The sequence below is a fragment of the Sander vitreus genome, chromosome 1, assembly GCF_031162955.1.
Source record: "Sander vitreus isolate 19-12246 chromosome 1, sanVit1, whole genome shotgun sequence".
NCBI lineage: Eukaryota > Metazoa > Chordata > Actinopteri > Perciformes > Percidae > Sander > Sander vitreus.
The window spans coordinates 12,948-157,126 of record NC_135855.1 but is presented as its reverse complement, the minus strand read 5'-3'; the positions used below and the strand labels follow the sequence as shown (position 1 = coordinate 157,126).

The window sequence follows — 144,179 nt, the reverse complement described above, 5'->3', positions numbered from 1 at the left end:
TTATATCCAAATAAGCTTTATTCTATTGTAGTGTTCTCAGTTCTGAAACACAAAATGTACCCATATACTATGCCATGGTTAGGACATTTTCCCACTGGTTACAGTTTTTGCCGATTGCTCACACACTGAAATCAAAAGTATTATACAATACAAAACCTCACACTCGAGCAAAACATTGGCCCAGATGTGCACCACTATCAGCACAATGTCAGCCTCACACTTTTTACAAAACAATACACACAGTGATTTACAAAACACTAAACACACTTGTAGACATTAGACACAGAAGGATATCATGATGTCACTTCTTTGTAATTCCAAAGCACTGACTGTCAAATGACCACACCTATGAGCCGATCTGTGAATCACTGCCATCAGGTACACAAACACATGATTGCTTAATTGTAGACACACCAATCAGGTTTAAGCACTATACAAATGCAGCAGGTAAGTCTAGTATTTTCTGTACTGTATTTTCAGTTTTTTTCAGATCTTTTTTTTTTTTTTTTTTCTGTAATTGTAACCTGTACTGGATACAGTATTTTATGTTTGTCTGTTGTTTGCTGAGCTCACAGTGTTATGCACACTACTGTAGTAGCTGTATTAAAACTGGGACATGTTTTGCTGTAATTTTCCATGTTGACATGTTGACTGATTTGGGTATATGGAGAGAAATAAATTATATTTTCCTCAGTCTGCAGCATTGGTCTTGTGTTGTTTGGTGGACGTATTGTATATTTGCACTTTCTCTGTGTATTTCATTTACTGTACTCTAATTACTGAGAAGTAGAATTGCTAAAAGTGTTTTAGGTTAGCAACAGCAGTGTGTAACTGGTTCAAACTGAATTAAGTCATATGGAACGTGTGTGTTTCATATAGTAACAAAATATGGTTTTTATAAATTAGTGTATAGTTTTTGTAAGAGTGTTTCATTTTGCAAAGGGTCTGAGGTGTTCTGCTGATCAATCAAACAACAACAATCAAAACTGTAATAGGATTTTGACAACACCGGTGTTACCAATTCCACTGCAGAGTTCTTACTTTGATCTCTGGTCGAGCTTCCACTGCAGAGCCGGGTGCAGCTGTACTGCGTTCATGAGAAGCCTCATCATTAATGTTATCAGGTTCCCTATCAGCATTGGGTTGAGTTGTTCCTGTTTACTAATATTTTTGGACTGTCTTAGACCATAGGAATAACATGTTCGAAATATTTTGAAAATGGACATAGTTCCCCTTTAAATGTTCCGCAAAGACAATTATGCGCTGTCTTCATTCAAAATCGTTAATATGTCACCTCTTTTACTTTCAGTTGTTTTTTGTGCAACACTGCTGAGATAAGATGTGCAAGAAAAAGACTATAGAAATGCCATTGTGTTGAAATCTAGTTAGCTGTCCATTACTGCTCCTTCATGCATGTATGTTCTTATTGTAGGGTACGTAAATGGTTGCCTCTCCAGAAATCCACTGGCTGCCCTGGGTTCACTTTTGTGCAATTCAATTCTACACAACCAGATTTGCTCGCAATTATACAAAGAAAAGGAGCATTACAGGAATAGCAATGATAATTTTAAGTCATGCTGTGCCCACCGTCTCATTTGGCCCATTCCTCTCCAACTAATCTGCAAAAACAAATGCAAAAAAGAGAGAGAAAAGTGCACGAGCTATCCTGAAAATCTCCCCAGATTTAGGTTAGTGCTTCTGTAAACCCGTGAAAAAAATACAACTGAACAACTGACAAGCTGACCTGGTTTCCCTGACTGTGAATTTCTGTGTAACCAGTGTCCTGATGTCCTATCACAAACATTGTTCATCTCAACTGAACACGTGATTGATAGCAGTATATTTGTCGAGGCAGTTAATCACAACAGCTTGACAGTGAGCCTGTGTGACGGATGCTAAACGAGTGTATCTTTTTTATCCTGCATCTTAACTGAATTGCTCCTAAATGCAAACGAACCCAGTAAATTCCCTTCTTTGCATTTATCCTCATCCAGGCTGCAATAAATCTACCTGCAGTTGTTTGTCATTAATTCTTTCAAAGGAGAATTACTGTAAAAAATAGCATTTTTATAACATCTCTTAAGTATATCATGACTTATCTTCATACTTTTCTCTTACGGCTGTTGTTAACAAGACCCAGACCTACAGGAATACTTTATTTGGTAGAGCTTTGTGTGTGTGTGTGTGTGTGTGTGTGTGTGTGTGGGGCATAACATGCTTCAACCAAGTGCTAGACATGTAGAGATTGCTTAATTATGTTGAGTTTAAGGGATACTTTTCCGATTCATATCTAGCTCTGTGTCAACTTTGTGTGTGCACTGTGTTTAGATGAATGGTGTTTGGCCTCTGTCCGTGATGCCAATGCAGGAGCAGCGGTGTGTTTCACGTGCTCCGGCAGATCTTGGCAGACATTTGCTGCTCTGCGGGGAGCTCTGTGCACTGGCACCACGGAGGGAAGCCAAACCATTCATCTAAACACACCGCCATGGCACAGAGCTGGATTTACGTATATCAGCAAAATATCTCTTTAAGTACAACTCAAGACTCAAGATATCACATTTAAAAACATGCTCTACCAAACAGTAAAGGAGATGATGATAGGGTTTTTAATAGTGACCTTATCCTGACCTGTTCAAGTAGATCCAAACAAAAACCATCTGCCTCTCTTATCCAATCCAAGAGCCGTTTGTGTTATGTCCCACATGACATCCTATTGAAACAGGAAATTAATCACATTGAATATGTCCCATGAAATGCACTTCAGTAATCATTTCATGTTATCAGTAGGTACAATACAATCACTGTACAGTATACTAATGCATTAATACACTGAAAACACATACAGTACTATAGATGCTATATGAATGTGACAGAAAACTGCAGGGCTGTTTCCCTTATCCATCTCTGCAACTCATTCCTCCACTTTTATGCTGACAAAATCAACATCATTTACCAATCTCTATCCCCTGTATCTGACCTCCCAGTATCTACTCCAGCACCTACCACAGCCCCTCTTCTCCCCATCTCTCCTGACCTACCGACCCCTCCTACACATTGTCTCCTCTCCCAGTTTGACCCGGACACCCCGCATGAAATCTCTAAACTCATCAGCTCTTCCAAACCCACTACCTGCTCCCTTGACCCTTACTCACTCCTTACTCCACTCCTGAAGTCCTGCCTCCCCGTCTTATGCCCCTACCTCACTAACCTCTTCAACTCCTCACTGTCCCTTGGAACTGTCCCTTCTGCCTTCAAAACTGCCGCTTTCACCCCAATCCTTAGAAAACCCTCCTCCCTCAACAACTACCGCCCAATATCCAACCTCCCCTTTCTGTCTAAAACCCTGGAATGTATAGTCGCCTCACAACTCCAAACCCATCTTCATGCCAATAACCAATTCGAACCCCTCCAATCTGGCTTTTGCCCCCTCCACAGCACTGAAACCGCTCTCCTCAAAGTCCTCAACGACCTCCTCACCTCTGTTGACACCGGTTCCCTCAACATCCTAATCCTCCTCGACCTGATTGCAGCCTTCGATACCGTGAGCCATAACATCCTGCTCACCAGACTCAAAGACCTTGGTATCGAATGTACTGCACTCAGCTGGCTCCGCTCCTACCTTTCCAACAGATCCCACTTCATCTCTCTTCATAACCACACATCTGCCACAGCCACAGTCACTCAAGGTGTTCCCCAAGGCTCCGTACTCGGCTCCCTCCTCTTCATCATCTACATCCTCCCCCTTGGTCAGATACTCCGCCACTTCAACCTGGACTTCCACTGCTACGCCGATGACACCCAGATCTACCTCAGCACCAAATCCCCCCACAATCCTCCCCTCTCCCACATCAACTCCTGTCTGTCAGCTATTAAAATCTGGATGCAACACAACTTCCTCAAACTCAACAGCGATAAAACAGAATTCCTCCTCATAGGCTCCAAATCCACACTCAACAAAATCAATAACCCCACTCTCACCATCAACTGCACCATTGTCTCCCCATCTTCCCAGGCCTGCAACCTTGGTGTGATCTTTGATTCCACCCTCTCCCTTGAGCCCCACATCCGTCATGTCATTAAAACCTCCTTCTTTCACCTCCGCAACATTGCCAAAATCAGACCCTCTCTCACAGGGACCCCGCTGCTGAAAGACTCATTCATGCCTTCATCTCGTCCTGACTGGACTACTGCAACTCGCTTCTCCTCGGCATCAGCTCTACCAACATCAACCGACTCCAACTGGTCCAGAACGCAGCTGCCCGACTCATCACCCACTCCAAATCCTGGCACCACATCGCTCCAGTCCTAAAACAACTCCACTGGCTTCCCATCTCCCACCGGATCACCTACAAAATCTTCATCCTCACCTACAAAGCCCTCCACCATCTGGCCCCCTCATACCTCATTGACCTCCTCTCCCCGTACCAACCCTCACGGTCCCTCAGATCCACCTCAGCCTGTCTCCTCTGCATCCACAAGTCCAACCTCAGCAGCTTTAGGGACAGAGCCTTCTCCAGGGCAGCTCCCAGACTCTGGAACTCCCTCCCCCAAGAGATCCGCACCTCTGAGTCCCTCACCATCTTCCAGTCCCACCTCAAGACCCATCTCTTCACCTCTGCTTATCCTTAGCCCCACACCCCCTCCCTTTTCATCTGTACCTGAATCTTGTTTTGTTTTGTTTTGTCTTGTTTTGTTTGTTCTGTTTTGCATTGTTTTTGTTTTCTACCTGCCCTGTAAAGCGACTTTGAGTCTGTGAAAAGCGCTATATAAATTCAATTTATTATTATTATTATTATTATTATTATTATTATTATTATTATTATTATTATTATTATATTATCAGTCATATCAATATGTAATAAATAGTTTTTCATAGTAATGAACAATACATACACATGCTATATTTTCAACTGGGTATCCACAGTACACAGTTTTCAGAGTGGAATTTTCCATTTGTAGGCTTTGACAGGATTTTTCTTTGTTGCCTGAAATAGCTTGTCGATTCTTCCATGATTGGGGCTGTGTAGCTGTGTGTTAATCATGTCAGCGTGAACATGACAGTGCTAATCCAGTCCCCTTCTAGAGCTCTGTGCCAAAACTGTATGCTGCTCTGTTCTACCATGCTCTATTCATTCACATGACATGAAACAAATTTACCTAGTTCAAATGATCTTCACAGCATGTTATGAAATGGGAGCCTTATTTGCCTGATTTGTTGTTCTGATACTAAATGGTTTTGTAGGAAGGAAAAGTGCTGATGGATGAGAGCGTCAAAGTGGGAGGCAAACAGAGACAGAAAACAACATCCATGGAAACAAATTCTGGACGTTTTAACCAACAAAATGAATGCAGAATAATGTAGAAGTCCACATATTAGCAGCTGGACTTTTCACTGTACAATGAGGCATATGGGAATTCCAATTATTAAACAATTTCTATCTTCTTTTTGGCACAATAAATGGATAATATGCTGCTGTGTTCAGGTTCTTCTTACTGTACCTGTTTTGATCGTTGAGGTATTATACTAAACCTCTCTTGCTGCCCTTTAATGTCTCCATTTATGTCAATGTTCTCCCATCAGGGTTGAATCTGTTGCTCATTTTTGGATGGAAAGCATTTGTCTTTGTGGTGTTTTTGCTCTGTACTTCTAGACATCCCTTAACAATAATTATTATTTTATTATGTTTTTTATCCTTTGTCCTTATCCCATTGATATATTGAGAGTGTCTGTAGGTGGTTCGATTTCAGCCATAATTGCCTCTCATGCCCATGCTCCTTCCTTTAAGAGAAGTGGTATCACTTCCTGTGAGCTAGAGGATTTGCCCTGGGAAAGACCCACCTAAGTGAATTACTGCTATGTTACATTAGTCAGCTACAGATGAGAAAAACTTGTTATGGATTGTTACTTGAATCTCTCCCTTTCATTCTGGTTTCTGGACATACACTGTATACATTCATGGACAGAGAGGGCGTGGAGATAGATAGAGAAGTAAGTGTGTGAGAGAGTGAAGAGAGAAAACAGTGGAGAGTAAATCCTCTTTCCATGCTGACTCTAATCTCTCCACGGGCTGAGCCTGGCAGTTCAGGCCATACAGCAGACGTCAGTCAAGACGAGCGACAGTTAGCAGGGCCGCTGGTGGGGGATGGGGTTTGTCGGACCTTGTGTTATGTCAGCTCAACTGCAGTGTGTGTGTTTGTTTGTCTATGAAACATGTCAAGCATGTTAAACAGGAAGTGGTTTTATGGATGGACAGAGAAGGAGTAGAGAGAAAACGACGAACATTCAAAAACGCTGATTGGAAATAGAAACATTTAAAACTTTTCTTTATAATTGTATTGATCATTTTAACGTGTCACCAGCGAAACATTATGATGCAGACCTATCAGTTTTGTCTGTGTGCCATTTGCAAATCTCCTAGCAACCACAGCTGGTAGCATCATATAAACCGGTTTGTCATGTGCAAGTGCAAGTGATAAAATATGAAACGAGCTGTAAAAAGTGAGTGTTCTTGTCAAATTAAGTGATAATGTAAAAATCAATAGGTTTTTCTTCAGATTTAGGTGCTGGTACACTGCAGTGCTTTGTGTATTTACTCTAATCATTTGAACAGATACTCCACTTAGCTAGTGTGCATTTGAACTTTTTGGCCATTCTAGGAATGTTTAAAAAATGTCTGTTGGTCGGTCCACCCTGTTGACCAATTGAAAGTCAGTTTCACTTGTGCGAGCAGAAATCAACTTTGAGAGCAGAGTTTACCTGAGAGAGCGTGTATGCCCTCCACTGCTCGCAAAGCAGACACTCGCGGGCGCATGTGGCTGCTCTGTGCGTGTGCTGCTTAGTTTCATACACACAGGGCCATTCTTTCCCTCTCCCTATGTTTTGTTCACGCTTGTAGCTGCCTGTACAACCTTCAATTGTTGCATTGGTGCGCGAAGAGTAATAGTAATTTGCTCGTGAGCATGTTTTATCTTGCTCTGGAGATATGACATAAACCTGATGCCGTAGAGGTTATGTTACTTTGCCTCTCACGCCACAATGAGGTTTACATTTTTAGTGAGTATGGCAGTATGGTAGCATTGTCACTGTAAGTGTGTTAGCATGCTGACATTTAGCTCAAAGTACTGCTGTGCCTGTACAGCCTCACAGAGCTGCTAGCATGGCTGTAGACTCTACGTACTGCTCTCCATACAAACACTACTAATTGTATACGTACTACTAATCATCTTACTGGGTTGGCAGTTAGTATACAAAAAGATTAGCATACTTAACCGTTTTATACTAACATGCAACTTTCACGTCAATGCTAATTAAACTGTACATAATTCTATCAAAATGGTTTTTACCAAGGATTGGATTGCTATGTTTTTGTTTTCTGAGGTGTTCCTGAAGCTGTTTCACAAGCATCCATAATTTGTTTCAATTTCTTCCAGCTCTTAGCATTGTTTTCCACTGCATTGTTTTGAGTATATAGTATGGATTTTGGACCAAGCTTATTAATCCGATTTGTAAGTAGTAAAACTAATCAGATGCATGTCAGTCCAACAAGTGTGCTGAATAGATGTCCAGTGGGGTAAATCTATGGTTTACCTGTCAATGCTTAACTCAGAGTGAGAGTGTTATTGGAAGCAGTGCTATTGATGGAGGGAGTATATGAGGGTTGAGCACAGAGATCCAGTGATTATACACAATATTGATGGGTGAGATTAGATGATTTTAAGTCACAGGTGACCAATGATTATCCAGTTCAGGGACAAGTTGTTGGAACACACTATTCCTATACATACAAGCAAATACACAGTTAATTGCATCATAAAGACTAAATATCCTTACTTACATCACCAAAATAGATGTTCTGTACAGCAAATGCTAAATTGAAAATAAGATATATTAATTGTTAAAGAATCTCACAACACGTACTTTGTATGACTGTGTGTATGACAAATATTGATTTATTTTAAGTATAATGAAGACAAATTGGTTAAAGGATGAGTTAGACTGTTGATAGATTGAGTGGTCACTGTCAATATAAGAGGAAATGAGAAGCCGAAACTGTGCTGTATGTGCGTGCGTTCACAGGAAGCGGCTCCACTGCAAAGAGATAAGCAATCAACATCTGATCAATAACACAGAAGAGCATTACACAGGGAACATGTAAGCAGCAACAGCAAAAGAAAAGACAGAGCATGTGAGAGCACAGATCTGAATGTTATTGTTGAGCGAGATACCACAGTATTTAGTTATATTCAGTTCAGTTATTGTTACTAGTGTTAACGGTTTGTAACTGTACTGTGCCATGTTTCCTTTTAGTACGTTAAGAGTGCAGATGCATCACTACTGTTACCATTGACAACATAACCATGGGAATGCTGTCAACAAGTGGGCATGATTTGAGCATGGCAATGGATATGATCAGCCTTGCTTTGTTGCCATTTTGAAGCTTCATATCCATCCCCTTAAACAGAGAAGAGAGATACGATAAAAACCTGAATAAAGAAATAAAACACTTTTCTCTAAATGAATTGGGTCTGTGTTCAGACAGTCATTGCAAACTGACAGGATTTAAGTTTTACTAAACTTCAATTTGTATCTTAGCAGTTATTTACAACTTTTAAAAAAAGTCCAGAGGAACTGTTTCTTGTCCCATATAAAACATGTCAGATTATTGTTATGGTCATCAGCATTTTTCTGTCCCAACGCAAAGCCATGTCTCCTCTGTATGATTCGCTTGTAATGTAGCTGATCTATGAACTGAAGCTTATTCTGCTGTTGCACCCATAGTAAGAAGCTCTAGATTACAGCATCAGCCAAATGGCTAAAATGTCAACATGAATATTTTAAAGTGCAAATTTGCACCAGGCATAGCAGACAAAACACACACACACACACACACACACACACACACACACACACACACACACACACACACATATATATATATATATATATATATATATAGCGAGAGAAGAGAAGGCATGCAAGAAGGAGAGAAGCACTTTGAAAAGGCAGTTGTTTTTTTCATTTCTTTTCCCGGCACATGTTCAATTATTAACCACCCTGACAACTCCGCCAGGATGGAGGCAGAGACAGACAGACAGACAGAAGGCGGGGCAGAACAAGGAGATACTTTATCAAACATCCAGCTGTAGCTCTTACTGACCTTGTCCATCCACCTCAGATACCTTGTGACAGGGACTGATTGATGGATGCCTCGGGCTTCAGCAAAGAACCAATTTTTTAGCTCCCAAAATCTGGTACAGCAACAAAATTCCCAGCTGTTTTGCTATTTTACCAGAAAGATAGATTTTTACAATGTCATAGTAAGGCTAAAGGAAAGTAAGCCTATAATATTTCTGTTTTTGTAGTTACAAAAATGTTCCACTTTTATTCATGAAAACCTGGGTTTTGAAATGTTATTAGGTCACAGCAAAATGAATCAAACTGACAGTGTCCTCCTGCAGCCACAGCACCTGATTGAGTCCAAAAGTCAGCGGTCCCTTGGTCACATTGCTGCGCTATATATTGCAGTAGATTAAATTACATAAAGCTTTAATGATTTCAGAGCTGAAAGCTACTGGGTGGTTAAATTTATATCAGCGACAAGCAACATTACATCAAAATCTCTTCAATATGATTTGTGCAATAGAAACAAAAACGCATTAGATGCACAAATGACATCTGATTGGACCAGATCAGATTATTTGCTTCATTAATGGCTTAATTGTTCAGAGAAACAGCGGCAGAGGGAGGGGCAAAAGGAATGAAGGGAACAAAGGGACTAAGCTGGTTCCCTTCGTCTCCTTCGTCCCGACGGCCAAGGAGCAGCATGTAGCTCTGTCAGCCTGCAGAGCACAGCCACATACATTTTTCATGGAACATACCTCCAGTCTTACTGTGTGTGGCTATATGAAATACTGTCTGGCAGCACATCAGAGGAACAAAAATAGACCCTTGTCTCTGTCCTTACTTTTTCTTCAAACTGTTTGTTCATTTTGATTCACTGTTGATCCCTAAGGATGAAACTCGGGGTCAGCAAGGTGAAGGTTTAAACTCTACAAAAAAAACTAAACAGTGTCTATAGCAGCAATCTTTCAGCAATCCCCAGTGTGTTTTTGGGTGCACATGCACATGGCTGGTTGTGTGACTGGGGCCATAAACAAAACCATAACCTATTTCCCACAGTGTTTTAAACAGTAAATTATGCATCACTTGTGCTTATGAGGTAAACATTTCACCCTTTACTTTGGCTCAGTCATTAAGTCTGTGCCCTTTGTATCCCAACATCTGAAAACATTGATTCATTTCTTGTGTTGATGGTCTTTTTCTGTGCTGTTGACAGTGACTGAGCAGGGATGACCAAGGCTTTCCTACCTGAACATTGGCCAGCTTTGACAGCAGGAACTTGTCTATGAACCTTAAAGGGAACACAGAGAACTATACCTGCAATGAGCTGTAATTCCTGCCCCCCACAAACTACTTCTAGTTAGTGTGACATGGTGCTTTGTCAAGTGTTAATTTCAAGGTTCAGAAAAGAGGTCAAGTCTAGTGTAAAAAGCTTGTCACTGTTTTGCTGAAGTACACTTTGACCCTGCTGTTATAGAACAACCTCTCCAACCTCAAGCTGAATCTGTCAACAGATGGGGACAGAAAAAGATAATATGAATATGTATTCATTTGTTTGAAATCTGAATTTCAGCAGAAGGATCGGAGCTGTGCTTTAGCTCTGTGGGAAAAATCACAGCTTTCTCAAAACTCACAGACCTGTTACTCAAACTGGATTTCCTGGATTGTATTTCATGTCATACTGGTACCTGAAGCGACACATCGCCACCAAGGCAACCCTGTGCGCTGTTTTAATGCATGGCTGTTTGCAATCTCAACGCTGATTATTTCTAACACTCTGTCAATGCTGTACAAAGCATCTGTCATACAGCTTTAATTTGTAGTGTTGTTGGTGTACTAACCTCTCTCTCTCTCTCTCTCTCTCTCTCTCTCTCTCTCTCTCTCTCTCTCTCTCTCTCGCTCTGTCTCTCCTTCACAGCCTTTCTTGTTTGAGGTCAAAGTTCAAGTCATCATGGCTGACGAATCAGACATGCGCAATGAGCTGGCAGACCTGCAGACACGTGCAGACCAGATAGCCGATGAGGTAACACACTCAAACTTGTGTACAGCTGCAGAAACATGCTTACATATTGATCCACACACACAAATAGTGTTATCTGCTGCAATATTGAAAAGAAAGATAATACATCACATCATAGTTACTTGGTATATGATAATTTTCATAAAAAAAGTATATCATATATGACAATCTACCCAAGAGAGCGGGTTGTAACCCAGGTAATTAGTCTCAAAGTAGTCTTCACAAATATTTGCACATCTACCATCACAGCTAAATACAATTTTAGTCAAAAAATTACAGAAAGCATAAAAACTGAAGAATTGTGAGGACTTTTTTTGCTACAGTCAAACAGATTTTTGGTCTACGACATGTCATTAATTACCTGTTCTCATAAAGATACAAAAGTATCTCCTGTAGGCTGACAGACACAGCTACTTTAATGTGACCCTCCCATGTTTTAGCAATTTGTTCTCAAACTCTCTTTCATTAAGACTGTGCTTTTTTAGGAAAGGGAAGAACTTTGCACTTTTTAATGAGTATAGAGGAGCTCAGGAAGAGCAGATAATTATGTGCAGCAGAATAATAGAGCAGCTCAAATGGCCTCATTAAACATTCATGAGGAGATAATGCAAAGCCAAGATGCTCCATGGATGTCATAGGAAGGAAGGAAGGAAGGAAGGAAGGAAGGAAGGAAGGAAGGAAGGGAGGAAGGAAGGAAGGAAGGAAGGAAGGTAGGAAGGAAGGAAGGAAGGAAGGAAGGAAGGGAGGAATAAGGAAGGAAGGAAGGAAGGAAGGAAGGAAGGAAGGAAGGAAGGAAGGAAGGAAGGAAGGAAGGGAGGAATAAGGAAGGCAGGGATGGATGAAGATAACACAGGGGAAAAAGTGAAATGAGGATTAGTAATAAAATGAAATGATGTTTAAGGTTTAAGAAATGGATGAGAATCGGACGGATCCTGCAGAGAGTGGAAAGTTAGCAAACAAAAGGTAGAAATCGGATAATTAATCCTGGGATCAGAGGAGATAAGAGGAGAAAGAATAACCAAGGTGAATTATATGACTGTATCAGTAATATGACTCTCAACACACACATTTTCTTCTCCTTTGTTTACTTTTCACATGTTTTTAAACCCTTAACAGTCCATCGGAACACACAAAGATATCTTTCTGATACGTGTTACAGGTGTTACAGGTGTTACAGGTGTTACAGATGATGTGCTATATGTTTGGGTTCGCTCTCCTTTGGACTCTCAGCTAATCATTTGCCCTCTCTTTCTATCCCTGCAGTCTCTGGAGAGCACTCGGCGTATGCTGTCTCTGGTTGAGGAGGTGAGTCCAATGATGACACACATCACATGACCAGTCACAACAGAGAGCTCATGTGATTACACAAAGAAAGAGTTGTTTTTATATATAAATACCGGCTTCATGCTAAATAATAAAGATGGAGCCTAGGTTTGCTGTGTAGGATGTATAATAGTTTTCTTCTCAGTACTTTGTTTAACTTTGCCCCTAAACTTTACTTCAACTTTATGTTGGAGGTAAATTTTAGGTGAAGTCAATATGGAAGCAGAGTTTCACTTGGATTCACTAGGTCAGTCAGCTCATGGATCAGTTCACTTTAGCACTTGGTGTATCAATCTGCATCTTCAACACTTTTTAAGAGGAGGGACATTCAGGTGATTCAGTGAAATACAAACTTTAATCAGCAGGGGAACATGTGAGTTTAATGTGCTTCATCCTAACCAAACAACTCTCAGACTAGAGCAAGATTAGCTGAAGGAAATAAAGTCCATTTAAGTAGGAGTTAACATATCAACAAACTTCAGAAAGGAATGGCACCCACAGGGACATTTTAAACACCTCCTCCATCCCATGAAGCAAACATTTTCAGGAAACAGGCCTGTAAAATGACAGCAACACATGGTTACACAATAGGAGTGGACAGTTTAGATACAATCTGTAGATAAACTATCCGGATAGGGAATTAGCACTGGGTTATACAGACAAACTCAAATATTGTTATATTTTAAAACAAATACTGTATTTATATGTTAAATTCTGTGACAGTTTCATGTGAATATGATGACCAAACATGTAGTTTGGTCTGGTTATTTTATTGAACTAACTCTAAAATAAGCTCAGAAATCACTGCACTGTAGCCGAACCTTTAACATTTAAGATATATGTTGATGTTACAATAACCAAATCCGAGGTGACATAGGATTATATATGATGCTTTTCATATAATACTTAAATTCATATTAATTGCATAACAAGAAATGTTGAACATCCATTCGACATTTACATTGGCATGGTTCAAAACCATAAGCTATACTAAAGACTGTATAAGTGTATATATGTATGTATGTATGTATGTATGGAAAAAATATATTTTACAACCAGTCACTTTACTGCTTAAAGTGATGTTCTGCATTGGAGAAGAACTCTGTAGAGATATGATGAAGAGTTTGTACGCTCTCTGTTTCAGGAAGACCTCACTGCATGTGATCCTCTCCTATAGGCTAAGATTTTCAAAGACAGAAAGTTATTCATGTCTTTTGCCTTTAAAATCAGTGGGAAAAGTATTTACAATCTGATTGTGCAATTTTTACTGGCATTAGGTTGCCTTGAGCTTGTGTCGGGCCTCTAGTTTCTACTGCTGGCTTCAGACACATGGCCCTGTGCTACCCCTGGACCAGCCACCGTGTCTTAATGAGACAATGCCATGAGGGACAGAGCAGGACCTGAGGCTGACCTAAACAGAGCCCCTCTCAACAGGCAAGCCTTTTAACAGGCTGTAGCTGAATATTTGCCCCTTTGAAGACAATGCCAAGGGAATGCCATTTGTTCGTTTTCAACTGTTAGTCACTGATTTGAAGATATCGTGTGGTTTGTTAGTACATAATGTGTTTCCTCCCACATGGGGGCAAAAACCAGTGACAGGACACAGAGACAAACAGCGATAGTGTCATGTTTTGGCTTATCTTCACATCTCTTGCTGACAACATGCTCTTTAGCCCTCTCCCTTAGCATCTCCCCAGAGAAATAGGCTAAATATATACTGCAATGTGGCAATAAGGCAGCATGGATTATTGATGAGCCTCAACATGCCTCTTCATACAATACAGTAGACATTTGAAACTATATCTGGGTTGATTTGAGTTATTGGCCTGAATATTCTTTTTACAAATAATCTGTAAAGTACCTTCATTTTTAGTGAAGGTCAAAACTAATCATGTAACAGAGTGACTGTCATTCATCAGTTTTAATTACTTTATTTTTTCCAGGATGCAGGATGTCAACAAAACAGACATGCAGTAAAACATAGAGACATTACATCCTCTTGGTTCCTAGAAAATTAAAACAGAGAAAGTCTATTGGTTTCACCCTAATTATACTGACTATCGGTGTTACCAAAATTAAAATATATATATATATATATATATATATATATATATATATATATAGAGAGAGAGTTTTTTTTGGTGATGAAAGTACCATACCTTTCCTTCCAGTAAATTGTGAGCATGTTTTAGTATGTCCTGTGGTCAAAGGGCTTATAGTGACGCTTACACTAATTGAATAAGTGAAGAGCAGACAGAGCAGGGAGCACACTCGCCCCGGGATCTCTCTGAGATCAGTGTAGTGATACCTGCTTGTTTAGGCCTGTCCACAAGCGTAGACAAATATTGAAGGACAGTGATGCCATGTAGTTTAAGCTGTACCAAGCTTCCTCTGTGTGTAGCTGAAGCAATAACCTCATTATTACTATTACCACCTATTATTATTCATTCATGATTAAAGGAAGGCTACGAGCTTTAACTTGGGAGTAGAAACTCTGAGCAGCTGTTTGATGTCAATTTAGCAGCTTGTAGCGAGACTCAATATGTTCGATTAATCATTTAAACTCCATAGTTTTGACCCCAGAAAGTAGTTTGTCATTTAACTCAATACATTCTACAATTTTCTCCATTATCAGATTTGCTTTGCTGGAGTGTTTTGTGCCTTTTCATTGCTTCCAACAATGTTTGTTGCCCTGGAAAAATCCTTCTTCATGACGTTTGCCTGAACAACCTCATCATACAGCGCCTCAGTGTAAATTGGATGACAGTGGCCAGTGTTTTCAGCTAGTCTGACCAATAACAATAAGTAATAATATAAATAACGCTTGGATCGATGTAATGTACTTAGTGAAACAATAACCTAACTTTAATTGAGGGGTGTAAGAAATTACAGCTTAAACTGATTTCACTTTAAGAATGAATATGATCAAACCCTGTTGGTTTGGTAACACACTTAGACCTTAAAAAATGTATAAAGCTCAATGGCACAATTACACTTTATCATTAATGCAATTATCTTGTGAAAGATTTTATCTTGACTGCTACGCCAGGATAATTCGACATCCATTCATAAAATAATTGTGTTTCAATCACATAAACACAACACGGAGAAAGAAAAAGATGCGTAAAATGACCTTATAGAATAAATCCAACCCTTCCTTTAAGGCTTTTTTCCTCTTGTAGAACTTCTCTCTTACATGATCCTTTAAGGATTACACCCTGAATATTACACACTGTTACTGCACTGCAGCTCCTACTCTTCCTCTCTTTTCTCCTAAGTTTCTTATAATCTCGATGATCCAGAAATCAAAGCTTATTCTACTTTTGTAACCAGTAAGTCGTTTTGGTTGAGCTCATGGGCCTAATACCTAACATGTAATTGTATTATCCATGCAAATCCTGTATGATAATTTTATTATGCATGGGTTCTCATTTGAAATGCATGAACTTGCATTAGAGAGCAACACAGTGAAATCAATTTATAGGGAATGCAAATTTACAAGGTAAACACTCGAATCAAAAACCACTTAAATCTTTGTTTTAGTTAGAGGTTGAGAGTGGCAATAGTGACACTGTCACTCTATTGTATGACATATTATAAACAATACAACATATACATTTTTCTCCTTTTGTACACTTCTTTAGATGTTCAGTATGTAAAGTACACATGTTTTACTGTAGCAACTGATGTATAAAAGCCATAAACACTTCTTAAAACATACAATTTTTCCTGGAAACATCAGTGTGCTTTTTATCTGTGTAATGTCCACAAACATAATACTGTAACAATGTCAGTTAGTGGTCAGACCGTGGAAACACTCACAGAGAGTGATGCAATGTGTCCTTGTCTCGTGCAAATGTGACCCATAATTCATTCTCCAGTGTGCAACATGACCTTCATTTTGTAGCTGGAGCCAGCAGACAGTTAGCTTAGCTTAGCACAGAGACATGGTCTTTGGACAGGAGCCAGGTAGCTAGCTGCTTCCCCCTGTCTTTAGTAGTGTTTATTGCTTCATATTTAACAGACAGATATAAAAGCGGTATTGAACATCTTATGAAACTGTTGAATAAGCACATTTCCCAAATAGGAAACTATTTCTTTACATTTTAGTATTCAATGTACTGTAATTAGTTATAAATATATGCTATGATTTGGAATGCATCACATTTTAAATGGCAAACAAATTACTCAAATCTACAGAATTTATAAGCACTAGCTTTTGTTGCCTCTATGAGAAGCTGAACAGGCATGGTTTCAATTTTTAGTTTTAAAACCTACATTTTCATCATTGAATTGTGATTTACTGGTTAACTATTTATATCTAAGAAACAACAAAAATAGGTTCAGTTGTACATGCAATATCTGTGGATTTCCAGCATAAATCCCATGTACAGTACAGTATCTAAAGTGTATCAGCAGAGAGAGAGAGGTGTAGTGAATGAACTTTGAAGTGCAACACATTCAATACATTTTTCTAAAAATATTTCATCAAGAAAGATCCAGAGCTATTGAAGTTATTATGAAAACTCTTATCTACAGGGGACAGAAATATGAAACTACTCTGCAGCTCAGAATGAAATGTGAAGACAGCGGGTGAGAGAGATGGAAATGAAAGAAAGAAAGTAAGACAGAGGGACGGGGAATGAGATGAGGAGAGTGTGAAAGATGAACAGAGAGATTGAGCGGAGTCTGTGAAGGACGTCAAGTCCAAATGCAATTCCTTTATGGAGCAGAGAAACGGGAGATCTGATTTGATGAGAAGCGTCAGGCCTGAAGTCAGAGAATACATGACACAAGATGGATGTGATAGTACTTCCATGCAGGCTGTTATATGACTAGATTAGACATCCCTACACTGCTGCCTCGATGAGAAAAATAATGACCTTAGCAAGTCATTTATTATTTGAGTGTGAAATCCTTGTTTTTTCTTTGAAGACAGAAACATAATTATATAGTATTGTGGATTTGCATTCAAAGTAGAGATGGTCCGATACCATTTTTGGCTTCCTGATACCGATTCTGATACCTGAACTTACGTATCAGCCGATACCAAGTACCGATCTGATACCAGTGTGTCATATATTTTATTATGTTTCAACAAATGTATACTACTATCCCTGTATGGATGTGATATGATTTCTATCTTTGTTGTCGGTCTGGCTCAGGTTAAACTCTTTGTGAAACATGAACAAACACAAACAATGAACGCCCCAGAACTTTCTTTTATTCTCCAGTTTGACAGTCAGTTATAACGGAAAAAGAACATAAATAAACTACTTTAACGTAAATTTTCTTTAGGGCTTTATTACGTGGTATCTGATTGGTGCATTAACTCCAGTACTTCCTGATACCGATACCAACGTTTTAGGCAGTACCGGAGCCGATACCGGTAACATCTCTAATTCAAAGTGAAATCTTTGTTTGTTTTCAGCTGTTTTAGGTGAAAAAAAGATTTAAAGAAAAGAAGACCCAAGGCGAAATGGTTTTAATGTGATTCCCTGGGGGAAGAGATCACTATACTTTAAAGCAATATGACATTTTGGGAAATACACTTATTTGCTTTCTTGCTGAGAATTAGATGAGAAGATTGATATGTCGATCTTGTCATCTAACTCTCAGTAAGAATTCAAACAAGCATATTTCCCAAAATGTCAACCTTTTTTGACATTTTCAGCTAATAAAGCTAATTACCTTCAAGCTATGAAAAGTGAATGAATCATTGAAAATGTATTATTGTAGTAATTACCTTTAACATTTTTCGACTTCATATATGCAGGGCAAAGTGCCAATGATTGTGTTTACTTTCAAGGATTGTAACTTATACAGACATCACCTTAAGTCTTTTAGTACCACCTTTAATTCACCTCACCTTTAGGAGAACAATGGTTCTGGGGCAGAACAGAAATAAATGAAAAGACATGAATGAAACATTACTTCCTACCTTATTAGTCAACTACATGTGCTTAAATCTCATTTGAAAAATGACTGCTTTATGCCAGTACTACTGCTAAGCATAGAAATGAAGAACAAAGAAAGAAAGATGGGTTTAAGATATTAAACATTAAATGCCTCTATCAATCTCATGAATAGTTGTCCCCACTTCCATGTTCATTTCCTGGGCAGAAATTTATTTTGGGAGAAAGTGCTAAAAAATCATAAGGTCCTAACCGGAGACTCTGTGACTCACTGTACCACAGCAAAGTGTGAAAAAACCCTGATATTCTGTGTGTATGTGTGTGCGTCTAATGAGCCATACAGAAATATGTGATGTCACATCCAACTATGCCAGTTGGCGTGGTCAGATATCCTGTCCTGTAGTTTAGGAGCCACGACTGCCCACACATGTCTGTGGTTTCCCATGATTCCTGGTGGGTAAACAAGCAGTTCTTTAACTGGGTTTAAACACTTGCTTTGCTGAAGTTTCAGTGCAGAGGATTATTTAATCATCATTTATTTGTCCACAAAGCCCAGGTAAATATACCGCTTTTCTCCTTGTAACATGATGTTTCTGGAGAAAACAATTTAACTTCACACCAGTACAGATCCTTGGCCACTGGTGGAACTCAGTCGCTGTGGGTTTGATTGATAGTAATATCAGTGGCATGTCTAACTGGCCTCCAGCACTGGTCTCTATCTATCACTGCTCCAAGAAGGTCAGAGCACACTTTGATCCAAAATAGCTGATGCATGAACTGAACGGCCTTTGGATTTTAATATCTGTTAGAGTAAGCCTTGGGCTCATGGAGAGCACAAAGCTGTTGTTTTGTAGTATGCACAGTGGTTAATGTGGTTATTGAAGTGTGTTATAATGTGACAAAGCCCAGCCTATGCATGTACAGAGAAATAACAGCAGACGAGTCTGCATGAATGTTCATGTTTTGTGTGTGTTTGAGCCTGTTCCAACTTTGTATGCCATATCAGAATGTTGCATTACTGGAGCCTTGTCAACAAATATCTGGTACCAGCCCAGTGAACATAACAAAATATAGCACATGCCATTTGGTGGACGAGTTTATCAAGGGAATCTGTGCAGGATTGTGCAGGTTTTGCTTATCTTGTGTAAGGTTTTCGGAGGTTTGCAATTTTGTTTTATGCCTGATAGTTGGATGTAAGTCTGTCTGTGTATGAGGCATGATTCTTAAACAGAACTGTACAAATAAACTTGACAGGCAGACCCAAAGGGTCTCCTGACCCTGTTTACCCATCTTTCATGTACTGCTGACACTGTGCAGACCATGGTTACCTGTTTTTGGTGGATTTTCACACATTCACTTACTTTGAGGAAGTATAGCTCCTAATGTACATTTCTTTTGGACACGAAAGTCCTGACATAAGAGTGGCATACTGTACTGTTTGTTGCAACTCTCTATAAAATATTTTTGTAATAAGACTCCCATGATGTTTATTTCCTCTGTAGTGTTTTATTTTCATGACTTTGCTCCATTCTTGAGTCAAATATAAGAAACTAAATCCTCCCATGTAGTTGTTGGCTAACTGATAACTGTTTTAGTTTAAAGGAATAGTGTTTGGAAAATATGCTTATTCAATGTTACTACTCATGTCTGTACGGTAAATATGGAGCTAGAGCCAGCTGGACGTTACAGTAAGTTAGCTTAGCATAAAAACTGGAAACAGGGAGAAACAGCTAGCCTGGCTCTGTCAGAAAAGAAATCTGCAGGCCAGCACCTAGAAAAGCTAATTATTAACTTATATATATATATCTTTTCTTTTTATATGTACAAAAGTTACAATTACAAGTACAATTTTAGCTTTAGAGGTGCTGGTAGGTGGATTGTGTTACCTTTGGACAGAGACAAGCTGATCCCCCTCTTTCCAGTCTTCATGCTAATTTAAGCTAGCAGTTCCCTGGCTCTAGCTTCATATGTCCTGCACAGTATCAATCTTCTGTTTAATTTTTGGCAAGAAAGCGAATAATTGTATTCCCGACCAAATGTCAAAAAGGTTTCTTTAAAATCAAGCTGTTTCAGTTGTGACGGACAAGGTCAGCCACGCTCAAAAAAGCGATTTCAAATTGTAATTTGACCCACCTCTGCTGTCCTGATTGCTCTGCTCTGTTCGGCTCTGTTGACCTTCACTGATCTGTCACATTTATTTATCTTTTTTCATCTTCTTTCCTTTTCTTTCTGTTTTTCATCTCCCTTTCTGTCTGTCTGTTAGAGTAAAGATGCCGGCATCAGGACTCTGGTCATGTTGGATGAGCAGGGAGGTAAGTTGATAGGGAGAGATCACTAAACACCATCTCTCTAACATCTGTCTTCAATCTGCTACCGATTCTCTCTTGCAGCTATTTAAATGCTGTATCATGGGGGAGTCATCATCAGCAGCACGTCCAGTATGACACATAGAGTCCCACTCAAATTTACAACACAGATGAAAATGACCTTTATGGTTCTATAATTACTAAGGCAGATGAACAATTTATTTTGTGTGCTTCTGCCAAGTCTTTAAAAGTAACCTCAGCTGCAGTCTGAGCTAATGTGGCTGAAAGGATTATACTGGATGTGACTGTTGAGCTAGCCTTCTGCTTTGCCTTTACACTTTTATGGTTACTGTATTTGTCAGACAATTGCGTATATATATTGAGTTAATCTTAGTGATTATATTTTAACTATATCATATAAGTACTTTTAAGTAGTAGAACAAGGACTTAAAACAAATATTTGATGTATTTGCTCTCTGAACCCTAGTTGCCGTATTACAGAAGACTGACAGGTCAGAGGTCAGCTGGTAACAGATATACTTTACCATTCTTCTTCCTCTGAGGGGCGAGAATAATCATGTTGACTGGTAATGACAAATATATGTTTCACATCCTCTCCAGTTCTGCCTAAATTATAGCTTGATCCACCATTAGGAACTAAAGGAGCACTCCACCAATTTAGGTTCTCAGCCTGTGCTGGAAATAATGCACTACTTCAATTCATTTCTAATACCACTTTAAAATATTCTTATAGTAACTTATGGTTTTGTTGTTGTATATACACCTTGTGGTGCACTCAACATTATCTCAGTATTTATTTATCATATATAATAATATATGTCCTTTTGTGGCTACTCAACAGTGAGTTTAGCCCTGGCTGCCCGTCCCATCCTTGTGAAAGAAATATTTTAGGAACCCCAGGAGGGAATTTTTTCAAATTTGGCAAAAATGTCCATTTGGGTTCAAGAATGAACTGATTCGATTTTGGTGATTAAAGGTTACTGTGACCTCATGTCCTTCCCATTCTTGTGAACAGTATATCTCAAATCAAATATAACGTGTTTTGGCCATAACTCAAGAATTCCTACACTAAGGGACTGTTCATTATTTATTTCAGGGGCCACCAGAGGAGTTTTGGGATCTTTAGTCAAAATAGACCTGACCCTCCCTTCATCAGCAATACATTTTGGATGACCCTCCAAAATGATATGGAAAAAAGGGATGACCCTCCCTAACAATTTACTGATGCCTTCTATACTGGTTTGTGCTTGGCAAAGACAAACAGATAGCTATTGTTTTTTTTTACAGCTATGACATATGTGAGTTAACCTCTGCCTTCTCATCTTATACAGCACACTCCTCTGTTATGGTGTGGGGGCCATTTCAGTAGATTAACTCACTAACATTGTTGTGGAAACACAATAAGCATGGAAACTAAATGCACACTTCCTGCATTACTTCAAATACTAAGTTACTCCTCCAGTGAACAAGTATTCACATGAAATAAAACAATAAAACATTGAGACCATTCAGCAAGGCACTCTGGGTAATTCAACACTGGTTGCTATGGACTCGTCACTAGGCTTCCTCAGTCATTGTATATTTTAGCGTCTAGGTAAAGCTGCCGAGGCTGAACATTATCCAAAACTCCATTTCTCAGACGAGCGTCAATTTGGGGGCTTGCATGCTACCACTCCTTCCTTCTCAAATGCCTTGAAAAGGCTGTCCTTTATATATATATATATTTATATTTATTTATATATATATATATATATATATAATATCACCAGGACCGAAAGGATATTTGAGTCAGGTATGGCTGCAGCCTGGAGACCTCCCATCTCATGCACTCTCTGCTGGTGCAGCTGCGAGCTTTGACTTTTCAAAATAAAAGCTTGTGTCTGGTCCGTTGTGTTTTGGTACGGTGTTTTGGATGTTTTTGAATTAAACAGCACGGCAATAATGCTAATGAATACAATTATTTTTTCATCAGATGTCTTAGTTACAACACGATGGAGCTAGCAAAGCAGTTTTGTGTTTATTTGTGCGAGCAAGATTAATTCAGTTTGGGAAATCCCACGGTCTCTAAAGCTACAGCTCAAATTGTCTGGCTAACTAAACAGAGAGGGGCCATCTGCTAATGATAGGGGTCGAGACTGAGAGAGCTACATGGAGCTACATGGATAAATATGCACCAAACAAGCCACTTTGAAATGTTGCTGTTCTCATGAATACAAAAATTGGATGACCCTCCCCTCAACAAAGAATAAAAAGACATGACCCTCCCCTATTTTCCTCCGGTGGTCCACCATAAATACCGAATGATCCCTAATAATGACAGAATTTCATACAATACGATAAAATGATCAATCCATTTTATACCCAAAGGTAAACTGTGAAATCATAATGTTGGCTTTCCTGGCCAATTATTCTAAGTCATAACTCAAAAGCAGAAGGGGAGACATTTGGTTCGATACTGAATTGGTGACACTAATCCAGGGTGCCCACCTTGAAACTGTGGTGATTGTATAGAGCTTCTGTGCTGCCAGGTTGTAGATGTGTGTGTGAAGCATCCACGCTTTGCCAAAAAATACAATTAATACCTTTTCATTAAACTCCTTCAAAGTCTTCACTACATATATTATATGAGTCAAGACAGACACGGACGTAAACTGCAACTTGACTGGTTGGCCGAGGCATATAACCGTGAGACGGTAATTCTATTCTCATATGATACTGTATCAGTATAATGTTATATGATAGAGACTGTAGGTCCGTCTGTCCTGTCCAGAGTCTCTCCAGATTTCGGGGAAGAGATCTGTCTGCCAGTCACAGGTGCTGCAGCCAAAGATGAAAAGAGTAGTTCATAAAACACTCAGATCAGGGTCGCCACGCCCCGTGTTACTGGTTAATACAGTAGGAATAACATCAGCAGTATTGCCGGTTTATCCTTAACGATAAGATTAGAAGTTTTGCAGCCACCTCTGTTATATCCTTTTTCCACCAAAATGTGTTAATATGTGGGTTTTTTATAAGACGGTAAACCCACTAAAAACTCTGTAGGAACACTATAATGCCAGCAGATTCATAACCCACTGCCTGATATTAAATCCTACTTTTTATGTATATATGTTTCCTGCATTACAAAAATACAGTGAAAAAAGTAAAATAAAACCCACTATTGGCTTGTGCTGCGCTCCATGCGTGAAAGAGCAGCCTAATTGGCCTGTCAAAGGAACAGATAGCCTTTTTTTCCCTCTCTCTCTTCCCTCCTGTCTTCCCTCCAGAGTAATGGCTGCGTCACTGCACCTATATGCTGTTAGCACAGGACAGCAATCAATTCACAGATTTAAATTACCTCTGCCTCTCAGCAAATGTCCTTTTAACCTGATCCCCCATCTGTCTCTCTCTCTTTCTGTCTTCCTCTTCTTCTCTTCTTTTCTCTATCTCATGCTTCTTCTCTTGTTTCCCACCAGCCCCTGCTCTCATTCCCTTCACTTTTCTCTGCTGACCTGTATACGTTTTTTCTGCTCCTGTTCCTTTGCCTGGAGATCACTTTGGTTACAATAACGATGAAGTTCTTTCCTGTCTTCATTCGTTCTATCTGTCCTTGTCTCTTTCCAAACCTATATAATATATATATATAATTAGAGTTTACATCAAGAATTCCCTTTTATATTGCCATGAAAGGAAAACAAGATAAATATTAGCTTTCCATGCTAGTGGTCATTAATAGTCTTGTTGAGCTGAAAACTAGGGTGTAACTAATCCCTCTGCCCTTCACACACACACACACACACACACACACATACACACACACACACACACACACACACACACACACACACACTGGTTTGTGGCACTATCTTTGTGGGGGACCCATCATTGACATAATGTATTCCCTAGCCCCTTACCCTAACCTTAACCATCACAACTAAATGCCTAACCTTAACCCTTACCCTCACCCTAACCAGAACCTAATTCTAACCCTAATCCTACATCCAAGTCTTAAAGGACAATTCCGGTGCAAAACGAACCTAGGGGTTAGTAACAGATGTATACCCACTCTGTTGTTCTCTGGGACATGTTTTCATGCTAATCAAATGTGTTTGTAGCTTGAAAGACGCTAGTGCGGACCGCTGATTAGCTTACAACGCTAGTATTCGGGGCACAGGGAAAGTAAAAACTAATCATTATTTATACCACTAAAAAGACTCAAGATATCACCACACTTCAACAGTAGCATAATGAGGGTCCCTAAATGCTAATGAGTCCCTCACTGCTCGGCTGTTACATGCATGTTGACCTGAATTATGCCTTGGTCAGGGCTGATGGATTGCAGCTCTGCCTGAGTGAGCCCGCGCCAGTAGCAACTCACAACGTTTTAGCTCAGAGCACAAACCATTGGTTAGATTGTAGCTCCTTTTAACCTCCTGTTCAAAATGATGAGGAGCGTGGTAGATTTTTGTTTTTAATGATAAAACCTATTTGCCTTAAACTGATAACTGGAGATCGCAGATTTTTTTCTCCATCTTTCGTATTTACCACTTCATCACTGGACACAGTTGGACTACTACGGCTTGTCTCCTCTTTTTCTGTTACTCTTGGAGTGTTCAACACCACTGTTTAGGCCAAACATTGATTTCTTTGCACACCACAAGTTAATGACACACATTCAATCAGCTACTCTGAATATTTTCCAGGCACTGAGTCACAGACATCAGTGTCTCATTTGCTTACATTTTCATCTCATGACACTGTGGGTAAAGTGAATTTAAGAGGTTTAACGTACAGTTTAAGAGTTAGATCTCATAGAACCTGGAGAGCCAAGGTATTCTTTACGTGCAATGAGATGAGAGGATGGAGCTTGAACCTAGAATAATACAAGTGTAGCATATAGACAATCAATACATAGTACCAATCCTATAGGTGTATGTTATGGCCACCAGTTTGAATTATTTTAACTTTGTTTCTGGTGAAATCATGTTGCCATGGAGAAAGTAGTCAGAGGGGCAAATCAAAGCTCTAACAAATTCAAATGTTTCATTGGTGCAGTTAAGAACCAAACACAGTGCCATAGTTGCTATATTCATTCAAAATTAAAGGTACTCTAAGCGATGTCACGAGTTTTTAAGGTTACAACATGTTTTGTCACATACAGCAAACATCCCCTCACTATTCGCGAGCTGCCGGTCCCCTAAACACACTGTAAAAAAACTCCGTCTCTGTAGACAGCCTAGAGTCCACACACGCCAACAAAAACAAATTGGTCCAACCTGGACCATGCAAACATACATAAAACCGCGTTCCAGTGTTCAGCCAATAACGGACAAGAAGGATTTGGGGGGGGGGTTGTTCGCTGAAGCACAGAAGGGAGGGGACGGAATGAGGAGGAGCGAGCTAGTCTTCGTTTTGTTTGACAATACTTTGAACGTCAACAAGAAGTAACGTCACCCAACATCGCTTAGAGCACCTTTAACCCAGAATTAAAAATGGAATTGCTTTAAGCTGCAGGTTGTGTTTTTTCAGTTCACCATTCCACCATCAGTTTTAGCTTTCTCCTGCCTACGGACAACAAGTTCCTTCATCTCATTGATTCTTATCACCTGTGTTCCTGTCATAGTGTATAAGGCTGGAATTATAATAATGTTCTGACATAGATCTAATAGGCCTTTCTTCACAGCAGACATTTTGACATTTTATTACAGATGTAAACAATTAGCATTGTGATGGCTTACTGTGACACAGTAATGTTTTTAGTAATACCTGTACTTATCCTTATCCTACTACAAAACGTAAAAAGGTCTGCTGTGAAAAAGGCCTGTTGTTTCCTCGTTGGTTTACATTATCCTACTTTCTAATTGGTTAAACCTGTGACTGACTATGGGGGAGGAGAGGAGTGGAGGCTCTCACATTATAATCCTCAGATGGGGGGGGGGAGGTTGGCCTGGGTGTCCGAAGCTGAGGAGATGAACAATGCCTCTCTCTCTCTCTCTCTCTCTCTCTCTCTCTCTCTCTCTCTCTCTCTCTCTCTCTCTATCTATCTCTCTCTTTCTTTCTCTCACATTCCTCCATTACTCAATCTCTCACTTTGCCTGGGACTACTGCTGGCCATTTAGCCGGCCTCTACTGTACCGTCTAGTCCTACTGTACAGTTAGCAGAAAACTCATCTTAGACCTTTCTACTGATCCTCTCTTATTCTTATCTATATTTAGCACACATATGGGAGCAATTTTATTTTCCACAAAGATGTTACGAGTTTTCTCAGTCAGTCATTAAACCTTATTAAATAGGATGAGAGAACTGATTGTTCAACCTTCCCAGGTCCCGTGTATATGGTTGTATATTTTGGGAGTGGCAGTCCCTCCTGTGCAGATTCCTCAGCTTTCAGGGTTAAGATTTGACACCTTCACCGTGATAGCAGAGGCCTTTAAAGAGTATGCTTATTAAGGTCCAAGCAAGGTTTTTTATTTACTATCGGACATAGAGACTAAATTTAATTATCACTCTGCTTCACTACAATACTGTATGTTGTGGATCAGTGTGTTTCGGTTCTATAGATCTTGAGCCAGTGTTATATGACCATCTGCGTCCTCTGCACTACATGTGACTAATCAAACCTTAGTATTTTTTCCAAGAAGACAAAGTGCCCCCTTTTCACTGATGGAGATTACTGCTACCCTGCCCTATAACTATTAACCAGCCAGAGAGAGATAATCTGACCTTGAATCAGAGCTTTTTATAGCTCTATGCCTTATTGACCATCTGAGTAAAGAAGCATTGGTGACTTTACATGCCTGAATGGTACTTTACATCACACTCATTTCATGATTTGTTCATTGATTTGTTGCTAATTTATTCTATTGCTTTTAAGTACGCTGACTATCACGGTCTCTTTCACACTCTTTGTCGCCTGTTGATGTGCATTAGTATTCAGACAGTTAAATTGGCAGAATTAACATCTTCATGCACAGGATGACGCATGCTGCAACTGATGCAGGTGTTGCTACTGCCGCTCATATGAAATACTCAGAGAATCAATATGTCGCTTGGGATGGAAGTAGGAAACAAAACAAAATCCGTTGGAGCCTTGTAGATTCTAATGAAATAAATTCACATGCAAAGCAATGCTTTTAGTCACTGTCAACAGCTACTCTCAATGCTTGTTGCCTGCTTTGCCTTCCACATCTAGCCAAATCATTTTGCCTCTTGCATCGTAGAGTAGAGCGCCAACCCTGGAAAAACAAACCAGTCAAATTTATTTCACTGCTCTCATACCTTTGTCCTCACCAGAACAACTTGATCGTATGGAAGAGGGCATGAACAAGGTGAACGCAGACCTGAAGGAGGCCGAGAAAGATTTAAAAGATTTAGGACAATGCTGTGGTCTGATATGCCCATGTATTAAAAAGTAGGTACCGGCCAGGAGCCCCAAGCTTCTGCCTGTCCAGTGCTGGTGGTGGTGGTGATGTCTTATGTCTCTCTTGTCACAGTCAATGTCTTTTTTTGTCTCTTCTCCTTTGTTTCCCCTCTCTCCTCCCCATTCCTTCCTTCCACCCGCAACTTCTTCCTCCCCTCTTCTCTTCTTATGTGCTTTCGTTCTTTTGCTGGGAAAAATGACAATGTGTTGTTAATCAGAACAACTGGAGCGCATCGAGGAGGGGATGGACCAAATCAATAAGGACATGAAGGATGCAGAAAAGAATTTGAACAATCTAGGACAGTTCTGTGGTCTATGTTCATGTCCCTGTAACAAGTAGGTGCTGCCTGTGTCGCCTGAATGCATGTGTTTCAGTGCCTGCCTTCCTGCCTCTCTATCCGTCTTCTGGTGTGTAGGGCATGGTGAACTGTGGTGTGAGCAGTCAGGCTCATTGCCACAACAGCACACTTTCGGAACCGGCACCAGTGCTGCATGCATGTGTGGGTGTGTTTGCTTAAGTTAAGAGTGTGCATGCATGAACAACACACATCTGCACGCCATGTCCGATGCCACTTTATTCGCTGTTGTCATCAAAAGCCCTTCATTCCACATTGGATGAGAGATTCTCTTCCAGCAGGTAGCAGTGTCAGCAGGAATATGGGCCATGTCACCCACCAACCCCCTAAACCCCGCCCAAGCCCCCAGCCTAACCCTGCAGCATGATGCATCATGCTGTGTACAAAGTCCAACCAAAGAATAAATCAACTAGTTGCCTTCTATATTAAATTACTCATTTGAATTTTATCCATTTTGCTGCTTTGTAAGAAACTGTTGGTGTTTTATTTTTCTTTTAAATGAATTAATTGATTACATGGGGCTCTTGCAGTACATTAAAATAAAGTTTTCTGATTTATAAAGTTTCATACAAGACTATATCATAGTTCCTTGAATTTGTGAAACTCAAAGTTTTCACCTGATATAATTCTCAGAAAAGGCTGCTAATATAATCGAGCACATGACATTACAGTATACAACTTGCAGCTAAGCAATCTGATGGTTTAGTATGATGTTTTGTGAAATATGCTTATTCTCTTTCTTGCTGAGAGTTCAGTGAGACGATTGATACCACTCTCAGGTCTGTAAATATGTAGCTTAGCACAAAGACTGGAAACAGGTGGAAACAGCTAGTCTGGCTTATTCAAAACTAACAACATCCACCTACAGCACTACTAAGGCTAATTAATTAACATGTTATATCTTGTTTGTTAAATATGTACAAAACTGAAGTGTAAAATGGCACGTTGTGGGGGTTATGTGCCACACTATTCCTTGGCTAACACTTCACTTCACTAACACTAATCAGTTTTTTTACTGATTAAACAAGATATATTGTGTCAATAATGAGCTTTAGATGTGCCAGTAGGCAGTTGTTTTTACTTTGAAGAGAGCTAGGCTAGCTTTTTCTAGCCTTTATACTAAGCTAAGCTAGCTTTCTGCTGGTGGTTGCTTCATATATAGTGCACAGACATAAGGGAGGCGTCGATCTAATTCTCTGCAGGAAAGCGAATATGCACATTTCCCAACATTTGATTAATGAAGTTACTGTGATTAACAGTCTAGTGCAGTAACTTTATAATCAAACACATACAGTAAAAACTACCTGTTAAAGCAATGAGAGCTGCTAAAATTAAAACCTGCCATTAAACACACCAACTTTGGCATATGACCCTGAGATTACAAGTTGCAACTATAGGATGCTTCAGTTGGCCCCTGTCTCTCATCCCTCAGGACTGTCCTACATAATGAAATATCACACAAGAGTGAGGTAAACTTGTTCTCTGGCCACACGCAACATTAGGTGCTACCATTTTAATAGTAGCTCTTAAACCCTATATTTTTACTTTGAAAGCTTTGATATGAAGGTGGATTCCCAATGCCCATTTTGCAAAACTCCTGTGTGATCTGTTTCTGGCCCTTAAGAGCCAATCTATGGCCAGTGAGTCATGTCTGAGTATTCTATACTCTGGGACCAATGGTATATATGTACTGTATACAGCTGTCTATCTCAGAGCTATAGAAAAAACAAGTGGCTGACAAACCAAGTAATAAATGGCTGTATATGGGTTATTTTGTGGCAGGTTTGCAGCAAGAAATTATTCAGACATTCTTCTGGGAGTGAATTAAGTGATGCCTTAATGATTTACCAAAATGCAGTACTATATATCTAATGTCATCCATTAGTGTGGAACATGCTGTTTTTTGTCTGTGCTAGATCTGACCTAGAACCATTTTTAGTATTTATTTTTTCTTTGCCTTCACTGTGCACTACCACAGTCTTTTTAAAAATTAAGTACATCAGTAGACATTTTAACAACAGACGACTCTTTTCTCCAAAACAGGGCTGAGCAGGATCTTGACAGTAGCACATGTAACTAATCTGCTTTATTTGCATCACAGCCGTCATTTTGTAGCAGTTGGTGTTTGTTTAATAGTCACCACCTGATTTTGGCTTGAACTTTTTGTTTTCTGTATGAAGATATATTAGGAGTTTGCTGCCTCCATTTGGTCCATTTTGGTCCTGCTTCCATATGTGATTGTTTTGGGTTCAGATCTTGTCTATTCTATAGCTCTCTGGTCCTCCCTATCATGAACCACTTGTTATGTGATCCTGTGGCTTTGTCATGTGTTTCATCTGATCTAGACTTTTTATGTGGCAGGGTCAAATAGCATAGGAAAAGTAATTCTTGCTTGTTGTTATAAACTGGAGCACCTGATGAGTGTGGTTTACCACTTCACAACAACAATGTTGTGCATACAGTAGTCGGCTTTCATTGAAAATTGAAAAAATACAACTTTTAAACAGCCTACACTCTGTTGTCCTCAGTAGTGACCTCCACTCATCAGATACTCAGAGCATAATTAAACAAATGCTAAGAATTAGATTTGCCTATTTGACTGTATACAGTGTATCATCCTACAGATTTATCCGTCCAGATGAAATGAAGGGCTCATCACAGCTACTGTATGACTTGCATGCAAAATTATCACAGTTCACTAATTTTTTTTAATCTAACTTCTTTCTTTTAATGATCTGATCCTCTTCCTCTTTTCATGTTTTCCCTTCTCATGTCAAACACCGCCTTGCATGTCCTCTCAATCTGCATGTGTGTTGTGCCTCCTCTGTCTGAAGTCTAGCCATTATGTTCTGTGATCGTGCTCCTCTGAATGTGCTTGAAGGAGATGCTTTTCTGAGTCACTAAAGGACCTAGATTACTTTCTACCACAAGCCACATGTGAGCTTATTGTGCTCAGATTCAATTGATCTGCATGTCAGATCAATTATTCACAGATTGCAAATGCACGTATGTATGTTTATCATACATGGCATGTTGCTTTTAGTAGACTAATTGGCTTGACACCATATTATGCAAAGCATTCCAAACATATATGCATGCATATGTTTTAATAATGAATTGATTGAAAAGTTACATAGACATGCACACTTCAGTGCGCACACACGTAAAGGGTCACACATACTGACCAGCATACACCCACATGCACACTCACAGCACAACTAGTCTTGGTTGCATTCACAAACAAGTAAACCAGTGCACACACAGACACATTTAAAAGTACAAGAACATAATACAACAGTTACACAGTTACTGACTGAAATGTGTGTGTGGTAGGATTAAGGGCGGGGGCCAGGCCTGGGGAGCGAATCAGGATGGAGTGGTGAACAGCCAGCCAGGGGCAAGAGTGATGGATGAACGTGAACAGATGGCCATCAGTGGGGGCTTTATCCGCAGGTAAGTAGTGTGTGTATGTGGGGGGGGTGGGGTCTGCATTGCCCCTCTGTGTGTGTGTGTGTGTGTGTGTGCGTGTAGCTGGCATGCTTGCTGGTATTCTATGTTTCTAAATGCTACTGTGTGTGTGTGTGTGTGTGTGTGTGTGTGCTAGTATACAATAGTGTTTATAGCGATAATTATTTGAATATACATAGGACTTATCCTGGAATAGGTTGCCAATTTTTTGACTTTTCAAAAACCATTTCACCATCATTATGGACAATATGTCACTTGGATTATTTTCCTTTGGGAATGATTGCAATTTCATCTCAGTTTACTATGATGTTTAGAGGCATACAGAAGAACTAGGACACCTTCTGCTCAGTCAGCAGCAATAAGAAGTCATGGTTCAATAAAGCAATTTAGTCATTTCATATTTAGAAAAAACATTCAAGCACAAATTTGAACACAAGGACTTGATGGATACGAGTTGGTTTCCAACCTTTTTTACTTGTGACCCTAAGTGTCTGCTTGCCACCCCCACTATTAGTGTCAGAAGTCTGAAGGTGAGAGTTTAACTCTAAAATGTTCAAACCCGAGCAGGTAAAACTATCCACAAAAAAGCAATGATTTGAGGTAAGTCCAGCAAGCATGACTTTAAATTTGTGTAGCATATATGATTCCTAGAGAATTATCAGGGTCTCTTAGTGCTGTCCATGGTAGTGAATCTTCAAACAGTCCATAACACGAGTAAGATAAAGCAGGTGGTAGTAAAATACATTTTAACCAATAACCAGTACACTTTATTTTATCCTTGAATGTCCCCATATTAGTATTCCAAAGACAATGTGATTTATTTGTACTGTAACATACTGTTTGGTGAGGGTTGTGCTTTCCAGCACAATGTATCATATTCCAAAAAGTAGCTACAACATATATTTGTTGGCCTATAACCAGTCCTTGTATGTTCCAGGGTAACAGATGACGCCCGGGAGAATGAGATGGATGAGAACCTGGAGCAGGTGGGAGGAATCATTGGCAATCTGCGTCACATGGCCCTGGACATGGGCCAGGAGATCGACACCCAGAACCGCCAGGTTGATAGGATCATGGAAAAGGTACTGTACTTTGCAACGAGCACTGCCGTGGAGAATATTGGATTTTAATTGGTTGGAGAGGGTGCATTATTTCGAGAAAATTGCATGACTTTGATGTAGTTGCTTCTTCACCATTCTAAATTCATACTTCGTGGTGGAAGCAAGTCAGTTTCAGTTGTTACTAGGCAACAACCTCTCCCAGTTGGTCGGGTAGCAAAGTAACGTTTAATCCAAGGTGGACAAAGATAGTGCCAACAGTTAGTGTGATGTTCCAAAATATTGGCAATATGGAACTACAATGTTACTGAACTGCTTATGGAACTACAATGTGAGGATCAAAGAGACCTGTTGTCATATTTAGGAAACAAGATATCCAAGAGGCTGCACAGGGCACTAGATTTTCAAAACTACCGTTTATAGGCCTTTTTGTATTAATGCTAAGGGAAGGTGTGGAAAGCTATGAGAGCAACCAGAATGTGGTTAGATTTAGACATTTAAAGTCAGATAGTGGGAGTTTAACAATGTCATGACTACTTTGGGTAAAGTAAGTAAATGAAACGCAGCAAATCTAGAGTAAATAGTAGGTAATTTATAGGGTATTTAGCGGATATTTAGGATTACATGCGCAGCATTAGGCAATGCAACAGCAAATGTAACTGCACTGATTTTGAGTAGATTTACCCTGGGCTTAACACAGTAATGGAAGCAAATTTGATTGAGCTTGAGAGATGTTGCCAAGTTTGGGTATTCTTATTTTTTTCATTCTGGAGGAATATCCAATTATTTGTCCTCTGAGAAAAGCTTTAAGTGTCTCCCATAAGATCAAATGAGAAATCTCTGGGGCAACATTGGTTTATAAAAAATACTGAATCTGAGATGAGATGAAATTAATAAATTCCTCATCAGATAGTAGGAGTGGATTAAGTCTCCAATAGTGTGATGGTTTGAAACAATTAGGTAATGCCATTTGGAAGGAGAGTGCACCATGGTGTGAGACAGAAATAGTGTGATATTGGCATGACTCTATATTTCCCAATAATATTTTATCTAAAAGAAAATAATTGATACGGGTGTAAGTATGATGGACCCTGGAGAAAAAAGAGAAGCCTTTTTTGTTAGGATATTTAAATCTCCAGATGTCTAAAAGACCAGTCTGTGCACAGAATTCATTGATAATTTTGGCAGATTTACGAAAAGACTGAGGTGTATTTGAGGATCTATCCAATGTGGTGTTGAGTACGCAATTAAAGTCACCTCCTATTATCAGATTGTATGAATTATGGTCAGGTATAGAAGAAAATAGTCTCTTAAAGAAAATATGATCATCAAAAGTTGGGGCATAGATATTGAGAAGAATGACTGCCCAGTTACAATAATACATCTCCCATTACTATCAGCAATCACCTCCTCTGCCTGAAATGCAACATTTTTGTGTATAAGGATTGCTGTCCCTCTGGCTTTAGCATTAAACCGTGAGTGGTACAGCTGTCCCACCCAGCTTGTTTTAAGATAATTAACAGAATCGTTTTTTAGATGAGTTTCCTGTATACAAGCAATATCTGCCTGTAATTGTTGAAGATAAGACACTATTTTCTGTCTTTTCACTGTGTTATTCAGGCCCTTAGCATTAAGAGAGACGCATTGGATAGAGCTGGTCTGACTGGGGTTAACTTGAGATGTCATTACCTATCACTTGAAATGAGTAGGCTGACATGTGAGCATATAGGCAGCCATGAGAGGCCAATGTAGAGTGAGATGATGACAAGGGGTAGGGTGGGGAGAAGAAGAAAAAAAAATATATATATATATGCAGGGTGAAATTCTCCTTTCAAGCAAACAGCACAAAGAACACGTGCTCACGTTACTTAAACTCTAGACTCTGTTAATATGGCACAGCATTTCTTAATAAAAACATAGTTTGTGCACAACATCATAAACAATTGTGGAGTAGGCTAGCCTAAAGAGCACAACTGAACATAATATTGGCCCATCAGCCCATCAGCCCATTACAGTTCCAAATCTCCATACAAAACAAGTTTAAAAAGAAAAAGGGAATACAGTCCAACTAAAAGACGCAAGCATCCATAGCCATCAATGGAATAGTGCCGTCTGGACTCTTTTGAAGCAGTCATTAGTGTGGAAAGTACAAGAAAGAGAAGCGAAAAAAGAAAGGAAAAAAAAAACTGATGACTGACACGTCAATTGTGCTACCAGTTCAGTGGAGTGGGCTAATATGGCAATCAGAGCTCGCTTACCAACATAAGTCCATAGACTGTAGTAGTTAGCTTAGGCTACTCACCCTATTATAGGCCACTAAAACAAAATTATGCGGTTTCTGATGTTATTACGCCTGGATCGGTTTTCCAGATCCTCCACTTTAATTTTCAGTGCTTCGTGATCGCTGGAAAGGGCTGCAAGTTTAGAAACAAGTCTTTCAAGCCTTGTCTGTGTGTCATTGAGCGAGGTTTCCAGGTGTTGAATGGTTGCGTGGTGTTGATCAATAATCTCTCGGTCAGCAGACAGTTGAGCAGAGAGTTTGGCCACTATGTGTTCTTCCATGGAAGTCAGCAGTCTCTCCATATCATACAGCATTAGCGGTGCGTGGCTAATGTTAGCTTCAGGATCTGCTGGTTCACCTAGCTTAGCTGCGTCATCTTGAATTACTTTCGTAATTTGTTGGTCCGCCAGTTGATTTTGCTTTTTAGTGGCCTTCTTCATGTTATGAGTTAAGTATAGCGTTTGCACAACTAGTTGTGTAATATCAGATGGATATGACTAGGATTTAACCAGGATTTGAACAGAGTGATCCCAGTTTGCGACCTACTCCGCCATGCGTCAAACCGGAAGTCCCCATATAAAAATGTTTTATATGGCATACGTTGTTTTTCGTGACTCCTCATTTCCCAGAATCTCTACAAAGAAGGTGGCAAGTGCAAAGTTAGCATGACCCATAGCAATAACATAACAATAGCCACATTTATAGGAAATATACCAGGTTGAAATAAACCAGCATTTTCCGTTAAAGTAACTCATCACCGCCCTTTACCGACTGCTAGCTGAACTGTGTGTGTCTCTTTCAGGCTGATTCCAACAAGACCAGGATTGACGAGGCCAACCAGCGTGCTACAAAGATGTTGGGCAGTGGCTAAACTGCAGCCAAAAGTGCTCTCATTCCCGTTTATCCCCAATCACCCTTAAAGTAACAACACCAACCAAACCCCGGCCAGCCCCAACGCCCGGTGCCCACTTCCTATGCTCGACAGCAGGCGCTGCAAAATCATGCTTTTATTGTGATACCTGTAGAGGTTTGCACACACGCACATATCATACATTCCTCTGCCCCCCTAAATTATGCTTTTCAATTCCCTCCATCCCTTTCCTCTCCTTGTTGTCAATGTTATGTGTTGTTGCTTTTTTGATTTTGTTAAGAAATAATAGTTCTGTTACACATCATCCACCCAAACTGTCTCCACACTGTACATAGTGCTTCTTCAATGTCTTCATTGACTTAGCTCACGTGTCCTGTCTTCTTCATCACTCTTTTTATTTTTAAGTCTGTGTGTAATATAAACTGTATGTACACCTTGTTCCAAAATGTCCTTCCCCCATGTCAGTATTCTGGTGTTGTCCATGTAAGACACACTGTGTATTCAACAGTTAAAACATTGTGATGCTACATGATAAAGCCATTGATTTGCAGTGAATATAGTGAACATACAGCCCACACAGCCTGTAACCAAGGCCACTGTTTAAATACAAAGTCATTTAATGTTGATGTAGAGCCGCTCAGATGTTAATAACATCGTAGACCATGGATACTCAGTTAAGTATTTGAGCCATTCGGATGAAGACATGGCTTTTTGTTCCTGGCTGTTAGTGCACCACTACTTTACCAACTCTATTGATGAAGCAGTGTTAACACAATTTGATGCCACAGATTGTATAGTATATACGGTACCTTTTCCTCAGGGAGCTAAATCTGACCATTCAAAAGCAAGGGTTGAATATTTAATTGATTTGTTGTAATTCATAATAAGGCTCAGTGCATAGGCAAATACGTTGCATTTCCGTTGTGGTCTGAACAGCATTATTGATGGGACTCTTATTTAACCATCAGAAACAAATTGGGCATTAACTATAATAGCTAGCATTAGGATTGATAATAAAAGGAGGTGGAGCTTTGCTAAGGTCACAGTTCAACATCAACCAATTCCAGGCAAAGTTACGGGGGGGTCACAACCTCTTCACATCCCAGGCCAGACTGCTTTACCCATGATTCAACCCTAGCAATATCAAGTAGTGCATTAAGTGTGTTATGCATGTTCATCTACTGCTAGGAGACACTGAATAATTCATTTATTCAGACAAAAATATCCTAACATGGCAACCGCATGCTACATATGTAGGCAACACAGAAGAGAGGCCCATATTTATCTCCAAGAGTGCCACTCTTTTTGTTTCATGTCTCTTAACCTTTCCAGACTGTGACCATCACTGTAAAATAATACCTTGGAAAATGCCAATAAAACCATCATAACTGTAGAACCAAACTGAGCTTCCTTTCTATTTTCATGACTTTCAATACTGATTTGAGTTAATATCATGGTCCTGTGTAACTCAAGCAGAACCAAGACAAGCATGGTCACCCACACCAAAAAGAGAAAATTAGGGAGAAAAGAAAAACTGGACTGAATGCAGTTAATATATTAAAGTGTTCAGCATACAACATGTATTAAGCTAAGGCAGACACAAGTAGAGTTATTTCATTTTGAACTACAATGAGAATGTGAATAAAAGTTTCCCAGAGAAATAAATAAATAATGAGACAAAAAAGAGGTTTTACAGAGCAGAAAATCACATCTCTACTCAAATATATCACTCATTTCAGCGTGATTTTTTTCATTTATTTCTCTGTGGTGTCGATAGGTAATTTCTTCACTGACAGACAGGTGACAGTTGTTAGGGCACTTCCATCTTCATCCTACACACACATCACATGACCTACAATGGGGCAAAAAAGTATTTAGTCAGCCACCAATTGTGCAAGTTCTCCCACTTAAAAAGATGAGAGAGGCATGTACTTTTCATCAAAGGTACACTTCAACTATGAGAGACAAAATGAGAAAAAATAAAATCCAGAAAATCACATTGTAGGATTTTTAATGAAAGTATTTGGTCACCTACAAACAAGCAATATTTCTGGCTCTCACAGACCTGTAACTTCTTCTTTAAGAGGCTCCTCTGTCCTCCTCTCGTTACCTGTATTATTGGCACCTGTTTGAACTTGTTATCAGTAGAAAAAGCACCTGTCCACAACCTCAAACAGTCACACTCCAAACTCCACTATGGCCAAGACCAAAGAGCTGTCAAAGGACACCAGAAACTAAATTGTAGACCTGCACCAGGCTGGGAAGACTGAATCTGCAATAGGTAAGCAGCTTGGTGTGAAGAAATCAACTGTGGGAGCAATTATAAGAAAATGGAAGACATACAAGACCACTAATAATCTCCCTCGATCCGGGGCTCCACGCAAGATCTCACCCCGTGGGGTCAAAATGATCACAAGAACGGGGAGCAAAAATCCCAGAACCACACGGGAGGACCTAGTGAATGACCTGCAGAGAGCTGGGACCAAAGTAACAAAGGCTACCATCAGTAACACACTACGCCGCCAAAGACTCAAATCCTGCAGTGCCAGACGTGTCCCCCTGCTTAAGCCAGTACATGTCCAGGCCCGTCTGGAGTTTGCTAGAGAGCATTAGGATGATCCAGAAGAGGATTGGGAGAATGTCATATGGTCAGATAAAACCAAAATAGAACTTTTTGGTAAAAACTCAACTCGTCGTGTTTGGAGGGGAAAGAATGCTGAGAACACCATACCTACTGTGAAGCATGGGGGTAGAAACATTATGCTTTGGGGCTGTTTTTCTGCAAAGGGACCAGGACGACTGATCCGTGTAAAGGAAAGAATGAATGGGGCCATGTATCGTGTATCATCTTCAATGCAAGGGCATTGAAGATGAAACGTGGCTGGGTCTTTCAGCATGACAATGATCCCAAACACACCGCCTGGGCAACAAAGGAGTGGCTTCGTAAGAAGCATTTCAAGGTCCTGGAGTGGCCTAGCCAGTCTCTAGATCTCAACCCCATAGAAAATCTTTGGAGGGAGTTGAAAGTCAATGTTGCCCAGCGACAGCCCCAAAACATCACTGCTCTAGAGGAGATCTGCATGGAGGACTGGGCCAAAATACCAGCAACAGTGTGTGAAAACCTTGTGAAGACTTACAGAAAACGTTTGACCTCTGTCATTGCCAACAAAGGGTATATAACAAAGTATTGAGATGAACTTTTTTTATTGACCAAATACTTATTTTCCACCATAATTTGCAAATAAATTCATTAAAAATCCTACAATGTGATTTTCTGGATTTTTTTTCTCATTTTGTCTCTCATAGTTGAAGTGTACCTATGATGAAAATTACAGGCCTCTCTCATCTTTTTAATTGGGAGAACTTGCACAATTGGTGGCTGACTAAATACTTTTTTGCCCCACTGTAGCTTTACATACGAAAAAAGTGTTATAACTACAGTAATGTATTCACCCTATGAGGACTTCTTTGTAGGTGCTATTACTATGTAACATTTCAAACCACTCACAAGGTAACATAAGTGTGGTAACATAGGTTCTATAGTAATCAAATTCAAGAAAATGTGTCTCTTGCACTCTTCCACAGGGGGGTGAGAGGTCAGAGAGCGTATCCTAACTACACATAAACTGGAGCCTAATGGCTCAAATATGCAATGTCAACACAGATATTTAAAGCACTACTGTGTAGCTTGTAAGGCATATAGGAAAATAAAAGACAGACATGGTAGAAAGAGAAAGACAGGGAAGGAAAGATGTGCAGCAGCACATTATGCTAATGGTCATCCACTGTGGTGCCCTGGGCTTAGGGCGGATTAGAGTTGACCACGTCACTAAGAACATGACACACAAACACACACACAAGCACACACACACACACACACACACACACACACACACACACACACACACACACACACACACACACACACACACACACACACACACACACACACACACACACACACAAACTTGGATTGACAACAGATACACAACAGGGTAATTTGCAACACCTTGATTACATCCATCACACAGCCCACTGTGCATGCATGTGATGTGTTTGGATACACAAAAAAATAAAATGGATAATAAAAATCTACATATTATTATTATTATTATTATTATTATTAATTTGTTGTTCATTAAATACAACACAATTTTATCCTAAAATGATAATGTAATGATTTGCAATGGATGCTGTCAGTTCTTCAGCTGCAAATCACTTTTATAATAAGTACATGTGAGGATATGCACTTATTATAAAAGTGATTTGCCGCTGGATACATGAAACAAACTTGCTTTGTTCCACACTGAAGGTTCAAGAGTATATTTTATAACCAAGTGCCCCCTCTGCTGGTATTATGCGTGAATGCACTGCAATTTCTTTTAGCTGGACATTAAAAGGGACACTGGCACTCCACCAAATTTACATATTATGTTCAGTTTTCTCATCATGAAAAGTACTATACAGCTTTTGTGGCTCTCATCAGGGTTATCTCAGTTTCGACTTGAGACTTATAAATCTGTAATAGACAAAGTTGCAAACTGGGAGTGTAGGACCTCCCACTACAACAACAACAACAACAACAACAACAACAACTAAATGGCATATGAATAGAGATGCAAATACGCGAGCTGGGTTTGCGCTGCTCCCTGTGGAATGTTACCTGCTGTGACTTAGTAATGTGAAAAGTTGAATGTCTTATCTAATTCACATAATTTTAAGATTGACAGTTTTTACTTTATTCAAAACACAGAACATTAGCATGAAAATTTGCATTTTTGCTCTGGCACATTTACATTTTGATTGTAAACAAAAAATGTCAACTGATGTGCATTGTCCCTTTTAAATAAACAAATAAATAAATAAAAAGAAACATACAGCTCACTAATCACATCATTTTAAAAGTCACATTATTTGGCAGTGGACACACTGGAAAGTAAATTATAATATATAATATTTTTGTCATACTTTTATGATTAAAACTTATGAAGCTATCATTCTAAATACAATATCAAACCCTTAAATGGTTAACAGTCGCAGTTTGAAACATGCAGTTTGGTTAGGTTTAGGCAACAAAACTATTTGGGTAAGTTTAAAAAAAGATCCTGGTTTGGGTTGAAAACAAGCAGCAACCTCTGGTGCTAAAAAATGAAGCGAAAGTGCCAAACACAGTTTGCAGTTTATCAAGTGGCCACTTGAGGCTAGCTCCAACAGGGAGACAACCATTGACCTCCATGTTAATATGCCCAACTGCAGAATTAAATATATTTACAGCCTGGTAAAAATAAAAAATAAATAAAAATACATTTTTGTCAACATTGCAACATACAGTAGGGCATTTGGCCATGGCGAAGGTCTGTTCTCTCTGAGTGCCCTTCTAGTTTATAATAGTTCACTGTTAATTTAAAGAAAAAGAAAAGAAATATAAAGAAAATGTACATGTCTCGTCTTTGACCCATATTCTGTGGAATGAGGAAATGTGCTATATTTAGCATATTAAACTAGAAAATGCATTTCCTGCAGAAAATGCTTGTGAATACTGACAAGCTAAATTTCTAAAGCAAAACTGAATTGCTGGCTTAAATGCGTAAGAAAAAGGTGAAGTAGGCTACCAAGAATTGTTGGAAAAGTGGGAATGGTTTAAATGTGTATACATTTCATTGACAAATAAATAACACCAATAATGTATGAAACGAAAGTGGAATTTTTCTGCATTGAGTATTTTACATAACATTACATTGTAACAGCTGTAAGTGCTTGTTTTTTATTTTATTATTCTTTTTTTTTTTTAATTCAAGGTGCAGTCGGAAGAGATGTGTTTGTTAGCCTGCGGCGGAAGATGCGTAGGCTTTCGGCGGTTGTGATGTCAATAGGGAGCTCATTCCACCATTTAGGAGTCAGGACAGCAAGCAGTCGGGGCTTGGTTGAGGGATTAGTTGTCCCTCGGTGTGAGTGGGCAGCAAGCAGGTTGGCTGACGCAGAGCGGAGTGGTTGGGCTGGGGTGTAAGGTTTGACCATGTTCTGGATGTAAGCTGGGCCTGATCCATTTGTGGCCCTTTTAATACTTTAAGTACATTTTCCTGATGATACTTAACGTACTTTTACTTAAGTAACATTTTCAATGCAGGACTTTTATTGTAACAGTATTTTTACAGTGTAGTATTATTACTTTTACTTAACTAAAGGATCAGAATACTTCTTCCACCGCTGTATAGTACAAGTCGAAAAAAGTAATAGTATAGTATGTCGAAAAAAGTCATAAAAAAGTCACAGTATATTATGTGAAAGAAAGTCAACACGCAAACTCCACACAGAAACCTGCAGCCCGGACTGGGGATGAAACCAGGGGTCAGAGTCTGCAGTGCCTACTTCCTGGTGCTAGTTGAAGCAGTTCCACTGAGCCACCATGCCAACAAATAGAGTACATTGAAAACAGTCATAGTATAGCATGTCGAAAATAGTCATATTATAGTATGTTGAATATAGTGATAAAAAAGTCATAGTATAATATGTATGAAAAAGTCATAGTGTATATGTTGAAAATAGCCATAGTATATTAAGTTATAAAAACGTGAAACATGAAAGTCATAGTATAGTATATCAAAAAAAGTCATAAAAAGTCAGTATAGAATATGAAAGAAAGTCTAAAAGAACACGCAAACTCCACACAAAATGGCCCAGCCTGGACTGGGGATCGAACCAGTGGTCAGAGTCTGCAGTTTCTATTTGCTGGTACTAATTGGAGCAGCTTTAACCACTGAGCCACTGTGCCACCAAATAAAAACTGTTGAAAAATGTCATAGTATAGTATGTTGAAAAATACATTAAAGCAACACCAAAACTTATTTTGTACCTTAAAATAATGTTTCCAAAATCATTTCAGTGGTTGATCAACTCATAACAGGGTGAACGGCACTTCTGTATTCACTTTGCGGCCCTCTATCAGCTATAACCGCACTATGCAAGTTTGCCAGATCGGGTAATGGATCTGTAGTTCCAATAAGAACGGTAATGGACATTTCCGCTTCCAACCTGTAGGGGGACCAAAGAGGAAAAGTGCTTTGGTGTTGCTTTAAAAAGTCTGGTATGAGGGCAGTTGAAATTAATCATTGCATCGATGCATCGCGATGCACACCTAAGGAGGTTTAACAAACTCTGAGTTTTTGGTTCCTGAACAGCCGATTTGAGTTGGTTCAATCAACTCAGAGTAGGTTCACTCAGAGATAAGTGCGTGCACCACCACTATAAAAAGGCAGCATGAATGGAGCCATGATCCTACGATTCACCATGGCAACAACCACAGACAAACTGGTCGGCGGAAATACTCATGCACACAAACAGCGAGTTAAAAAAACAACACAGCAGCTGCTGCAACAGAGAGAGGTGTGTGGGAGAAAATTGCTGCTAGAGTAAATGCCTAAGCTCTAATATAGTGTATTAATTTCATATTTAATCACAGGTATATTATTGGTGAAAACTGGAATGGTATTACACCTATAATTTCATTAAGGTGCAATCCTGCGGGCGAAAAAGTAAACTACTACTATATCCCATTCTGAGGCTGCAGCACCATGATTATTAACAGAACTATAATGTATAATCAATTTCTTTTTAATGGCTCTTACTGGTTTGTGTCCAGGGAACTCTACACAAACACGTTTCAGAGCAAGGCACACTTTTCTGATGGCTCTGCATGTGGCTTTACTAACGTGCCCCATTATCGGGCCTCAATATCATCTCCCGACGTACGTATGTTTTACTCCCTGTGAAGTAATACAGCTTCTTCATCAACGGGATCATCGACACAAGGAAATGCTGTGTTTTGAGAAAAGAAAACATTTTATAATCTGCCTAACATGGTTAATAAACCAACACTGTTTATGTATTCATGCAGATAACAAACTGGTCTAAAATGCGCCTGATACAGACTGAATGAATGAATGAGGAAATGAAAGAGAGCTGTGTCAGAGGGAGGAGACTGAGAGAAGAAAACCTGCTCCCAACCAGGTTAGGTTCACAGGCTCAGTTACCATAGTAACTGACCTTTCTCTCAGGTTTGATTAACCTCTCTGTTTCCCTCATCTCAGGGTTAACTAACTCAGAGTTTTCACTAAACCTGATTTCTGAAACAGGCCTTTGGATGATTCTGCATCGATGCAGCGACAGACCATAATCCATTATTGCATTATGATGTTACTATGTTTTCGCCTGTTGTCTGCTGTGTTCAGACTGCGCTACATTCAGGAAATGTCTTTTTTTCAAAAGTGATAAAGTCATAGTATAGTAAGTCGAAAAAGTGATAAGTCATAGTGTAGTATTTCGAAAAAAAGTGACAGTATAGCATGTCGAAAAAACACAAATGTTAAAGAGCTGAACATTTGAAATGTTTTTGTAGCTGAAAGTATGCAGAAGTAGTAAGCAACCCAAAGTCGTACGGAAGAATCCGATAATACTGAATGCTGCCGAATCAGCATTCACACAAGGTGTATACAGCTCAGAAGATATTAATTATTAAAATATTAATATAAAAGTGTCTTAATTATTTAAGAATCAACAAAATAACATTTAATAGTAGCAAAGGTTACAATAAAACTATGGCCACTACAATTAATATTTACAACCATTTCAATTATGAAAGAGGGAGGGAGACATGTGGGGGGGAAACACTTAAAATTCACTTGACAATTGACATTTGAAAATATCTTATTGTAGGGCTATATTGAGATCAGAAAAATATTCTTTTTGATATTGTGACATTGACTCATAGCCATAATGCTAGCTGCACTGATTAGCACAGTTCCCTAAGCAACAAGGTCCTGGATTCTGTGCGATACAAATTAAATTGTTTAATAGTTATCAGCTCTTCTAAAATTTGTCTGGAAATCATTCTTCATTATAGTTTAAAGCTAAAATGGTGGTATGTCTGGGAATGGGTCCGCTTGATTGACATGCCTCTTAGCCTTTCACATTTGGCTGTAAACTTGCTTTGTATAAAAACATTTATTTATGTTAAAATATTAAAGCACGCATATTTGAGATCCCTTTTGTAAACATAATCCTTCTTACACATTCTTCAACACAAAGACAACTGAGTTGGATTTCCAGAAAAGGTAGAAAGTTATTCCACTGTCCCACTTTCCAAGAATAGAATCCAATACAAACATAGAAAACATCGTAAACATTTTTCTCCCAAAGTTATTGCAATTAAATCTTCTAGCCACTCTACAAAGTATGAAGTGGGTCATATTGTCCATATTAGGCGGGCGACGTGTCTGTGTGTGTCCTTGTTGTAACCCCTTCTCTGGCCCTACCAGTACTTGGGGGAGAGCAGCCTGCTCGGTTTGTGAAGCCAAAAGTACTTGTTTAGATGACTCTCATCATGCCACTGAGCCTCCACATCATTTAGTTTGTCCTCCATGATATCCAGAAAGCAGTAATCTGCCAAATTCTGCACATTTTCCCAAAGGCCTCCAAAGACAGCAGCATTGTAGTAGTAATCTCCGTTTCTCATGAAGGCTGTGGATTTGGGGTTTCGGTCATAGGTGCAACCTTCCTTTGGAGTTTTGAAAAAGCCGGCATGAAGCAAGGCCACAGAATCCCCCAGAGCCTCGGAACCAAATCTTCCCTTAAACTGCTGATCCACATGAAAGCAGAAGACATAATTGCAGCGGTGACGAATCTCTGATTCTATGGTATCTGAGATGGCTTTCATGCGCATCATAGAGACATCGTGCCACCTGGAGTACTTTTTCACCAGGACAACCTTCAGGTTTCGCAGAGGACCAAGGTTCACTGGTGGTATCTTCTCCGGTTGATCCGTGAACACGTAATATGTCACTTTTAATCCCAACATAAAATGATGTTCTGCAGAGGTAAGGAACGTCTTGAGGTAGGCAAAGTACCTTAAGCAGGGAAAGAGAAAAATTAATGCGGTTGCTCACAACTCATTAAGATGATCTGAAAAACTTTACCATACCATTTAGTTTTTCCATTTCATTAATTGAGACAACTGTTGAGTTCACGTCTGCTGACCTGTTAATGTGTTTTAACACTGGAGTCATTACTTTCCATCTGAACCCAATCTGACGGCAAAGAAGTAATGGCCAGGAAGGGGTCACGTCGCCTGCGTCTTGGCCAAAAAAGTTGCACTTGAACACAGTGCAAAGACTATAGTCGACGGCCAACTACCACGTACATTCTGCACCTGCGTAAGAGGAAATGACTCCATGCCAGCAGGCCGTGGTAATCTATTCATAGGGTGACCAGACGTCCCGGTTTGACCGGGACAGTCCCAATTTTGAGTTGCGTGTCCCGCGACACTAAAATGTTCCGGTTTACACCAACCATTAAGACATTGTCCCGGTTGTCAGCGATTACATAGCCGACGTGGTCTTATTATCGCCTGATCATTAACTAAACCCATGTAGAAAGACTAATAAAGCGTCCAGCGTATGATTTCAACAGTGTGTGTGTGTGTGTGTGTGTCAGTCAATCGTAGCGGTCTGCGTCTGCATAATCTGTGCAGCCAGCGTTACAATCTATATTTGTAAACATTGTTGCAACGCCTCTTCTTATCCGTCTCGTTTTAACCAGTCCCTCCAGGATTTCGTGGCCTTTTTTTGAGATTGTTGCGGCCCAAAATGCCTGATTTTGCGGGAGCTTTTGTAAAAAAATTGCGATAAAAAAGGAAGGAGGAACTGCATGACCATTCCCACCTTAAAGGCGCTACTCGTCACACAGGCCAATTTTGCTGACACCTGTGCATAATTTCACAGTAGGCTTTCAGCCAACACATTGATTCTTGAGCAAATTCACTCCTCTAACAAATATACAGAATGAATGTTTCCAATAGGGAAGCTATCTGCTCTATCAAATGAGATTACATTTGTGTGTGTGTGTTGTTGCTTAGAATAACACCGGTAACACTTTACGGTAAGAGTACATGAATTATCATGAATTAATGCATTAATGAATTGATGTAGGCTGTGTATTATTATGCATTATGTAATTAATGATTTACGTATTACTGCATTCCTTAATATCCCATGAATCATCAGGAATTGACATGAGTTCATAGCCTCTCATTCGTGACCTCATACATGAACACCACAACTAAAGCATTAATGTGGGCACATCATTATGAATTATGATTTATTAAGCATTATCATGATTATTAATTTTTCTGCAAAAAAATGTGGTCATCACTGCGCAAATTCTGATATGCCACCTTACCTAATGCTTTAGGTATATATATATTTATGTGTTGTTCATGCATGAGGTCATGAATGAGAGGCTATGAACTCATGTCAATTCCTGATGATTCATAAGCTATAAAGGAATGAAGTAATGCACAAATCATGAATTAATTCATGAATTCATAATTAATGTAGTGTTACCATAACTTTAGTTCAAGCCTGTAGCAGCAGTTCCAAATAATTCGTTTAGTGCCATGCAATGAAAAATACCTTTTCACAATGTTTTTGACAGGTTCAGTGGGTGTATTTTCCAAAAGAATGCTTTAATTCTGAAAGATAAAGTTGGTCCTGCACGTTGGGAATGTCTTTTAATAGCCTATTATTTCTTAGATATGTAGGCTACATACCAAGAAAATTCATGAATATTAACTGAGATACCCCATTATGTTGTGAGCAGTAGGCCTATGTGTGCTGTTGGCAAAATTGTGTGTAATCAGTCTGTGTCTGTCTGACCTGGGCTGGCACACGTTCACGCTAAAAAGCGTGTGCGTGCACGAGCACTACAGTCACACGCAAAGTGTCCCGGTTTTAGTTCCGGGAAATTTGGTTACCCTATCTATTCATCATGTAAAAAAGGGAAATTGGATATTCAAACCTTTGCTATGATACACACAACAAAACCGTTCTCTCAGCAAAGAAGTCTCCCTGTGGTGGGGAAGCTGAGGAATCAAGCAGCCTGCTGCGGCTGGCTCCGTTTCCCAACATGCCTTCATGCTAGTTACAGAAAATGAGCCGACCAAAGTTGTCACTCTCATGAAAAAAAGCACGGCAGAGGATGTACTTCCTGCTGCAGCTGAAAAAGCTCAACCTGCCACGGACAATGATGGTGCATTTCTACACCGTCTTCATCATCAGTCAATCCTCACCTCCTCCTGCTGCCTGCCACCGCAAAAGGAGCCTACCAATCTCTGCTGAGAACGTGATTGGCTGCAATTTGCCTATAGGTGTCTAGTAGGGGTGGAACGGTACATGTATTTGTATTGAACCGAAACGGTACGGGTGTCTCGGTACATGAATTTACACGGAGAGACATGGTATAAAAATAAATAAAACTTGCATGCAAATTAATTAATGTAACGTTGTTAGACACGCGGTTCTTTAGGGACACCTAATCTGTAGCCCTGCCTGAGCTCTCAAGCTCCCGAGCTCCGCCTACACGTCGAGTCAGTCGGTCCAGTGAGTCCACACGAAGCAAACTAGTCCTTTCCATATACAACCAAACCTCTTCTCGCCTCGACCACAAATGGCCTCCAGGCCCGTTTGCTTCACGGTTTTCTCCAGTATTAGCTGTTAGCTCCGCTATTAGCGACACTAACAAACACCAAGGCAAAACGTAATTGGCAATAAATTGTATTCTGATCCTTGAAAGATATTCTTTTCTCATACTGCGCCACATTTTGATATTCAGCTGTAAACGACCTACTTGTATCTCGGTCAGGTACCAATTCTTTTACCAGACTGAACTGCTAGTATGAAAGTGCTGGTATTCTCAGGGTCACAGTGTTTGCGGAGAAACAAACCTTCCCACAGCGAACACAGTGAGGGCCACAGATGACTGGTTTTGGATGTGCTTTTGGTCGTAAAAATCGGGGTCAAACATTCCCTCCCAGATGATAGGAGCTTTCCAAGATGTGCGTGTCTCAACCCATTTTCTGGCCCTGAAATGGAAGATGAAAACAACGTGTTAAACAGCCATATGAGGAGATTTACAATTATGAGCAAGTAATGAGTTAAGTGCCAAAGGGAATTTGTGGCAGTTGTGCCATAATTACCTTCTCATAAAAGGTGAGTTTTCCTTATAGGTTTTAAATCATGATTGAACTACCATTCTGTGTTATTTATTTTGTTAACGTTTTCAGTTTGACATTTGATTGGATATTAATCCCAAAAAAGTAATTTTGTTTCTCTGAAGTGTCTAATATAACAATTTTGCTATTTATTGCCAAGAAGGTTTCTGGTCAGGAGACCTGTTTTGCATTCTAACAAAAAAAAAAAAAATGTACGTTATGTTTATGCTGAAACATTCCAGCAATAATGTGTTCCGAAACTGGGGAGAAATTAACAACATCTGGAACCAAGATTACAGGTTTCCCTGACGTTAGCATGCAGCTTCATGTAGCAGTGCGTAATGTAAACACTGCGGGCCTGGAGCAGATGACCATGTAGAAAACTAAAAATAAGAGATGGAAGTCATAATTACAAGATAATATGGGGTGGAATGGTACATGTATTCGTATTGAACCTAAACGGTATGGGCGTCTCGGTTCGGTACATGAATTTACACGGAGAATACACGGTATAAAAATAAATAAAACTTGCGTGCAAATTAATTAATGTAATGCGGAACTACTGTTAAGACACTAATCTGTAGCCCTGCCCTTAGCTCTGAAGCTCCCGAGCGCCTACATGTGGAGTCAGTCGGTCCAGTGTGTCCACACGAAGCAAACTAGTCCCTTCCATCTATAACCAAAAACGGACGTAGCTGTATCCCTTCTCCCCTCGACCACAAATGGCCTCCAGGCCTGTTTGTTTCACCGTTAGCTCCGCTATTAGCTGTTAGCTCCGCTAATAGCTTCGCCGTTAGCGTGTGAAACCGAAGCTGCTCTTTTAACACCCCTGCTCTGTGCATTCACATATGAGAGCAGCGCTGGTCTCCCATATCACACTACTAGCTGATTGTCTTATTTTGTTTACAAGTTCCAGATGGAGTCTGGAGATGATGTGGGGTAGCCTACTTATTGTTTACTGTTTACATCTTACATCTTACTTTATACACTTCAAGCTAGCTCAGTGGACAGCCTGAGCACAATTAAAAAAAATTGCAATTTGGTTATGCTTTTCCCTCCATTGTACCGAAGCGAACCGTGATGTCTGAACCGAACTGGGACTTCTGTGTACCGTTCCACCCCTACAAGATAATGTCTTCATTTTTTTTTTATGTGTATACATTAAAAATCACTGCATTTTTATTCTAATTATGGCAATGATGCAAGTGAGGCATATATTTTGTTGACATTCTATTAAGTGTGTTTACTGTGCAATTATGATTTTTCATGAAATCTCTGTAAAATTAGATAGATTGACCTGATTTCAAGATTCAAGAGGTTTGTCATTTACACAGTAAAGACAACTTACACCATGCAATAAAAAGCTTGCTCTGCCAGTCTTCCTTACACAACGAATACAAAAAGGAGAATAATAATTGAATTAAAAACTAAAGGGTTGGATCTCTTACGTAAAGTCGAGTGTATCGTCTAAATTGATGCTCCGTCTCAGTTCTCCTTCCCTGGCCACTGGCAGCTTGTCAGCAGGGACGAGGCTCTCTAAATATCTAATATTGAAAAATTACCATCAGGAGACTGAAGGGACTCTTCAATTTGGCTTGTACGTGCTCTTATAGGTTTTCAAGAGCAATAATGTTGACTTTGGTACTCACCTTAAATATAAGGAAGTGCAGCTGACAACAAGCAACAAATGACAGCAGAAGATTCCAGCAGCCCTTCCCTTGAGCCAACTGAACCGATGCAAAAAGCAAACAAATGAAAAAGAGAAGACTTCATATTTGGTTATAAACAAAACAGTGTTTGATATTATACTGACTACTGAGCAAGCAGAGATATGACCAAGCTGTATGGGGGAGAAAGACTGAAGTGGCCTGTAAAGTGGTCCATGGTCAGGTCGGACCGTATCAAGCAGCCTTCAGTCTGAACAGTCACAGAAACACTCACATCATGTTTGGTCCGATTCCGATTTATTAAAATGTTATCAGACACATTTATCAGCTTATACGCAGTCTCTGGTTGTTATTATTAAGACAGAGTAGCTGTTAAAATGCTCTGCGAGAGATATTTTGCTGATGTTAATAACAGACTGTAGATGATCTGTAATCTGATCAGATTTAGTCTCTCTGACTTCTAAACATCACTATCAGCCACACAACATGTGTTCTGTACAGAATAAGCCTTTAAAATCAGACAAATAGTTACAATCTCTAATTAAAAATCAAATTTTTTATATAAAATGAGTTGATTCTGAACCAATCAGCTATGAGATTAGCTCAGAGCCAGGGGTTCTTGCAGTCGGAAGAGAGCAACTGTGGCGCCCGGCTCTAAAAACTGTGGCCGCCTTGATCTCGTGAGGTTATCGTTGCCCGCGTGTGCATGACGTCCGAGCAAGTCGGGATCAAGTCAGACACAAATCTACCCAGCATGCATTGGGCGGCGATCGCCAGTGATCGATTCTGCGAAGGCCTGGCTCATGTGGACTCAGCCTAGTGTTGTCCCTAGCCTTGCAAACAGACTCCGTAGCAAATGGCATGCTAACATGACGACAGATTGTTGTGTTGTTTGCTGGTATGGACCAGACAATATTCGGTTAAATAGATCTGTGATGCCATTTTGCCCTTACTGTTCTCTGTGAAGTTTGGTGGAATGGATGTAATGTAGCACATATGGGTTATATGTTGAGTCAGCACTGTGCCGGACTCCATTTAAAAAATAATGCTACACTACAACTGGTCTTATGGGAACTTAGGAGGCATTTTGGCCCTGTGACCTCTGATTTGGCATGCAGTTAACACACAAGTTTTAATTTGGATTTAATGAAAACTCAATTCCTGGCATTTGATCCTAGTGTTCTTCACCACTGTTTTGGTAGAAGGAAATAACTGATGTAACAGGCAAACCGGCTTTAATAGTGAGGCATTTTATTTTCAAATAATTGCTGAGCGGTTGATGAAATGTAAGCTGATGTGATTCATTTGGATTTCAAAAACTAACTATTAAAGTTTCTTTAACTTTTCATCAGTGTGAAATTTGAGAACAGAATTTGTTGTTGTTTTGTGTTGCCTTGTAGGGCTGTATAATTCTTTTAAATAGGGAAATAGTTTGCTGCTCTGTTTAGTTACTTGCAAAAAAAAAAAAAACATGAAAAAGAATCATGGATCGTGATCCTGCCTGAAAGAAATGATATTATGACATTTTTGCCATATCGCCTACCGCTAGTTACAGAGACCTCGTAATTGTGCATCGATCTTACACACGTTACATCACCAAATAAAGAAAGCCCTGGAAGGTGAGAGACAGGATACCTCAAAGCTGTGCCAAACTGCCGTGTCATTTTTCAGGAGGTGAAGTATCCGTTGGCTGGTGGATGAAGTAATGAAACAACATTCAGTTTACACTGCAGTGAAACCAGTTACACAACAGAAGTCTTCTTTACCCACTCTCACTTAGCCAATAGGGTTAACTGTGATTACAGAAAAAAATCAAGTTGTTTTGTGGGCCTAGTCCAAGATCACTCCCTTTCACTCAATAGTCATAATCATTTTGTCTCATCACTGCCAGGTATGTGGTTGCATACTGGTTACCATCCATCTCAAAACCAAAACAGAGTTTAACTTACAATCTTGAACAAAATACATTGTAAAATATATTTCATTTCCGTAGCTTAATCAAATGGCTCCTGTGAACGTTTACACTGGTAGAAAGGGTCTCCTACTTCAGGTCAACCATCCACATAGTGTAATGATTAACAGGCAGGTGAGTAAAACAAACCTTTCTACAAGATTTTTTTTTTTAAGTGTATTTATGGATTTCATGACCAGCACATTTCTCATTCCCAATGAACATAACCCAAATAAAAATGTTGTAGATAAACTGCAACTTATTCCAAACAGTTAAAGTGGGCCACACTTTTCCTGGCAGAGACACGATGACTTACCTGCGTGCAGGTTGTTTTCAAGTAGCCTATACAGTCCAAACACGGCCAGCAGTAACAGTAACAGGATGAACGTACGTCTGGAAACGTGGTTGCAGACGGCCACACTGATTCCACTGCGGAACTGATCTCAACAGGTCGATTTCCAAAGACGTATATGAGCTTTTTTTAACGCCGTTAAACGCCGTATGAACATGTGACCGTAACACGTGACCACGCTGGCTGTTTTTTTCTTTCTTTATTAAACATTTAATTGTGAACAGACACACATTCGTCATGGACGTTCCACAATTAAAGAGTCCAGTGTGTAGAAAACAACAACAATACATATCAATCAAATTATATATGAAAAAGTGAATTAAATACAAAGCACATATCTAAACATAAAAGGGTAAATAAACAATGACATCAATAGGGCCTGATTCAATATTTAACTAACTCAGGAGCTACAGAAAATAATTCTTGCATAACAGTGTGCATTCATTTTTATGTGTGATTGTGATGTGAGGGTTGTCTCGATGTAGCCTACAAATTGAATTGAACAAGGAACAATTAAGATTTGGGAAGGACTTAATTGCCTTTCAAATAATTACCAACTACAAGTTTAAGATTTGTCATGTAACTCAAACGTTAATTATTACAATCACATTTAGTGATAATGTCTTTAGTATTAATTGTGATAGAGTGTCCAGTCTTGTGCAAATGCATAACTGTTTCTAGCTCAGCTCTTGAAAAGTGCATTTAACATCTATGTCAACACATTTGGGAAATTATTGTGTGACATGGGTAAATGTTATGTAAGATTTTAAAGTGAATTCTCTGATCTTGTTCAGAACACAGAACTGCACCACAACGATGCTTTGCGCCAGATTATATTATCCAATTGTGAATTCCAAAAAGGTTTCCCATCTCAGAATAAGAATCAGAATCAGATTTATTGCCAAGCAAGTTTGCACTTGCAAGGAATTTGCCTTGGTGTATTAGGTGCTTACAGTAACCAAACAAAATAAAAATGGAATAAACAATAAGGCAAGGTGCTGCTACAGTCAAGAACCTAAATGCAAAACATAAATACATTCGTATTATATGCCTAGTTTTGAAGTTCTTTTCTTCTGTTTGTTTGTACATTTTATGTCTGTTAAGTTTATCCCACCAGACACTAGCATTTCATTCAACTTCACTAGCTCTTACGAAAACAAATTCTTCAGAAATGGCTGCCACTCGGATGATTCCTCTATGTTGATTTGAATGGGAATGGCTATTCTATCTATTCCATTTCTTTTATTTATATGGAGGAGAGTGTTTTAAGAAATACTTTTTTTTTGAAGATAAACAAATGTAATAATTAATTCTAGAATCAGACCTTTCTTGTGAGTTGATGCAAGGAAGAGTCATTACTCATCCTTTCTAGGTTTCCTTGAGTCTCAAGGCACTGTGTTCACAATGCCATCAAACAGGATCAGTAAACACATTTTAGCTCTTCTCATTATGTCTTTTGTGTTCGGTGAAGGTATTTCTGCACATGTGCTGAGAAGGTAGGTCTTGTTTACTTATTTCTGTTAGGAGCCACACAAAAATGTAAGATCATTTTCCAGGAAAAAAAGGAGGGGGGGTGTGGGGGGGTCCCTATGGTTGAGATAAAGACTTTCTTATCTGTTTTTTGTTTTTTTTAAAGAAAAATCATCATTTAAACATGTTAAGGCAGCAGTTGAATCCCCTGACAGTTCTAACTACACCCTCACATTCCACATTAACCCATCATATTTAAAAAATGCATCTGCATGCACCTCTACAGTGATGGTGTTACTGTTACTCTGTTTTCATCTGGAGTTGTGTCTTCTGCTAGCAGAGTTGATGAAGGTACAGCAAAGTTAAAGCTGCTCTTTGACCCCGGCCTCCTCAAACAGCATGTCACTGATGGTAAGAAAGCCACATATCAGTTTATTAAGTCTGCTTAGCAACTCATAATCTTTAATTAAAACCTACAGTAAACCACACAAAAGTATCAAGTGCTTTATGAAAAACACTGAACAAAAGGAATTTTCCATACACCTGATTGTGTTATTGTATTGCTGCAGATTACGGTGAGAGGCCCTTCCCTCTTCCTCTTCCACCCGACACTGAAGACCCTTATCAACCTAACCTGGATGATGAATACTTCTAACAGAATCACAACAGATCCTGATGCAAATCAATGAAGCTGATCTGTCACCTCCAGCAACAACAACCGCATGTTAAAATAAAAATAGAAAATAACTTTTTGTTTGTGCATGTTTCCTTGTATATTTAATCCTTTTGAGGACAATACAAATAAACAAACCTCCTCCATATGTTTTACTTACTTTATCAAGTTTTGAGATTCAAATAATTGTTTCATGCAGTGTCATCCCTTTCCATACACAGATAACGCACTGTGGGCCCCTCTTCTACAATGTTATTTATTTAGTACGTTTTACAAAAATAAAGACTGACAGAGCGTGTAGCTTGCTAGCTTTGCTAGGTAGTTTGTGAACGGCAACATACAGAGAGCGAAAGGGGAGGGACATTCGATGCATGACAATGTCCTTTGATCCAGAATACTTCATTAGTAGTAACCCACTCATGTGGATCAAGGACAGTTCATTTTCAAGAAAATCGCCGGGAACGTCCGGCGCCAGACGGATACGCACTCACGCTGAAAATATCAAGTTTTGACGAAAATCTGAATCTTACCATAAGGCAGGCCTGCTTGGTTCTTTCGGTGAATGATTGTTAATATTTACAAAGAATAAGTTTACGTTTTGGGACTGTTTGGCGGGAATTTGCCATGGACAAAATACATACGGCGTTACACTGGTAGCTAATTTATATAGCTCACTGTATTGTGTGAACAGTTAACGTTTTCGTTTGCAAGGTGCAAATGTTCCAACAAAACGAGTTCCTTCCCAAGACTATTTTGGCTTGGCACTGCCCAAGAACATTGGGAGTGGTTTTAAAGAAATGCAAACAACCCAGAGCGTTTTTTTCTCTTATCCTAGCATGTAGCCTATGTAAAGTATAAAGGAGTCAGTCTGGCAATGCGAGACTAAGCTACTTCATTAGTAACCCACTCACAAGCAAGTCAGCAATGACTCACCAACTAAATTGCCGAGATGTAGGGATGTGTAACATCACAAGAGTTGGAGTCAGTCAGTAGCATGGTCAGTCAGATCATTTGATGTGATAAGAATTTAACACAAGAACCTCAAGATTTTTTAAACCTTCATTTATTCAGGGAAGGTTCACTGAGAGGAAGTGTCTCTTTTGCAGGAACACCCTGAACACATTCACACATTCATATCTGGAAGTGGCCCAGGTGGGGGTAATGAGGGAGGGACAAGCACTGCTCTTTCACTTTCCCCACCCAGATTTGATCCTGTCGGTCTGGGGATTGAACCTGTGACCTCCCAGTCCCAAGCTTGCTTCTTTAACTTTTAGGCCACCACTGCCCCAAAGTGATATATGCAAGTGATGTTGAACATAATAATGACAGGACACCATGAGCTCTGCATTACAATTTTTAAACACCTAAAAAAAAATCAACAAGAGAAATTTAACATACTACATGTTGAATCAATACAATTTAATATTTATAATTACAGATATTAAATTATTTATTTATAATTTATATGGCATGTCTTTACACCCTTAGTTCAGCCCCCACTATGGTACAATTTCTCCTATCTGCCTGCTTGGCTCTTAAGAAGGGAACTCATATAAAAGTCAGTGTTGATCTCTTGATGCTTTGATTAGCAACAGCAGGCGACTTATTCCGATTTTTCTTTTGAAAGGAACAAACAGTGGGGACTGGTGAGATGGCTGAATTGACAATTTCCACATTCTTCATTAAACAGACATTTTATCCTCTGTTAAATATAGATCACATCAAATAATCTGTTAGAAATTAGTGTTAGTGATAAATGATATAGGAAACACACTTTCTGTTTGTTTTTCACTGCAGAAATAACTGTGCCGTACCCGTGCTGGACCGAGGGTGAAAAAATGCCTTTGGTTTTCTGTTATGACTTTTTGGGCCCTTGTTCAGAACAGATCTTAATGACAATAAAGACAGTTTTGGTTGATTTGGTGCAACACCTGTGGTGACTGTGGTCACATCAAGTTCATTGTAATAGTGCAGATCAAAAGGTATATTTAGAAAAAAATGTGTACAAGGCTATCTCAATGCGCTATGCTTGAAAATTCAACGCAATTCTAAACCTAGAAATATCCACTATACAGTTCACTACTGTTATCATATAAGACGAAGAAAAGCAGAAAATATCCTTAATTAAGAAGCTGCAATTGGGAAAGGTTTGCCATTTTCACTTGAAAAATAACTTAAATGAATTATCAATAATCAAAAGAGTTGCCATTTATCTTTCAGTCAATAGACAAATCGATTAATCGACTAATTGCTTTAGCTCTACTCTCAAGTCATGGATTTCTAAGCAAAAAATGTCAGTATGACTTTTATTGGCATTTACATTTTTTGTTTCAAAGCTGTTTAGCATTTTACATAACTGAGACCAAGTTACAGGGCTGAATAATAAAATATTCATGGCGTGTGGCTTTTTACTTATTATTTTTGAGTAATACATTTGATCATTCTTTGTAATTTCATTCAAACAATAATGCCCAATGTTATCTAAGTTTATCAAGTTTACAGCTCCACTCCTGTCTCATTAGCTGGGCTGATGCTAGCCAGCAGCTAACGAGCCAGACGTTCTTTTGAAACAGAGGTTCTCCAAGTTTTGAAGACACATACTGTTGTTGTCCACCGAAATTGCTAACTTTAGCCAACAGCACTAGCATTGATGACAGAATGTATTTCCAGAGACACTCGCGAGGTGCCACTTGTTGCCATGCGACCAGTAGTTTTCTACAAGTTGTCATTCCTAACCTGACAGATGCGTGCTTTTGCTTGGCAATAAATCTGATTCTGATTCTTATTCTGAGATGGGAAACCTTTTTGGAATTCACAATTGGATAATATAATCTGGCGCAAAGCATCGTTGTGCACCCCTTCCAGTTCTGTGTTCTGAACAAGATCAGAGAATTCACTTTAAAATCTTACATAACATTTACCCATGTCACACAATAATTTAGACTACTTAAAGGGAACGTACTGAAATAAACCAGAGATGTTTCAAATATTATGCATGCACTTCATGTCATGTTCCGGGCGACCAAAATGTTTCTGAAGGCCATTGGCCTGTGGGCTGCACTTAGAGAAATGATGTTCTATAACATTAAAGATGCATAATTTGTGTGTTGTGCACATTGTTGTTCCTATGCATATCTAGATACATGGCTGTATTAACAGAATACAATGAAAATTATGAATATTAAACACTTCATTTCCTGCATTCTGGGGAATTTTTATGCACCGATTTCTACATTTTTCTGAATCAATATGCTGGAACTATCTTTATGTAAAGGGAAACATAGATTACAATCCAAATATAAAAACATAATGGAAAATATTGCAGTAAGGCTCTCAGGCATTCTGTATTGCTATTTCTTCTCCTGTAGATCAACTTTTCTAATTCTGAGTCAGCACACATGTAGCCTAGAGGCATCATTTACTCCTCCCTCCTGTTTTGCATCTTTTGTTGAGGAAGTGACCTCCTTAAATGTGCATATGACAATTATTCACCTCAATGATACATTATTCATTTTAATTTATTAATAAACCCCTGGACTGTAATATTTCAGATGTGTTTGAACAAGATTTCTGCTCATGTTCAAAACTTTGTGCACATTCAAAATATATCTCATCCTATTGTTGTTGTGTTGTCTGAGATTTGGAGGAGTCGTGATATTTTGAGAAAAATAAAGTTATAATAGGCTATTACAAGAAAGTCAGTATATTTCAGAAAATAATCTACCTGCACCATAGCCTGCTGTGCATTACGTGATTGCTCTGCTGATACGGTAGATCTCAGACCTTCTGACAGACCCCCGTTTGGGTCTCTGGTCTCTGAATGAGACAAAGTTTAGGGAAGTGTCTGTACGCGGCTCTACGTCGGAGGTAAAAAACCAAAACTACGACAGAAATACACGGAGCACAAACGGAACACATCTGCCGCAGCATGTCAACAGCAGAGCGCGTCCTTTATAAACCTGAACCGGACAGGTCTGCTCCAGAGCTCCGTGTGTTTGAGTCTGAACCATAGACTGGAAACGTCACGTCACAGGAACGTCAAACTAAATCATTAGTATTGCTCTCCTAAATTTTGTGTTGATGGCATCAATGTATTAGACTGATTTGGTGACGATTCCTCCGGAAATTACACCTTCCACAGCTTTCCTCAGACGGTTGCTAGATGATAGCAACAAATGCTGCATGATGGTCGGACCCCGCACGTAGCTGCCCGTTCTATTCGCCTCGGAAAAATAAACTGGACAAACCATGAGTTCTACAAAAAATACTTAAGAACTGTGAGTGCCTTGGGAAATACTTGTTTTCTTAATTTGTATGTGCCATTCTGGGGCTTTTTTTATTCTATTATACTTAGTTTTGTAAAAAAATAAATAAATAAAACATAAGAGAGAGAGAGAGACAGAGAGAGACAGAGAGAGAGATAGAGAGACAGAGACAGAGAGAGAGAGAGACAGAGAGACAGAGAGAGAGACACAGAGAGAGACAGAGAGAGAGAGAGACAGAGAGAGACAGACAGACAGAGAGACAGAGAGAGACAGAGAGAGAGAGAGAGACAGAGAGAGAGACAGAGAGAGAGACACAGAGAGAGACAGAGAGAGAGACACAGAGAGAGAGACAGAGAGAGAGAGAGAGAGAGAGACAGAGAGAGAGACACAGAGAGAGAGACACAGAGAGAGACAGAGAGTGAGAGACAGAGAGTCAGAGAGAGAGAGAGAGAGCGAGAGACAGAAAGTCAGAGAGAGAGAGCGAGAGAGAGAGACAGAGAGTCAGAGAGAGAGAGAGAGAGAAAGAGAGAGAGAGATCCGGGGCTATTCTGTAGCCTAAAGATGCCTCTGCATACTTGTCGATTAAAGAATTTTCTTGGTTTCGGTTGAATCGTTCTGTCGTGTCTGTTTAAAGTCTTACACGTCTCTGAAACATGATCTGTGACAGCACAGGTACAGCACAGCTCATTTAGTGCAGTGGAAAAAAGCACAAGTCACATCAAACATACTCCTTCATCTAAATGTGCATTCAAACTCTTAAACTCAACACACTCAGTGGCAATCCCTTAAAATGTGATAATGTTCACTAAGGAAGGTCACAATGATCTGATGAAAAAGAGGCACTACTAGTGAAGATATGAAGACACCAGAGTTTTGCTTTTGCTCCCTTGTCAGCACCCATACCTACTGTACTGAGGATCAGCCTTATGATCTTATCACTGCCACACTGAGAGCATGTAATATTTCTGATATGGAAACGATGAGGAGCAAGTTTCTAGAACACTACGTAGGAGAATTCTTTATGTTGGAACTCGTCTTGAACCACCAAAGAAGCTAAACCAGTGTCTTATTTTTCCTGCTCTTAAACATCTTCGTCACCCTAGAAGGGCAGTGTGACTAGGAATTAAGGACTAGGGCTTTACTGGGCAAATGGTGGGGGCTGTTGAGCACTACAGTACCATACAGTAGAAGCTGCTAAAAAGTTTGAAAGGAAAAATCCCCACTTATACACCCTTTTTATTTTTATCGTCGACAAGTGATGCTGAGTGCATTTAAGGAGTGTTTTTGTGATTCAGTGTTTAGTCTACCCTGCCTTGTCTCCTCTTACTTCAATTAGTAATTACCTACATTTCCCAAAATGCCCTTCAACCTACAGAAAACCAACAGATTTAGCTAGCATGGAAACTGTGGCATTGCCTCCTAGTCTACCAGCTTCTCCTTTGGATGTAGAACTCGTTTTTTATATATCCCCCTCTCCCTGTCTGATTGTGGTACATTGGCTCTATGATTCTATGGACCTCTACACATGATCTGCAGCAAAGAATTACTTTGCATCTACGTTAATTATTGTTTGCCAAAGGAGATAGTAAAGATGCCGGACCTCACAGCTGTGCTAGCTTGGGGATTGTACACCACTTATAGGTTACGCCTTGCCACTGCATTTAAAACTCAATCAGTTACAACTTTGACGTTGTTTGAAAGCAAAACGTGAAGGAATAAAAAGGTATTGGGTGTAAGGCAGTAACTAATGATTTTTTTTTTATTATCAATTATTCATTTGTTCCATTATAAGTCCAAGTTGACACATTAAAATGGTCTGCTTTGTCCAAACAAGAATCCAAAACCTAAAGATACTTGGTTTAATATAATAGAAGACCAAGAAAGCCAGCAAATATTCACATTTGAGAAGGAGAAACCTGCAAATCTTTAGCATTTTTTCTTAGAAAAACTTTTTCTTTCTGTTGATCACCGTATCGATGAATCAACAAATTGTTTCAGCTATTATCAGGCTCTGACTGGTCTTTGTGTCAAACTGAAATACAGTCTTTGCTAGGCTTGTGTTGTTCTCTCCTGCTACTTGACACGCGTCAATGGGAATGGCGACACAAACCTTTGCTACACTTGTGCCTCTGCATTATACTCTTGAGCCCCACCTTGCAGTGTGCACAGCCAATACAGATCATGTGTAGAGAGCCCTATAGACAGCATAACCTGCTGTTTTTCATCAATGTTCCAGGTGGATAGAACATTTTCTTCTGTCAAACAGCTGATCAAGTTGTCTGGATTTGACAACGAGGTTCAGCTCGATACCTGTCATCTAAGAGGGACCCAAGAATGCAAAGAACATCACCTGTAGCTGGTTTTATAACAGTTTTTTAGGGTGGATGATGTAATTTAGTAAATATACACCTCCCTCAAAGCTCATATCCTAAATATTTAAAGTCAAAGCAAACTCATCCTGTTTCCAAATCTCAGCTGTTTTTTTGTGTCAGGTGCAAATACAAGCTGGTGCAGTCCAGTAATGCTCCTGGGCTTTCAGTGTTGCACCTGCTGAGATGACGCTACAGGCTAACTAGTGCTGCCAAGGCTGCGGTGATATAATGTTTGTGCTTTCCATGGACAACCTGCGGTCACCGTCCTCATCATTGACTCCATTTTGCATATTTTCTTTTCTCAAGACACTCCTCCTTTGGCTCATTTTCATCTCTTCTTTGCTGCACAGAGGTTTTCACATTGCAGGTTTCATCCAATAATTGATCCTTCTTTTCCTGCTTGTTTGTCAGATGTGTTAATTTTTGATTCTTTTCTTCTTTTTTTTTTAGATGTCTGTCCTTCATGCAATATTATGTTATGATACAGTGTACTGTACAGGGCTGCGGTTGAAGGCAGGGCAGGGCTATTCCAGGTAGATGTCCTCTGTCGGGCACGAGAACTCCACAAACTCTTTATAGTACAACTGGAAGGCTTTCCTGTAAAACAAAGACATGTACTTCAGTCATTTCTCAACTCACACCAGCATCACGTTATCATTAGCATCACAGCATTCAACGACTATACATATTAGCCATTGGCAAACAAAACCTGATTGGTCCTGTAGTTTTTGAAGAGTGGGGAAAGAAACTTTTAAAGTTGGGGCACTATAAGAACATTGGAGTGGATCTTTGACATTCAATATAAGGATGAGCCAACTGATCAGGTGCCAATCAGAATTGGCTGACCGTCTCAACAAATTACTCGACAGTGGTACTTAAATTTGCTTTTCAGAAAAATCATTAAATAAAAAATACATAAGGAAAAACATAAGGCAAATATATTACTTGTTCATTCAGTGTCTGATCTGTCATGGTCTGCCAAGGACTGTTAAGCACAGTCAGGGGCTGTGTTAACATGCCACAGAGACATTTTCTTTCTCTCTATACAAATTACTTTTAGGGATTCATTTTTATAAAAGGTATGTACTAAGTCCATAGAAAAAAAACAATATTTTTAAAATTAGATATTTAAACATATTCTTTCCACACAGTATCTCATGCAGTTTTGTGATCTGGGTCCTAAAATGTAAGACTTACTAAAAAGCACCCATGCAGTAACAAGTGCCGAGACTGCGTTATTATAACAATAGAAATGTTAGTAGTTCATGAGAAAATGGTAAAAATGTCATAATAAAATATTATAATAAAATATTGTAACCTTTACAGATCATTTAAAGAAAACCTGGAGCTCCACAATGTTATTGTGTATAGTTGTTATTTGACAGAATTTTTAGATATCTAATAAACCAAAAATCATAACTAAAGTGTTGGGGTTTACAGTGATTTCCAACACTGGACTTTAGTTCTCAAGAACAAATCAGTCAGCTCTTTTTAGTCACATAACATCGATGCCCTAAAAAGCCAGATCGGAGCATCCCTAAACTAGAGCAGCAACTGTATGTGTCAGCAGAGATTAAGTACGCAGAAAGTCCAACTCACCCTACTGACTCTGCAAGAGGTTTAGTGGAGTCTTCAGACACAAACACATGGCAGGCAAACCTCTGGTCTGCGGGATGCTTAGTAATGAAACCAAAATACCTGCGCAGAAGACAGTGAAAACCGATAAGGCACTCCAAAGAGGGTAGTCAATGTTGTTTTACCTTTATTTGTTGAATACTTTATTCTTTCCATTCTGTATTAATAATACACTGCTGTTTCACATTTGATCAGTAGGCAGTCAAGAGGGCCAGTCTATGGTGACGTCTGGTACATTTGTTGATCTCTAGTGACACCTTGTGGTAGGGTAATGTTGGGCCTCTGCAGATGAACACTAGCAGAGGGTAAAAACCTTTACGCTGTTTGTTTACAATGTTTCTTTTATTCTAGTCAGACAGTACAAACTATTTGACTTGGTGATGTAGCCTCTGATTTGGGTTTTATGCCTTCACTTACTTGCTATTTTTCGGATGATAGCCGCAGAAGGAGACATTCTTTAACTGGAAGAAGTGACTGCACTCATTACTCTGGGAACAGGGCACAGAAAAGAGGCAGATTAAATGTTTTCAATTAAAATCAAGAAGGCTGCTTGCTTTACTTAAGTTTTTACTTAATTACTATTACAAAATACACGTTGTATTTGCCCCACTATATATCTATATGGAATGAATGTTAAACTAATTAATTTTTATAATACAAGTGAATGTTCTGTATTAAAAATGCTCCTTACACAATTATTGACAGCAAAATGTACAAACGTAAAAGTACTCATTTTGCAAAATGACCCCTTTCTGAGTGTTATATTATATATATAGAATAACACAAAGATTCTCTCTGAAATGTTGAGGAATGGAAATTTAACACCGAAATTCCACCAACTGCGGAACGGCTGCGTATCGGCTGCGTGCTCTGCCGTCCGTCAATACCCACCAGGTCCGGATTTGTTGCGTAACGGCTGCGGCCATGACTGACAGCTGTAGTCACCAAGACTCACGAGATCTTGCAAATTCATGTAGAATAGAACCACAAAACCAACAACAGTTTGTTTCCATCCAGAGGAGTAGAGGGGAAACAACTCTGTGCTGTGTTTTCAAGGTGTAGTGCAGGGAAATATGATCCGCTATGAGCACGGTGGATTTTATTTTGAAAATTAACCGGATGTTTTATTTTGCTTCTGTGCTCGAGTTCCTGTCCCGCACTATCAGCCCTGTGCTGAATTGCTGCGGAGCTCTCTGGCGTCCGGCAAAAATAGAAGCTCTGCGTATCTGTTCCGGAGGGCTGCAGACCGCCGGAGCTGGGACGCAGTCGGAACACAGCCGTTCTGCAGTCAGTGAAAATACACACACTGACTTTAATGGAAATCTAATGACTCCGGATCAGCAGATGTTCCGCAACCGGTGGAAATTGGGGGTAAGGGTGCTCAAAATGGAAATAGCTCCGACTTTAAGAAAACTCTTCCCTGGCATCTACCCTATGACCCCCTAACATCTTTGCCTGTAGTCTCTATTGGCAGCCACACAAGTGAGACATGTCTCAATTGTTCAATTTGATTCTCCATGTGAGCTTTTGACAAAACCTCATGATTAATACATATTAGACAGACAAAAGAGACGTATGAGTACTTACTCTGTCACAGGCATAATAATCCTCTTGAACTGCAAGCTTGATGCCTTTCACACTGATCTCCAGGATGCAGGAGGAAGGTGGGTTGTACTTGACTGTCATCCTTCTGTTGGTTGCAATCTGGGAAACATTTTTTAAAAGATGACTCCTAAAATGTAAAAAGCTCAAAAATCTGAAAAAAAAATACTTTTAATCTGTAACCCAATTCTATATGAGATGATAATAACGTTTTAACTATGTTGACAGTGCTTATATTGGAAACAGTCAAATTGTGATTTTGGCTCCTGTCAATTTAAATTTTGAAAATATAACAGAGCGCTAGTATAATACTGTTTATCATACGTGATATTATATTAATTCTATATTTGAGATGTTGACTATAAGTAGCTCCTTTATTTTTGGTGTGTGTTGCACTGTTGGAAGATGATACCACGCTCAAAGTGCAGTCTGCATGTTTTCAGATTTTTTAATTGCTAGTTATTAAGTCCTTTTGTAATTGTTCATGTGTGTGGACACAATACACACTCTAAAAACAGTTTTATAATATACAAATGAGATACATAATATTGTCGTCGTTTCACTGTAACTTCATGCCACATGTCCATGACCAAAGTTTTTTTGGGACAATAGCTGATGTATTGGTGGCGTTTATTTCTCCTTAATGTTGCTTTACTATGGGAGTCAAATGCTTTTTACGCTCACACGCACAAAACGCACACTAACATGTGCACAACATGTGCCTCTTACCTTCTGCATTGCTGCACACAGAACATCGTTTCCTTTGTGGAAGGGCACTTGAACTGAGCCCAGAAACTTCAGTCGGTATCTGTCCATCCATTCACTGCTTTTCACTGCACAGGAAAGACAAATATATAAAATATGGAATATGATCCCAGGAAAAAATAATAAAAGGCAACAAACAACACAGAACACAGAAGAGTGGCAGAAATTTATTTAAGCAATAAAATCCAGGTGAGATTTTTGTAGATTTTTTGTTGCCCTTGTCCTGTGGATCAGGCAACCTGTTCTCACTCCGAACTCGAAAATACAGATGTTTGGACAGTGGCTGTCAGCGTCTGAAGCGACGAAAAAAGCGCCCTTCAGCGTGTTTGTAGAACGTACTGGGGAGAGCAGCAGCTACACGGGGTTTAGCGAGTACTATGTAAGGGGGAAATTCCGCGTAGGGAGGTTGGTTTGTGTCCTGTGTGTGTCTTTAACCATGCCGTTATTGCCGCGTGTCACGGAAGCCTTTCTTCTTTAACTGGCCCGTTATTCCCGTGTGTCACGGAAACGTAAGCCCACCCACGACCTTTCCCTAAACTCAACCGTCCCATTCCAGCGAGTCACGGAAACGTAAGCCCACCCACGAGCTTTGCCTTAACCTAACTGCGTGAAAAGGAATGCCAATAGTCCCAACCAAGCGTGTTAAGTTAAAGCACGTTATATGACGCTACACGTTTAGTTAAAGCGCGTTATATGACGATAAAGGACACTTTTAGCATCAATAACAACGACAAAGGCACCTGACCAAGCGTCCATATTTTACGAGATGGGAGTGAGAATGTGTTGGATCAGGAGGTAGAGCGGTCGTCTACCAATCAATTCCTGGCCTAAGCAGTCTACATGTCAAAGTGTCCTTGGGCAAGATACTGAACCCCAAATTTCTCCCATTAGCTGTTTCATCGGTGTTTAAATGTGTGTTAATGTTTCTGATCTGATGAGCAGGTGGCACCTTGTATGGCAGCCTTGGCCACCAGTGTGTGAATGGGTTGAATGGTGCCTGCAGTGTGTACAGCTCTTTGAGTGGTCGCTGAGACTAGAATAGTGCTATATAATAGCAGTCCATTTACCATAGAGAGACTAAATAAGTAGTTTTCTCTGGTCTTGGAGGTTGATACTAGGGTTGTTGGTCAGTACCGATGACTCAGTACTTGACCAGTTGTTTCTTTACCGCTACGACGATCATCTACACATCCATATTAATCTCTTATACCTCTGCCTTTGTTTAATATTTTACCTTTGTTAATCATGTCATATTCTCTTAATCCTGTTACCAGCTGCTTAAACCTGGCAGAGAAGAGTTTCACCAATAGAGCATAACAATCCCTCAGGTTCGTGTTTACCCCACAGATCACAACCCTGTTCTCAGATAATCCATCACAGGTGTCCCACGCACAAACATTACTGATTGTGTTTGTGGAAAAGCCAAAGCCAGAGACACTAGTGGGAACCCTTAACCCTCAACCAGACCTTTGATGAAGTGCAGGGAAGAACACTGTTCACCTAATACAATTCTGTGCATAGTTCAGTCAATGTTTCAAGGCATTGTTATGAAGACATTCACAGTCAGACTTCTATAATTGATAGTCATGGCAGTGTCAGTACCTTTGTAGCTCTCTGTGTCCTTGTTCACCTCTATAGCGTAATAAGCTGGGAAGATCCCACGGGCACCAGTTCGCATGTTGTAGCCCTCGTACCAGTAATCCTCTGACTGGACCTCCACCAGCAACGGATCATCCACCTCCAACTCCAACTCATCGTCATGACGAGGGACAAACCTGCCAAGACAGATGTACTTATGCACAGGATCTGAGGGCCCTCACAGTGCCTGGACCTTTGGTTCATATTCAACTTCAACTTGTGCAAAATGCTGCTGCTCGTTTTTTAACAAATACCTCCAGACATGCACACAACACCCCATTCTCTACACTCTCCATTGGCTCCCAGTGTGTTTTTAAGATTTTAATGTTTGTTTTCAGGGGCTTAAATGGCCTGGCCCCGGTGTATTGGTCTGAGATTTTAACCCTTCGTGAGCATACCAGGTCATTACAGTCATCCAATCAACTTATTTTAGAAGTCCCAAGGTAAAGGTACAAACTGTGGGTTGCTGCCCTGAGACTTGGAAGTTTTCCCCTGACATCCACACTATACCAGACGTAGCTCTGAACTCAAAACTTATTTATTTAGATTGGCTTTTATTACATAGTAGCACTGTGACATGTTTCCTTCCTCCTGCTTTTATGTAACCTTTTCTGATTTAACTTTTATTCTTGGTCCTTGATGTAAAGCCCTTTGGATACCTGCTCGTTGCTGTAAAGCGCTAAATAAATAAATGTTGATTGATTTTAAAGGAATACTACTGGTTGCCTCGTCATGGAGGATGCTGTAGTGAGCTTTGATTCACAAAGTTACAATAGATTCCATTACATTTACATGTCATTTAGCTGATGCTTTTATCCAAAGCGACTTATAGCTGCTACATATGTAGTGCTGCACTGATGTATTGCAGTGGGAATTGAACCCAGATCTCCCACACCAAAGGAATGTGTCATATCCACTGTGCCATGACCACCCATAGATTTCAATGCCAAATTAGTATCATGGCGAAATGAAATATCACTACAGCCATGCACATGACACTTCTCGAATGGCTCTTTCTCCTCTTTCTTTACTGGCCCTTTCCACATTGAGTATGTTCCAAATACTTACAATTTCACCATATATACAAATATGGCAAAGCACTTAGCTTAGTTTTGTTTTTAGCACAGTTAGCTGCAACTACACAGGTTGCTTATATGCTCACAAAGATAAATGACATTTGTGAATACAAGCGGACTGCTATCTCCTTCAAGCCTACATAATGTATGTTAATACTCGAAACATTAGTTTAATACTCAGAACATACTGTAGGTTTTCAGTGTTATCTTTTCATAGAAAATAAACATTGTTTTTAGGTTACTCAATATGGATACCTGAGTTTCATAAGGCATAAGGCTTTCATAGAACTAACAGAAATTCAAATTTTAATACTTTAGCTAATGTTAAAACGTAAAACAATAATTTAACCTAGCTAACTATGATGTTGGCTTGTCAGATGTGATGCTAATGGCTATAGAGGCACTATGAAAATATAGAATATTATACACATACAAACTAGAAACTCACTAAATTAAAAGGAACGCTTTAACAAGCCCCCTGTTTTCGGTTCTGATCTGTCATGAACAGAGATGCTGCTATTCACATGACTGCATTGCTGTTTTATTATACATTTATCAGCCTGAGGTCTTCAACAGCAGCTGTAACTCCACGCTGCCAACTGGAGTGTGACTGTTACAGGGCAAACATGAAGAATTGGAGCATTCTCTGGTCCAACTACAAACAAAGCGTGTTTAAAGGCAACTACAACCTTGGCTCCTGCTAGAACCCACTCTTCCTGCATAATTAAAAAATGAGAACCCATACCATGTAAATCCACTAAACTCTTTTATTGCCAGAAACTTGGTAAAAACCTATTCCTAAATTTCTATTTATGATTCATCACTAATAACACATTGAAATAAAACTTTTCTTAGTCACATTTTCACAATGTCAGTGAAGCATTTATCCCTGGTAGTTAAAAATCAGTGCTGTGTGCAACATCATAGGTCATGCTAAGAAAAACAGCCTTTTCAAATGGTTTGTGTAACCAACAACAAGAATCATAGCTGTGCACACAAGAATATAAGGTGGCTTACAGTGATTTTTTGTTGAATTGACAAAGACAAAAAATGTTGCTTGCAAGGTAAAGACTTTTAAATGGTAACTAAAATGGAATGGCTGTTGAATTAATTACTGATGTCTGGAGGCGTGGCAAGACGTCTGACAAGGAAAGAAATATGAGCATAATAAAAAATGATATATAATAAGAATGATGGCTAACCCTTTATATGTTTTCAGTCAAGGTGCAACATTTAGTATGGATGTGGGGAGGATGAAGTTGATGTTAGCGATGGTGATGATGATGCAGTTCTTCCTCACCTGTAGATGGCTCTGTGGCTCTGATCCCTCTCCTCTCCATTTATGAGACAAGAGTATAGGCCAAAGGACTCGGCACCTTGAAAACACAGAGGAGAAGCAAAAAGAGATAAGTGGAAAATAGACGGTTACAAAATAAATAATGCAATAATACAGTGTGGAGTGCCAGCTTCTGTATTTGGCTGGCAAAAAGATGATTGTCTTTGAGGTCCATCATATACAAACACAAACAGAAAACATAATTAGGGCAAATTGTGTTTACTTTAAAGCACACATGCATATTTTAGGACCTATAAATCACACTTTAATTAGCCGTGAAACAGATGAGCATTGTGTATTTCTACCTACATTCCCCTGAGACATCTGTTACCCCCTCCTGCTCTGCTCAGATAAACTGCGATGGTGTTTCTAACACATCGAAGGACTATTAGAAGAAATGACCCCACCTGCCCACTACTGCTGGCTGCTTTACACACACATACACAGTGATGTGGGTCAACGTATGAGCCAAGGTAAGAGTCAGCCTAATGAAGGTAAATCCTACAATCCTCTCCCTCCTCCTTCCCAGATACAGTCTGAGAAAGCAGCTAAAAAAGAAAACTGACAGAAGCTGTTGCTTTAAGGACATCTCCTCGTCTCTGCTCAAGGCTACACTAGCCGATACTAGCATGCAGTAGTGGTGTGCGATACTGCAAAATTTGGTATCAATCCGATACCAAGTAAATACAGGGCCAGTATCGCCGGTACCAAAACGATACCGATACTTTTTAATAATTACGGTGGATGCATCACCAAATTGCTAAATCTAAATTAATTCTCATGACCTTTAAGTGGTTTTGTGACTTTTTCTTTGGATTATTAATAAGTTAAAACCCAGGACAGAATTTTCACATGGTTGTATAAATATATCGCCACATAGCGCTCCTCTTCCTCTCTGCCATTCTTCTGCTCCGTCTCTGTCCTGCTTGTGTGTGTGTGCTGCTGGCCACTGCCGGACCTGGCTGCTTGCTTGTTTGCCTGGCGCCGCCGAGTCACATGACGTTACAACATAAAATCACAAGAGGGGGAGGAGGAGCAATGTCTGCCTGCTCTGCGCTGAGGACAGGAGCGGCACTTACACAGACACAGACAGCCAGGTCGCCTCTTTGATGAAACCACAGCAGTGCATACTGGAGAGAAACTGAAACTAAAGTATCAATCTCATTACACTGGTATTGATCAATATCAATACCATCGTTGGTATCGATATTATCGATATTTGGATTGATCCGCACACCACTAGCATGCATGCATCAATTCCGATAGGAGCACAAAGTAAAATTGGTGGAGTACTCTTTTATATAATACAGCTTGCAGAGTCCTGGTCCAAAAGCCTTGTGTATCAAGCACTGGGGGCAGCGAACACACCTTAAAGGGCAACTTCCGTTTTTTTCAAACTGGACCCTATTTTCCTATGTTTTGTGTCTAAGTGACTGATAGGAACAACAATCTTTGACATTGGTCCAGTATTAAGAGAGATCGCTGCAGTCGGCAGTGGCGAAACAAGCTACAATGTAAGTTAATAGGACAAATTTACCTTCACAAAAGTGCTCGTTTTGCCGCTGACAGACTCAGATTAATATTCTGAGTGTCAACATTATGAAAAGGATTTCTAAGGAGGTCGACCTTTCTGTTAAAGAGTAAGATCCTTTTGTTAAACATAAAAACATCCGCGAAATTGCGTTCACTAAACCCACCAGACTCCATGTAAATAAACAGTAATTTTAGCATCGTAAAATACACTTCATTCAAAGGTCGACAGAAACAAAAAAATAACTATGAAAAGCTGTTTTGGGTCGTCTTTCCACTTTTCCAACCATCACAACTCTAGTTTTAGTTGAAATAAACACATAGTTTACCGAGTTACATGTGACAATATATTGGCTCTATACGCGCTAAAGGTATTGTTTTTTTTAAATGGAGTCTGGTAGGTTTAGCGCTAGTGACTTCAGAGCTGTTTCTAGTTAAACAGAAAGGTCTCAAAGAGGTTTTAAAGGTCTATCTCTGTAGGGATCCTTTCCAGAACGTTGTCAAACACTAAGAATATTAATCTGAGCCTGTCAGTGGCAAAAACAACCACTTTATGAAGGTAAATACAAGCTGGAAAATTGTCCTATTAACTTACATTGTAGCTTGTTTCGCCGCTGCCGACTGCAGCGATCTCACTTAATACTGGACCAATGTCAAAGTTGTTCCCATCAGTCACTTAGACACAGAAACATAGGAAAATGGCCCCCCCACATCATCACCTCCCCTTCACCATACCTAGAGATTGGCAAGGTTGTATTTCAGTTAGCCTAATAGCTGGTTTGATTTGCAATGAGAGATGATTTTATGGAAAGTACCCCATGCCATTCTCTAGGTATGGTGAAGGGTATGTGATGATGTGGGGCTATTTTAATCCCAAAGGCCAAGGGAACTTTATCAGGATGCATAGTATCCTGGATCCATGAAATAACTGGCCTTTAAAAATACAAATCTGCCTGCCTCTATGGGAATTTAACATAGGGGTGTATTGACTTATGAAGCTGTGATGGGTATTGTGGCTTAATTTATTATAACTTCCATGTAAATCACATGTTCAAACTGTTATCTTCAAACTGCGGGTATGATAAAACAGCAGTTTCAAATATTATTCATCAGCCAGTTGCAGATGTTATTCTACAAGATAAAGTTAAATCTAACAGGCAGACAGTCACAATATCGAGAGTTACATGTCATGTGGATGATGAGTTGTGTTGTACGGGAATATTCCAGCTCCTGAAAATCTCTGTGGCTTTGCTTCATCAGCCACATCGCTTTAAGCCTTTCCCACCACGCTGCCAATTCGGCCAGACAGCATTCACTGCTGTGTTACTCTATGTTTAAAGGGAGTTACACAAAATAACAGCGTATGTGCTTCCAGGTTGTCTCACACACAATTATGGGGGGAATAGAATGCCTTGTATGAAGAAATTTACATATTCTCAAAATGTAAAATCAAGTCTCTCAGACAAAGAGGGTGAAATGTTACTGTGAGCTATCTTGCAAATGAATGAAGAAGAAAATACTGATGTTAAAAAAAGCTGTGACGTCACCTAGTTGTGAGGCTACCCCATATGCAAACAAGCGTTTTAGTTTGCATGTCTTTGCATACTGTTTGTCTTTCTATTTACAGACCGAAAACCAAACCCAAACACTTCCCATTCTCACCACTTACACTTTTGATTATTCTCTGGACCCTGCGCACAAACTCCGACAATTTAAATTTACAACCAGCTTATTAAGTCTCATAATTATGACCAAATGGCAAAAATCATTATCAACAAAATAATCATTTGTTCAGAAAATAAACATGAATGTAATTATTATGTAATATTAACCTTTTTTACATGGTGTTGTTTATGACATGCTTGGCTGGGCAACATGGCTGACTGTTATGGCTATCATGACATATGTCACATGCGGTTAATGTATGCAAGATGGTTTATAAAATACTCAAATTGCTAATATTGAAATATTATTGAAAGAAAACTATCGCAATCACGGCATTGACTTACTGGAAGAGCGAGAGCGCCCATTCATGAAGACGTTGAGGAACTTCTTGGAGAAGTGCAGGTCGACCTCTGGAGTGGAGTCTTCAGACAGACAAGCCGTGGCCTCTCTCCTCACTCCTCCTATCTGAATGCCGTCCTCATCGTCCTCATCTTCCTCCTCGTACTCCTCCCCTATGGCAGACTCGTAGGGAGAAGAGACGCAGTTGTCATAGACGGTGGCTGAGTCGCTGTCGTCACTGTAGCCTTGGTAACATTGCCGGAGGCTGACCAGTTCTAGCTGAGCATGCTCATCCACCACTAGTGTGTATTTTACCGAGTCATACGAAAGGCCGCTGGCCTCCGAGCTCATTGAAGTCCTTGGTGGGACTTTCCTGCCACCGCCATCCCTCTTTACTCCATCCTTTCCTCCCCCATTTTCTCCCCCCTTCCCCAAACTTCCATCCATTATTATCCTGTCCACATCCTCATCTTCCCCGCAGTAGCTTTCATCTGTGGCATCAACGTACTCCACAGATGATCCGGGTCTCAGCATGACCCCAGCCCCCGTTCCTGCCCCCTTCAGGCTGAGGTCCAGCGCGAGGGAGGAGCGGGCTGAGTGAGCCATGCTGGGTGGCGTGATGATGGACTCTACACAGGAAGTATATGAAGGTGGGGGGACATATACCTCGTCCTCCTCATAGATAGAGGGGTTTGTCCGGTCTGGGAGGGGCTGGTATGGAGGTGGGCCCTCTGTGTCGGAGCTGATGGACATGCGGCCCTGCTCAGTCTGCTGCGAGAGGAAAGGCCGGTCCTGCACGTTGGGAGGGTCTAGAGGGTCGGCGGAACGCTGCACAGGAGTTAGATAAATCTCCTCTGTGGGTTCTATATGAACGTCTGTGTGGTAGCGGATCCTCTCCCGGTGGTGCCCACCTCCATCCGCCTTCCTTGCTGGGTTTAGAGGAGCTGGTGTATAGTTCTGCGGTGGGGGTGGCGCGGGCGGCTTCTCCTGAAGCTTGGAGCGAGTCGCAGCCGTTGTGGAGTGTCCAGAGGTGTGGCTGTGTCTGCAGGGGGCGTCAGTGGAAGTCCCGCGGTCTTTGGTCTGTGCTCCCCCGCCCTGCACCTTGTCCTCGTCGCTCAGACAGCTGTGTTCACGTGCAGGGGTGAGTTTACCTGGAGGAGAAGCAGACACAAACAACAACACGCACAAACACAAACGCAAACACACAAGCAAGCACAAAGGCCAGACACACGCACAGAGTAAATATACATGCAGAAATGCAGACATGACCAGCAGAGAAACATGAAGCCAGACATGGCAACAAATACACAGACAGATAAAGCAAAGCACAAACAGGAAGAGAGAAAAGTAGAAATGGTTAGGTAACCGTTGTCAGGATTACGCAGCTAAATCCCTATTACTCATCAAAGTCATAGTGGAGCCACGAGATGGCGGTTGATGTGTTAAATCATAATCCATCGCCAGGAAATCCAGGCATGATATTTTTACTGTGGAAGATGCAGCACTTACAGCTGAACACAGAGAGCAAATGACAGGTGAGTTCTGTGTGTGTTTCAGAAGTGAGCAGGGAGGCCAATTCAGGACAACATTTCAGTCTCGTCTCTCCTGGAAAGGAATGAAGTTCTACATTTTTTTGAACTTGCTACTTAGCATTGCATCATCATAGACGTTATTGGATGCAAATTTACTCTCTTAACCCTCTTATCATATATATAAAAATTGGGCTGCACATGCATCGAATCACTTTGCAATTAAAATTTTGTGAAATTTTCTCAGATGACTCCTTAACACAAATAATCTTAACTTTAAATTAGTCTTCTGTGCTTGTGAGGCCATGTGATGTAATTTGCTTGTTTGCATATGAATGGCACCCATTCATTAACAAATCTGAAGGTTTTATCACAGTAAGTCTGAGAATTCTTAGTGTGGGTAAAAATAACAGATTTTGCGACTGTGAAAATGAGGACAAACATAAACTGTCCGAGTATGGTGAAGTATTGTTTGTCCCATCTCATTTTTTTTCTCTATTTTGGATTTTGAAACGCCCATGCTGTAAAATGCATATGCCATTAAGTTGACCAGGATACATATATTGCGCTTTGGATAATTTAAGTAATCTGTGATGTGTGGCACATTGCCATATCCAAGGATATCCATATATATATATATATATATATTCAATTTATCGCACCGTTGTGACGAAAAGAGAGCTGAGCCAGAAGGCAAAGCTCTCAATCTATCGGTCAGTTTTTGTTCCTACCCTCACCTATGGTCATGAAGGCTGGGTCATGACCGAAAGAACAAGATCCAGGGTACAAGCGGCCAAAATGGGTTTCCTCAGGAGGGTAGCTGGCGTCTCCCTTAGAGATAGGGTGAGAAGCTCAGTCATCCGTGAGGAGCTCGGAGTAGAGCCGCTGCTCCTTTGCGTCGAAAGGAGCCAGTTGAGGTGGTTCGGGCATCTGGTAAGGATGCCCCCTGGGCGCCTCCCTAGGGAGGTGTTCCAGGCACGTCCAGCTGGGAGGAGGCCTCGGGGGAGACTTATTGCTAAACACTATCGTCGATTAGAATGCATCTGTTCACGGATGAGTTTACCCATTCAAGTTCATTCACGTTACGTTTAGTAACATTTATTCATGTCATGCTAATAAAATAGCTGCAGTTTCCCCAACATAATTACGTTCTTCTTGATTCAATCTGTATTGGTAGCTAGCTGACCAGTTAGCTAGTGAGCCAGAAAGCTAACATTAGTGGCTAACGTTAGCAGGTTTTAGCTGCTGGCTAATGATTAGCCTAGGGTGACCAGACATCCCGGTTTGACCGGGACAGTCCCGATTTTGAATTGCGTGTCCTGGGTCCCGACAAAAGCGGGACGCTAAAATGTTCCGGTTTACACCAACCATTATGACATTGTCCCGTTTGTCAGCGATTACATAGCCGACGTGGTCTTATTATAGCCCGATCATTAACTAAACCCATGTTGAAAGACTAATAAAGTGTCCAGCGTATGATTTTAACAATGTGTGTGTGTGTGTGTGTGTGTGTGTGTGTCAGTCAAGCGGTCTGCATAATCTGAGCAGCCAGCGATACAATGTAGGCTATATTTGTAAACATTGTTGCAACGCCTCTTCTTTTCTGTCTCGTTTGAACCAGTCCCTCCAGGTCTGCTGGAAAGCCAGCGGATGAGCGCTGGTTGGAAATCGGGACATTCTAAAATGTGAAAAAGCTTAACTCGTTGTTTAGGTACATAAACCATGTTAAGCTTTTTCCTAGAAACGCTTAATGTCAGATAACATCCATAATAATTTGACTTTGGGTTAGATTTTTTGATAGTTTTCAGTGGTTATGAGGAGCAATATGAGAGAAAAATTTGGTGATCACTGATCGTTGTTTAGGTACATTAAACCACATTAAGCTTTTTTCACGTTAGGACTTAAATAAAGCCCATGAGAACCGTGGAGAGTCAACCCACAGCCGCTCCACTGCCCTGCTGTAAATGTGAAGCACACACTCGTCACACGGGCCAATTTTGCTGACACCTGTGCATAATTTCACAGTAGGCTTTCAGCCAACACATTGATTCTTGAGCAAATTCACTCCTCTAACAAATATACAGAATGAATGTTTCCAATAGGGAAGCTATCTGCTCTATCAAATGAGATTACATTTGTGTGTGTGTTGTTGCTTAGAATAACACCGGTAACACTTTACGGTAAGAGTACATGAATTATCATGAATTAATGCATTAATGAATTGATGTAGGCTGTGTATTATTATGCATTATGTAATTAATGATTTACGTATTACTGCATTCCTTAATATCCCATGAATCATCAGGAATTGACGTGTTCATAGTCTGTCATTCGTGACCTCATACATGAACACCACAACTAAAGCATTAATGTGGGCACATCATTATGAATTATGATTTATTAAGCATTATCATGATTATTATTTTTTCTGCAAAAAAATGTGGTCATCACTGCGCAAATTCTGATATGCCACCTTACCTAATGCTTTAGTTGATGTGTTGTTCATGCATGAGGTCATGAATGAGAGGCTATGAACTCATGTCAATTCCTGATGATTCATAAGCTATAAAGGAATGAAGTAATGCACAAATCATGAATTAATTCATGAATTCATAATTAATGTAGTGTTACCATAACTTTAGTTCAAGCCTGTAGCAGCAGTTCCAAATAATTCGTTTAGTGCCATGCAATGAAAAATACCTTTTCACAATGTTTTTGACAGGTTCAGTGGGTGTATTTTCCAAAAGAATGCTTTAATTCTGAAAGATAAAGTTGGTCCTGCACGTTGGGAATGTCTTTTAATAGCCTATTATTTCTTAGATATGTAGGCTACATACCAAGAAAATTCATGAATATTAACTGAGATACCCCATTATGTTGTGAGCAGTAGGCCTATGTGTGTAACTAGCTATTGCTACATGTCCCGGCTGTATTGTCAGCTATCATCCCGAATGAAGTCTCTTTGTGCCGGGGGAGTGAGGCAGGCAGAGCAGGGTGTGCTAGCTGGCTAAATTAGCATTAGATTAATCGTCTGTCTATACAGCTAACGTTAAAGTTAATAGTGAATTTATTCGTGGGTTAGCGCAGTGCTGCTTTTATCCATGGTCAAAACAATCATATTACTAATAACTTTATGAGTGTGATGAACAATGTTGTAACCCTATAATGTTATCCACCAAGCATTAGCTAGCATTAACGTTAGCTACTTGTCAACCAGCACATACATTGTAGTAACATTAAGCTGGATTAATATTGATATGTATCAATAAATAAGGTTTCTGCTGTATTACGGTGTTGCAAAGTGACATGTTATTAAACACAAAATGATGCCTTTTGGCAGAAAAAGCAGTGTCACAAGTATTTTTTTCTGTGACATTGTATGATTTACAATCTGGGTATCTGGGTGCCTATGTTTTGGCAGAAGTTACGAGTAACTAGATGGTGAAAGGTTATATGACGCCACTGACGGGCGACTAAATGAAACGTGACGTGTCTGAAAATAAAATAACAGATTTCTCTGGGTTTGCCATTTGATTGAAACATTTAGAATAGTGTAACTACACAACTCAAAAAATATATAACATAGGTATGGTCGTTTTTAGACATTTGAATGCAGAAAAGTTACATATTGTACCTTTAACTTTCTTTAGAAAAAAGGTCAAAGCTTTTCTTGGTGGAAATGCTGCTGATATCTTGATTTTATTGAGCAACATTGGACAGACCATTCTAGTGCAGCCACCACATCATATTGTACAGACTATAAACCAAATGATCAAAACTGTTTCCGTCAGCCTTCTAGTTGTAGTTCTGAGTCGGAGATATCAAATGGCAAAATGGCTGCAACGCCCCCATCGCTGGCAGTTGCATCTAAATACAATCCTAAATTAACTCTATATTTAATTTAAATAACAAAAATGAGCTGCACACTGTTTTTATTCTATTTTATTTTGAGAGGGAGACAAACATTACAACTAATTTCCGTTTTGCATGACTTAATTTTAATTCATTTGGTGTTAACACAAGGCTAGCAATGGGGTAATCATCTCATCTCAGAATAATGCATGAATGCTTCTATTCTGTATTCTGCCAACATGGGTTGAATAATGCATGAAAGACTTTGATTTACCCAGAAAGGTGATTTAGCCAGATCTTTTTCTCTATTTTTTTAAATGATTGAGGTAACAAGTCATATACTTTTTCCATCAGTAGTGAGTTGTTGGCAGGGAGTTTGGTTAGTCTCGCCTCACATGGTGCTCTGAAAAGAGCTGTAGCAATGAGCAATGACAGCTCCCCAGCTAAAATAAGCCCAGAGCTGGCTAACACACCAGACAAAGTATATAGCATTAGCTCACTTAGCTTAGCATAGCTAATCCAAGCCTTAACCACACAACCTGCCAGACTCAATGCAAATCACAAACGCGTACATCTGCTTTGTTAGTAGCCTAAGGAAAAATATGATCGGGGACAGCATTCTGGTCTGCATATCCCAGTTATCATCAACTAAACAAGGAAATTCAGACGGTTAAACTAAAATATGAGCTTCATGGTGTGAAGATCTGGTGGGAAAGAAAAGCTCACCTGTTTTAAGAGGCGAGGACGAGCCTGAAACCTTCTCTTGCCAACTGTATTTCTTCCCAAAGGAGTTGTTGTTTAATGTGTCCTGTGGAAATGCAGAACAAGAGGAATAGAAGAAAAAGGAAATAGTGAGAAAGAAAAACCAATGGAGAGTACAGAGAGGATGAGAAGGGAAGAGAGTGAGAGGTTTAGTAACTGAGTTCTGGATCCAGAAACTCAATGTACACAACTTTTTGTCTCTCTCTCACACACACACACACACACACACACACACACACACACACACACACACACACACACACACACACACACACACACACACACACACACACACACCTCTTTTATTCCGTTGAATGGGCAGGGATTCTTTTGTCTGTGCTCGGAGCATTTAAAGGGAACCAGACCTTTTACCAGAGCTACTGGGAACACACACACACACACACACACACACACACACACACACACACACACACACACACACACACACACACACACACAGTGGGAGCCTCTTTAAGCTGTTTTGGGGGAATTGTTGATAGATGGACGAGAGCCTTTTCTAGAAACCATGATACTTCTCATATGTATGTTTCTATCTAGTCATCTAGACTATTCTAGTCAGGTCAGCCAATTTAAAAAAAAACAACTTTATTTTCTTTTTTGTTTGCCTCAGAACTGTTTCATCTCCTTCATACTCATGTTTATAAACATATTAGAAAGAAAGAAAATTGCATTTTTTACCCAGAAAAAGACAATGGCTGTCAAGTAAAATGAATGAAGAGTGGAATAATTGAATGTTATTTAAAGAGCACCAATTGAAAATCTGCTTTTTGCTGGCCTTCACTGGTTTAACTTCTCACCTTGCTGCTTGATGTAAAAGTTTACAGCAGGGAGTGTTTAGTATGCACTGACATCCCTGTTGAGTGCGGTTACAAGTGCAACAGTGTGCTCTGTTCTGACCACACCCAATCAGACGTGCAATAGACTTGACCCAAAAGGGCAGCGGAATACTACTTTTACTAATACTTTTATACATGTATACTACCATATTAAATTGCTTTGAGTTACCAAAACATTCTCATCACAAATTCTCACATTAGGACAAACACACAACACTGGTAGAAGAGCAAACATCTAAAAACAAAAAACATTTGAAAAGGGGCTATAACCGATATTTGTATAATAATTCATCAAATAAAAATGAGAAAACATTGTGTTTTCAGTATAAACAAAGCACCAACTTACTGACTTATTGGTAAAACTAGTTCAGGATTGGAATATCTTTCTCAGGAGTTGGTAGAGACCAAAAACAAGAGCTTAAAGAGAGTGCATGTTAAATTCATCAGGTAGACACAGACATGACTCTAAATGAATGCTAATATTGCTCCGTCAATGCTGGATGTGTAAAAAAGCGACTGTTTGCCATATTAATTTAAAGTGTGATATGTCAATTGTGTGGTTCACAAATTGTTTAAAAAACAAGCTGTCAAAGATTACAAATCTTACAAATCTACTTTTTGTGACTCAGTGATACAGGCCTACCAGAAGAGTACTGAGGTTTGATACCCGGCTCCAGATAAGAGACAGAGATGGTAAAGGGAGATTTTAACAGATGGAAGAAGAACTGGAAACTCCTGTGATGTTGATGTGTCACCTAAAATTAGATCGTACCCTCCTCCTCTGTCCACCCACCACCACACATGACTCACTTCCCATCTATGTGTACCGGGTAGAGACAGAGCTGTTGCTGTGGTAGCGAGTGAATCAGCAGGTGGGTGACAGCAGCATTGATCTGAGAAGCAAAGGTGTGTTTAACTATAGTGATAAAAAGAGCATTGCTCAGGGCAGTGACTCAGATATGGTGTGAGTGTGTGTGATTTAATAGCTATATGGAAGTGACTCTGATAACACATGACTTAGTTTGGCTGTGTGCAACACAACTTCTAAGCAGAGATGTACAGTAACAAAGTAGAACTACTTCACTACTGTACTTAAGTACTAAAAGGCTGTATCTGTACTCTACTGGAGTATTATTTTTCTCCTATTTCCACTTTTACTTGAGTACATATTTTCGATGAGTTTAATACTTTTACTCCGATACATTGGATTAAGATGGAGGAATCCCTCCTTAGATGGATGTCTGTTCTGTTTTTCTGTCTGAATCATTTCACTCAAGCTGCTTCAGATGAGTCCCTCTGTTAAATAAACCTGCCCCCGTTTCTGCAAGAGCTCATTATACTATACATATGTCTTCATTTTTCTAACATTTTGTGGTTTCCTTGTTTTTGTTTTTTTAATACTGTGGCTGAGCTTCTTTTTAGTTACTCTTTAGAGAAAGTTTGCATTTGTAAAACAAAACTATTCTTACCAACTAACCTAAAAAGAGTGTTTTAGTGCCTAATGACAGTTTGAGCCTTACACTTTTTGCCGATTGCTCACACACTGAAATCAAAAGTATACAATTATCAAAACCTCACACTCAAGGAACATTGGCCCAGATGTGCACCACTATCAGCACAATGTCAGCCTCACACTTTTTACAAAACACTAAACACACTTGTAGACATTAGACACAGAAGGATATCATGATGTCACTTCCTTGCAATTCCAAAGCACTGACTGATAGTTTTGCATTTTTCATTAGTTTTTATTGTTATTTCGTTTTGACTTTTTGTTTTCAAATTCAGTTTAGTTTTAATTTGTTTTTAAAGTGGGTTCGCTAGTTAATTTTTTTATTTTTTGAAAATGCTTAGTTTTAGTTTGTCTTTTTTTGTAATATGGGTTATTTCTCGGGGATTGAAAAAGTATTGTGTAATAATAACTTAACAAAAACATCATACAATTTTAGAAATATGTATTCAGAATGTATTCAACAATAACACCAGTACATAACATGTAGCCTACATATGGTCATAAATATGTAAACAGTCTACACAAGACGCCGCAGGAAGTTCAAAATGTGTAAGTGATGTGTTCCAGGAAAAAACCTAAAGACATGAACAGGTGTTTTCAACTTTGGTTTGAGTAAAGTGGCAAACTTTTTTTCAGTCAGTCGACTCACACAGTTGTGTAGACATCCCAGTATTAATCCACATATTAACCCACGCTTCCTTCCGCTTTTGGTGTTCCTGCGTATGTACTAACCAGCAGCTATCGGGTTGCCGGTGAAAGCCTTCCTGTAGTGTTCTCTGTCCTGCTGTTGTCGCTGTCATGCTGCCTGGCCCTGTATCCATACATCCATGCTCTGTACCCATACATCCATGCCCTGTATCCATACATCCATGCCCTGTACCCATACATCCGTGCCCTGTACCCATACATCCATGCCCTGTACCCATACATCCATGCCCTGTACCCATACATCCATACCCTGTACCCATACATCCATGCCCTGTACCCATACATCCATGCCCTGTATCCATACATCCATGCCCGTAACGTTACCGAGGTTAGCTTCTGTTTCGGAGGAGGGAGGCTTTGCGTTCTCCTTTACCTTGTTAAGGTAAGCTAGGTTAGCCTCCTAGCTTGTGTGCGCTTCTTAAATGTACTTTCAAATTCGGGTTAGGGTTAGATTTGCAAACAGATTTTTCCCTGTATTAAATTGTATATGCTTTACCACCTTCCACTGCAAGGCACTTGCTTTTATCTGACACAGTCATAATCAAATAGGACTCTGCCGCTTTCTTCCGACTTTCGGTACCGCCATGATGCCAGGTGAGGGGCACGGACTATGTTGTGTTCAATTTGACATGAAATGTCGGGATTTCTGTGTTCCCAGTTGGAAACTATACATGTCTACGGGAAATGTCACGGTCAGAAATATATAACGTTATTTTCTCTATGAAAGACATCGACAAAGACAAAAACTAATGACATTTACTCGATAATTTTATTTTATTTTAGTTGGTTTTGCAAACAGACATTATAGTTTTAGTTTAGTTATAATTTTTTTGTAATGCCTCCTTTTTATTTTTATTTCAGTTAACGACAATGTTTTTTCCCACCTAGTTTTCGTTATTTTGTTCGTTTTCGTTAACGATTATACCTTGACTGTCACATGACCACACCTATGAGCCGATCTGTTAAACACAGCCATCAGGTACGCAAACACATGATTGCTTAATTGTAGACACACCAATCAGGTTTAAGCATTATACAAATGCAGCAGGTAAGGGAGAAGGAGGTAGAGGAAGAGGTACCCCTCATTCAGGCCATGGAGGACGCCTGTGAACAGGTCGACTTGCAGCTGTGCAAGGCTGGATTCGACATTCAAGACGGTTCTTCCCACGTTGTCTTGCCAATGAGGATATCGCCTGTGATAATCACTGAGAAGTAGAATTGCTAAAAGTGTTTTAGGTCAGCAACAGCAGTGTGTAACTGGTTCAAACTGAACTAAGTCATATGAAATGTGTGTTTCATATGGTAACAAAATATGCTTTTTATAAATTAGTGTATAGTTTTTGCAAGAGTGTTTCATTTTGCAAAAGGTCTGAGGTGTTCTGCTGATTGGGTGAAGCCCCGCTGCTCTAACCCTGATCAGTGTTCAGAACTGCTTTTCCTCGACCACGGGATTCTGTCACTCGCTGTCAAATGATGCAGAGCTAATTGCATATTTTGCATTTTTACAGATCCACTGACCTGGAAACAGTCACCCAGTGTGCGGTCTCTCTCTCTCTCTAGTCTCTTTTTACAGTACTCTGAGAAGAACTGTCTGCAGATCATCAGCGCTCATTTGAGTTTTGTCTGTGCCGCCTGACTAAAGCTTTTACTGTCAGCTGGAGCTGGTAGAGCTGTTGTCATAGTGTTTCAACTAAAGGTGTGCTGGATAAACACAATCCACCATGAAACATTTATATTTGTTATAAACCTATTTTGGTGATGTGCTGCACAATTCAGGCCCTATGTAAGGGTGAGTTATTTCGTATCATATATAGCCATAATGTCTTCCAAATCTGTACATTTTGTCTATATATTTAAGACATGGAGAGGTGGATTTTTGAAAAGCAGGTAATACAGCTGTGAACGTGTCAGGCTGAAAGGGAAATGAACTTCCTTTGCTTATGTGAGAAATCCATGCAAGATGAGTAAACAGAGAGACCACTTTCTACACCCAGAGGAGCAAGAAATAGACCAGAATGCAATGCAGATGTATTGTGCAGATCTGTCATCAGGTGTGTGTTTAGTAGTACAAAGATCTTGTCAAACTTTTATTTAATCAAATTTTTCTGCCCAATATTTTCTTGATTTGAAAAAAAAAACTTGCTACCCATCCTTGGGGTTGTCAAAAGGCATTCTGGTAGAAGGTGGTATGGCTAGAGTTATGTGGTCCAAGTTCTAAAAAAAAGAGGCTACAAACTACTGATAAACCATTTTTTCAAGGACACTTTGAAAATGCTGTCTGATGTTATCAATTTAAGATTTATGAGATCATTATTCCATTGTAATGCAGCAGAACAAATACATAGGTTTTATCCATCAAACTCACAAAACACAACACAATGTTTCCAATCGAGACTATCCTAATTTTATACATAACATGTTAAAGTATAGTTGATCGCATTTTTTAGCCAGTTACGATTCCTGAATCAAATGCAAAATGTCCATAAAGGTTCACAGCAGTTTGAACAAAAGGCTTTTCTGACAACCAGGGGGTCCGATTACCTTGAGCTTTTGAGCCTGTGAGTGATAAATTAAAGCTAATTAATTAGAGATGAACACAGCAAACTGCTAGATCCTCATATTAAACAGACACATTCATTACAAAGACATCATCCGTTAATATGGCTAAGCTACACCAAAAGTCCAGAAATCAAAATGCTGATGGATGTTACGTTAACAAGATGTTGTCGGCTGCTTAATGTCTTCAAAGTTCATGCTAAGACAACTTTCAAGAAACCTTCACCCATTTAACATTGAAATATGTTAAACCAGGTTTGGTTTTCTAGCTGCTGTATGAAGAGAATGAACAATGTCCGACCTAGGAGACAGCAAGACTTCCAAAGAAGAAAAACATTTCAGAGCAATTATTTCCCTTTGTACTTTCCAGTTCTGACAGCTCACACTCACACACACACACACACACACACACACATACACACACACACACACACACACACACACACACACACACACACACACACACACCAGCAAGAACAGTAGGCTTGTTTCTACCTAATGGAAACTGAGCAAAGAACAAAGCACAGACAAATATAGAGCTGCTTGGTTGATCATGTTGACAGCCTGCACTGTGGGGGAGTGTGTGTATGAGTCATACTGTAGGCAAACACACCATACAATAATGTATACATTGCATAACAAAAGTATCACCATACAGGCATTTACATTTTTACCAAACCTGGCAAAGCTTTTTAGCCCGTTTTAGTGCATGGTTTTGGTTTTACAGCATTTACTGTATGGTTAGACTATATACTTGACGTTCCACTTCCGGGATTGACATCCAGACAGCTAGCTAGACTATCTGTCCAATCTGAGTTTTCTCTCGCACGACTATTTTACAGCGGCTCTGTGCAGAGTTTAGCGCCGCCCATGACGATTCTGATTGGTTTAAAGAAATGCCATTAAACCAGAGCATGATTTCCTCCCATCTCTGAATGTTATGTGGAGTAGCCAGACCCTTCTTCAGCACGCTTTGGAGGAGGGTCTGGCAAAGCGAGACTACTGTATGGTACTCTCACTTCTCTCATCAACCTCATTTTCAGCAGCAGCAGGTGTTTTGACCAAGTTCCAAGCATCAAACAGGCAGACAGACCAAGGTAGCCACTAGCTGGTTAACGAATGAAGGAAAAACACTACGTTATGCAGTAGTGCTCTTGACCAGGCTAACAGCCAGGCTAACAGCTAGCCTGCTCCCGACCAGGCTAACAGCCAGGCTAACAGCTAGCCTTCTCCTGTCCAGGCTAACAGCCAGGATTGATTTAATCCTGGAGCCTTTTCTGATCACCCAGCAGTGGTTTTACTTTATTGTTATCAGCCTGGATTAAAATACAACACGTGTATATTGCTGTTCATTTAAGTTATTATTTAAAGTTGTGACCATTATTTTTTTTTTTTGAATTATTCATGTGACAGTCATTGTTACTGTTATATTGCTGTATGAAGACTGCTGTTCATATTGTTGTTAGAAGTTTGATGAATATATTATGACAGTTGTTGAGATAATTAGAAAAGGCTGATAACATTTCAAATGGGTTTTAAATGAAGTCTGTTACTAAGGGCGATACAGACAACGCTGTACATTTCTATAGTTGACCAATGCACCTGGAATTATTTTAGTTGATTAATTTTTAAAAAATTCTTTAACAATAAGGATCATGTTTGTTCCGCTTCCATGTGCGTTGTATTTGGCATTCTTAGCACACAATGTGTGTTGTCCAGTAAACTGGGACTATAATTTGGGAGGATTGTACATTTTAAAGAACCTATCCTAATAGTACAATCCTTCCAAATGATAGTCTTAGTTCACTGGACCAGTAACTATCTAGTGATGTGGGTTACTGGAGATTCATGTAACAACAGGGGGAGGACACCCCAATGGTTTTTGACCTTATATTTTACTGGGGGGGAAATAACTGATGAATATACTCTGTTCCATTCATGTTTACAGTGTGTATGGAATTTATCACTTAATTATCTTTATAGTTTCTAGATTTTATTCCAATTTCTTCAGTGTCTTTATTTTCTATGTCCATATATACAAGGGAGCAAATCATATAATATGTAGAGAAGGAAACTCCTCTATAAAAAATAAAAGAAACGTGAGAAAAAGCGTGGCAGATAATAGGCTAGCGGACAGACTAAAAATATACATTTATGAACTACTGCTCTTAACTGAAACCATTCAATGAGTCACTGTCATTTGCAAAAATGAACAGTTGTACACTTTGCATTAAAAGCAAGCAGTGGAAGTTAATATGATTTAGGAAATTTATATTTTAGCCCATGAGAAATGGGAGGAACAGAGTGAAAGAGATATTTACGCATCATATTCTAGCATTGTAGAAAATTGATCTTCATGATAAATTTCCTGAGTAACATTATCTTTTGCTTACTCTTAAGGCAAAGAGTACAACTGTTAATTCGTGCAAATGATTAGTAGCCTAATCCTTGAATGGAATGATTACGACGGTTTCAATTCAGAGCAGTGGTCAGTTAATGTATATATTTAGGCTATACTTACTCGGTCGGTCCGTGATCATATGCCCCGCTTTCTCTAGCTGTTTCCTTACAGCGGCTGTGTTTCTTTTCTTTTTATACAAATAATGTGTTTCATCGTACTTCCACAAGAAGCTGCTGCTCACTCTGTATAAAGTACGTACAATGCGTATTCTCCATTTTGGCATCAGTAAATCTGTGATCGACCTCGCGGTCTTTGAATTACTTCAGCCTGGCTCAACCTAGTCGCTCCTCCTCAGCCTGATTCCACCTAGTCACTCCTCCTCAGCCTGATTCCACCTAGTCTCTCCTCCTCAGCCTGATTCCACCTAGTCTCTCCTCCTCAGCCTGATTCCACCTAGTCACTCCTCCTCAGCCTGATTCCACCTAGTCACTCCTCCTCAGCCTAGTCTCTCCTCCTCAGCCTGATTCCACCTAGTCTCTCCTCCTCAGCCTGATTCCACCTAGTCTCTCCTCCTCAGCCTGATTCCACCTAGTCTCTCCTCCTCAGCCTGATTCCACCTAGTCTCTCCTCCTCAGCCTGATTCCACCTAGTCACTCCTCCTCAGCCTGACTCGACCTAGTCTCTCCTCCTCAGCCTGACTCGACCTAGTTGCTCCTCCTCAGCCTGGCTCAACCTAGTCTCTCCTCCTCAGCCTGACTCGACCTAGTCACTCCTCCTCAGCCTGATTCCACCTAGTCACTCCTCCTCAGCCTGATTCCACCTAGTCTCTCCTCCTCAGCCTGATTCCACCTAGTCTCTCCTCCTCAGCCTGATTCCACCTAGTCTCTCCTCCTCAGCCTGATTCCACCTAGTCTCTCCTCCTCAGCCTGATTCCACCTAGTCACTCCTCCTCAGCCTGGCTCAACCTAGTCTCTCCTCCTCAGCCTGACTCGACCTAGTTGCTCCTCCTCAGCCTGGCTCAACCTAGTCTCTCCTCCTCAGCCTGACTCGACCTAGTCACTCCTCCTCAGCCTGATTCCACCTAGTCACTCCTCCTCAGCCTGATTCGACCTAGTCTCTCCTCCTCAGCCTGGCTTGGCCTTCGTGAAACGCACCAAGCCAGGATGCACAGATTAGAATAGGTCAAGCCTGGCTTTATCGGTTATCCTGGATTTATATATTCTGCTTTTGTGAAACGGGCCCCCGAACAAAGTAGTAATTTTAACCCAAACATGATCTTTCCCTAAACTTGAACAAGATGTTTTTGTGCCTAACCTGAACGAAACCTTAACCATATCGGTCACATCATAAAAGTGTTCTATTTTTCAACAGTGAATATGTATATCAGAAAGCACTTGTGTACACACATGCTCACACACTCACACACTCACACACACACACACACACACACACACACACACACACACACACACACACTAGTGTGTCCATTTAGTGAAGGAAAACATGGACCAGAGCTCTGCTGTATGAACAGAAAGTGGACAGACATACATGAGATCAACAGACATTGATCAACACTTGCGTATACTTTCAGCGTCTCACGCACACACACACGCGCGCACACACACGCAGACACACACACACACACACACACACACACACACACACACACACACACACACACACACACGTTTATAAGGTTGTACTTGTGATTATACCATATATTCTGTAGCTCCTAACCTTAAGCTAAAACTAATCTTAGCCCTTTGAAGAGAAAATGTTTGAGGTTTAAGCTGGAATTGGTCCTCAGAAAGATTCAAGTACAAGAATACACACACACAGTCACGAGCTCTAGCAGCATTCAAAAACAAACAGAGACGGGCACCATGGGAAAAAAAAAAATCACTGTGTCTTGACAATTGAGGCTATTGTTCATGTCCAGAAAACACATCCTGTCAGAGAAACAATTGTAGTGAATCCAAAGATGATGTCATGCAGGTTTTCATTCCTATTTCACATTATTAAATGTCATATTTGTGTTTGAGGAGGAACCCAGACAAAAATCGTCTCTGAAAGTCCCCCTGCTTAATGATCAATACTTAGTCATCTGCCACAAAGTGTGTGTGTGAGAATAAGGTTAATACAGGCTCTACCTGTGTGCGCGGCACAATCGGGAAGAGGTTAAGGGTTGTGGGTCTCTTGGGCCGGTAGGTATCCATGGTAACAGGTGCTGCAGGGTCCTTGGTGATTGGCAGTGGTGCGATGGCGGATGCCTTCGAGGACTCTTTCTCACTGTGGTAACCGTCAGCACCGTCGATGAGTTCCAAATGCAGCATCTCTGCCTGAAATTGGCCGACGGCACCCAGCTCTGCCCTCCCCGACATGCTATTGGTTCCTCGCCTCACATGGTCCTGCAGGGATTGGAGGAAACACGCCGTCAGTTGAGGGCGAGATAGAGAGAGAGAGAGAGAGCGAGAGAGAGAGGATGGGATGAGGAGATTGAGCCAGCCAATTAGAGGCTGCTCTGTCTTCTGCCTGTAACACTCTCAGTGCCAACACTGAGCAGAAAGCAGAGACAGAGACTAATTCCAGCATCAGGTTCTCCACATGACAACATTTACCTAAAATAATGAAGTGAGAATGAAAACTCCTTCTGCTCTGCAAATCACTAGGCTATTCACAGGTTGTTTTCATTTCATTTTCAGGACTGGTCCAGATCCCTGCAAGGACCTCGGACACAAAAATTCACCCACTTCCACCACTAGGTGGCGCTATAGCAGAAAAAACCACGCTTGGCCCTATAACTCCCAAACAGTACATCGCACATAAAAAATATTAAGCACTCATAGCCACGCATTCTCTGAATCCAGCTGAATCTCCTGATATAGGCCACACTCATTTCTGCCTAAACTTTTAATGCACAAAAAAAATCGTGATTTATTATAAACCTTTTTTTTTTTTATCCTCTTAGACCGTGCGACCGATCTGCACGAAACTTGGTAGGTAGCATCTCCAGACCGACCTGACATAATTTTTATCGGTTAAAAATTGCACAAATTACGCACAAACAAATGTGTGTAGCTAGCTATGAAAACATGAACTTTGCCATATCTCGACCAAATTAAATGCTATCAATGAGGCTCCCCCACACATTTTACGAATATTATTGCTACGAAATTTGGAGGGGTACCATCTCACTCTTTAGGCCATGCCTACAGTGGTGTACTGATTCGTCAAAATGGGCGTGTCCTATGGGACCCAGGTTTGGATTCACCACTTACACTAATGTGAGCAACATTTACAGGGCAGATGTACAATGGTTCATGGACCTCACATACCAAAAATTACACGTGGACCATGAGGTGGCGCTATGACGTCAAACATGTTTCTGCCTATAACTCATTACATATCGCACATTAGAAAACCTTACATCCACGTGTTCCTTGAATCGAGATGAATCTGATGATATAGGCCACGCCCATTTCCGCTAAAAAGTTTTTTCACAATATGTGTGAAACCAACTTTTTCGAACTCCTCCTAGGCCATGCGACCGAGCTGCACAAAACTTGACAAACTGCATCTCCCGAGGGACCTGACCAAAAGTTATCAAAAGAATTTTGCTACGTTAAACTATGCGCAATTTACAACCAAACTAATTTTCGTAGCTAGCAACAAAACACGAACTTTAGCGTATCTCGGCCAAATTAATAGGTATCAGCGCAACACTTGGTATTATTGTTCAACGTCCAACTCCGATGTTCTCTACCAAATTTGGTGAAGCTCGGCCATTAGGGGGCTCTATGATCGAGGTAGACACGTTTTGGCAAATAACAATGCATTTAAATGGGAAATTTGCAATTGCAATATCTCTGCCACAGTAAATGCTATCAACACAAACCTTGGGAATATTGTTCGACATGCCACTCTGAGGCTCTAAACCAGATTTGGTGATGATTGGCCTTTAGGGGGTGCTATAATTGAGGTAGAAGTGTTTTTTACTCAATGAATGGGAAATTTGCTATTGCAATTCATTACAGACTTTGGAGCTCGCACTTAGTAAAATTTCCTGACATTTACCTCACCTCCGTCGTGCTTTTGGTTCCGCTTTTGCGTACTCCGCTTTCGTGGGCTCCACGGGTCATCAGGGGCGAGTTGCGCCAGGGGGGACTTGCACCGGGGAGGCTTGGACCCCGTCATAACTGCTTGCAGTTCTATTTTTTTTTTTGGAGTTCTCACTAAGTCAGATAATCACACAGGGGGTAGTAGTGACTGACGTAGCCAAACCATTGACATTACTTTCATTTAAAATGGAAGCTGCAGTAGCTATTTCTTGCTACAGTAGCAGGTTTGTTTGTTTCTAAGCTCTGGCCCAGTAATATGAAGTCTCCATTCTCAGTCCTTTTTACAAAGCTCTGCTTGGCTCGATTGCTTTCACATATTCCACAAGGCAACTTGTCGTCCAAAAACTCAAACAGATCAGAGCAGTACATTTTGTGATGAGATTCACTTTGACTGTCTTTTATCAAAGAAAGTGACAAACACAAGCGTCATATGGGAGACGTAAGTCAGAGGGCACTGGGACAGCACAGTCTGCTTCACTTAGCATCACTAGCTCTACAGCTACACACAGCACATGGTAACTCCTCCTGTCGGTAGATGTGATGTAGATGCTTTGACACAGACACCAAAGCCACTGTTAAGCCTATTACAGTCTTTAACTCCCTCTTTGCTCCACATCGCACACAACACACAAACATGCAGCTACAGTACTGGCCACACACATATGCACACGCACATCACCACATTTTTAGGCTGTCAACCTAATAAGAACTACAACACAAGCAGAATGTAAAATTAAATAAAATCTCACAGAATTATGCATCAGGTTAGAGACACTTTGACTTAAAGATGAAATATATTTCATCAGTCTGATTTAAGTGTCACTTGACAGCTTACTACAGTTGGAGAGTATTTTCCCCCTGATATGACTTACATTCTGTGTGTAACTTAATGAAAATTGCTAAATTTGCACAAAAATGGTCAAGTGTAATCCAAATATATCAACACTCCAAAACCATAACCCAAAACCCATAACCCAGAATAAATTGATGGCATACTCTAAATGAATTACACAACATTAAGTAGCATTATCTCTATACTGTATTGATACAGTATGTTATGACATTAAGTTAGTAAGTAAGTAAGTAAAGTGTATTTGTATAGCACCTTTCACAACCGTATACAAACTGGGAACTATATTCTCAGAAGGCGAAGCACTGCTACTCTCTGCTCCTCACCATGGGGCTTGCTGCAAGCAAATCACTCCGCTCAAGTATCAGAAGTAGCAGTGCTTCGCCTTTCTGAGAATATAGTTCCCAGTTTGTATACGGTTAGAAGATGGCTGTGTCTCATGTGACCTTGTTATTTGTACACGCTGTGACTATACAAATCACAACATGTAAATAGGAACATGTTGGAGATATTTTGTCATTTATTGGGAACAGTAGACTACTTGGAACCGGTTACCTCCAGGATCTGTGCTAAGCTAGGCTAGCGGTGGGTGCTTCAGACAGAGTTACAACACGCATGGAGATGAGAAGGGTATGTATGGACTTATCTAACTCTGGGTGAATAAGCTAAAGTCCCAAAGTCGGCGTGTTCCTTTAACAATTACAAGGCTGAATGATAATATTGATTTGTTGCTCATTTCTAAATATCCATTTGTCCATCCATCCATTCAGCCAATCCTATTCATCCATCCACCTATGCACAAATCTGTGCATCCATCCATCCATCCATCCATCCATCTTAATCCATCCATTTACATATACAGTCAGGTCCATAAATATTGGGACATCGACACAATTCTAATCTTTTTGGCTCTATACACCACCACAATGGAGTTGAAATGAAACGAACAAGATGTGCTTTAACTGCAGACTTTCAGCTTTAATTTGAGGGTATTTACATCCAAATCAGGTGAACGGTGTAGGAATTACAACAGTTTGTATATGTGCCTCCCACTTTTTAAGGGACCAAAAGTAATGGGACAGATTAACAATCATAAATCAAACTTTCACTTTTTAATACTTGGTTGCAAATCCTTTGCAATCAATTACAGCCTGAAGTCTGGAACGCATAGACATCACCAGACGCTGGGTTTCATCCCTGGTGATGCTCTGCCAGGCCTCTACTGCAACTGTCTTCAGTTCCTGCTTGTTCTTGGGGCATTTTCCTTCAGTTTTGTCTTCAGCAAGTGAAATGCATGCTCAATCGGATTCAGGTCAGGTGATTGACTTGGCCATTGCATAACATTCCACTTCTTTCCCTTAAAAAACTCTTTGGTTGCTTTCGCAGTATGCTTCGGGTCATTGTCCATCTGCACTGTGAAGCACCGTCCAATGAGTTCTGAAGCATTTGGCTGAATATGAGCAGATACTATTGCCCGAAACACTTCAGAATTCATCCTGCTGCTTTTGTCAGCAGTCACATCATCAATAAATACAAGAGAACCAGTTCCATTGGCAGCCATACATGCCCACGCCATGACACTACCACCACCATACTTCACTGATGAGGTGGTATGCTTTGGATCATGAGCAGTTCCTTTCCTTCTCCATACTCTTCTCTTCCCATCACTCTGGTACAAGTTGATCTTTGTCTCATCTGTCCATAGGATGTTGTTCCAGAAATGTGAAGGCTTTTTTAGATGTTGTTTGGCAAACTCTAATCTGGGCTTCCTGTTTTTGAGGCTCACCAATGGTTTACATCTTGTAGTGAAGCCTCTGTATTCACTCTGGTGAAGTCTTCTCTGATTGTTGACTTTGACACACATACACCTACCTCCTGGAGAGTGTTCTTGATCTGGCCAACTGTTGTGAAGGGTGTTTTCTTCACCAGGGAAAGTATTCTTTGGTCATCCACCACAGTTGTTTTCCGTGGTCTTCCGGGTCTTTTGGTGTTGCTGAGCTCACCGGTGCGTTCTTTCTTTTTAAGAATGTTCCAGACAGTTGATTTGGCCACACCTAATGTTTTTGCTATCTCTCTGATGGGTTTGTTTAGATTTTTCAGCCTAATGATGGCTTGCTTCACTGATAGTGACAGCTCTTTGGATCTCATATTGAGAGTTGACAGCAACAGATTCCAAATGCAAATAGCACACTTGAAATGAACTCTGGACCTTTTATCTGCTCCTTGTAAATGGGATAATGAGGGAATAACACACACCTGGCCATGGAACAGCTGAGCAGCCAATTGTCCCATTACTTTTGGTCCCTTAGAAAGTGGGAGGCACATATACAAACTGTTGTAATTCCTACACCGTTCACCTGATTTGGATGTAAATACCCTCAAATTAAAGCTGAAAGTCTGCAGTTAAAGCACATTTTGTTCGTTTCATTTCAACTCCATTGTGGTGGTGTATAGAGCCAAAAAGATTAGAATTGTGTCGGTGTCCCAATATTTATGGACCTGACTGTATTAATCATCCATCTATCCTTACATCATCCATCCATCATGCATCCACCGTCTGTCTATCCATCCATCCATCCAATAATGTATATAGTCTACTTATCCAGCCATCTATTCCATCCATCCATCCTATAAGAACCCATAAATCACTGCCCTATCTGATGAGCTGTCAGAAGATGATCCTATCAACCCTCCTGTATTTTCAGCTCAGTCACTTCACACCCCGGTCTGTCTGTAATCACAGTGCAGCCACTCTCCTGACATAATTTTTCTCTTTTTCTTCTCTCCCCAATCTCCACCTGTTCACCTTTTCACCTACTGATGACCAATGCCTGCTAATGCAGTGGGCTTATACTCTCCCTCTAATGTTTTATGACCTCAGATTATGACTGGCCCCTTAAAGAGAGCCCCGGCCCCTGTTGCTAGGAGACAAGGGGCTCAGTGACGATGAGGAGGCTGAGGGAGATGCTGCTGCTCCAAAGCTACAGTGATGCTCGGCTCTCGTCCAATCATAGCAGCCCAAGCAGAGCAATCACACACCAACAAGTCAAATAAAACAACATAAGACTCAAAGGATGTGCAAAAAAGGGCTGAAAATGCTAAATTATCCAAAACCTGCCGGTGAGGTCTATCCAGTAGTAAAACAGCAAGAACCAATACAATCAATGCAGTTTACAATAAATAAATAAACAGAAAAGTCCAAAAAGACCTTAAGATCTTAAGTAGATGCAAACGGGACATCATATTCCTTTGCCGTTTTGGTTTTACTCTGCTGTTAATGAAATAAATGGACTCTTTTCTCCATAATTGTGCAATATTACTAACATCTAGAGATGCTTTTTAAATATGAAAAATCTGGGACTTTTTGTTACTTTGAATATGAAACAACATTGTGACCCACTGCATCCTGATTAACTCTTAAAGCTGCATTATTTTTTAACAGAGGATAAAATAACTACCATGAAATGGGCAACTTGAAGTGACAAACCCATATATTTTTCTCAGGAGTTAAAAGGAGAAAGAACACTGGTCTTAAATTCACCAGGTGGACAAAAATGAGTCCAAATGAATTCTAATGTTGATATTTTTTTTTTTAAATTGTTTGCCAACACATAACCATAACAATTCAAATGGTGATATGTCAAAGTGTTTCAACTTGTTCCACTGCCTTTGAATGTGCCAAAAAATGTAAATAAATAAATCATTACAGCTTTAAATGCACCATGCTAACCACGACATAGACAAAAGTCCCTTCACTCCAATGGCATTTAAATGGTCAATAAAAGTGTTTAATATGGCTGCTTATCAAACTGATCCCTCCCAGTAAACAGTGTGAATATGTAGAAAACAGCTGACTATCAGTAAATAGCAACGATATGATAGTGGATGATGCTCTAAACAGGACCAGAGACACAAAGGGCTTCTCTTGTTTCTGTTTGTGTTGATGAGGCAGCATCCTCTTACCATGTGTGGATGATACAACGTGAACAGTATCCATAAGGGCAGTGTGTGTGTGTGTGTGTGTGTGTGCCTACACTGTATTGCATGTAATTTCAGCTCTGACACATGGGGTAGGTGAGAGAAACACTGTTGCCATGGAAATAGGTCTCGCTCTACTCTTGTAAGTGTTTTGCTGGCCTCTCCCTTTCTCTCTGTCTCTCTCTGGTTGTAGATACAACATTGTGGTAATGCGTGTGTTTGTCATTTAATGTTACCGCCCATTCTATCTGACCCCATCCCCGACATATGACTTTTTCCAATCCCCCCTGCACACATGAATGGAAGCACTCTCTCCTCTCCTTTCTCACACACACACACACACACACACACACACACACACACACACACACACACACACACACACACACACACACACAGAGTGGTTGTGATAATGCATGTTGTCATTTTATGTCTCTGAGGAACACCAAATCACTTTATACTTCATTCTGAACTTGAGCTGCTCCACATAAGCCCTTCATAACTACGGCCATGTGCACACTAATTCAGATCCATTTGGAAATCTTTTTCTCTCTGTTGTTTGGAGCTTCCGTCCACCACAAATCAGCCTTTCAACTAGGAATTAAACTCCAGAAATAAAAGTCCCTTTAGCACGTTCATGTTTGTGTTTCCACCACAGGAGCTCCACCAGGAGCTGCAAAGATGATGTAAATGTAGACTGATCAGGAGCAACAGCTTTGTTTGAGAAGCTAATTTTCTCTTTCTCTTCCTCTTTTTTTTCTTTTTTGTAATGTATTGTTGTGATACTGTGATATTCTAATGGATGTTTGACATGCGGTTTAAAGACATGGAAATGGAAATGGAAAATGCTAGAAAGGCGAGACATCTGCCTGCCTCAGTAGTGTTTTCAGGCAATTTCTCTCAGTCTGTAGAAGTAAGTTAACAATTAGCAAATAAAGCTATGTTGAATCTCAGACAATCTTTCTTGGTGTTTTGACTGCTAATTTTCCTTTATTCCAATAGAATTCACATAATATTCCAAGTCCTAGTCTTCACATTGACACTACTAGAAATCATGCTGGCTTACTTTGTGAATGAATCCTGTACACAAGCTGTTGCATCACTGAGGTATGTGTTCGACCAGCCAGTAAAGTTCAGCACAGCTAACTCTGACATTTTGGGGCTACAAAGACATTTAGAAACTGCTTCTTACTTTCGAGATGCACGTTAAGTTCCTTTTAGTCTCGCTTGCTAGACCTATCTCCACAGCGCTGCGGAAAAAAGGTACTGCAGTTAAATTCCTGCAGTGAAAAAGGGGTATTAGTTTACAATGTTTAGTTCTGCAGACTCCTGACTTGACAGTTACTGGGAAGTACTTCCTTGGGTGCAGGGACTTTTTTTTCTGGGGGGCAGGAGCTAAAAAAGATTTAGACAATAAGCACTCTTGTGGAAACAGGTGTGTCAGAAGAGCTGCCTTTGGCAAAATACTATAGTGAAGAAAGCATCCTACTGAGGAAGATCCTGTTCGGATCTAAATGTTGTCCGTTTATAAATGTGTGGTGGTGTGTGATCCTTGGACATTTCTCTATAGTATTTGAGGGCCAGGAACTAGAACACGCGTTTCCATGAAATGGGGGCCAACTTCTTGAGCTCCGAAACACACTTTCTTGTCAATATTTTTGCATCGAAAAAAGCCACAGGTTAGTCAAAGGTGGCAGAATGAAGGATGGCAGGGATGCACAGAAGAAGAAAATATTAGAAAATTGGAATCCAGTTTAACCTGTAACAACATTTATAAAATGTCTGCATCAGTTTGGACACACCGTCTGACCCTCCCTATAAACCCTGGACACACACACACACACACACACACACACACACACACACCTCCCCACTGAGGCTGACACCACTGTATGGGAGGGGGGTGAAGCTCCTTCCATGTGACCGTTCATTATTAATGAGACAAGATGTATCCTGAAACTCCCCTGTGGTGATGAGCTCACTCATGAGGTCACCACTCGGTGTGTACATACAGTGACTGAGGGCTCTGCATAAAGTGCTAACAAACCCCCAACGTCCTGCAGTGCCTCCTCATACATTTATAAATGGGCCGCACCTCCATTAAACACTGTGCACTTTTAAATGGAAAACAAAGATAAAGCTGTCTCTAAGGTCTGTGATCACAGCTGCAATATGACAGAAGCTGAAAAAACGTCTGTTACCCAGCTGATTCATTAACTGGTCCTCAGCTCTATTTCCCATTTCCAAACAATGTGAGAGTAACTTCTGTAAATTTTCATGCAAACTTGAATTTGCATGACAATCTCAACTTTAAGAATAGAAACTACTGATGGTTGTGTGTTGTGTCCACCTTATGAATCCAACTCCAATATTCACTTTACTTGTAGCTTTGGTTTGGTAGCCAACTTTTGAGTGGGTTTATCAGAGCTTGTTTGCTAAAAAACAGCTCCCTTCAGTTTTATATATGCAGTTCAGGAGGAGCTCCCAACCTAGACATTACTAAAGAACCATCACCACTAAGCCAAGATCACACACATACACAAACATGATCAGTAGGGCATCACCCAAAAACAAAACAAAAAAAAACATCCCCTTCTACAAACCTGCCTAAATAACAATACAAAAGAAAGAACAAAAGTAAAATCTTTTGAAAACCCTTTTCTGGGCCGAGTCCGACAACATAGCTCTGTCCACAAACTCTTAATAAAGCTTTACTGACAATTTAACAAGGAAGATCTTTTCTCTCTCATTCTGCCTTCATTTTTCTACTGGTGAATTTGCACCATTTCTCTCTAATCTTCATCTCCGGCACTTCTGCTTTCCTAAACTGTCCGAATACACAAGCCCTTTGTCTGGCCAATCGTCTGTCTGCTGGCATTGTTTGAGCCAATGGGTGACAGGATGATGGTATTTAAAAACTTCCTTGTGTCATTTTATCTTCCAGACTATTGCGTTACCCTTCACCACTGTCATCATCACCATGACCTTAAGGATGCTGGATCAGGGGATTCTGTCTGACTGCTATACCTTTATCACATCTTTGTGGACCTATGTGTAATAAAGATGCCTAATCATTTCTCTGGTCCTAACTCAACAAATATTATTACACATTTCCAAGAACATATTTAGATGTTGAAAATGTTTCAATGTTATCTGTAATGATTCATCAAGAGTCCCAGTGTGACTATGAGCTTTCCGGTGTCAGTGTAGGCAGATTCCCCTGCTACAGTGGAAGCGAATAAAAATCAATGAATCAACTAAAACCATGCTGTTTTCTTCCTGTAATAATCCTCATGCAGCCTACTTGAAAACTGTTTTCGTCTAGTACATTTTTTTGGTATGGTCATCCTCTTTTCATTTGTCATCACTCATTGGATTTGTTGTGTTATATTTAACACTGTTTTTTCACAATGGCCTCCTTCAACCTTGTCTGTGCAGCTCCAGGCATAGTGAGAGCATACGACTGTGCGTTTTGGACAACAAAACTAACATAGAAAGACAATCCACACTCAAACAGGCAAAATGACATGAGACTGACAGATGGGATGAGAGCAACCAAGCCTGCTCGTTCCCTACAAACCCCTTAGCTGAAATGTTCCCTATACACTCTCTACATACACAGAAGCCAAACAGTTTGTTTCATGTGCTGAGAGTGACAACACTCAATGACGTGTCGTTTGTTGTTGTTGTTGTTGCTGCTGTCAGAACGCTCTAATGTTTGCCTGTCAAGGAGCCATTTTAGATTCTGATCTGTGTGAGGCCCCTGCAAGGGGTTGAGTCATCAATCTAAACACACACACACACACACACACACACACACACACACACACACACACACACACACACACACACAAACCTCCAGCATAGAGCTCTCACATTCAACTATCAGGGATATAATTAGCTAGGAAGACATGAAAAAGCATAGAGAGAGAGATAAATGGCTTTTCAACCTTAAAATATTCCCAGCAATCTGTTATAGCGATTTCCACATCTGTCAGGTCACCGCCTCACTGAAACAGTCAAATAGGAGTCACAGAAGAAACTAGAATTACCGCCTTGCCTTGTATGCCTCCAGTCAAGTTGCAGTTTACATCCATGTCTGTCCAGACTCATATAATATGTAGGGAATACTTTGAAGCAGTTTAATAAAAGGTATACATAGGGGTGTAAATCACACGTTATATCACGGTACAATATTTTATTGATTCTTAGGACAACAATGCAATATTTAATGATATCACAAGTCTGCCAAGATACGACTTTGATTTGATTCAATTCAGGGCCTGTGACAAATATGAGACGATACATAAGTCCATTTAACACAATCAGTTGTATTTATATATATTTACAAAAAGCAACAAAAAAGATTGTTTGATAATTTCATTACTGAGCTCTTCCAGACATTTAAATTAAAAACAAACTACTCTTTTTAATAAAAAGCATAAATATAAAGTGTGAATTTCAAAATAAAGGCGCATCTTAAAGATGACAATATGAATCAATATTTTAACTTTGCATCGATAATATTGGATTGTTGAGGATTGAATCAATATATCGAGCCATATTGATGTATCTAGCATCTCTAGGTATTAAGTGCATTTTTTGGGTGAAACCTGGATGCTTCACACACATCTTTATCAACTCGGCAGCACAAAAGAGCTACACAATCAACACAATTTTAAGATTAGTGTTACCAATTCAGTATCCGACCAAATGTCTCCCCTTTTGTTCCTGAGTATGGCGCTGAATAATGGCCAGAACAAGCGTTCTTGTAGAACATTATGATGTCACAGTTGCCCTTATATAAAATGTCATCACTTCATCGTTTTATCCTATACGACATCACAGGGACCTTAACCTTTGACCTCCAAACTCAAATCAGTTCATTCTTGAGTCCAAGTGGATGTTTGTGCAAAGATTTGAAGGGATTCCCCAAGGTGTTCCTGAGATATCGCATTCACAAGAATGGGACGCAAATACATAAGCATAACACTGAAAAAAAGCCCCTCGACCCTTCTGTTGCCTTGGTTACAGTAGCCGAGCTGAAGTGAGGAGGAAGAGGTGATGAGGGTTTCACTGGGAACAGAGCCGGAGAGATCTGACAGAATAATACATTTACCTCTGCTTATTTTCTCTCTGTACCACCCCACATCTCCCTCTCTCACAGTAGCACTTCACACTCGCTCCAGTTTTCATTAATGACACTCATTTCTATTTTCTATGCCACTAAAATTTGAAAAGTGGGTCTGTGGCGCCCAAAACTTTCTTTTCCAAAAAAAGTCTCCACTTTAGCAAAGTCTTAGAAGACTGAAACAAACAGTAAACAGCTCAGAGTGAATTATTCAGATAACCAGGATGCAACGACGGGCCAATCGTATGTGATCAGACTCAAGGTTTTTACAGAGCGGTTCTGTCACCGTCTATCAGGCCCTCTGCCTCTGGCCTCTTTCCTCTGCTGGCAGGAAGCTGAATGCAGCAGCTGTTCAGGACAAAATGCCACTTACAACTTTATGAACTGAGCACCTTTAGTTTTTTTTAAATCAGGAAAATTATTATTAGCGTAAATGGGATGAAATGGGATTTAAAGGTCCAATATGTAATATATTTACTCTAATAAATCCAAAAATGACCCCAATATGTCATCAGATATTAAGGAAACATGCTAAGTTGAAATACTATCTTTTCAACAATGCCAGTATTTTCTCCTTTTGAAATCTCCGTTCCGTGACTGAATGTGTGTTTGAGTTTTGGCCTGTGTGTTGTCAACTGCCCAGTTTGTCAGCCAGGACAGGTTGCCAGATATACCTGTAAAAACGTAAACCCAGCGCGCTACAGCTGTAACGTTAGGACAGCCATGAAAGCAGCACTCAAACCAACAAGATCAATGGAGATAAATTCTACATGACATAAAAAAACCTGGCATGTTTCTAACAGTTGCGTGACCAGAGATGTAACAAACCCCGGGTAAATATTGGAGATGTATTTGAAAGATGGAGACAGCTTAGAGCCCAAAAGGACGCCGAGTTGGCTAATTTCCTCCTGAACAGGTAACATTAGCATTAGCTTCAGGCTGATTAATTACATTTTGTCATTTCAACATTTGTGTACTCACATTGAATTATATAGCTTGAGTACCCGAGTTGGTTACTCGCAAAAACAATTGAGACACGGCCAGTAAAGTCATCCCGACTGGTCCTGGCTAACGGCGCCATGCTAACCCTGCTAACGTTACCGGAGGACCAGACAAGCGGGCCACGGCTGTTTACAACGTGTACCCTATTCAGCACCCGTAGCCGGCAAAGGTGAGTTATTTTAAATCAAGAGAGGGGGGCTGTAAATCGGGAAGAGAGGGCCGTGAGTTTGCAGTGTGTTTAGCGATTGTTGCTGTAATTCTAAGACAAAGTGTGTCTGTCCGTCGGATGGAGAGGACGGCGAGGTTGTTGTGTTTTTAGCGATTCCTATCTTAATTCTAAGCTGAAAAAGTGTGCCTGTCAGTTGGGTAAGGCCCGCCTTTTATGGCTTTTATAACTGTCAATATAGCCAGCATCTAACGTTAGCTACCCCGCTGTGCTGTGGAGTAATGTCTGGCTATGTGAGACAAGCGTCTAGCAGTGTTGTCGTGGATGCTCCTTCAGCGCCCTTTGGAGGAGGGTCTGGCAAAGCGAGACTATGGATGCTGCGGTCTCAGCCTGGCAAACTCCGTGAACTTCGAGTCTGGGGAGGAGGGGGCGGGGGAGACGACTCTCTCCAGTATTTTAAATTTGTACTGCAGTAACTATTTTAAACACTAGCTGTCAGTATTACATATTGCACCTTTAAAAAAAAAATCAATAATCTTAAAATTGTAGCCTCTTTCAAAAATACCTTCTACAAAACTTTATAATCTGGTAATGGTTAATTAAAATAATTAGAGGGATTTTGGCACATAATCAGCAGCTCCTCTTTGTTTTCTGAAAATGTTAACTTAGGAAACTAGTAAAAACAGAATGATGGCTTTATGTGTTCTGGAAATGAATTACTTTGACTATGAGGAATTGCATTACATCATACATGTTATTATGCCAATTTTAACTATTTCTGTCCAATACATTTAAAAGTCCTTTGAGAGCTGTATTCAGATATAGTATTATATTTCCCTTTCATTCATGTGGATGAGCAATCAGCTTGGCAGAGCTATACACATAACCTATGTCCCCATACACATGACATAAGTCAAGACCAGCAGCAGTCTTGTTCTGACGTGAAATATTGAGAAAAGACACTAAACCTTGCATCAGCACAACCTGACTGTTTGCACCTCAACATCAGTAGTAACTTTGACCTTGTTTGTAGGGTTGGGCATCGTTTGGATTTTAACAATTGTGATTCCAATTGTGATTCTTCCTTTCGATTCCGGTTCTTATCAATTCTCAATTTCGATTCTTTTAGGGGTGGAGTTGAAATGGGTCACATGCCTATTTTCACAAATAAGAGGAAAGTTTTATTTTGAGTCAATAGTGGTTTACAGTTTTACAGGGCTTTTTCAATGTAAAATAAAGCCATACTAGAGCGCTGCTTACTGTGCTCCAAGGCTGCAACACAACAAGCGCCTGGCCGCTTCAGAAACCAAAACTTGCGCATATGAAATTGGGAAGCGATGATCGGATTTGAAACCAAATCCTCCAAACGATTGCAAACGATTCCAATAAAGAAATGATTCTACTCTAATCGTAATTTTTGAAACGATTCCAAGCAGGAATTGGTTCTCGATGCCCAATCCTACTTGTTTGTCAGAATCTTTCCCAGTGCAACCAATGAGATGAGAGCTGATGTACCCTGAAAACAACACACAAGACTCAGAGTTCCCAAAACTATACAGTATCACCTCCAAATCATACCACAATCTTGGCAGGGAGAACGTTTGAATGTCAGCAGTATTGGGGCTACCAGATTTGTGAATAGGCAGATTGCAAACAATGGCACTTTCCCCCTGCCTGGCGCACTTTGATGATGTAAACCTATGCTACACCTCTGTGTATGGACACCAAAAAAGGAAACTAAACTTAAAAAGAATGAGCCGCCATGTTTGGATACCTCTAGATCTAAGGACACAATCCTTTCCTGATGAGGGAAACTATCTGCTCTCACTTGTCCAGAATGTGAGTCTGCACTGCACAGTGTCCAATGTCTTAACATTATTGGTAATTTTACAACACTCAACCAAACAGCTCGAACTGAATCCTCCCCTTGCTTCCAATCAGAGCAGCAGTTCTTTTTGAGAAGCTGCTGAGTTAAAACCATTTTTCCTTATGTGTAGCTGGGAAAGAAGAAGTAGGAGGTTTACTGTTGATTAAAATAACCTTCACAGACACACACCAGGTCATTAGTTACATATAACCGCTCAAAAAATGTAAGACTTTTTTGTTAGAATATAGGACTTATTTAATGAGTTCAAGTACCTCTTTATGGAGGCCACTTACCTTTATATCTGGGCCATTGCAGTTGAGGCTCATCCCACACTCATCTGTTATCTCTGTAATCTCTGACAGGTCGTCATCTTCAAACTCATCCAGGCTGATGTCATGGGTCAACCTGGTTGACGGGGAGGATTAGAGTGAGAAGGGGAGGAGATGAGAGAAGAAAAAAAAAATGAATGTTAATCCTTTAGCACGCGTCCAAAGCTGCAGTACATCTCAAAATCTTTTGTTGACCGAATTATATATTTCCATCTGCTATGTTTGTAAAAGCAAGTTGAGATTCTTCTCAAGTACAGGCAGGATGACAAAAAATAAAAGTCACTGGCTGGTTAAGCAGTAGCAGTCTGTATAAAGCTACAGTAAAAACCGACAGTGATGAGAAGACTGAATCATAGTGGTAGTTGGAAATGTAACATCACAGATGGCAGCTCAACCTGAGAGAACAAAAATCACAGGCTTGTAAGAAGACTGAGCTAGCCCTAACTCAATGACAGAACAAAATGTTTCTGAGGTACTTTTCCAGAGTGCAGAGTCTGAAATTATGCAAAATGCAAATGGTTATTTAATTGTGGGAAAGCTGACATGACAGTGGTGCTGGGCAATGGACCAGGGATACCAAAAAAATTCATAATCTGGGGACCAGAAATATTGACAAATCAGGCCTATTGATATATCTAACCAACAATACCGGAAAATGTTTAAGTCAACAAAACAGCTAATCATACAAGGTACTCATTCACGGCAAGCCTCTTCCAAAGCTGAACAACCTTCTCATTACACAGCATCAGTATCTGCATCAGTTTTTTACCAGCATATCAACACATTGTGGCAGTTCTGGTTGTCGAGTGTACATGGAGGCACATAACTCCTTAATTTACTGGTTTTTCATCCAAGTGTCAATGGACATTAAAAACTATCAGGAGGGACATTTATATTTTGCAATGAAGAACATGATTTATTGCTCTTAGAGCAACCCTGGCCATCATTTCAGTGTCAGGCATGGAAATGCTGTCCTGCTGTCTGTGGCAGGATTCAATTAGCTTCCAGTAAACAAAGCTTCACTTTTCCCCATCTGTAATTATGTCCGCCTTTTATCTCTTTACCCTGCAGCCTCCTGGGCATAACAGACAGAGTCAGAGAGCAGGGAAATGTTATTAGAAAGAGGAAAGAGAAGATGGCAGTGATCACAAGGAGCATAAAAGCAAGCTGCCAGAGAAACCTGGTGAACTTGGAGCGCTATGATCCCCCTGTTGTTGCATGATGCTAATGTCATTTCTGGCTACACCGACACTGCAGCGGTCTCCTCTTGCAAAATTATGCCATCTTTAGCCATCTTTAGCCATCATGTGTTGGAATATGGGTATGGGAGTTAAATAGCCAGCGTAGAAGCATCTGTTTACCTCTATAATGACACCCTGAAGGAAGCAGGAGACGGCTGAAGGATGGAAAGGTAGAAAGAGAAAGAAAGAGGCGGCAAGCTAGGGAATATTGGATCTGAAATGAGAATACTCCTGATCTCTCTTTGGCATGCTTCTGTCATGAATGACAATGCGTAGCGCTTTTCACATATTAATTCTTGTTAGCTGAGCAAAGCCGTCTCTCCCTCAGTTCCTGTAGTAGTAGTACTGACATTAAGAAATCACCTAGTGGAATCACAGACCTTTACTGAGAAAAAAAAAAGTTAATGCCGCTGCAGCTTTGTCAGTTGGAGGATTGCTCCAACTGAGAAAGCTGCAGCGGCATAAACTTTTTAGGTCGTTTGTAATTTGCCATCCACCTAAAATGCAATGTAATGTAGCTGCTTGTCTCGCATTGCCAGACCTATCTCCACCGTGCTGTGGAGTAAGGTCTGGCTACACCACACATACATTCTGGGATAGGAGAAAGAAACACTCTGGGTTGTTTGCATTTCTTTAAACCAATCACAATTGTCTTGGGTGGCGCTAAGCTCCAGACGCAGTGACGGTGGCTCTGCTAAATGTTCTCGGAAAGGAACTTGTTTCGGTGAAATATTTTCACCCCGCAAAAGAAAACGTCCCATACAATATTAAATGAAGTTAACTGTTACAGTAACGTGAGCTATTTAAATTAGCTGATACATGGTTAACCGTAATTAGCTCTTACCAGTGTATCTCCGTGTGTACTTTGTTCACAGCAACCCCTGCAAATCGGACCCAAAACGTCCCAGTTAGAGAGAAAATGCTGTAAACATATTCTTTGTAAATCTTTAATATCATTCCCTGAAGGAGTCATGCCTTGTTATTCGTGTTTGTTCTGAAAAATCTTTAAAGGGGTGATATAATGCAAAACCGAGTTTACCTTGTAATAGTTGAATAAAGACAATTCGGTGGGTGGCTGTACCTTAATTGACTCTGATCTGTACCTTTGTTATGCCCCAAAATCTACATAGCTACAGACCACTGGTCTGAGACCAGCTGGTGTTCGGAATGTAGGTCATGTAGCTCTCACACATGAGTGTGTGTGAGAGCTGTGTACTTTAGAAAGAAGAAAGTTTGTAAGTTTTTCAAGGATAGTGAAAATGAACCACGGTCATAAATGCAGTGTTCCAGGCTGTACAAAGGAATACTGGCCCAGAGAAAAGGGTTTAGAACGAGTAGATATCGGACAGTGGAGCGGGACTTGTGGATCTAACGCAGTGGCGCAGAGACTTGCAATGGGCGGTGTGGCGCTGGAGCTGCTGCCGCTGAATACTGGCCCATGAACATGGAGACAAGGTGTGCACAGAGGGGAGGGGCTGTGTGTGTGTGTGTGTGTGTGTGTGTGTGTGTGCGTCGCTCGTTGTAAACCAACCAATCAGCGCGCAGCTCATCTAAATATTCATGAGCATACCATATAAGGGAGAAAACCTCTTGTTTCGTTCAAGGGCTATTTCACAGGGTTGCATTAGTGCGCACAGCACCCGGGCCATTTTCAGCCCAACCAATGTAACAAACCCTATTAGGAGACCTTAAGGAACAGTGTGAAATAACCTATATCAGTCCTTCCAGAAAAATGCAGAGTTTTTTTTTTCTTGATTATGCAGCACGTTTTCTTAAAAAATGTGATGGAATATGCGGGATAGTTATGCAATTTTATGCGATGAAATTGCGGGAACTTGCAAAAACTGTGGTTGCATCATGGCTTCATCGGGGGGTTTGCAGCTTTTTGATGATGTTTACGTCGCATAATTACGTCACTTCATAACGTTCCCATGGCAACAGGGGAAAATAGCTGCTCTTGCGTGACGTAAACGCAACATTTTTCAACTTTCTGCTAAGATATATGTGACTTTTTTTGCAACGAAAATGTGGGGATTAGGAAATAATGCAAGCCCCACATTTTGCGCGAAAATCTGCAATTTATGCGGCGAAAGTGTGGCGCATTTGAAAAAATGTGGCCCCCGCATAATATATGCAGACATTGGCTGATTATGCATTGCATTATGCGATCGCATAATCACGTTTTTCTGGAGGGACTGCTATATAATCATTCTATAGCCCCTTTAATGCATTGTTGGTTTTGGTCCTTGTATGGGATTTATTGACAGGCAAAATAAAGAATGACTGAAGCATTCACAGTCATTGGGGTTCTTTATTCTTATTTCCAATCTTTTAATTAGACTATTAACATTTTACTGAATTTGCATAATTGTAAGGAGATGCGCATTGAATGATAGCATGGTTATCATTCAAGCACATCAGTTCTGCTAATATGTCTCCAACTATTCTTGCATTTACCTACCAGGCATGGCCAGCACTAAGGAACAACATGTGGCTAAAGACACCATCTGAACTTTTGTTTCTGTTCCATCTGAATTACATTGCAGGCTTTAGTCTGGGGACACTGCTCCGCTTGTGAATAACAAAAACTGTAAGCTTATCAGTTCACTACAAATATAATTTATAACAACACAGACAGATGCTTGGGAGAGGAACAAAATCAATATGCTCCTGGGAGTCCCCATTATCAACATCACTTACAGGAAGGAGGAGAATGGTGGAGTAGAAAAGAGGAGAGAAAAGACAGTAAAGGAAATAAAAGGATAGGAAAAGGAAAGACTGCATGCCATTTAGAGCCAGTCAGCCATAAGTATATCATTATTTTGACCCTGAATTGCATGTTTTTGATCTTTAATTGGTGCTTTACAAGGACGAAAGGGGGAGGGGAGTCAAAAAGAGTGATAAACAGGAGGTGAGAGGATGATGTCACGACTATAGATTACACCCAGAGGATAGTGCAAATAGAGGCAGAGGACAGTGAGAGAATGGAGAGAGTCATCGGGACTAAAATAAATGGAGGGAGGGAGGGAGGGAGGAGAAAATTAAGTGCCGGGAGATAAACCACCTGGACACTACAGGGTGACCCCTTTGCTGCAGTGAATTGTGGGTAAAGAGGGATGCAGACCCCATAGAAACCAACAGAGTGTATAATATAAACCAAACTATGTTGTCACACATCAAGGCTCAGACATCATGGGGTAGGATACGCTCACATCATACAGGCTGTACAGTCACATCACAGTCATGGTGTGAAAACCTATCACAGATGCTGGTGATATTGTTTTCTCAATTTAAATACATGATAACTGGGTATTTGATCTCTTTTTAGTTTCCACAGTAGTGGACACTTTTCATTCCTGACAGCAACATTAAGTGGTCACGATATATTTAAGCAATACAAGTGAATGTGATGAAATTTAATTTGTTAGCCAATGTCCATATCATAGCAAACATCTGTTTAAAGGGGTGATAGAATGCAAAACCGATTTTACCTTGTCATAGTTGAATAACGACGGTGGGTAAATAGGACATACATAGAAGCTCAAAATGATACCCCTATTCTCTGCAAATCTCAAATTTTGAAACTGCCGCTGAAAACGGGCGAATCTCAACAAAGCTAAACGTTGACGTAAGCATCTCAACTCCTAGTCTTTGTCACGCCCCAACATTTGCATAGACTACACCACTGACCTGAGGTCAGCTTAGTCTTCTGAATCTAGCTAGGTCACGCAGATCTCCAGAGGGCCGCTATTTAATTACTAAATTCACTTCTGAGACTTTTTTATGCGAGAAATCAACTATGTAGAGGTCAAATATGGGCAGTTTTACGAAAATTGATGACTAATTGCAAATTCTGTCCGACTGTGTGTCGCAGTTCAGCAGCAGCTCAGCAGGCTACGTGACAGCGGCCGGTGCTGCCTCGCCACCCGGCGTGTCCTACTTCATAGACTCCGGCTCGCTGTGAGCTAGCTGGATATCCGTCACGAAGGGACGTCCGTGGCGCTCCATACCTGCGCAAAGTCACCGTTTCTGGGTTACTGGACTACAAAATGCCGAGGCCCTGATGGAGCTCCAGGGCCTGCAGCTACCCGCGATTGATAGGATTGAAGGGACAGTAGCAGCTAACAAAATCCCTAATGTTCACAAAAATGCATTAAATTGAAATCGGACACCATTGTTAACTTTATAAGACCTTGGGGTATATGTTATATAAGTGGCGTGACAAAATTCAAACTGTAAATATACTCAAATTATGCCCGAAAGTGAAGCTAACTAGCTGCTATCTGTACACATAGGATTGAAGGGACAGCAGCAGCTAACAAAATCCCTAATGTTCACAAAAATTCATTAAATTGAAATCGGACACCATTGTTAACTTTATAAGACCTTGAGGTAGATGTTATGTAAGTGGCGTGACGAAATTCAAACTCTAGTTATGCCGGCAGCTGGCAGCCAGCCAGCTCCGCGGAGCTCTGCGGAGCCCCGAGCCCCGGTCGTCCAGTAACCCAGAACCGGTGACTTTCATTGGGTATGGAGGTTACCGTTTTCTCGTCAGACTGTGTGGAGCTCCTAAAGTCTGACACGTCTTACCAAATTTGCAATTAGCCATCAATTTTCGTAAAACGGCCCATATTTGAGCTTTATATAGTTGATTTCTCGCATAAAAAAGTCTCAAAAGTGAATTTAATAACGAAATAGCAGACAAACAATGTATAACTTTGCAGTGTCTGAAATATGAGACCTGCTGTCTTGTCTCCAGTGTGTTTCTATGGGGTTCTCTCAAACCAATCAGCGCGCAGCTCATCTAAATATTAATGAGCATACCATATTTGGAAGAAAAGCTCTTGTTCCAAATACAGCCATATTCACAGGGTAGTTAAGGGCCTAATAAAATAGCATTCGGGCAATTTTCAGCCCAACCAATGTTACATCCCCTATTAGGAGACCTTAAGGAACAGTGTGAAATACCCTATATAATCACTCAATTACCCCTTTAATACTAATTTATGTTTAAAATGCTTAATTTATATGTAATTTCAAAAGAAAGGACACAGTCACAAAAGACGTAAGAATCTTCATCGAAATACGTAATTTTCAGAATCTGAAATAGTGCAAACTCAATATTGTAAACTAATTTTTTTTTTCACCTGCCTCCCACCCACAACAATGTTAATCAAGTTTAATCAAAGAGCATCCAGCCAAGCCAGCAGCACTGCAGCTGTGAACTGAACCAAAGTTTTGAAAACTTTTGGGCAGTCCCATTCTACGTAGAATTCCACCAGTATAGCCTACATAAATTCTACTTTCATGAAGGTTATAATGTTTTGGTTGAAACTTTAGTGTGGTGCTTCTATTATTTAGCATATCCCCACTGATCTAAATGGGGTGGACAAAATAATACACACAGAGATGCTTTTATGGACTATCTGTCTAAGTTGACGGTAGCGTCCATACCATTTCACAAAAGTTGCAAACTCTCAGGAAACAGCCTCAGGTGTGGAATTGTGAGTGGGAAGATACCCTAAATGCCTGTTGAGACTTTACCGCAGCAACAGTGTCCTCCTAAAACTCTTCACGCTGACTTTTACAATTAGCATTTGGGCATTTTGCCCTTTATCGAGAAAGGAGAGAGGGGGGGGTCACATCTAACAAATTGCAGTCCATTGCAGTCACATGATATACTTGACCCCCTAGGCCACCGAGATGCTCTAATATGCTCTGTCTTATTATGAAAATAATCGGCACGCATACAAAAACATCCAATTGACTTAGAAAATCCAGAACCCTAAATATCTCTGTTAGTCTCTTCTGGGATTGTATTCCTGTACGACTTACACCCATCATCTTACTCACAAACTCCCAGCACCCTCAGTGATCAATGCAGGCTGACTCAGCAGACTGGCTGGGCTGTCTAGGCCATGAGATCCCTGTGACACATCTACGTCATCATCACTGAAAGTGAGACGCAGCAAATCATTTGGACCATAGAAACAACAGGCTGACACCGATATTATCACTGTGACAGTTACTCACAGGACCCTAAAGAGCATCCAGTCATCTCAGGGGAATTGCTAAAAAAAAGTTGTAATATCAGCTATTGTTAAGAAAAACTAAAAAGACGTGATCTTTTGATTTCTGAGGAGGAAGGAGAGGCTTGGCCCAATTGAAAGTTAAGCAAAAAGCTTTAATAAACAACATGATGAAAATGACAAGACAGAAAACAAATGTTACATTGCAGCTAACAGCGGACTGAATATGTTTCTCCTTGATGGAGTCACATAAAAACAGTCTTGTGACATGACAAAACAATACATCAATAAAACACTGCAAGCAGTGGACTGCAAAAACATGCCTCCCCATTCGGGAGACACATTCAAACAACAGTCATACAACAATAAAACATTAAACAACACTGCCAGCAGTGGACTGAAATGACATGCTTCCTCTTCAGGAATTACATCAATCAGCCCCGAATCATTCTCAGGATTCCAAATTTATCCCAAAGAAGTTGAGGGGTGGTTCCTCAAATTAAATCTTTCCCTATTGGTCAGATGTCTCTCAAAAGAAATGGTGTAAGTTCCCAATCCATGTGTCTTGAGGCCACACCCGGTCACAGGATCCTACCAAGTCGGTGTCAATTGTTTCCAAACTACAGGAATACTCATTCTTTGTCCTAATCAAGTCTGGCCCAACAGGGGATGGCTCTCAAAGTTGATTAAACAATAGGTCTTCTAGATCTTCTACCTTTATGCTAAATAACAGACGTGACTTATTCAATTCTTTAGAAGCTAGGGTTGGGGTGAGGCAGTCAAATACTGATTAGGCTTAATCAGTATGGAAACAATCATTTTCGGCTCACTTTCAGTGTCACTCAGTCTCACAGCAGTTTACATAAAATAAGTTACATTTTTTTACCTAAAAGTATATTGCTCTAAAACATCACCAATGTTTTAACTTTTTTAACTTCAACACTATACAGTTTTTTTTTTATGTCAAATGATGTCAAGAATTGAGTGAAATATGTTGGACCAGCCCTGTCTCCTACAGAAAACGTCTTTATACTGTTAATTTGCTCTGCCAACAAAGTTCTTGAGGAAATGTAGATGCTGCCTATATTATGTTCAATTGTTTTCCCAATTCATGAGGTGTTGTTTTTGTACAGAACAAAAGTAAGGTTAAGGTTGGAGTGGATGTTTAGGTACACAAAGCTCAGGACACCAGAGAGAGGTTTGCATCTTAGTGTCACATGTTAACTTGGTTTTTAGTTTTTTTTAAACTCAACTCTGACTTGATCTTAAGTGTTTGGTGTTGCCTAAGCATAACTATTAAAATGTTAATCATGTTTTATTGCCAAGAGTGAAGAACATCCATCAGGACAGAAGATGCTACTGTGCTCAGGTGTTTCTGTTTAGACTCAAAGTAGTCTATATCAACGACGTTTCATTAACGTGATTGTTCCGGTGCCGCCGGATGTCCATCCCCTTCCTCTGTCTCTGTGTTGGCGTTCTAATCTCCGGTGGATTTGTGAGGACTATGGTTAACTGCTCCTCAGATCTCTGCAGGGTAAATCCAGACAGCTAGCTAGACTATCTGTACAATCTGAGTTTTCTGTTGCACGACTAAAACTACTTTTGAACGTACACATGTTCCACCAAAACAAGTTCCTTCCTGAGGCTATTTAGCAGAGGCACCTTTGCTCCGTCCGGCGCTTAGCGCTGCCCAAGATGATTGTGATTGGTTTAAAGAAATGCCAATAAACCAGAGCATGCTTTTGTCCCATCCCAGAATGCTGTGTGGACTAGCCAGACCCTCCTCCGCAGCTCTGTGAAGGAAGGTCTGGCAATGCGAGACTACACTCAAAGTGACTTATAATACAGCATGCAAATGTGTAAGAGTCCTCATGTAACATGTAAAAAGCAGAGCACAATGCTGAGGCCACTGCAGACACAACTTAAGATGTAGTTCTCCAATAGATGCTCAATACCAGCTGCAGGAAATCTAAGTCACCTGAGAAGATCCTAAACATTTCTTTAAGTGTCTATATTCTTTTCCACTAGATGTCGGAGTCTCATTGGTTGTTTTGAGTTATTGTCTTCAGACTCGAGTTGTCTTCCCTAGGAAAGATATTATTAATTGATGTGCTATTCAATGATTTTGATCCCATTGTCAGCATGTACGATCTTTCGCCCACTACCCCAGTTTTAGTTACAGTAAATAGGATTTTATTTGGGCTCTGTGAGTGCAGGTTTCAAAATGTCCCTTCAGAAATGTGACATCACAGACTAACATGTTAAAAGACACACCAGAGGGCAACAACACTGCAGGATAGATGATTCAGTTTGTTTCGCTCAGGATTTGGGAAAAACTCCTGGGGGGAGGGGGCTTGTTTGTGCCTCCTCGTCCTGCCTCTCTGCTTGTGTTAATGAAGGACAGCACGACGCTCAGGCCATGATGGGCCTGGGCAGCTCATTAGTCTTTATCTGAATCCAGCTATGACCCAACAGCAGTGTATTTACGTACCGCTTGCTTGCAAATGTTGACTGCTGTTTTTGTTCACAAGTAGCACGCAAGGTCAACTATAGATAAGTGTCGTCGTTTTTTGTTTTAACAGATTTTCACGGAAAATTACTGAGATAAAAAAGGAGTAGATCAGTTAATTTCTGATTTTCACCAGAATTTTATGTTCCTACAAACCCACAGGTTGTTACAAAAAAAGACCCTGTTTTGTAGTTTACAGTGGAACAAGGTTATGCTGTGATGAAAACAGATGATAAAAATGCTTCCCACATTAGAAGGTGAAGAGAAAATGGGAATGAGCTGCTAATTATAGAACTAATTCCCCCCAGGTAAAAAATAAATAAATAAATAATGTGAAAAACTGAATTAGATTTCCACCCGCATATTTGTATGTACATATGCAGCACCAGGACAAGGCTCAGGACCGTCCCATACCCCAACCCCCCTACTTCATCATCCGCTGAATGAAAACAAACTCCGAAGGAACAAATCACCCAAACAGCGCATCTCCTACATCGGCATTGCTGTCACAACAAAAACACACACAGCCAAGCATAAAGTGTGAAGTGTGGTCTCCTCTCTGGCTTCTCTGGTCCTATTTCTGGTCAACATAAACCAGAAAACTCTGCTGCACGCTCTCCCTCTCTTCTTTAGATACAATCATTCACACGGCCAAATGCATCCGCTCTCCTTCAAGGGCATGCCTGTCCTGAGCTTTGAGATGCTAGGAGACAACAAATATTGCAAGAAAAAGGCATGTTAGCAGTTCCATGCTCGCAAGGTCACACACAGCCATGTTGCTGCATGCTAGTAGAAATAAAACGCACAGGGAAGAATGAGAGAGATGCCCTACCATTTCTCCCACTGGTCCTCCATCCAACCCTCTTCTCCTTCCCCTCCCGAGTCCATAGTGTAAGTGAGGAGGGCATCTACAGCTGAGGGGAGAGGAGGAGGAGGAGAGGGAGCAAGGGGGTTAGAAAGTGAAGGAAGGAGGGAGGGCTCTGGAGAGGGAGGAGCGAGCAGGAAGATAGCCGGAGGAGAGGGAGGAGGGGTGCTGCTCCTCCAGGTCGATGGGAGAGGCATCCGACTTAGAGCCCTGCTGCTGCTGCCGCTCATCCAGAGGACAGAGGGATAGAGGAATAGGGGGGGGGGGGGGAATTATTTAAAGCAGAGGAGCTGAATCTGCCACAGAGAAGTAGTGTTATATAATTCTCTTTCTCTCTGTTTTGGCATGACAAAAAAATGCCAAAGCAAAAGAACAAACATACACTCTCTATATATACGTATCATATTCTCTCTCTCTCTCATTTTTTCTCTCTCTCTCTGTAAAACACAGTTGTGCTCAACTATTCATGAAGCCCCATTGATCAAGACTTCTAATTTTCCCTTCTCTCTCTCTCTCTCTCACTCTCACTCTCTCTCTCTCTCTCTCTCTCTCTTCATTCATCCTCTTAAGGAATAATTCGGTTTATCACAACTTGGGTCTTTTGGTTTTATTTTCTTATCTCTATCAGTTAAGATAATATAGCACTCTCCCAGAGTAATTGCTAAGGTCTGGCAACACGGCGCCATTGCTAAAAAAGATGCCAGACAAGGCATAAAACACAAGCAGTCAGAAGACCAGGTGAACAGTTTGTCCACACAATCTAAACCACTTATTTTGAGGTAAAACTGAAAATTGCGTCAAATTTTTGCATTGCACATTTTGCTAGAAAATTGAATGCTCATAACTACGGTAATTGTGGTGGGTGAATCTGATCCAGGAAGTCGGTCTGTAAACTGTGATGGATGTTTACAGCATATACTTTGGGTAATAATGTTCCTGTTGAAAGTCCAACAGGGCACTGTTCCCAGATTGTAGCCATTAACTTGATGAGTACAATGTTATTACTGCCGACAGAAGTGATGGCTAAACCTACAAAAATAATGTCAAACTTGGATTAAACCAGAATAATCCTTTAACCTGTGTTAGTCTTTGCCTCTTTAGGCAGGTAGGTAAGCTTTGTTTCAAAATCAATATGTGTGGAATTGTGTGCAACTGCAGTGAACTGTACAGTCCATTATCCATGTCAACCCTGCTGACCTTAAAACCTCCTACCAGCATCTTAAAGGCCAAAGCATATGCACTGTATGTGGGCAATAACACTGTATTTAGGTGCCACCAAAAGAGGTGTATCTCAGTTCACCTGTGCTGATTTAGCTGAAAGCAAGAGCCACTGGGCTTTAAAGAGACTGCTGAAGCTGCACTAATCAATATTTTTGTATGATATAATAAAATGATTAGCCAACTCCGCAGTTAAGGTTGTTTGAACACTTTACCGTCCTGTAAGTTTTTGTTTTTGTTTTCTGGCACACAACTCCGCTCTCATCAACCTCACCTACCTGTCCTGTTCCAAATGGAAAACAGACAAAGTTAGTGACTAACTAGTGAAGAGAGTGGCTAAACGGCTAGATATTTATGAGTTGGAGAAGACCAAATCAGAGCTAAAAAGGGGAAGATATTGGACTTACATTTGCACAAAAAATGACTAGTGTTTTGATCATATTACTTTTGTGTCAGCTGGACATATAACAAGGCAATTGTCTGATACAATAAGCTATAGCGACGTTATGCCATTTCAATGTACAGTATCTGTCTGTCAACTTGATTTGATTTTTCTCTATCCCCAAGTGGCCACAAATGAATGAATGCAGCTCAAATAACAGCAAAAGGATTTCATTCGGCAGTTCAGTTGTGTTTTGGAAAACCAAAACCCAGGCTTCAACCATTCCTTCAGAAAGGTCAAGGTTTTTCTGCACTCTGAGCTGCCAATACACAGTCATATGTTCATACAGCATGATCTCGGCAACTGGCCAGAACCTATGGAACACACACACACACACACACACACACACACACACACACACACACACACACACACACAAAGAGCTTCAACGCTTCCCCTTACACGTGACATCACAGCGTATAGAGAAAAGATAAAAATGCTATAAAACACACAGAACACCCACATTGTGACACTCTGACATGATTCATTGAAAGATAACCAAAAAATCAATAGCAGTAACTGATAATGAAAATAATAATTGGTTGCAGTACTTTATGTATCTCAACTAGGGAGAACCAGCCCTATATTTTGAAATGTATATTATAGATAGGCCTCTATTCCTAATGTCCCCTACATTTCTTAAAAATCATATTATTTTATTATTAATATTTTTTGTACTATACAACGTCTCCTTTTCTCCTGATCTGTTCTGCTTTAGTTTTCTGTTGATGCAAACTCAATATTTCCTCCACCATAAATTCAGCATAATATATATTTCCACAGCACTAATTAAATTTGCTGGTAAGCTACTCAGAATATTACTCAACACTTCCTGCACAGACATTTCACATCAAAAGCCTTCTAGCAGCTGGTAGGACATCATTTCTCCTTTTCCTGGCAGGCATTTAAGTGAGTTTCACTAACTGCAGCTTAACACCAATTTAAAAAATGATCCACAGAAATGGGCAGTACATCTCCTAGCAACACAGGCTCTCAGCTGTCAGTCAACCATAGGAAACACCCACTCTGAGGGTCCGTGATTTACTGTCCAAAAATTGTTTAATGCTCATTTGAAAAAAATAAAAAACAAATATGCTCAGTCATTTATATATCCTTACACAAAATGTGAGGAGAGTTCAAATTTTTGTTCATCTTTACCAGCATCCAGAGCATATTAAAATGAGAGTCGATCAAAATACAGGGAAGTGTCTAAAAAAATAATAAATACTTGTGAGAAAAATAGGAATAAAAGGCCTGTCTTTAAGAGAGAGAGAGAGAGAGAGAGCGAGAGAGAGAGAGAGAGTACATACATGTACTGTATAAGCAGAGGGGAGGTGCCATTAGGTGGAACGTGCTGTGTCAGCAGAATTGAGCGACAGCAGTAAATAATGAGCGTGGGGGAACTGCAACCAGAGCAATAACTGTCCCCCAGAAAACATCAAAGTCCATGAAAGACGGATGCAGTGAATCAGGGAAACTGACACTTCAAAATCTTCTTCCCCCCCCCCCGCCTTTTTCACTCACATCCTTTTCACATCCCACACCCTGTGAATCCATCTGCCTGAGAAGATCTTATCAGCAGAGTCACGTCAGTTTGGAAGCTTAACAAAAAGAGAAAAGAAAAGAAAGAGGGAGAAACAGAGAGAGAGACAGAGAGCGAGAGAGAGAGAGACAGAGAGCGAGAGAGAGAGACAGAGAGCCAGAGAGAGACAGAGAAAGAGAGAGAGAGAGCGAGAGAGAGAGAGAGAGAGACAGAGAGGGAGAGACAGAAAGAGAGAGAGACAGAGAGAGAGAGAGACAGAGAGAGCGAGAGAGAGAGACAGAGAGAGAGAGAGAGAGAGACAGAGAGAGGGACAGAGAGAGAGAGAGAGATCATCATCATCCATTAAAAGACAAAACTAAATGCATCGTATGTTCAAAAATACATTCCTTTATTATTCCTAGGAATAATAAACCATAACTGACATTTAACACACACACACACACACACACACACACACACACACACACACACACACACACACACACACACTAACACACTAACCCTAACCCACCCTAACCCACAACAACTAAATGCCTAACCTTAACCCTTACCCTCACCCTAACCATACCCTAATTCTAACCCTAATCCTACAACCAAGTCTTAACCCTCAAACATCCCTTTAAAGGGGTGATAGAATGGTTATATAGGGTATTTCACACTGTTCCTTAAGGTCTCCTAATAGGGGATGGAACATTGGTTGGGCTGAAAATTCCCCGAATGCTATTTTATTAGGCCCTTAACTACCCTGTGAATATGGCTCTATTTGGAACAAGAGCTTTTCTTCCAAATATGGTATGCTCATGAATATTTAGATGAGCTGCACGCTGATTGGTGGAGCGAACCCCATAGAAACACAATGGAGACGAGACAGCAGGTCTCATATTTCAGACACTGCAAAGTTATACATTGTTTGTCAGGCTATTTCGTTATTAAATTCACTTCTGAGACTTTTTTAAGCGAGAAATACTATATAAAGCTCAAATATGGGCCGTTTTACGAAAATTGATGGCTAATTGCAAATTTGGTAAGACGTGTCGGACTTTAGGAGCTCCACACAGTCTGATGAGAAAGCGGAAACCTCCATACCCAGTGAAAGTCACCGTTTCCCTGGGTACTGGACTACTGGAATACTTGGGGCTCCGTGGAGCTCCACGGCATAACTAGAGTAGTTATATTTACAGTTTGAATTTCGTCACGCCACTTATATAACATCTACCCCAAGGTCTTATAAAGCTAACAATGGTCCCGATTTCAATTTCATGAATTTTTGTGAACATTAGGGGTTTCGTTAGCTGCGACTGTCCCTTCAATCCTATGTGTACAGATTGCAGCCTAGTTAGCTTCATTTTCGGCGTAATTAGAGTATATTTACAGTTTGAATTTCGTCACGCCACTTATATAACATCTACCCCAAGGTCTTATAAAGCTAAAAATGGTCCCGATTTCAATTTAATGCATTTTTGTGAATTTCAGAGGAATTCTAAGAGGAGGCTAGCTAGCTCTCATTGATAGAGCTCCATCCAGCCGCAGGTTCTATCAATGAGACTCGAGGACAAGAGGCATTTATTTCCCCGATCATTTGTTTAAATAACTCAACACATTATAATTACACACATTATAAGATTAACTGGAACATGTGGTAAGAGATTGCTAGCGTAACAAGCAGGCCGGGCGGCAGCAACACGGGCAGCACCGGCCGCTGAACTCCGACACACAGTTGGACAAAATTTGCAATTAGCCATCAATTTTTGTAAAACGGCCCATATTTGACCTTTACATAGTTGATTTCTTACATAAAAACGTCTCAGAAGTGAATTTAGTGGTAAAATAGCAGATGAACAATGAACAATTTCTGAGATCTGCGCGACCTATTCAGAAGACTAAGCTGACCTCAGATCAGTGGTGTAGCCTATGTAAATGTTTGGCATGACAAAGAGAGAGACTAGAGCCAAATGAGGAGGAGCCGCCGAGTTGACGTCAACTAGGCAGCTCGTTGAGATTTGCTGGTTTTCAGAGCCAGTTTCAAATTGTGAGATTTGCAGAGGAAAGAGGTGTCAATGGTATTTTGAGGTTCTATGTATGTCCTAGTTACCCACTAAACTGTCATTATTCAACTATGACAAGGTAAAATCGGTTTTGCATTCTATCACCCCTTTAACCTTGTGGGGTCCAGCATTTTGGGCCTCACAAGGCTGTGCAGACCCCACAAGTATACTGTATTCCCTGGTTTTTGGACCCCACGAATATAGTAAAACAAGCACACACACACACACACACACACACACACAGTGATAGAATCTCCTGCTACGCCCTGTTGTGCCACATATGATCAATGCAGTGCAAAATCATTTAAAAGGTACAGTTCACATAAATATAGGCCTATGCTATATAAGTCAGGCTTTAGCGGTCAAGCTTAGCTTCAATTAAATTAGCCACCAAAATACCACCAAAACACATACAAAACAACACTTAAACAGAAAAACAGACAGCAGGGATGTCCTGGATGAGTTCATCTCCCAAATCCAGATGTTTGGGCTAGAATTAAATATTATAGCATAGCTGATCAGTAAACCCAGTTTAGAAAATAAATTGGTAAATTTGATCAGTTTAGATATACTATAGTATAGTTTAGAATAGTTTGCAACACAGCATTCCTTTCATGATTTTGTATACTACATTGTGTGACATCCTCAGTGTTTTATTTCATATCTGTGAGGACATGTTAGTCAGTGTAATCTGCTGTTATCCGAAGGTTTGAACAGTCTCTGCCACTGATGGTCAAATGCAGTTTTCAGCCATTAGCAGCACTTCACAGATGTGAACCTGAGAAATGTCACTAAAGCACTATTTTTAACTTTGTCGTCATTGCTCACAGTCAGTGAATATATAAACTGCACGCCATCATGACCTATATATATATATATTTGCTGTTACCTCCATACTGTTGAAAACAATACAGAAATATGTAGTACTAACTCTCATATGACAACTTATAAACTCTCTACCGACAATGAACAAAAACATTTTAGGGTCCTCAAAATGGGGTCACTGGCATGAAAAGCTAAAGAACCTTAGGACTTAATCTAGATTTGAATGTGAGCTGCTCCTGTATCTCAGTCAGGTTGTGGAGAGACAGAGGATTCGACCACAGTGTGTGGAGGCAGGGGGGGTGACGGACGGAAACATGCCAACATATGGCTGCTGTGGGACTGGGCCAACGACAATGGTGAGAATTAACTGAAGCCGACACAACTCTGAAATATCAATCAACACAGTTCAGTCTCCTGATTTTAATTTAAAGCCAGGAGTTGATCATTTTCTTAACTGTCTTTTTAACTGTTTAAAAAACAGCTGACATCATTTGTTAGTATTTTAATAGTTCTTTTGTTGCTTCTGTAATCTATTTTGTCTGGTTTTTGCTTATGTCATTAGGCCCATATATATATATATAAAACTTTGAGACAGACACTGAAAAGAAATCGTATTTACAGGTAAAAAAAATTTCTGTCAGACAAATCAAACACTGCTAGAGCGACTCTGATGCCACTGTGATAAAAATGTGAAGAAAGATGGTTGTGGATCCCCCTGTTTGCAGCTGACCTATGAGACAGGGACAGACTGAGCCTGGCGGTTGGGGGGGTGGTGTTGCTGTCTCACTGGGGTATATTGATCACAGACCTCCATCCACCCAGTCATGCCACTGAAGAATCACAGTTTGTCCTCAGGTAACATTGTATGGAGTCTCTTGGGGTGTGTGTGTGTGTGTGTGTGTGTGTGTGTGTGTGTGTGTGTGTGTGTGCGCGCGCGTGTGTGCGCGTGTGCATGCATACGTGCATGCGTGCGTGTGTGTGTGGGCGTGTGTGTGTGGGCGTGTGTGTGTGTTTGCGCGTGCTTGTGTGTATGTGTGTGTGTGTGGGCGTGTGTGTGTGTGTGTGCATGTGCATGCGTGTATGTGTGTGTGTGTGTGTGTGTGTGGGCGTGTGTGTGTGTGTGTGACACCTTGAGTGTAAAAGCATGTCAACAGCATGCAGCTAATCCCTCACCCTGCTCAGCTCTCCAACATGTTGATTTGACCTGTTCTGCAGGTTGAATTAGCTCTGACTGATCACCTACCTGAAGTCGGGGTTATCTAGCTCCGCAACAGTATTTTCATATCGACTTAACTATCATGTTGTATGCAACTCATTTCTAATAATTCAGATACAAAAAAGCCCATCACAAGTTCCCAGAGCCCACATATTCAGGCTGCTTTTTTGGTCTGGGCAGAAAATACTATAACCAGACAATAATAAATATTTCACTGAATAAATAACTTCATAGTAACTAATTGGGAAAATTGCCATAAGTTAATTATGTGGTAGGGACTGTGACTATAATGGACAATATAGCCACTATTCATTTATTAGACAAATATGCAGTTTCTATATTACAAAAATCAAAGCTATATAATACAGCAGCCAACACATTATTCTTTTTCCCAAGCCACCATGTTTAATTTGCCCTTTCAAAAAAGAACTATATTGGTCAAAATGTAGGCCTATTATAAAATATTATTAAAAATGTTTCTGCTAAAAGTTTGCTGCAAAAAGGCCAAATCCTAACATAACAGCCTGTATCAATACTAAACAAAGGAGTGATGATACAGCTCTGATAAGGTTGCTGTTAAACTCACCTATGAGTCCTGTACACACAAGTTTCTCTAATAACCTGTTTAGTGATGATAGGAGATGAATATATACAATCATTAATGTGCACTATAAACACTGTTAGTCACTGCTTTGCAACGAGTACCTATATACATAGATAGGCTCCCTCTGGTTGGTTTGCAACATGTCCCTTTAGTTACAGGTCATGTAGGCTAACTATAGAGATATCAAAACAAAACTCTATATTTTTGTGACAAATCAAATACAGCTATTGTAGAGGAAAACTATCCTTCAGTAAAAGCATATTGTTGTAAGGAAGAAATACCATAAAGCAGGCAATAAGCCAAAGACTGCAACTCGTAAAACCGCTATACAGTTGTTACAAGGATTTCTGTTTGGAGCAGATTACCAAAATGTATGCGACATATTTAAGAATATGGTTCTTGTAGATGCAGGGAGCAGACTCTTGCTCCCGCTCGTCTCGGTCCTCCGGGAGCAGACACGCCCAAACCCAAAACATGCGACTCCACGACACATTGCGACTTCAATCCGCAAAGCTGAGCGCTGCCAAACGCAGCTGCAGCGGCTCCGATCAGCCAGCATCAGCACCTTTGCTCTGCAGAACCTCGCTGGCTCATCCACAGACTCGGCCACACCGGGCAACTCGCCCCCCCTTCCCAGGCTCCCTTCACCGGGTCGCTTACCTAAAGGTGGCCGAGGAGTTCACCTGGATGTTGCGGCCAGACGGCGGACTGGCTTTCCTCTTCTCTCTGTCCGCCATGCCGCCCCGTTCTTATTCCTCATTGGCTCCGCTGTACGGACGCCCAGCAGAGACACCTGAAGTCCGCCGATGCTGCGATAGGGTGCTGCCTTCAAAGACTATGGGAAAAATAGCAACTCAGTTGAACTCTTTAATTACTAAATAATATTGATAGGCCTTACTTTGCAGGATTTGAAAAATGTGTTATGTAGGCCTATATTTGAACAACAATGGTTGTGTCATCTTTATAAATCTGGAAATCTCGATCAGAATTTAAAAATAAGTTAATAAACATGGTTCAACTGCACAGCATTAGCATATTGTAAACTGAGTGTTGTGCTAGCAATGATGCTGTGTTTTTAAAGGCTGCATCAAACAGAACAATTTGACATGCCTTTTGCATAATTTTTATTTTAATCCTCATACAGCTTGACATACTTATCTTTCAATATTTGGGGGACTTTCATTAGTTTTTATTTTTTTTCATCAACATTCAACTGCCAATGTTTTGGTGTTTTGAGATGTAGGGATGCAGAGACATCAAAACATAGACATTAGAGTCCATCAGTCAAAAAACGTAAGCGGGAAGATGATCCGAAAAATTTTAACTAAACTTTTTTGAAAGAGAAAACTTGTGAGGGCACCTGAAATGTCCACTACATCTTTAAACAATAGTGCAGTAGTTTAATCTGAACCAGGAAGTGTAGATCTGCAAACTGGTATAGGCATTTACAACATGACAAGAAGTTAGGTATGAAATAAATGTCCAGTTGTGTTTTAAATAAAATGTAAAAGTTTAAAAACTCCTGTCGTTAAAATCACAGGAAGCTGCCAGGTGTGCAGAGGCTAGTCTTGACTTATTTCCCCCCACAAAACAACAATTAACCTATAAGTTGCAGAGATACATTCATATTTTTTTTATATAGTTCTTATGGTTCCTACCCATAGACTGTATATATAATGGACCAACAGATCCCGTGTCTCTGGGCGGAGACCGGTGAAGGATATTAGAAGCACTTTTCCGGTGATGGCTGAGCGTTACTGAGCAGCCTCCAACTGAGCTTGAAGACGTAGATGTGACGTGAGCAACCTGTCTGAAAGTTGGAAGTCTTCTGGTAGCTGTGCCAAGAGAAATCTCAATCATTCCCAATCTAGCAGAGACGGAGAGCGTAGGTATATGTAAGGAGATAACATAGGCACAGGCTAATTATTGATCACTAAAATGCTAGTTAACATTAGTAATTACACTTAAACAGCTAATGGAAGTCCAAACTGCCTGCCAGCTTCTCCTGTACTATAATACAGTAATTCTAGAGGTAATTCCTCTACTATAAGCTGAGGAACAATAGTCTATCGGGGGGGGGGGTTCTACTACAAGGTAAACTTGTGTGATGTCAGCTTGTTAAATGTGAATATGTTCTAGTGTCTTCTCTCCTTTGGGACAGGAAACTGAAGATCTTTGAGTTGTGGACAAAACAAGACATTTGAGGACAAATTAGAGACAGAACAACTCATCCATTCATCCAGACAATAACACACCCATTAATACATGATGGAAATAAATGTTGTAGTTGCAGCTCTTTGAGAAGATTAAGTGGAAGATCCTTAACTCCTGGTGCAATGGTTCCTGCAACCAAGAAGTTAACATGGCAACTTATAAAAAGCTACTTGAGTGCAGGAGAGGAAGGAAGCCTGAAAGCTTCTTCAGAGTCCTCCCCTAATGTTTGGAGCCAACATTAGGATTTAGATATTAACTTTTTAGACAAATGGTGCATAAATATATTGATATTGAGAGGAAATGTAGAGTCATTATAAACACACACACACACACACACACACACACACACACACATATATATATATATATATATATATATATATATATATACACAGTTGTGTTCAAAATAATAGCAGTCCAACATCACTAACCTCATAAATCAAATTCCTTGGTAGAAGTGATATTTCTACATGGCAAATCATTTCCTAGTAGTGTTGTAGAGTCCTAGAAAACCAACAGACCCAACAGTTATGACGTACATGCTGCTCATTCTGTGTAATTGAATCTGTAATTGAAAGGGGCATGTTCAAAATAATAGCAGTGTTGTGTTCAATTAGTGAGGTGATTGATTCTGTGAAGAAACAGGTGTCAATTATGGCCCATATTTAAGGAACGAAGGAAGCAAATGTTGTGCATGCTGGTTATAGTGCATTTCACACTGAAATACTCAGCAAAATGGGTCGTTCCAGACATTGCTCTGAGGAACAGCGGACTTTGATTAAAAAGTTGATTGGAGAGGGGAAAACATATAAAGAAGTGCAGAAAAGTATAGGCTGCTCAGCCAGAATTATTTCAAATGCATTGAAATGGCATCCAAAGCCTGAACGACGTGGGAAAAAACAGTCAACTACCATTCGAATGGATTGAAGAATAGCCAAACTGGAAAAGGCTCAACCAATGATCAGCTCCAGGAAAATCAAAGAAGACTTAAAGTTACCTGTGAGTACTGTTGCGATCAGAAGAAGGCTATGTGAAGCTAAGCTATCAGCTAGAAGCCCCCGCAAAGTCCCATTGCTGAAGTAAAGACTGAATAGGTTGAAATTTGCCAAAGGACACATTGACTGGCCAAAGGAGAAATGGAGCAACATTCAGTGGACTGATGAGAGCTAAATTGTTCTGTTTGGGTCTAGGGGGCGCAGACAGTTTGTCCGACGACCCCCATGCACTGAATTCAAGCCACAGTACACTGTGAAGACAGTAAAGCATGGTGATGCAAAAATCATGTTATGGTAATGTTTCTCATACTGTGGTGTTGGGCCTATTTATCGCATACCAGGGATCATGGATCAGTTTCAATACATCAAAATACTAAATACTTCAGTACGTCATGTTGCCTTATGCTGAAGAGGAAATGCCTTTGAAATGGGTCTTTCAACAAGACAATGACCCAAAACACACCAGTAAGCGAGCAAAGTCTTGGTTCCAGATGAACAAGATTGATGTTATGGAGTGGCCAGCCCAATCCCCAGACCTCAATCCCATAGAAAACTTGTGGGGTGACATCACAAATGCTGTTTCTGAGGCAAAACCCAGTAATACAGAGGAATTGTGGAATGTAGTTCAATGGTCCTGGGCTGGAATACCTGTTCACAGGTGCCAGAAGTTGGTCGACTCCATGCAACACAGATGTGAAGAAGTTCTCAGAAATAATGGTTATGCAACTAAATATTAGTGCAGTGATTCAAAGTAAAGCAAACCCTTGAGACATTTTTCAGTTTATACAGTAAATGTTTGAGTTTGTAAAGAAACATGCAAATACTGCTATTTTTTTGAACAGCCTAATATTCCTTTTTCTTCACTTTCTGTAAAGGTAGAACACAAACTTGATCACTTTTGGTCATGTTTTGATTTGGAATTGAATGTGCAGTGTTCCCAATGCATTGATATTATGGAATTAAAAGCTATTCTAAGGATTTTGAGCATTCTTCACTTTTTTAAATCCCACTGCTATTATTTTGAACACAACTGTGTATATATATATATATATATATATATATATATAGTGGAGGTGTGTTAATTGGTCTTGGTACATGGCGTATCGTCACACCCTTTTGACAATCAGCTGATCAGTTGGAGAGCTGAGTCATTCCGTTATTGTTGTTTGGTTTGGAGTCACTGAGTAATTGTGAATTTAAGTTGTATTCTGAGTCATATTTAGGCGTGTGATCCAGGAAAGACAGGGTGTAGAGAGTCTGCAGTGATTCTTTTTGCTTGTTTTCTAACAGCTTGTATAGGCTTGGACTCTTTCCTCCCTATTATCCTCAGAGCTGTCTTGTGTGTGCTGACCAGCCTGCTATTTAGTTGCACTGTTAAAGGGGCGCTGTGCAGTTGGCCATTTCTTCGCTGTTTTCTGGCTTTTTGCTCGCCGGTTTCTCTATAGAGCCCCCCCCTACAGCTTCAGAATAGATATTTGGCAGCTCCTATGTTTAGTCGTGTCTGACTCCTCTCTCGGTCAGTCTGCTATTTCCACTTTCTCTGTTCCTCTACCAATGCTTTCCTAGCTTTCTGCTTATTTTTTGCCGGCTCAGGCATAACGATAGTGTGAAAAACTCCATCGCTACCTTGTTCTTATAGCTAGACAGTTCCTGGATGTGTTCAGTGCCGTGAAGCAATTTGTTACATGGCGTAACCTGATATCACGTCATACTTCCTGACGCTGAGGCCGGCGGCTCGCCGGCTGAAAGTTACAAGGGTGGTTTTTTCGCTCACAGGCTCCAATGACTCCGAAGCTGTTCAGTTAAGGTAAATTAAGCTAAAAAACTGCATAGTTGCTCTTTAAGTTGCCAAACCATGCTGTGATTCCATATCTGATAATGCTCACCGGTAGAACATGAGCATGATCTGCATGATGGAGCATGATATTCCAAACAGTGTAGCATATTTCTAGGGCTTTTATTGTGAAAGGTAAAAATGGAAAGAAAGTCTCTGGTAAACGGTAAAGTTTTGCTCTGTACAGTCTGTAGGTTAGACATCAGCCTCCGTGTTGTTGTATTATGATCATCAGGAAACACAACGTGATTGGTTGATGTCTTTATTAGCGTAGACAAATGTCAGAGAAATTGATCGTTTCAGAAAAAATTACGTCGCTTTATCGCCATGTAATATTTCCGTTCTCTGTGAAAGTACTCGTGATCAAAACAACAGTTAGAAAAAATATGTTGACGTGCAAATTAATCACACGAAAAAAAGTGCCCCCGGTGTGTAAAGGCCTTTATAGAGGTGAAAAGGTCCATTAGACTCACGTCAATCCTCTCTTTGTTCTGCCTGGTAGGGGTTTAAGTCATGATCGACAGGTGATGCAAGTGAGGTAGGAATAGATTTCAAGAAACAAGATTTATGTATAAAAAAAGTTTGCCAAGATAATTAAACTGTTGTTCCCAAATTGTGCTTTCTTTCCTCCAGTTGGAGACTAAATGTAATATTTTCATGTTCAATTCGGTATACTATGATCAATATATGTAAACCAGTATTAAAAAGCATCCCAAAACAACCGATCTTGCTCAACTAGAAGCTTTCCTGCCCCCCTACACACGACTGATGGATTAAAGAGGTGCTCGACAATCTGAAGCTAGAGAAGCTCAGATCTTCTTTGAAAGGATCTATCTCGACATTCCTAGAGACATGGAACCCTTTCCTAGAACTCGTTGACTCCCTCAGCTTACTTCCTGACTTGGAGGCCTGAACTCCTTCTGGACTGCTGCATTTGATGCCAGCTGCCCCCCCCTCCCTTTCTATCGTTTTCTCAGTTTGTCGGTGTGTATGGGTCTGTGTTGTCTGTCCCTGTTTTGGGCCTGTACTGGGTTGATTTGCGGATGGGTAGGGGACTCAAGGGGAAGTGACATATCAGTTCCACTATGCTGTGCTCACTTTGTTCACTGTGTTTTGTCACTTGTTACATTTAAAAAGGTGGGGGGAAAAAAGCATCCCAAAAACCCTTCTCTATAAATCTACAAGAGAAAAAAAAGATCTTCCATGTTTTCAATGTCTGAGTACATAAAGTACAAACAATCAAATCCAAGTTAAACCTTTGACGCAAGAAGTCATTACACAGGTAAATGTCGTTCATCATTTTAAAGTCAACTTCTCTAACCTTAGGTAGATAGAGATACTTTATTTATCCTGAAGGAAATTAAGGAGGTGGACGGTGGAACTGGAAAAGAGAGGAAACTACTTCTTATCTTAACCACAGAGGTATTAGTAAAGTCTTGAAAATGTGTTTTCTTTTCAGGGTTAATGGGAAACTAAATGAGGTCAGATTAGTCCTTAAAAAATTGTATTGCTTTTTTTTAATCTAAAAAACTACATCCATCTATGACTAATGAAGGCATCTGTGGAATTACCATAGAATAAGTCATCATGCCTTGCATTAAAAGAATCATTGCTTGTGGGTTATGTAAACATGTTTGTATTTTCAAGTGAAAGCATTATGTTAGAACATTACCAGAATTGTCTAATAAATGTATGATAGACCAGATACCTCTCTCCATCCATTCACGTCAAGTGAGTTTTATTGTCATTTCAACCATATACACTGTATATAGTGAAACTAAACAACGTTTCACCGTGGCTCAAGTGGTGTTACACATTTAAAATATATGAAAACGACATTATATAAAAACGACATATGAAACAGGCTACATTTAGTGCACACACATTATAGACTTTACATAAAGTGCAATTGCTACTTAAAGTAGAGCATTTAAGACAGACACAGACTTTGTAAAAGAAGGATTTTCTCTTTATTATGCTTCAAATATTGAGACCATGTGTGGGGTAAACTGATGCTTGTATATCAGTTTCCAATAATTGAGGATGTCCTGTTGATGAAAAGCAGATAACTTGACAGGTAATTTAGAAATATCAAAGTAACATCTTAATAAAAAATCTATACCACCAAAATTCCTGAAGATCTTGGATTGAAAATCAAACTAAAAACGTTCACCTTTCCTAAAGAAACTTTGTAACCATTTTAATTTGATGATACCATCCTCATCAGATTTCACTATATCATTTCTCCATATGTTTATTTTTCCATATACAATTGAAATTGTCTTGATTGACCAGTTTGTATGTATCACTCTTTACCTTTTAAGGGCAGTTAGAAAGAAAAATTAAACCAGCTTCACATTTAATAACCCAAAAAAAAATTTCGAAAATGAAAATGTGGGAAAAAAAACATCAAAAAAGATATAATACAACTAAGGAACATTTCAGTCTCTTTTTTTTTTTTAAAAAAACCTTGATTGATTTCACTCAGCTACGTCGATGTTCTCCTTCCCCAAGGCCACCAGTGAAAGGAACAATATTTCTCCATAGATACTCCTGAGACACATACAGGACACAGAAAGGAGACATAAGGTGTTTATTTGAATGAATGAATGAATGAATTTATTGGTCATAACCAAAGGGTAGGGTCAGAAGCTTCAGCTTATATAAGGCCCCCCTTGTCACATTTTTTAAAATAACAAACTCATTTACAAGGAAATAAAATCGACAAGACAAAAAAAGATAAAATAAATCAAACGGAAAGAAAAAACAAACAAAACAAAACACAAATCTAAACATGCCTACATCATACCTACATACATACATACCATACATACATACCTACATACATACATACATACACACCTACATATACCCATTTAGGGTCAGTGCTTATATACATTGCAATTGCCACCTTAAGGTAAATAATATCATAATTAATGATGACAACCCTAATGGTAATGGTGCTTATCATCATCAACATGATTATCCACCTTCGCACACAATAATAATATTACTCAATTTCTATACTTATCTAGTATCACATCTTTGAACCCTTTTTTAAATTTAAAAACATTCCTGATATGTTTTAATTTCCTTGGCAATGCGTTCCATAACTTCACGCCGCAGACAGAAATGCACCTGCTTTTCATTACTGTGTTACAGGTAGGTTGTTTCCAATTTAGGTTGCCTCTGAGGGCGTAACCCCCTTCTCTTTATCTTAACATGGTTTGAATGTTAGGGGGAAGTAGATTATTTTGGGCCTTATACAGAACTAACGTAGTATTTTGGTTCACCAGGTCCATGAATTTCAGTGTGTTTGACTTAAGAAATAAAGAATAAGTATGATAATTGGAGCCAACATTATTCACAATTCGTATAGCTCTTTTCTGAACTGTGCACACTGTCTGTAGAGTGGTTTTACAGGCATTGCCCCAAATCTCAACACAGTACGTTAAATATGGTAGTATCAGCGTGCTGTAGAGAGTGTTCATAGATCTATAATTTAGGAAGTGTCTGACTTTACTCAACAGCCCAATGCTTCTGGAAATTTTGGATCTTACATGGTTTACTTGTGATTTCCAACTGATTTTATGGTCAATTATTACCCCTAGAAAGGTGTGTTCATAAACTCTCTCTAACTCTTCAGTTTCTATCCTTAAGCTTACATGAGTTGTTAAATGTGTTTTGCGATTTCCAAAAATCATAAACTTTGTTTTTTTCAAATTTAGAGATAACTTGTTTACATCAAACCACAGTTTCAATTTACCTAGTTCTACTGTCACCTTGTCCATTAGCTTTTGTAAACAGTCGTCTGTACAGAAAATGTTAGTATCATCTGCAAAAATGACATATTTCAATATATTGGACACGTTACAAATATCATTTATATACATAATGAATAATTTTGGTCCAATTATCGAACCCTGTGGCACGCCACACGTGATGTTAACTAACTTGGACATAGCATTTCCCACTTGTACATACTATCTCCTATTTTTGATGTAACTCTTCAGCCATTCCAGACCTACACCTCTGATTGATTCCAAACCTTTCCATTTTTTCCAACATCATATCATGGTCTATGGTATCAAATGCTTTACTGAGGTCTATGAACACTCCCACTGCAAACTTCTTATCAACTGAACCAGTAAGTTTTTCCATAAGTTCCATCAAGGCCATCGATGTTGATCTTCTTTCTCTAAATCCATATTGACAATCAATTAATAGATTGTTTTTCCACAAAGCAGTCCAGTCTTGTCTATAATTTGTATATCATTTTTTATCTCCAGCCTTGAACAGTGGAATTACTTTTGCTGTTTTCATTTTGTCAGGGAAACAGCCCAATTGGAATGATAGGTTACAAATGCACGCCAAAGGCACTACGATGTCTGAAATGCCTTCTTTTACTATTGCCATGTCTATCCCATTCCAGTCTATTGATTTTTTGTTTTTCAATTTATTCACAAGTTCAATTATCTCATTCTCTCTCACTTTTCTCAGGAACATTGATTCAGAATTTCTGGCTCCATAAAATTGTTCTACACTGCCCCCATCTGGCGGTATAATTTCCCCTGCCAGATTGGGGCCTACTGTTCAACTGTACAAAAAACTTATTAAAACCTTCTGCCACTGCATTCATGTCATCGACAAATTTTCCATTGTCAGTAAAATGACTGGAATATGTGGTACCAGTTGATTTTTTACTAAGAATTTTATTTAGTATATCCCATGTTCCCTTAGTGTTGTTTTTATTGATTTCAAGTTTATTATCAAAATACTCCTTTTTACTTTTTCTTATTATGATTGTTAGTTTGTTTTTGTATCTTTTATATTTGATTTCTTTATCTGTGGATCTATATTCAATAAATTCTTTGTACATGAGGTTCTTTTTTTACATGCATTCAATATTACTCCTGGTGAGCCAAGGCTTGTCCCTACTTTTGTTTTTCTCTTTGCTTTGCATGACTGGACAGCTTTTGTTGTAAAGTGCTAGGAAGGAGTCAAGAAATGTATCGTACGCGGTATTTACTTCCTTGGCCTGTAAAACATCACTCTGAATGCATTCACGGCTTCAACAGTTCTTATTCTTCTGCATCTAATGTTGCTCTCCTCCATTAATTTATGATTACAGTTGTATATGGCACAGACTGGTAGATGGTCAGTAATGTCCTTCATAAGAAGCCCACTTACTACTTTATTCTCCATACTATTTACAAATATATTATCTATAATTGTGGCTGAGTGTGATGTAATTCTACTTGGTTTTGTTATTGTGGGATATAGACTCATTGCATGAATAGTTTCCATGAAATCATTTATCGCTGATTGCTTGTTTGGGTTCAGTAAGTCTATATTAAAGTCCCCACATATAAACATGACCTTCTGTTCAGTCTTTGCATACACCTTTTCCATCCAATCCTTGAACATAGTTATGTCATAACTCGGAGCCCGATAAACACAGCTTATCATGACATTTCTGTTCCTGCTCATAACAATCTCTATGGTTATGCATTCACAAACATTTTCCACAGCCCCTGTCAACTTGTCTACTACGCTATAATTTAATCTTCTATCTACATACAGCGCTGTTCCTCCTCCTGCTTTTTCTGAAGAATGATTTGACACGGAGCACGGATCAACAGGTTGATTGGCCCGTAGACGGCATTGGTCTGGATGTTGAGGAGGGTGTGAATCTACTGGTGGTCCATCGGCGCCAACGTCCCCTTCTTCTCTACTAGAAAACAACACGCGCACCATCAGAAAGACTGTTATTCTATCCTTTTCAGTAAGAAGCCTCAAGTCTGGCCAACAGTGACATTGTATCCAAAGAGGTAGAATAACTAGTTTTATTATATTAGCTAATGTTAAATCCATTACAGCATGGCCTTCCTGAAACATTCATATTTAGCTCAATTTCCTTCACTGATCACTTCCTTTATGACATTGAAGATAGTTGTATTTGTCTCCCCCTAGTGGTAGAGAGGGTTTCTACAAATAAAAACACATCAAGCCATCTGAAATTCACGTTCCAAATTCTTCACATAGTGGCAGTAAAAGTGTATAACATTTTTTATGGTGGGACCACTACAATAACGGCTAATACAGGAGGGTGGACACTCACACAAGGTCAAGGGATGGATGTGTTAACAATCAGAAATTGTTGTAAACATATAAATACTGTGGTGACCCGACCCCGTGCGTAATGCTGCCCTGCATGAGGACTACGCCAATGGAAGAATCAGGAGAGAGAGAGAGACTTCAGGGACCATGACGATGACTAATATGCTGATTTAAATTCCCTAAAGCTGAGCTCTTGTGTCTCTGTACTGAATTGGGTCCAGTAGAGAGGGCAACGCGCTGGAACCGTGCCATCCCGGTCCAAATACAGATCCTTTCCAGAGTGAAATGTCAAACAGCTAAGTGTTTTATATAAATATTATATATAATCTTGAACTTTATCACTTAGGCTTGTTTGGATATAATATATAGTTCTGTTAAATCTAGGTCTGGTATATCAAAGCTGTCCCAGAGTGCCGTAATGCCTGCCGTTTGACGTCTGAGAAGTTTTTTACTTTTTCCCTACCAGTCATGATTCGGCATGATTCGGCGTAACGAAAGAACAATTGCCGGGGTCATTCACATGCTGATCAGCATTCAGGAGGTGCTTTGCATTGATTATTTATGGTTAAAAATGGGCGTGTACAGGGCATGATAAGAGGCTGATCCATGTACGCACTCTTGTGGGCAATCTGTGATTTATAAAGGGAACATTGCTTACAGATGTGCGTACACACAGTTTTATAAATCTGACTTTTTTTTGCCATTTTTATATACATTATATATATCTTATAAATGAGGCCCCAGGTCTCTGGGAGTAGTCCAGGCTCCGTAGCGGGCCACCAACACGGTTGCTGCGCGTCAGTGATGTCCCACTGCATCTCTGCTGCTTCCCCGCTGCCTCATGCTCCAGGAGACCAAGGGGGTCCCACTGCATCTCTGCTGCCTCATGCTCCAACAGACCAAGGGGGTCCGACTGCACCGGCTCTGGAATCAGACTAGAAAGCAACAGACAAGGAGGGCTCTGTTTCAGCACCATGGACAGCCCCCCTCTACTCTGACGTTATTTACTTTTTTCGACATACTATACTATGACTCCAAACACTTTGTTCAACATACTGTACTATGATTTTTTATGACTTTTTTCGACATACGACTTTTAATTTTTTCGACATACTATACTATAATAGGGGGCAGATTCCACCTGTAGACATCTTTATTAAAAATGAATCAATTGATATAGTTACTGAATTTAAATATCTTGGTATCACTTTAGATTCAAATCCTCCAACTTCAAGAAACACATCAAGAAAATGACAAAAACTATAAAATATAACTTATTACAGATTACATTGTCCCTTCCTATGGATGTAGCCAAAACATTTATGCATTATATCATTATTGATATTGATATTATCTCATACTGTATCACCTGTTGGGGACAGGCCAGTGAATCTGCCATTAGACCTCTAGAATCATTATATAAGCAAGCTTTAAAAATCATTGATAAAAAGCCATTTCAGTACCACCATTGCAAGATCCTAGAGAAACATAATTTATAAAGTTTTCAAACTTGACTCTAGTGTACAAGATCATACCTGACCTGGCCCCTGCATGCTTATTGGTGTTTCTTTGCTATCACCCTGTTATTTTATACCTTTTTGCCATACAACTTTTAGACAGTCTGCCTTTTTTTGTGGTCCAGGTAGATGTCTCGGAGGTGGGTCTGGGGACTGTCCGGTTCCAGGTTCATGCAGTTGAGTAACACCCAGTTCTTTATTTGAGTCAGAAGTTGCTGCCAAGAGAGAAGATCTATGCCACAGTCGAGAAAGTGTGTTTAGCGATAAAGTGGGCCCTTGACACACTCAGATACTACTTGTTGGGAAGAAGGTTTACTCTAGTCACAGATCATTCACTGTTACAATGGATGGTTAAAAACAAAAGAGACGAACAGTAGGGTAACCAGGTGGTTTTTAGAGCTCCAACCTTTTAACTTCTGTTGTTTACAGACCAGGATAACGCCATGGAAATGCAGATGCCCTATCCCGCCGTGATGCCTTCAGGTCCTCGTTCCCCCTGCCGAGGACATCAGGCCCGGGAGGAGGGATATATGGCATCACAAAGGGACGTGTGGTAGAGGGACGCTATGTTCCTCTACAGGAGTGGCTACTCCATAACAAAATGGCCGCCACCTGAACTACAGGTCCCAGAATGCACCGCACAGGGAGGTGCAAATGCTTCGGTCCCTTGATTAAAGCAGGTGCTCAGGCAAAGAGAGAGAACAAAGAGAGCAGAGGCAGAGAACAAAAGAGTTTGTGGAGAGACCGAGATTATAAAAAGAGGTTTCCAGGACTTTGTGAAGATATTTGGTTTGCTCCCAGTAAGCTTTGAGTTTGATTTACTGCTTTGCATTGGACTATTTAATGAAAAAGACTGATCTAAAATAAAAACCTCCGTTTGCTTGCTATTGCACTTTGGCTGTTCTTTGCCCTACACCCCGCCTGCTGCAAAGAAAAACCTCTCACGACATCACTGGAGATAAGAGCCTTCTTGAAAAGGAGCTCTCCGACTTGAAGGAAAAAATACGAGGTTATGGAGTCTCTCTCCGAGAACGCCAAGAGACAGAGCTGCATACTCTCAAGGTACACAGTCTGCTGCTGGAATAGCAACTAATACTGGTTATTTTGGGTGTGTGGTATCAGGTATTTTTCATGTGTTTTACATTCTTTCGAACTCGTCATAGGCCGTGATTTCAATCTTCTTAAATCTTTGCAGGTAGTATCTGTTGACCCTCATGACGAAAAGTTCAGAGAATTTTGATAGTTGAAAAAATGCGCAAGTTTCAGCAACTTTCTGTCTAAACAGGAAGTTGTCTAAACAGTAAGTTGCGTTATTTTGGCAACAATTATTCTGATTGCCCCGAAACTTGACAAGGTTGTTCGTCATGGCCGGTTTAGCATCTGTCTGGGAAACCTACTCTGTCTAACTACTCCTGGGGCGTGAGTCCGATCGGCGCGAAAACTGGCATATAGACTCAGAGGATTTTAATAGCTAAAACAATGCGCAAGTTACAGAGGACCAACTTCCTGAAGGTGGGTGTCGAAACAGGAATGGTTATATCTTGCACATGGCTATCCCGATGGAAACAAAACTTAAGACAGTTGTTCCTCATGTGCCAATGAGGCTGTGGGCCAAATATGGCGTCAATCGGCCTTTAGATGGCGCTGTTTTAATTTTTTTAATTAATTAGCAAATTCGCTTTGAGCAAAACCTACTTTTTTTTAACTCCTCCTAGAGTGTGAGTCCCATCTGCACAAAAATGTACGCGTAGACTTGGTGGACCCCCATGACAAAAAGTTATCAAAAGAATTTTGATAGCTAACACAATGCGCAAGTTACAGAGGACCAACTTCCTGTAGGGGGCTGTCGAAACAGGAAGTTGCGTATCTTACCAAGATTTATTCCGATTGACACCAGACATGACGCAGTTGTTCCGAATAGGGGCTGGAGCATCCTAAAGTGAATTGGCCATTAGAGGGCGCTGTTAGAATTTATTTTATTAATTAGCCACATCGCGATATATGGGAAACATACTTTGTTTAACTCCTCCTGGGCCGTGAGTCCAATCTGCACGAAAACTTGGATATAGACTCGGTGGACCCACGTGACTAAAAGTTATCAAAATAATTTTGATAGCTAAAACAATGCACAAGTTATGGAGGAACAACTTCCTGTTGGTGGCTGTTAAAACATGAACGGTTGTATCTTGGCAAGTTATTTTTGAAACTTAGAATGTGTGGTCTACATGTGATGTTGCGATGTTGCGTCTGCCAGTACCCCGACTGCAAGAAGGCGAGGCCCCGTTCATCGCTGCTTGCAGCTTTAATTTGTTTTGTAACTATGCCCTGCTTGTGATTTTTTTCCAGCAATGTCCCGCCAGTCGGTTACCATAACCAAAATATCTCTCTTTGCCCTTTTCTTCTTTTGAGTCTCACACAGGCAAAAGGCTTGGCACTAACAAGAATTACAACTTCAACTTTGACCGGGTGTTTGGCCCCCAGGCTTCACAACAGGAGGTAAACAACATGTATTAAGATTTATGATGTATATGTCTTTGCCTATGGCCAGACGGGAAGTGGCAAGACTTATACCATGGAGGGAAGCGAGGAGGATGATCAGCACAGTGGTGTCATTCCCAGAGCGCTGAAGAAAATATTCAAAGCAGCAGAGAAACTGGGAGAACAAGGCTGGGAGGTTAGTGTCTAACGTGTCGAATGGAGATCGTAGTATTCAAAATGAACTTTTTCCTCCTCTGCCACGTTGGGGCAGCAGTACAGCAACAACATTGACCTATCACCTTTTAAAGTTGATATGACTTGACACCGTAAACTGTGCTGATTTACATATAAAGTTGTTCCAGAGAAACATTTTCATTTTGTGGCCACCTGATGAATGTAGGTTTCTTTTAACTCTGTTTTTGGTCTCTACACCTCCTGAGTGAAATATCTGGCTCTTAAGCTGCTAAAAGTTCCACTATGTATGTTAACTAGGGTTAGGTGTGTTCGGATCCCAGAAGCCTCCCCACGCGTCCGACGACTATGTGGTTGAAATGGAGACTAATGGTGTGCACGGGCCGCCGCATGTCACTCGATTTTCTCTTTTCTAAAGAACCGTTGTACCCAATAAATGCATAAATGGTGAAGATTGTCATCTGAAGATGGCCTTTTATTAGAGAGACAGGAATAGACACACCTGTTACTCTGTCTAGAGGAAGTGGGATGAGAGGAAAGAAAGGCCCATCCCTCTGTCTGGAGGAGGTGGGGGGAGGATGAGAGGAGAGAAAGGCACATCCCTCTGTCTGGAGGAGGTGGGGGGGGAAAAAAGATGAGAGAAAGGCCCATCCCTCTGTCTGGAGGAGGTGGGGGGGGAAGGTGTGTTCGGATCCCAGAAGCCTCCCCACGCGTCCGACGACTACGTGTTTAAATGAAGACTAACGGTGTGCACGGGCCGCCGCATGTCACTCAGAGCTTCCCCCTCTAAAGACCGCTGTACCCAATAAATAAAAAGCGGTGAATCCTTTGTCTAAAGGAGGGATAGAGAAAAGGAGAGAGGTGAGGTCTTCCTGCTGGAGGAAAGGGATGGTGGGGTGAGAGGGGGGAGAGAGGAAGACCCATCCCTCTGTCTGGAGGAGGTAGGGAAGAGGAAAATCCATCCCTCTGTCTAGAGGAGGTGGGGAGGAAGAAAGAGAGACCATCCCTCTGTCTGGAGGAGGTGGGGAGGAAAAAAGAGAGACCCATCCCTCTGTCTGGAGGAGGTGGGGGGGAGAGAAAAAGACCCATCCCTCTGTCTGGAGGAGGTGGGGAGAGAAAGAGTATGCATCATCAGGAGCCCTCCGCCGAGGGCAGTGAGCGAGAGAGAGCGAGAGAGCGAGAGCGAGCGAGAGAGAGGGGGAGGGAAGGAGGGGTGTTCGGACTGATTATAATAGAGACTGGTTATAAAGATGAGACGCGCATAAACCGTATTTTGTGTCCTATTTTGTTAAAGTTGAGTTGGGAATGTCTTTGCTTTTTAAATTTTATATTATCAGTACAATTGAATGCTAAATTGTAGGACACATCATCAGTAGAGAACCTTGGAATCATCAGGTGTTTCGGCCATTACCTTCCATACACCCTCAACCAAGGGCGGCCCACCAAGGTTGATCAAACCCTGGAGTGTGTCCTATAGCCAATTCAAAGTTTATCCTAGATTATAGGCAGTTTGAAGTATTAGTATCTATTTTAAGAAAATTGTTTGAAAAAAGTATATTATTTGGCACAAAAGTATTGCCGTATATTAAAAGGAAAAGAATGTTTGAAAAATTGCATTTTATAACGCAAGTGTTACTGTATTTAAAGAATGATATTATTGGCGCAAAAGTGTTACCGTATCTCAAGTGAATAATGAATTCATTGTTGATTTTATACTATTTTGTATTTAAAAAAACATTTTTAAGTTTGTTATGATCTTAACATAGTATTGATATAATAAGAATATAACTTACCACCTGGCCGACTAGGGTGTCTATTAACAGCGCAAGCTAGAACCACCTTTGTCAGCCAGGCCCAGGGGTCCAGAGGTCCAGAGGTCCAGAACTCCCGGCCAGCTTGTCAAAGTCCTTCCTGTGTTCCATACACCGCACAACTACAGGAGGCACTGTTCAAATTAGAATTGTGTGTACAGACTGCACCTCTGACGTCTTCACATGTAACAGTCGCTTTTGTCACGGTTTAAAACCTTAAAACCTGGAAAAGGCTTTGGGGTGTGAAAAGAATGCAGGAAGGAAGCGCAGGAAGGAAGAGCAGGAACCCCCGAATCCAACGGTGTCAGTCTTATCTCAGTACGACGACGGGAAGTGAGGTAAAAGTCATTTTTAAAGTGGAAATATGACTTTTAAAGCATTTGTGGGTGTGGCTAAACCGGAATTCAACAGCTAGGTTCTATGTGTGAAAATTTGTAAAGCTGGCTTGGCAATGATTGAAACGGGATACCAGGGGCACGGGCAATTTGGGCCCGCGGTTTTGTATGGCCACAGCGGGGGGGCCTTAATTGTGGGTGCCCAGGCTCGACCGGAGGTCAAGGTGCCCGGAGGTGGGCCCTTTTTCCTGAATGTATACCCGGGGAGGTGAGCCCCTTTCTGGGGCGCAATGGGTGGCTCCCCCGGTGTGGGCCTTGTAAAGTCGGCCTCGCAATGAGTGGGTTTTTCCCACTTGGAAATTGTACGTCAAACAAGGCTGGTTATGGAACTAGGTAAGGGGTTAATAGCCAAGATCATCAAGTGATGATCCTAAACCGTGGGTGGGCGGACATTGTGAAGCTGGCTCCTAGTCATTCTGGCATTGTAAAGCCGGCCTCGCAATGAGTGGGTTTTTGACACTTGGAAATAAGCTGTTGGATGCTGTTGCGCTTGCAGCAAATGTGCTGCAATTGGGACGGAATTCAACAGCTAGGTTCTATGTGTGAAAATGTGCTTCATTGTAAAGCCGGCCTCGCAATGATTGAAACGGGATACCAGGGGCACGGGCAATTTGAGCGCACGGTTTTGTATGGCCACGGGGGGGGGGCTTAAGTGTGGGTGCCCAGGCTCGACCGAGGTAAGGGGGTAATAGCCAGGGTCATCAAGCGATGATCCTAAGCCGTGGGTGGGCGGACATTGTAAAGCCGGCCTCGCAATGTCATCTAGTCATTCTGGCATTGTAAGGCCGGCCTCGCAATGAGTGGGTTTTTCACACTTGGAAATTAGCTGTTGGAAGCTGTTGCGCTTGCAGCATACGTGCTGCAATTGGGACGGAATTCAACAGCTAGGTTCTATGTGTGAAAATGTGCTTCATTGTAAAGCCGGCTTGGCAATGATTGAAACGGGATACCAGGGGCACGGGCAATTTGGGCCCGCGGTTTTGTATGGCCACAGGGGGGGGCTTAAGTGTGGGTGCCCAGGCTCGACCGGAGGTCAAGGTGCCTGGAGGTGGGCCCTTTTTCCTGAATGTATACCCGGGGAGGTGAGCCCCTTTCTGGGGCGCAAGGGGTGGCTCCCCCGGTGTGGGCCTTGTAAAGTTGGCCTCGCAATGAGTGGGTTTTTCCCACTTGGAAATTGTACGTCAAACAAGCCTGGTTATGGAACTAGGTAAGGGGTTAATAGCCAAGATCATCAAGCGATGATCCTAACCCGTGGGTGGGCGGACATTGTGAAGCCGGCTCCGCAATGTCATGTAGCCATTCTAGCATTGTAAAGCCAGCTTTGCATAGGTACACACCAAATGGTTAGGTTTAGGGCTCGGATTACCTGGTAAGGCATAGACTATACATTAGGTTTAGGCAAAATGGCCTTAAATCTGAATGAGATCAATAGATCATAGGTTAAGGTTAGGTCAAAAAGACCATGATTAGATTTAGGTATACATTAGGTTTAGGCCAAAAGGCCTTAAATCCAAATTAGATCAATAGATCATAGGTTAAGGTTAGGTCAGAAAGACCATGGTTAGGTTTAGGTCAAAAGAACAGTGGTCCTTAACAACAGGTAATTGCCCATGAAGAGAAAACTGCTTAATACCTTTACACCACTCGGTTGGAAAGACAGTACAGTCACAAATCAGACTCCATCAATTATGTAGAAACATGGTAAATCTTACATATGAACTGTAATATTAACTGTGATTAATTCGTGGCTGATGAAGCCATATAGAAACAGATAGAAATAAGAAAATATCTCAATGTATGCAGTGATAATATCACTCTCTGCATGTCATCTAGCCATGCCGGCATTGTGAAGCCGGCCTCGCAATGTCATCAAGCCATGCTGACATTGTAAAGCCGGCCTGGTAATGTCATCTAGTCATTCTGGCATTGTAAAGCCGGCCTCGCAATGAGTGGGTTTTTCACACTTGGTAATTGTATTTCAACCAAGGCTGGTTATGGAACTAGGTAAGGGGGTAATAGCCAGGATCATCAAGCGATGATCCTAAGCCGTGGGTGGGCGGACATTGTAAAGCCGGCCTCGCAATGTCATCTAGTCATGCCGGCATTGTGAAGCCGACCTCGCAATGTCATCAAGCCATGCTTGCATTGTAAAGCCGGCCTCGCAATGTCATCTAGTCATTCTGGCATTGTAAGGCCGGCCTCGCAATGAGTGTGTTTTTCACACTTGGTAATTGTATTTCAACCAAGGCTGGTTATGGAACTAGGTAAGGGGGTAATAGCCAGGATCATCAAGCGATGATCCTAAGCCGTGGGTGGGCGGACATTGTAAAGCCGGCCTCGCAATGTCATCTAGTCATTCTGGCATTGTAAGGCCGGCCTCGCAATGAGTGGGTTTTTCACACTTGGAAATTGGGTGTTGGATGCTGTTGCGCTTGCAGCATATGTGTGCTGCAATTGGGACGGAATTCAACAGCTAGGTTCTTTGTGTGAAAATGTGCTTCATTGTAAAGCCGGCCTCGCAATGTCATCTAGTCATGCTGGCATTGTGAAGCCGGCCTCGCAATGTCATCAACCATGCTTGCATTGTAAAGCCGGCCTCGCAATGGGTTAGGAGTTAAATACAAAGAGTCTCGTCGCCGGAGGCGGCGAGGCTCTGATTGCACAAACTACTGGCGGAAGTCAGGATTCCACCCACCCCCACCCACCCAAGGGAGGGCCCCTCTGCACAATAGTGCAGCTTATGACCCTACAGAGGTTAAGGTTAGGGGTTTGGGGAGTGGGTTAGGGTTAGGGGTTTGGGGAGTGGGTTAGGGTTAGGAGAGTGGGAAGTGGGACTTAAGGTTAGGCATGGAGGGAGGGGGAGGTTAAGGTTAGGGGAAAGGATCTGGGCTAGGGGGTAGGGCTGCCTACCTCTCATTGAGGCCCCTGGGAACTAAAGTCCCTAATTTG

General features: G+C 40.4%; 3 protein-coding genes across 3 annotated transcripts in view; 1 reads left to right on the top strand and 2 right to left on the bottom strand.

The window, feature by feature from the left end:
• Nucleotides 1-36,330, top strand: part of LOC144521788 (synaptosomal-associated protein 25-A-like) — a 50,376-nt gene extending 14,046 nt beyond the window's left edge. Inside the window, exons 2-8 of the mRNA XM_078256399.1 lie at nt 11,040-11,144; nt 12,405-12,446; nt 20,643-20,691; nt 28,325-28,442; nt 31,796-31,915; nt 32,868-33,012; nt 36,072-36,330. Coding sequence (XP_078112525.1) covers nt 11,073-11,144; nt 12,405-12,446; nt 20,643-20,691; nt 28,325-28,442; nt 31,796-31,915; nt 32,868-33,012; nt 36,072-36,140 — 615 coding nt within the window. The 5' untranslated portion in view covers nt 11,040-11,072 and the 3' untranslated portion in view covers nt 36,141-36,330. The remainder of the gene's footprint in view (nt 1-11,039; nt 11,145-12,404; nt 12,447-20,642; nt 20,692-28,324; nt 28,443-31,795; nt 31,916-32,867; nt 33,013-36,071) is intronic.
• An 8,632-nt stretch (nt 36,331-44,962) lies between these two features.
• LOC144521779 (N-acetyllactosaminide alpha-1,3-galactosyltransferase-like) lies at nt 44,963-53,224 on the bottom strand. Its single transcript, XM_078256389.1, has 6 exons — nt 53,117-53,224; nt 52,485-52,539; nt 50,832-50,909; nt 50,631-50,726; nt 48,916-49,053; nt 44,963-46,042 (listed from the first exon to the last, which is right to left on the bottom strand). The coding sequence occupies exons 2-6, from the start codon at nt 52,511-52,513 to the stop codon at nt 45,448-45,450; spliced, it is 936 nt and encodes a 311-aa protein (XP_078112515.1). The 5' UTR covers nt 52,514-52,539; nt 53,117-53,224; the 3' UTR covers nt 44,963-45,447.
• Nucleotides 53,225-62,394: 9,170 nt separating this feature from the next.
• On the bottom strand, nt 62,395-124,411 carry mapk8ip1b (mitogen-activated protein kinase 8 interacting protein 1b). The gene is made up of 12 exons (XM_078256376.1): nt 124,335-124,411; nt 105,102-105,213; nt 89,847-90,104; nt 79,626-79,707; nt 73,521-74,669; nt 69,949-70,030; nt 67,537-67,709; nt 65,899-66,002; nt 65,155-65,271; nt 63,985-64,055; nt 63,532-63,630; nt 62,395-62,529 (listed from the first exon to the last, which is right to left on the bottom strand). Exons 1-12 carry the CDS (start codon nt 124,409-124,411, stop codon nt 62,457-62,459), a joined length of 2,397 nt encoding a protein of 798 aa, XP_078112502.1. The 3' UTR covers nt 62,395-62,456.
• Nucleotides 124,412-144,179: the final 19,768 nt, after the last annotated feature.

Excerpts from the sequence above, each read along its gene's own strand:
- LOC144521779 (XM_078256389.1), bottom strand. The coding sequence starts at position 52,513 with ATGACACGGCAGTTTGGCACAGCTTTGAG. Across the intron at positions 50,727-50,831 it reads TGCACTTCCTTATATTTAAG|ATATTTAGAGAGCCTCGTCC; the intron begins GTGAGTACCAAA and ends TTTCAATATTAG. Across the intron at positions 46,043-48,915 it reads ACTGTGTTCGCTGTGGGAAG|GTACTTTGCCTACCTCAAGA; the intron begins GTTTGTTTCTCC and ends TCCCTGCTTAAG.
- mapk8ip1b (XM_078256376.1), bottom strand. The coding sequence starts at position 124,411 with ATGGCGGACAGAGAGAAGAGGAAAGCCAGTCCGCCGTCTGGCCGCAAC. Across the intron at positions 79,708-89,846 it reads CGATTGTGCCGCGCACACAG|GACACATTAAACAACAACTC; the intron begins GTAGAGCCTGTA and ends GCATTTCCACAG. Across the intron at positions 66,003-67,536 it reads GGACACAGAGAGCTACAAAG|TGAAAAGCAGTGAATGGATG; the intron begins GTACTGACACTG and ends TTTCCTGTGCAG.